Source organism: Ylistrum balloti, unplaced genomic scaffold (genome assembly GCF_031769215.1).
Source record: "Ylistrum balloti isolate Yb309-2 unplaced genomic scaffold, AGI_CSIRO_Ybal_v1 Utg369772, whole genome shotgun sequence".
In the NCBI taxonomy this organism is placed as follows: domain Eukaryota; kingdom Metazoa; phylum Mollusca; class Bivalvia; order Pectinida; family Pectinidae; genus Ylistrum; species Ylistrum balloti.
The window spans coordinates 1692899-1837077 of record NW_026781965.1 but is presented as its reverse complement, the minus strand read 5'-3'; the positions used below and the strand labels follow the sequence as shown (position 1 = coordinate 1837077).

Below are 144179 nucleotides of genomic sequence, written 5' to 3'. Positions count from 1 at the left end.
CACCGAACCTCTTTAACGACACCTCATAATTCACGGGATCTCTCCCCCACACCCCGTCTTGTTGACGTATCTGTCATGGTGGAGTAGACCTATAATAGTTTATGTGATAAATTGCAGCTCATTTTTAGAGTTAACCTGTTTTCACACATTCCGTGAAGGAATTCTCGTTACAACGGCGGTGCCTGAATAGCTATCTCTCGTCTTGGAATTCACAACAAAGTACCATGACCCGTATTGCAATGTGGAGGCGGTTTCCTGCCGGAAAATCCACTAGTGGTGTGTTTTGTCTCTTCAATGTGTGTAATCCATCTGTCCATCGCGCGCTTGTCATAACTAGTATGCTAGCATACAGTGTTGGTGCTCGATTGACCATGACGTGTTGCACAATGTGTTTGTCATCAGTGCTGAAGTCAACATACAGAAGCTGCTGGTACTGCAAAACATGTATGTAACATCAGATGTAAAACACCAGGGGCTTATAATCGATGTTGTCGTGAGTTGTGGCACAGAAAATGACAATTGTCAATCTTAATATATGGTCCAGTATACATGGTATAGTTGGCTCTAGTCTCAACCCTTGTCAGTGATCACAATCCTACTGCTAGCTATGTGTACAATTTTTCCGTGACCAGACGCCGGAAGGCTATAATAATTTACGAAAAAACCAATTGAATAAATCAAATAAATCCGTGAACTCCGTTTTCGCGGATAATGATAATGTTAATATTTCTATGCTCGTTTAGATGAAAGATCTGAAAGATCTAGTGTCGCGTGATATCTTCTGTTTATTGTATGTCGTTCATTTGTAACAGATAAGGACAGAAAGCAAGTAAGGTGGTAAATATTCGCATCATTTCTATTTCTAGGCTTGTTAATTGTTTTTCCTTTACAATCACACACATCAGTGATCTTCAGGCGATAACGATTATTAACGAGGCAATCTATTTATAGCCAGTGTCTGTTATAAATAAGAAACAAAGGCGTCTTGGGGACACAAATTACTGCCAATCTTCTCCATATCCAGTTATCCACCAACCAGCACAAGGAACAAGACAGACGATGTTTAGATCCGACAGGATATTGTAAAGGAGGAAAGCAGTTTGTAAGGGCATGTTCCTTTAGCGCACGTGGCGTCTCCTGGGATACGGAGAGCTGGCTCTTCTTTCTCAGGCCGAGCCTGATCGATACAAATGGAATTTCTTCGGTCAAGGTCACCGCTGACAATGGAGCTGTAGCAATATCTACGCAAATTGTTTTAAGGAGTTGAATCCAATCAGCCAGGAGGTATTAGGGATTGGGGTGTCATGATACATCTCAATCAGCAACTGACGCGGTCATACTTTAGCACTGGTCTGGTCTTCGCGGATGACAACATGGACGGATGTTACGTGTCAGACGATCAAACCTCCTCCTTAATCACGGACCAAATTTAATTAATTGTTGGTGTGAAGTGGTCAATGCTCTAGAAGGTAGACCGATCATTCTGCGGCAGTATTGGAGCACGCGTAATTACTCATATTACAATAATGAACATTTTAAATCTGTTGATGAAAACGTCTAGAACTACACTGTGGTGTATCTTTACCCGGTAACCCATCTGCCTGACGATAGACCTATTATACACACACATCTATTTGCGTATCCTCTCTCTCTGTGTTCAGCAGTAGATCAAATTTGTCGAGAAATATACAACGTTATGAATTATTGATAGCGTTGGTTAGGTTTTCCAATACTAGTACACACATTTCACCACAGACTATTAAATGGCATCATACACAAATCGGGATGTAGCCGTGCGTTTTGAAGCGAGATCAGCTGCGTAAACGTGTTAGTGGGGAGAAATTAAACCATCTAATCTTCTAGAGACGATATTATAAGCCGTAACGACAAGAACAATAAACGGGTGAGATCTTTCCGATTCTAAAATACAACGATTGAATGAAATCGTCAAAAAGGCACAATCTTAACAAGAGAGAATACATTGTAGGCCTATGATGAGTCTGTTATACCTGCAGGAAGAATGGAGAAAACTTCTTTTCAGCGACCAACGGACATCATAAGGACAACTGAATTACGACTTTTTCAATCGACTTTCAAACTTCTGTAAAGATATGAAACCATCTTAGTCTGATGAATTAAACAAGTATATTTGTTTTGCTTGAATCATGAATTGTGAACGGTAAAAAAAAGTTGTTTCCCGAAAGTACATGTGGTTATATACATAATCAAACCAATTACACCAAAACTGCTGCATAATCAGCATCGAACTATTGTCTAATCAGTCATGTTTAACGCGTGTTTGATGTAAAGTGTTGATGCCGGGCAGCCAGACTGTCTACAAAGGCGGACATGTCAGCACGCAATCGGTTCGGGAAATAGGTATATGTTTCTGCTTCCGGGTCGGGTAGTACGATCGGTTACAGTATATCAGACAAACCATTGTTTCATATTACCTTTCTGTCACTATATCAGAAATGTTAGATGTGAACTCGAATCAATATACCGGTACACAGTCGTACATAAAGGAGTTGCACTGGGTGATAACACGAATGGTGTCGGAGAGAAAAAAAAGTTAAATAATGATTAGGTTTACGTACCGCTCTACAGACCAAGGCTAGATACTTACAAACACATCAAACAAATGTCGTTCACGTGCTTGTAAGAATTATTGCAAACGCATAACTGCAAATGACTTAAACACGAGAACCGCGAGAACGATATCAGAGGAGGTTGCAGGCTATTTATTTACAAGCTCTGTACAAGTTCGACGTTAGCGATCTTGTCCCGAATCAATAAATCTTTTCTCGGGGATTTTCATAAACTTTTCAAACGAACTATGACAGTACATCGAATGAATATGTTTCAAGGTTATAAGTTCAAGGTCAATGTGATGAGTTGGGGGAGTTGGGGTACAATGGAGGAATGCGATGTTGCTCTATATTTTTTTAACTGAGAAACGAGGAAAAGGTACTGTTTCAACGTCTAGACTTCAGATAAAACAGCATTACTGCATAAGCCTGAAAAATCAGACATTCTCGCAAAAGAACACACATTGGAACCTTAGATGAAGGTCCGCAGTGTGTGGTTCGACAATAACAAAGGGCGCTTTGTGTTTCTTATGAAGCTGGGACCATGAACCATTCTGTGGTGTCGTTGTTGTGTCCTTGAACAAGACACTGTACCCAAATTGCCAAGGAAAGCTTGCGACAGTCTTGCGGTATGATATTGAATTAGATAGCAATCGGCTTTATTAAAAAGTCCCGACTGAAAATTACTAGTTTGTTCACCAGCGATAAACCCAATTAAAAAATACATTAACACACATTACAATCGTATCGAACAACAGATACCTACTATTTCTATTCATATTTTGTAGGTGTTCTCACGTGACGGACATAGGCGTGGGTTACCTGTCCACAATGACGTCGCTACTACGACTCTACCTACGGTGGTGCACACAGATACGAGACTTTGGGCTGCAACATATGTATTCAATGCGGAATCTACGAGTGCTTTCTCTGGCAGGTATGTACAACTGATACAGGTAAAAGGTTTGATTTGGTTTTATAGTGTTTAGCGTCTTATCAACAACTATAGTTGATATGTTTATGTAAGCCTCCGTGCGTTGTTAAAGTGCTGAACTGAAGCCGACTTTACATTGCTAACGCATTAAGTATACGGCCCAAGCCAACTGGCATCAGGACACCCTACCCAATCACAGCAAGATATAAACGGGCAACTGATTCGTTACAATACAAAATTACTTAACGTGGGAATAGAAACTACTAACGTTAGTTAAAGAATCTCTTATGTTTCGGCCAAAGGACCCAAAGCCTTCCTCATAGGGGCGAACGCTCAACTAATGGCTTAAAATGAGGCAGTACCGAGGGGAACATTAAGAAGGAGCAATATCTTTTTAAAGAAAAGGAGAAAATGTAAATATTTCAAGTTAAGCTGCCTCTTATGAGCATTCAATTCGAGCAGCAGGTACAATATGACCCTCAAGAGAGATATCAGAGATTCCGGTGTCTTTCTTTGGAACCTGCTTAATTTGGTTTACACTTGGAACAAAGCGCCGGAAGCCCGCTTCATGTTCAGATGTGTTTTATTTTTGTTGTATGCTAAATGCAAAGCCAAGTGTAGGGATAGAATTGGTGTGTCTTTTTGCGTTTAAGTATACATGAAAAAACTACTGTGTAGATAAACAACATGCTAATGGAAGTCTAAAGTAAGAAGAAGGAAAGAAAGAAATGGAACGGAAACGAAAAATCAAACCATATTTTTTCATGGTTATGCCTTCTCCCTTACTACATACATCACCAACTATATCATCTCCTCTCCACAAACATACATGATGTGAAACCTGACGTGAATAACAATAGTAAAATAAAATTTTTAAAGTAAGCATATATGGCAAGGAAATGTTCACGTGTAATGTGGGTTCGGAAAGAAATGCCCTAAATTTGTCCTAGTGTCAGTTAAAACTGTTATATACTATAGTGGAGTGTATCCTAGAACATGTCCTTGATGTCAGCACTTTTTCCACCTTTGTGCTCGGTGTCTACATCTGCTCCTGTGTGATGGCGATAATGTGGACGCTAACGATGTTGTTATTTAATGTAATTTAATGTTCAGGATTACACACCAGCAAACCAATAGTCGCTTGTTTGTGAACTGTATTGGAATAAGTCATCACAAATTGACCATCACGTCACGATACGTGAATAACTCTATTCATAGCAAAGAATTACGAAAGACGATAACGGACATTTGATACCAATGAATGGACACCAAGGGTTACTTTGGGCGACACGTTCCTGTTGGTTCGAGCACAGCTAAAAAATCCCCCTCTAAAGTTTCGCTCTTTTGTTCTAGGGAACATGATAAAAACACAAATATGGCCCCTGAGAAATAGATCTGGGCAACGATAGTAGATTTCATTTCATCAAAGAGAGTTAGTGAAGAATAACTATAAAGAATTAAACAGGATTATTGAATATTTTCAATGGAACAGTAAGGTCGTGTTATTGTACTTCTTGCCTGTAATATTTTTGTCGTCATCGCCAATAAATGAAAACGAGGGTGTTTTAATCACCATGTGCACAGGAAGCACGCATCTAACGCCATTGGTTTTTTTGTTTATGATTTTGTTAACCAAATTACTCAAGTGGCATATCAAGTACGTGGGACCCCATGGACATACGTGTACATATACAACAGATAAAGAGTCCCCTCCTCTGTAGGATACATGTATTCCACATGCCTCATACAGTACAAACAAGTAGTCCACACGTCTAGGAAGTAGTACATTTCTCTGAGGTAAAAAGAAAATATCGATCTTTGTGTTAAGTTGCCCTGATCTCGTTTGATAATTACCACTTTGGTATGTAAATTATTCTTTACCTACGTATTTGCTGCCTTTCGTGGTAAAATGATATCCATCACTTTATGCTAATTTTCCATGTGTTGTTATTTCCTGAAGAGCACAGGAAAGATGTTCTTATATTTCATATATACGTTCCTCTTGAACATTAATTCTGACGATTGGTTAGAAAGACGTCTTGCCTGACAGGAGGCCATCTTTGATTTCGACAATAAAAAGTTTGTTATCGATATCCATTCCATTTTCAGTCAGACTAGTCATTGTTATTGCTTTAGAAATCTAAAAATTCAATTTTATTTTCCAGTTTGTTCTTAGTTGAGCTCTATTTCAAAAAATGTTTTAAAAATATGTATTTAGGTTTCCTTTGTTTATTGATATTATTACATGTTTTGTTAACCTGTCAAAAGAACAGGAAGAGCTAGGAAGGGAAAATATTCTACAACTGAAGAACTAATAAAGATCACACAGTGGCAGGCGCCAAGATGCCCTGGGGTCCCTTGTTGATTTTGATGTGTGACATGAGCAAAAAATCGTGGATTTAATCATTTTCAGATAGTGCAACGATTACCGGGAGCATAGAGGTGGAAGTTATAACAAACTGACACGATTCATTTGTAAGGAACACTGAGGCCCAGAAAATTTCACTTAAATGTCTACCCCCGGGAATTAGCTAGTCTGCGTGTCTGTCTGTAGAAAAAAAAAACATTCGGACTACTCATCCTTGACTTGTGAACTATTTCCAACTGAATTACACAAAATTATTAGGGGCCATATGGAGATGTTTCGATGGGAGCTTATTGATCTATTTATTTATTAATTTTTTTTCGATTTTGTTTGTCATGATAACCTGGTTACACAGGTAACACACAAAATAACACACCGTTTTCGGGGCACAAGGACCCTTAACTCAGTCCTTACCTCAATTTTAATCAAATGGCGTATCGAATCAAAACCATTCAGTCTGACACATAAAGAGTTTTAAAAAAAACTATGGAAACATAATAGAGGCTTCTAATTGATTGGAATTGAGATAGAGTCCGATTCAGTTGAAAACTGGTGTATATTTCTTTCGGAATGGCAAATAAAATCACACTAATTCCCAAAACAGCTGTTGTCATTAAGTTACCAAGGTAACGAAGAATGCCTCAAATTGCATTGCCACTCCTTAACTTATTGACAAATTTTAATGAAATTACCCAGGAAAATTTGGAATTATATGAATGTGTATAAGTTAGTTTCCTTTGTGGAAACTTTGGTTGCCATGGTAACCTGATAAATATATACACGTATTGAGGCCATAGCTCATCAGCTCTTTAATCAACTTTATTCAAGCACAATAGCGTAAAATGATGCCTTTAATTTGACACATTTGGCGTTTCCAAAACCATAACTATGCAAATGCAGTTGAAGGCTTCTAATTGGTTAGAATTTATACATTATTCAATTAAGCGTAAAATTGTTTTATAAAAGATTTGAAGTATGTCTAATCCAGTGGTATAATTTTTCAAAGACATCGGTTGTCACGTGGTTGCCATAGTAACCAAAAGAAGACTGTATGTAATTGGACGTATCATGTCCAGACGACTCCTTCTTAACTTGTGAACAAATATCATTGATGGTTAGTAAAGGTATTAGTTGGTCTTACAGGTCTATACTTATTTCTATTCTAGACCTAACTACACAGATCAGCCAGCAAACCGCTTCTACATCATACTTGTAATTTTCCTATTCTTGCACGAGGGCACAACAAAAATAGACGGAATCTATACATTGTATAGCGATTGAGCTAGGAATCCTATCGATTCGACAAGGTATGGGTGTGCGCTAGGAGCGAGCCGTGGCCTTTGACTCATCGCGCTTATAGAGGTGCAACACGGAGGCTAAAAATGACAGGTCCAACACAAAAGAAAATCTCGAGATCACGGTTCCACAAATACAGATTAATCAACAATAGCAACAACGGAATAAAGAAATACATAGTAGTAGTATAGGAATGTCGTAGGTACTAAATATATCACAAACTTCCGTAGACATCAGTTGAGTTTTAGTTCTCATCTCACGCGTGCCACGAAATCAATAGCCAACTGGATCCATTTAACATCCAATTTGTTGTCCTGCTAGTAACTGACCCTTTAATCACCACTTAAATCTTCTATAGGTTTAGACACTGAGTTGGACATATATTGTACAGTCTGACCGATCTGTGTTGTTGTGTGTTTATAGGGCACGTGTTGTAAAGTCTGGTGGGTATGTGTTTTAGTGTGTTTATAGGACACGTGTTGTACAATCTGACCGATCTGTGTTGTTGTGTGTTTATAGGGCACGTGTTGTAAAGTCTGGTGGGTATGTGTTTTAGTGTGTTTATAGGACATGTGTTGTACAGTCTGACGTGACTGTGATGTGTGTTTATTTGGAACGTGTTGTTCAGTCTGACATGACTGTGTTGTACAGTGTTACGGAACTGTGTTGTTGTGTACCTAGTGGGCACGTGTTGTACTGTCTGACAGTACTGTGTTGTGTACTTAGTGGGCACGTGTTGTACTGTCTGACAGTACTGTGTTGTGTACCTAGTTGGCACGTGTTGTACTGTCTGACAGTACTGTATTGTTGTGTACCTAGTTGGCACGTGTTGTACTGTCTGACAGTACTGTGTTGTGTACCAAGTGGGCACGTGTTGTACTGTCTGACAGTACTGTGTTGTGTACCTAGTGGGCACGTGTTGTACTGTCTGACAGTACTGTGTTGTTTACTTTGTGGACACGTGTTGTACTGTCTGAATGTACTGTGTTGTGTACCTAGTGGGCACGTGTTGTACTGTCTGACTGTACTGTGTTGTGTACCTAGTGGACACGTGTTGTACCGTCTGACAGTACTGTGTTGTTTACTTTGTGGGCACGTGATGTACTGTCTAGCTATGCTATTGTTGTGTACCGAGTGGGCACGTGTTGTACTGTCTGACAGTACTGTGTTGTTTACTTTGTGGACACGTGTTGTACTGTCTGACTGTACTGTGTTGTTTACTTTGTGGACACGTGTTGTACTGTCTGACTGTACTGTGTTGTGTACCTAGTGGGCACGTGTTGTACTGTCTGACAGTACTGTGTTGTTTACTTTGTGGACACGTGTTGTACTGTCTGAATGTACTGTGTTGTGTACCTAGTGGGAACGTGTTGTACTGTCTGACTGTACTGTGTTGTGTACCTAGTGGACACGTGTTGTACCGTCTGACAGTACTGTGTTGTTTACTTTGTGGGCACGTGATGTACTGTCTAGCTATGCTATTGTTGTGTACCGAGTGGGCACGTGTTGTACTGTCTGACAGTACTGTGTTGTTTACTTTGTGGACACGTGTTGTACTGTCTGACTGTACTGTGTTGTTTACTTTGTGGACACGTGTTGTACTGTCTGACTGTACTGTGTTGTGTGCCTAGTGGGCACGTGTTGTACTGTCTGACAGTACTGTGTTGTGTACCTAGTGGGCACGTTTTGTACTGTCTGACAGTACTGTGCTGTATTTGTGGACACGTGGTGTACTGTGGTTGAACTGTGTCATAAAATACATGTACTTATAAGGTATCGACGATAACATGTTTTGTAATTATTGGACACATGTAGAGCAGCCACGTGATCAGACGCTTGTCTTACTATTGACGTTAAATTGTGCACTATCTCTATGTTTGTTTGGAAACAGCTGCTATGTTTATATAAACATGAAAACACCAGCACCCTAACGAGATAGTTCATTGTTTGTATAAATTACATTTTCAAGTAGATCTGTTCCATTAGGCCGATTATAATTTGATTTAAAGTAGGAAAAAACTAAACTAAAAACAAAAAACAAAGAAAGATCGGCAGTAAAATAACCATTTTGTTGATAAACCGCCATTTCTATGCTCACAACGACGTTGTCATGGTAACAAGCTGGACGCTATTTATCGTACCTGTAATCATGGCGTTGCCTTGCATGTGTAATATATTCAAATATATCATGATGTTATGATAAATACGGCGCTGATGAAGGCAATTATTCCTCTCGTCAATTGTTAAACTCAAGTCCTTCCATTGGTTAAAAACTACCTTGTCATTCTCTCACCAATTTCTACCAAAATCGACTGAAACTTCGTGATTTGAAGTTCATCTTGTTCTATATTTACCTCGGTGACATCATCGTCAGTTGGCATTGCGACAACAAATTGTAAAGTGCGAACAGTGACATCCTTAAACATTAAGTTTTTGCCAATGCGAACAAGAGAATCCTATAATTAAAGCTTGTTGTCGTAAAAAACTACGTCAATGAACTGAGTTCTTATATATGGCTAGAAAGCAAGAAAGACACTATACTTTTCATTGTCTCAGGAAAGACAATAACATGGCTTCCCATGAGATAAACTCTTGTTATTGTCAGACATGCTTTCTTGGGACTTTGTTCTGGCAAAGCTGATCAATAAGTGGCCGTCGGCTCGGTCTAAATCCATTCCTGGCCATCATGGAGATTTTTTTTGTCCTTTTAATTCTCCTCGCAGGGCAATTCGCCGACACACACACTTGTCTTTCCTGTAGATATTGTAGACTTAACCACCATCATATAGTTGTGCTGGTATTAAACCGACACCAACCATCATCATATAGTTGTGCTGGTATTAAACCGACACCATGATGTTCACATAGTTATTGCAAGTTTGATATTTTCAAAAACAACATTATAATTGACGGAACCTGTCACCTCTGTATAATAGCCAATTTTGAAAGTTGAAACGGTTAGTAAGCATTAAAAATAGCTTTGATTGACCAAATCGTGTACAATTGTATATACGCACGTCCTGTAAACTACACTCCATAAAACTTTGATAATGAGACCTGTCCTTGATTTATTTCAGGTTGCACTTTGGTGTCCAGTCAGGGCCTATGTGGTCTCACACAGCTGCGAAACCTCGAGGAACTGGAACTGACCAACTGTCCCAGTGCCACCAAAGAGGTGTACCTATACCTCCGGGAAAACATGACCACTTGTCTTGTGCTGGACTAACGCTATATCTTACACTAAAGTGTATTGTCAGGTTTTACTATGGGGATATTTGGTATACAACGACGACATATATGCCGTTGCAAACTCGTGCGCGCAGCTGTGGGAGTATTTTGTTCTGGATGTGGTGTATGTTCAGCAATCGTAAGTGTGTTGGGTACCAGTTGGATTATTAGAGAAGGAGTTTGGGTCACCAAATCTGTCTACGTTGTGACATTGTCGAAACAAGCAGGGTTACGCACCTTTCAAATACGTCCGCGAAGTGTATCATTCTCATAATGTTTATGCTACGGAGTGCTGGGAACGAGGAAAATATGTATCGACCGGAAGTGACGTGTGGTACATGAAAAAAGAAGACACATTTTTTTGAGAAGGTACATGGTCAACACTAGAGAACCCTCGTACCGTATACATCCGTCACAAATATTGACCTTATCCGTGTATGTACACAATGTTAGGAAGGTCGACCCTTCATTAGTGGAACCTGTGTACAGTTTTCTTATTTCATGCCAGTATATATTCACTCCAAGTTTGACCATGTGCCTTCCGTGTAGCCAGCTACCAGCTGGAGTATCAGGGCTGGTGGGCAGTGGTAATTTGGCCCATTGAAGCGCTATGCACTAGTAACCCCATTAGGGAGTGTGGTGTTCTCAGGATGATCTTTCTAGTGTATTTTGGGGTGTAAATAATTAATATATATATATATATATAATGTCCAAGTTCGTAGCAAATGTATTTTTCTGTGAAATCCCAAAGGACATTTTTGTTCTTGAAACAGATATTATAATGTGATATTGACTGAGGTTTCCATATGTGTTCACTAAGCTGTAACTGTAACGTTTTGTGATCGTCATGTTTACATATCTATACGACAATCTTTGATTATTTGTTCTTTTCATGTGTTTTCTTGTTACATTCCCATTCTTCATGTTTTCCACACCCCTGATTTGCTCATTGTTTTTATCAAATATTTATACACAAAAAATGATGACGTAGTTTCCCGAGTCGGTGAAGGTTGTGAATTTTTGTAGTGTAGTAAATGGTACCTCTTCAATATTTCTGAACAACGATTTTCAACAATTGTTTCAATCTTGACGTAATCATAACATTTAATGGCTGAGAAATAAGACGGGCAAAACAGAGGCTAAGAACATTTTCTACTGAAAGCACAAGAAGATTTAGCAGATAAAATCCTATTTCATGAAGTCCGTACGGGTGTTGATTGTTATCTGCCAATGTGGTTTTCGTGAGGATGGATGTCAGAATTCCACGCTTTTCTTTAAATCAACTGAAAGAAACAGATTTTTTCTCTCCTTCATAGTACGTTTTCTTTACAAAATTGTCAAATTCACAAAATTTCCTAATCTGAGCATTCTTAAAGACCTGCATGTTTATCCAATACTTTCAATAAAACATCCTTGTGGAGCTTGATAAAATAACCGGGTATTTTTTGTAGATTATTTTGTTCTTTTAATTAAAATCTAATTTTTAAATTACGAGCTATTGTTCTATCAATGCAAACCTACCATAGGTCGATATGAGAGTGTGTTGAGAACAAAACGGGTCCTACTAACTATTTTACGGATAAGTAGACAGATATTCCCTCGGGACTGTAACAGTATAGGTGAGTATGGACCTCGTGATTCAGTCAGTCTTCTGGTCCGTACTCCCATCGTTATGTGTGTTACTACTTAGTATATATATATATATATATATATATGGTTTGTGTCGTGGCTACCTTTTAAAAATTGAAACTTACATATAAGGGGGCGATAATTCACTATACTTGCGGTGTGTATGGTTTACAATTATCATCAGCTCATAAAAGTATCATACTTACTTACAACAATAAATCTTCTCGGTACAGCCGACTTCCGGTAGTTATAACTGCTCTTCTTTATATTAACATTTTCAATATAGCTGTTTAAGATAACTAATATTGTATCTGTTAATTCATGCCTCAAACCTAACAGTGTGGTGTATTAGATGTCTCTGGAGCTTTCAGTACTGGCAGGTCGTGTTGACCGTCGATTTGTTTAACACTAACATCTCTATACATTCCATTATAATGGTGTTCTATCCCATGGTAGAACAGCACAAAGATAAGATTTCAACTATGTATCGTTGTAATCGTCATTAACATTTTATTTTTCGCCGAAAGGTGATAGATACAATACATCAACTAATGCGGACTTTGTGTTAAGTATTCCTGTGAGAGATGCTGCCCTTTTGTTCGTGACCATTTGGGTGGCAGCTGTTATTTTAATTCCTGTTTATCTAGATTGGAGTAAGAGTTGGTGTTCATGGTTAGAAGACGTTAGTATCCTGTACCCATGACTTTACCAGAGTAGGAAATTGTACCCATGTCCTTCCGAGGGAAGGAATTTGTACCCATGACCTTACCAGGATAGGAGTTTGTACCCATGATCTTTGGATAGAAGGAGTTTGTACCTATGACCTTACGAGGGTAGGAGTTTGTACACATGACCTTGCGAGGGTAGGAGTTTGTATCCATGACCTTACGAGGGTAGGAGTTTGTACCCATGTCCTTACGAGGGTAGGAGTTTGTATCTATGACCTTACGAGGGTAGGAGTTTCAACCCATGTCCTTACGAGGGTAGGAGTTTGTATCTATGACCTTACGAGGGTAGGAGTTTGTACCCAAGACCTTGCGAGGTAGGAGTTTGCATCTATGCCCTTACGAGGGTAGGAGTTTGTACCCATGTCGTTATGAGGGTAGGAGTTTGTATCAATGACCTATCGAGGGTAGGAGTTTGTATTTATGATCTTAGGAGAGAAGGAGTTTGTGCCTATGACCTTACGAGGGTAGGGGTTTGTATGCATGACCTTACGAGGGTATGAATTTGAACTATTCCTTACGAGGGAAGGAGTTTGTACCCATGTCCTTACGAGGGTAGAAGTTTGTATCTATGACCTTACGAGGGAAGGAGTTTGTACCCATGACCTTGCGAGTGTAGGAGTTTGCATATATGTCCTTACGAGGGTAGGAGTTTGTATCTATGACCTTACGAGGGTAGGAGTTTGTACCCATGTCGTTATGAGGGTAGGAGTTTGTACCCATGTCGTTATGAGGGTAGGCGTTTGTACCCATGACCTTACGTGGGTAGGAGTTTGTACCCATGTCCTTACGAGGGCAGGAGTTTGTATCTATGACCTTACGAGGGTATGAGTTTGTACCCATGACCTTGTGAGGGTAGGGAGTTACATCTATGTCCTTACGAGGGTAGGAGTTTGTATCTATGACCTTACGAGGGTAGGAGTTTGTATTTATTACCTTACGAGGTTAGGCTTTTTTTCCCATGACCTTGCGAGGGTAGGAGTTTGCATCTATGTCCTTACGAGGGTAGGAATTTGTATCTATGATCTTACGAGGGTAGGAGTTTGTATGCATGACCTTACGAGGGTAGGGGTTTGTACCTATGACCTTACGAGGGTAGGAGTTTGTATATATGACCTTACGAGGGTAGGGGTTTGTACCTATGACCTTACAAGGGTAGGGGTTTGTACCTATGACCTTACGAGGTTAGGAGTTTGTATATATGACCTTACGAGGGTAGGAGTTTGCATTTATGGCCTTACAAGGGAAAGTAATTGACTACAGAAGTGTATGGAAGCAATGTTATAGATGAAAATTGGTGTAGTACGTACACATCCGGGGCCCAGGTTCCTGCTCTCTAGGGTGATTATGTCATGTCTTTCTTTATCGACATTATAATAGGTCTTCTTGTTGTCTGAGAACCTCTGAAACACTTTTAAATGTCACTGTTAAGTACGAATTTATCAATATCGGGATAAAATCGATGTTTATCTGTCATTGCTGATGTCAACGTTTATTTATTTATAGATGTCTTACTTTCGATATTTACCTAGCAACTAGGCTTTAGTCAGAACGTGCAGTCGATTTCCATGGGTTGCTCACAAAGAAAATGGTTTCCAAGCTTTGAACCGGCAAGGAACAGTCTGATGTCCATTGGAAGTTTGTTGTTCATGCAAAGTACAAATTATGTTCCCGACTAGTCAGTAGCATGGATATATTGATAATCTTGGATAATTTAGTATTTACAAGTTAATTTACTAATTTTATGTCAGTGTCCTCAATGATAGGATATCGTGCGTGTGTCTGTACATGTGTTGTGCATGTGTGCATTTGTACAGTTTCTGTGCAGGTGTTGTACAAGCGTGCCTGGACGGTCACACTAGTACAGATAAGCCTGTAGGCGGAAGTTGTACAGGCTTTTAAACGTACTGGTTTTATACATGTGTGTACCATTACAGGTATCTGTACTGGTATTGTACACACGTGCCTGCACGGAAACAGTAGTACACGTGTGTGTATGTTGTGGCTGTAGATGTCGTTGAAGAATGCGAGTGGACATAACACATTTTTATTGAAACAGAATCTCAACACAATTTTAAGAAATAAAACAAAATACAGGCATTTGATATGTGTTGATTTTTCTTTGTATCGATCTTTTCCTTGCGCTATGCGAACCGTAGTTGTCCGTTCTGGGACAACTAGTCAGTTCCTGGTAGAGTACAACGTCATCGTCAATTTACAAGGAAAGTTCTACGGAGGTGCTATTACTTTATTTAGCATTAGACAATGCAGCAGCTAAACGAAGTTTTAATTTGTCCCCGATTGAAGCTGTAATTAGTCAAAACCTAAATGTCCATTAATACAAGTTGACAGGCAGACGGTAGCTAGATCAGATGCTATTAGGCTACTGATCTTGCGACAAAGCGACAGCACCACACACATCCGCGAGGAAAACCAAGACAACTAAATGACGAACTCAAGACCAATAATATGCAAGTGTTTTGCTCCATGCCACCCTACAGACATCTGCACGAAAGCTCATGGAATCAGAAAGCATCCTCATATTTCGGTATTATATCGACCAAATGCAAAGCAATGACTGTCGACTGGCATTGATTTCAGGCACACGGTAGTGTATTAGAATGTTAAAGTCTCCATAGCTCGCTAAGGTAAAACGACCTAATGATTGAGAAAGCTATAGTGACATAAATGGCAATAATAGCTCCTAACACGACACCATTCCCCAGTCACTAAATCTGCTTTTCAAACACGGATGGGAACCCATACTTATTTAGAGCAATGTTTCCTTGACTGTAAAATCGACTTTTTTTGGTAGAATTGTTTGTTCGAATGCGTATATGTTGCCAAATTCCACGTCCGACACCGAAATAAACTGGATACAAGATCAAGGCGACAGCGCGAGCATTGCTGTAGTGATCTGTCATAACTCTTTTGAGTGATAATAACTAATTGGAGATTTTTTAAAAACAATAGCAAAAAACTTAAATATCGTTACAATGTCCAAGAAAATGAAATTTATGACACCCTGACTAAAACAACAAGACATCTTGATATCAGCATATATTACATAACCAGGTATAAGGCATACATTACCGGTTATATATGCTGTACTATCGGTAACACGTTATACATAGTACTGTAGGTTGTATGTATTACATCATCAGGTATAGGGTATACTTTACTGGTAACATACATTACATAAATGAATAACATAAATGATAGGGTATGTAGTATGACGGTATCAATGACCGGGTATGTAGTATGACGGTATCAATGACCGGGTATGTAGTATGGCGGTATAAATGATCGGGTATGTAGTATGGCGGTATCAATGATCGGGTATGTAGTAAGGCGGTATCAATGATCGGGTATGTAGTATGGCGGTATCAATGATCGGGTATGTAGTATGACGGTATAAATGATCGGGTATGTAGTATGGCGGTATAAATGATCGGGTATGTAGTATGGCGGTATCAATGACCGGGTATGTAGTATGGCGGTATAAATGACCAGGTATGTAGTATGGCGGTTTCAATGACCGGGTATGTAGTATGGCGGTATAAATGATCGGGTATGTAGTATGACGGTATAAATGATCGGGTATGTAGTATGGCGGTATCAAAGACCGGGTATGTAGTATGACGGTATCAATGACCGGGTATGTAGTGTGGCGGTATCAATGATCGGGTATGTAGTATGGCGGTATAAATGACCGGGTATGTAGTATGACGGTATAAATGATCGGGTATGTAGTATGGCGGTATAAATGACCGGGTATGTAGTATGGCGGTATAAATGATCGGGTATGTAGTATGGCGGTATAAATGACCGGGTATGTAGTATATGGCGGTATAAATGACCGGGTATGTAGTATGGCGGTATAAATGACCGGGTATGTAGTATGACGGTATAAATGATCGGGTATGCAACATGTTACATTTACACATAAAAAATTGTGGATTCATCAGGTAAACGTTGCATTATCACATATATGGTACTATCGGGGACATATTAAAATGGGTACTTTATCGGGAATGCGTTACGTTTAAAGCGTTTTAGATACATACGTATATGTTTCATGATAGGCAATACTTTATATCATCAGCTATGCAATACATTACCAAGCATGTTAGTTATAATACCCGGGTATATAAGTTATATTACTGATATTCTTGGCGGCATAACAGAACCATTTTGTCATTAATATTGCTAGAACAGTATGAAAGTAATATCATCAACATCAAATTCCCTGTCGTGTATTTGTCAGGATTTAAAATTCTATCATCGCTGTCTTAAATGTCTGCATACTCCTAAGTCCCCTTTCACTATCAGTATTACCAAATTCCGTGGTCGTGTGCTTTTTCACGTGACGCAACATGCGAAGTTAGTATTACCGTAACAATATCGAACAGATGTACACGTGATGTGTCTCCCGCAAAATCGAATCAGCGAGAGCAATTTAATGTGTGTTTATCGCCTTTACTTGGTTAGTTAGCTTAGAAGTAGGTACGTCTATAATTTGTAACGTGTACAAACTTGGGTCGGTGAAGTAAGAAGGTCTATTGCTTTGTAATGTGTCTAGACTTGGGACGGAGAAGTAAGAACGTCTATAGCTTTGTAACATGTACATACTTTGGGCGGGAGAAGTATGTTCGTCTATAGTTTTGTAATGTGTACAGGCTTTGGGCGGCGAAGTATGTTTGTAGCTTTGTTCTGTGTCCAGACTTTGGGCGGAGAAGTATGGTCGTCTATAGATTTGTAATGTGTCCAGGCCCGAGGCGAGTATGTAAGTCTGTACCACTTATATATACTTCCTACTGCCAGAAGTATCGAATCAATTAAGGGGAGTAGTGTTCGGCTATAGCTGCCTCAATTATCGTTATCATTATTTCATAAAATCAATAATGACTAGCGATGTGAAACATATGAACGATTGCGAATTTTGAAAACCATAAAAAGTAACAATCGCTAAGATCTAGGTGCTTACAAGAGACCAAACTTGTACAAAAAAGACATCAACATTTTTATAACCGTTAAAAGCCATTGAACTTGAAAGAACGAAACAAATGGAACCAGATCGATTGGCCAAAAGACTAATCTTTCACCTTATGAATATAGAAGATATACTGTGTGCCATCATTGCAGACGAAAACCCCACAATGTTCGACACCACAAAACTGTCGGGACTCATTTCTGTCAGTTCTGCAGACCAGCAGTTATATATGTCTATATTTAGACACTATTCACATAATCAACTGGCTTGAAATATCCTCTCATGTCACATCAATACGTTGCCCTAATGAAAAAGACATAAATATATAGGCTCACTATTTAACACGTTGGAACCAGCAATGGTTTAATGACGTGTCCATTTCTCCTTTCTGGGACATATATCCACACTCAAATGAGTTCGAAGGATAAAAAGGCATTTAGTCTTTCAAGAACAGCTTTAAGAGTTAAGAGAACCTATGGGGATTAACACTTTGAGCTCATGAAATCCAACGTGAATTCAAGAGCTAAAGCAATTGCGGGAACACCGTCAAAGTCTACGAAAACTAGCGAGAGAGACCATGTCAAAAGCGGCAACGATCGAAACATTTATGTAACGTTTTACTCAAAATCACTCACAATGTACGTGGTAGTTAGAGGTCAGCATCCTTTAAAACAAAAAGTATTCACATCAATCGATTTTTAAACACCAGGGAACCACGTCATCACGGAAGTGTGATGACATCATCATCTCGATATCATCCAAATGTTTGAACAGAAGAGATGGTTCTGACAGCGCTTGAAATACTAATTAATATTAGAACGACAGGTAAAAAGGTGATATGGAATGTTTGAGTTCACAAATTATCTTTGTCTGTAATACACCTGGTTGAAACAGATTAACAGACTGTGACTAAGACAGAACATTCCACAGATCCGTAAATCTATAATGGTATATTTATTGATTGTCACTCAAACTTAGGGCTTGACCGACTTCCGTGTCTTTTAAATCGATGTACAGATTAGTTTGTCATCTTCTGGTACACAATGCAACATTTCCTGGTTACCATGAATGGTGGTCGTCATGGATACATCTTTATTTAAAGGTAGTGAGTGATAATTTAAAGCTTTCCAAAATCATGCCGCAACAGGCCCATTGGGTCTCTCGGTGAATTAGGCAAGAATGTCGATTGTTTCAGCTATCCGAAGGCTGGGAATTAAGAAATAATAGGAATTAAAGATACCACCAGACAGGACGCTTAACATAATTTTAATTAAGCAGTAACCCAAAAGTTAATTGAAGAGAACCCAAAGATGTTTAAGATTTATTATGAAGTTTGTCTTTGATTTTTTATTTCCATTTTAAAAGCACAGACAATTCAGTTGACCACTGGAAGTAAACAATGCAAAAAAAGGATTTGATGACCTCTGTGAAAAGAATATATCATAAAAGGTAAACTAGGTCGTACTCTAAGATAGAAGTTTTATCTGTCACATATCAAGACTTCAAAAATCCAGGAATGAAGTGTAAAGTCGTCGGATCACGTGGTCAATAACAACAAGAACAAGAGGTATAGGGGACATGTATAGTGTATCCCCTACATGGGTATTAAAGCAATAATACTGATAAAAAACTCATGGTCATGTATTCTATATCCTTTTTCAAGGTGCCAATGTACTATGGTGTACTAGCTCATGATGAACCATTATGGATGGCTCTAGATAAGGGTGGTCAAGAAAAGAAGTACAGCTTTAAGAAATCTGATTCCTGTGAACTTTGCTGAAATCATGGTTTCTGCCTGCCAATTATCAGGATTCTTGGTCTTCTGAAACTTGTAAAGATTATAATAATTTTGAAACAAATTTGAACCCATGTGACCTTGGAAACAAGACAAGGGTCATTTATTGGAGGAAACTACAGCACTTCCTTACAGGTCACCTTTGGCAAATATCAGGACTCTTGGAATTCTGCATTTTTAGAATATTTTTTTTATATATAATTTTTAACTTTTTGAAACACTGTGAGCTTAAAACTAGGTCAAGGTCATTTACTTGAGAAATCATTGAAGCATTGTAATGGAAAATAGTAGTACTTGGGGTGTTATAAAAATTTGATAAGACATTTTTATAAAGTTTTGAACATACCAAACCCCTTTTACTTTGAAAATAACTGAAGATAATTTATTTAAGGGAAATTCACAGCAAAACACCTCAGATAAGCACATGCAAAATGGTGTTCTGAAGCTTGAGAAGATCTCAAAAAGATTTGACATTTTTGACCCCTGTAATTATGAAGAAACATGATGGTACTCCATCGTACGTACCTGCTGACATAAAGTCAAGACTTTGGGTCTTTTGGCATATAAGAAGATTCTTAAATGTTTAAAACATATTTGACACAAGTGACCTTGACAATAAGTCAAGGTGATTTGTATGATGACATTGTCATCAATGCATAGCACCCAATCCCTGGTATTTTTGGCCAAATATTAGTACCTTTGTCTTCAGGGCCTTAACATAATTCTTAAAATGTTACTATTTTTAATCAAATTTGACCCAGGTGACCTTCACAATAGATCAAGATCATTTGCATGAGAAAACATTGTTCTACTCTATCCCACGTATCTGCTGGTCAAACATCAATACAGTTAGTCTTCTGGAACTTGGGAAGGTTCTCAAAGATTTTTTAAAACCTATTTACCCATGTGATCTGAAAATAAACTTCGGTCATTAAGACAGATACCTGCTTGCCAAATATCAGGATCTCTGAAACTTAAGGAGAAGAATCTTACATTTTTTAACATTTTATTTCTGCGATCTCGAAATTAGGTCAAAGTCATTCATATAAGAAAAATTTCTAGGACTCTACTTCAGGTGCCCCCTGGCCAAATATCAGTACCCAGTTGTAAATAATTTTACAGAAGAAAGTTCAAAGATGACAAGACTACCAAACAATGAATTCTTCACTTTACCATAAGCTCATTGCCACTAAATTATGTCATGTCAGCTTAAACTTGATGAAATGTGGGCAAAATATTTGTAAAGCTAAGATTTAAGAGGAGACCCTTGAAAAAGCAAAGAGAAAAGGACCATGCATTCAAAAGTAGTAAGAATTTTCTGCTTCATCCATCACCAACGATATAAAGTAATGTCATGTCCTCCAATCAGAACCAAGTTTATAACAATGAAAACATCTGACATACATATACTGACAAGCATCCAACAAATCTAACTTCAATGTCAGAATGGATTTAAGAACGACCTTGCCAATGTTAGTGTGAAATTTTGAAGATTTCTATTTATGGGACAATACCTCAGAAAAATGACAAGTATTTGGGTTTGTTTATTGATGTTTCTCTGAACTATTGTAGAGAGGTTTTATTGGTGTTGGAAACCTTCCTGGCTAATTTCTACTGTTTAATGATGCAAACTTACCAAGTTCAAAACAAGTCAAAATTATTTTTCCATTTTCACAGTTTTTAAAAAATATCAGGTCACTGTTAAACCTCAATTAAATTGAATATTTTGATATTTTGCAGGTCAATCTCTCTGTAAGTTTTGTTTTATCAAACAATGATGGAGACACAACAGCATCAATGAAGTAATGAAATTATAGGTCTTAAAACTTTCAAATGCAATTTTAATACAAAAGTAAATATTATTTCAAAGCATTTCACATATAGAAATGAAGGATCATACATATATATTTTCAACAATAACATCATGTCTTACACTCTTTATCTTTCAAACAATAAAACAGTCATTGAACTGCCACCAGTAAACATGATAACAGTCTGTTACAGGTAGCAGATTTGGTGTGCAATGGTACCAAACACCTGGGTTCATTAACATAAATGAACAACATTTACCTCCATCACTAGTCCAGTTTAATAATGTCTACCTCCATCTCTAGTCCAGTTTAATAATGTCTACCTCCATCTCTAGTCCAGTTTAATAATGTCTACCTCCATCTCTAGTCCAGTTTAATAATGTCTACCTCCATCTCTAGTCCAGTTTAATAATGTCTACCTCCATCTCTAGTCCAGTTTAATAATGTCTACCTCCATCTCTAGTCCAGTCCAATAATGTCTACCTCCATCTCTAGTCCAGTTTAATAATGTCTACCTCCATCTCTAGTCCAGTTTAATAATGTCTACCTCCATCTCTAGTCCAGTTTAATAATGTCTACCTCCATCTCTAGTCCAGTTTAATAATGTCTACCTCCATCTCTAGTCCAGTTTAATAATGTCTACCTCCATCTCTAGTCCAGTCCAATAATGTCTACCTCCATCTCTAGTCCAGTTTAATAATGTCTACCTCCATCTCTAGTCCAGTCCAATAATGTCTACCTCCATCTCTAGTCCAGTTTAATAATGTCTACCTCCATCTCTAGTCCAGTTTAATAATGTCTACCTCCATCTCTAGTCCAGTTTAATAATGTCTACCTCCATCTCTAGTCCAGTTTAATAATGTCTACCTCCATCTCTAGTCCAGTTTAATAATGTCTACCTCCATCTCTAGTCCAGTTTAATAATGTCTACCTCCATCTCTAGTCCAGTTTAATAATGTCTACCTCCATCTCTAGTCCAGTTTAATAATGTCTACCTCCATCTCTAGTCCAGTTTAATAATGTCTACCTCCATCTCTAGTCCAGTTTAATAATGTCTACCTCCATCTCTAGTCCAGTTTAATAATGTCTACCTCCATCTCTAGTCCAGTTTAATAATGTCTACCTCCATCTCTAGTCCAGTTTAATAATGTCTACCTCCATCTCTAGTCCAGTTTAATAATGTCTACCTCCATCTCTAGTCCAGTTTAATAATGTCTACCTCCATCTCTAGTCCAGTTTAATAATGTCTACCTCCATCTCTAGTCCAGTTTAATAATGTCTACCTCCATCTCTAGTCCAGTTTAATAATGTCTACCTCCATCTCTAGTCCAGTTTAATAATGTCTACCTCCATCTCTAGTCCAGTTTAATAATGTCTACCTCCATCTCTAGTCCAGTTTAATAATGTCTACCTCCATCTCTAGTCCAGTTTAATAATGTCTACCTCCATCTCTAGTCCAGTTTAATAATGTCTACCTCCATCTCTAGTCCAGTTTAATAATGTCTACCTCCATCTCTAGTCCAGTTTAATAATGTCTACCTCCATCTCTAGTCCAGTTTAATAATGTCTACCTCCATCTCTAGTCCAGTTTAATAATGTCTACCTCCATCTCTAGTCCAGTTTAATAATGTCTAATGTCCTCCATCTCTAGTCCAGTTTAATAATGTCTACCTCCATCTCTAGTCCAGTTTAATAATGTCTACCTCCATCTCTAGTCCAGTTTAATAATGTCTACCTCCATCTCTAGTCCAGTTTAATAATGTCTACCTCCATCTCTAGTCCAGTTTAATAATGTCTACCTCCATCTCTAGTCCAGTTTAATAATGTCTACCTCCATCTCTAGTCCAGTTTAATAATGTCTACCTCCATCTCTAGTCCAGTTTAATAATGTCTACCTCCATCTCTAGTCCAGTTTAATAATGTCTACCTATCTCTAGTCCAGTTTAATAATGTCTACCTCCATCTCTAGTCCAGTTTAATAATGTCTACCTCCATCTCTAGTCCAGTTTAATAATGTCTACCTCCATCTCTAGTCCAGTTTAATAATGTCTACCTCCATCTCTAGTCCAGTTTAATAATGTCTACCTCCATCTCTAGTCCAGTTTAATAATGTCTACCTCCATCTCTAGTCCAGTTTAATAATGTCTACCTCCATCTCTAGTCCAGTTTAATAATGTCTACCTCCATCTCTAGTCCAGTTTAATAATGTCTACCTCCATCTCTAGTCCAGTTTAATAATGTCTACCTCCATCTCTAGTTAATGTCTACCTCCATCTCTAGTGTTTAATAATGTCAGTCTAATAGTTTAATAATGTCTACCTCCATGTCTACCTCCATCTCTAGTCCAGTTTAATAATGTCTACCTCCATCTCTAGTCCAGTTTAATAATGTCTACCTCCATCTCTAGTCCAGTTTAATAATGTCTACCTCCATCTCTAGTCCAGTTTAATAATGTCTACCTCCATCTCTAGTCCAGTTTAATAATGTCTACCTCCATCTCTAGTCCAGTTTAATAATGTCTACCTCCATCTCTAGTCCAGTTTAATAATGTCTACCTCCATCTCTAGTCCAGTTTAATAATGTCTACCTCCATCTCTAGTCCAGTTTAATAATGTCTACCTCCATCTCTAGTCCAGTTTAATAATGTCTACCTCCATCTCTAGTCCAGTTTAATAATGTCTACCTCCATCTCTAGTCCAGTTTAATAATGTCTACCTCCATCTCTAGTCCATCTCTAGTCCAGTTTAATAATGTCTACCTCCATCTCTAGTCCAGTTTAATAATGTCTACCTCCATCTCTAGTCCAGTTTAATAATGTCTACCTCCATCTCTAGTCCAGTTTAATAATGTCTACCTCCATCTCTAGTCCAGTTTAATAATGTCTACCTCCATCTCTAGTCCAGTTTAATAATGTCTACCTCCATCTCTAGTCCAGTTTAATAATGTCTACCTCCATCTCTAGTCCAGTTTAATAATGTCTACCTCCATCTCTAGTCCAGTTTAATAATGTCTACCTCCATCTCTAGTCCAGTTTAATAATGTCTACCTCCATCTCTAGTCCAGTTTAATAATGTCTACCTCCATCTCTAGTCCAGTTTAATAATGTCTATAATAATGTCTACCTCCATCTCTAGTCCAGTTTAATAATGTCTACCTCCATCTCTAGTCCAGTTTAATAATGTCTACCTCCATCTCTAGTCCAGTTTAATAATGTCTACCTCCATCTCTAGTCCAGTTTAATAATGTCTACCTCCATCTCTAGTCCAGTTTAATAATGTCTACCTCCATCTCTAGTCCAGTCCAATAATGTCTACCTCCATCTCTAGTCCAGTTTAATAATGTCTACCTCCATCTCTAGTCCAGTTTAATAATGTCTACCTCCATCTCTAGTCCAGTTTAATGTCTACCTCCATCTCTAGTCCAGTTTAATAATGTCTACCTCCATCTCTAGTCCAGTTTAATAATGTCTACCTCCATCTCTAGTCCAGTTTAATAATGTCTACCTCCATCTCTAGTCCAGTTTAATAATGTCTACCTCCATCTCTAGTCCAGTTTAATAATGTCTACCTCCATCTCTAGTCCAGTTTAATAATGTCTACCTCCATCTCTAGTCCAGTTTAATAATGTCTACCTCCATCTCTAGTCCAGTTTAATAATGTCTACCTCCATCTCTAGTCCAATTTAATAATGTCAACCTCCATCTCTAGTCCAGTCTAATAATGTCAACCTCCATCTCTAGTCCAGTTTAATAATGTCTACCTCCATCTCTAGTCCAGCCCAGTAATGTCTACCTCCATCACTAGTCCAGCCCAGTAATGTCTACCTCCATCACTAGTCCAGTCCAATTAAGTCTACCTCTCTCTAGTCCAGTACAAAAATGTCTACCTCCATCTCTAGTCCAGTCCAATGAAGTGTACCTCTCTCTTTAGTCCAGTCCAATGAAGTGTACCTCTCTCTTTAGTCCAGTCCAATGAAGTGTACCTCTCTCTTTAGTCCAGTCCAATAATGCATATGTCCATCTCTCCATCTCCAGCTGAATAACATCTACCTCTACCTCTAATCCAGTATTTTTTTTTGAGTTCTGAGGTTCTATCTTTCTTGTCCTTTAGCCTCTCACTGAGGGATTTATTTGTTGTTTCAGGAATTTTATCTGTCCTTGTTGAGTATATGTACCGGTAACATCTAACTGGATGTCCAAGTGCCCAGTATTTTTTATACAGTATCAACGTCCTGTGATTCAGCATCTTCTGTTTTGAAACAAGTTTGATGTTCTTTTCACATTTCAAGCAATCCATATTCAGAAGCTTCTTCATGGAAATTCCTGCTACAGCTCTGTTTCAGTAATCTCTACCCTGTGTTCCACCACGACAGGAGACCTAAGCCAGGCTCGCTGATGGTTCCCTGTGAACACACAAATCAATCCTGTTTACAAAATCTACGACAACATAACAAATTACTCATCCCCTAATGATTCAATATTTTCATCTCAACCTGTCAAATATTGTCTGATTTAAACACATTCCATAACTTAACTCAAATAATGAACACAATATGTGTGTAAAATGGTGGCAGAGTTCAATCTAAAACAGAAATTGCCTGCAATGCAAGATTATACTATGTTAGTAAATACATGTACTTAAAAAATGTGTCATAGATTCATTGGATTCTGTGCACCATATACTGGAATGATGTTGGCCTGTGTGGTTCAAAAACAGGTTCATCAAACATTTTGTGTCTTTAAATTTCCAGTTTTAATGCTCGATTATGCTGGATGTCCCACCCCTATCATTACATGGCTATGGTAATTGTATTTTAGGGAGGTAAACAGATTAGCCAGTACACTATTCTACCCTGATGGACAGGCTGTCGTGTCCTGTGTGGCTACAAGAAATAAAACCTACAATTTGTCAGGTTGTACGAATCAATATCAAGAGAGATACATGAAAAGATGCCTTCAGACAGGAGAAGTGAATTCACAGAAACTGTAAGCAATAGAGTATAATTACTTTTTGGAGATCTAAGTAATTGAAACACTTCAGATGTGCATGTATAGTAACCATTAAGATCCCCTTAGCATTTGCCAAATCTTTATAAACGAGTACACATTCCTTTAAATCAGGATAAAACATACTGTTTCCACGGAGTTTAAAATCTCAAAAAGAGTTGCTTGGAATTCTTCAGCATCTGTAATTTAAGTATTGACCAAGAAGCAATTCCACCTAATTTGAGACTGACAGTATCCGATTATTTTACCGAAAACAAAATAGCTGTTGATGTGAACCATGTCGGAGATATCTCCTGGGTATGACAGCTAGGCTCATCTCTAGTAATTCACAATATCAATGCTATCAACATAATGATATCAAATACCAAGAGTATTTCCAAGTATCAGCCAAATCTTCATCAACTTTCTTTAATTATCAGTATCAGATCAGAGAAACTAATAACAATAGAGTTAGTGCTCCCTGAATATCAAATTAAAGACACGACGGCTTTTATTCCTCACAGAATAAGCTTGAAGGGAGCAACAGAGAGTTCTTCCTGGTTACCAAGTCATACTCACTGTTTCACAGTGTATCACTCATCAGTGTACTTAAAAGTGATATTCAAAATTATACAATATATACAACATTACACAATTTACCAATGATAAGTGAAGAAATTAAAGCTGTATGTGATTTTACACAATTTACCAGTGATTGGTGATTAATTTAAGGCTGTATATGACACTTACACAATTTTTGCAGTCATTTGTGATACATTTTAAACTGTATGTGACATCTGCAATTGTTGGTCTTTTTTTAAATACTTTGGGCTGTATGTGACATAATTATGCAAATTTTGTGTGATTTATGGTGAATTTATAACTTTACAAAATTTGACATTATAGACTTTAGTTCAAATGGTGTATATACAACTCTACACAATTTACCTGTGTTGTGACTATATATAACACTACACAATTTACCAGTGTTGTGACTATATACAACACTACACAATTTACTAGTGTTGTGACTATATACAACACTACACAATTTACCTGTGTTGTGACTATATACAACACTACACAATTTACCAGTGTTGTGGCTATACAACACTACACAATTTACCAGTGTTGTGACTATATACCACACTACACAATTTACCAGTGTTGTGACTATATACAACACTACACAATTTACCAGTGTTGTGACTATATACAACACTACACAATTTACCAGTGTTGTGACTATATACAACACTACACAATTTACCAGTGTTGTGACTATATACAACACTACACAATTTACCTGTGTTGTGACTATATACAAAACTACACAATTTACCAGTGTTGTGGCTATACAACACTACACAATTTACCAGTGTTGTGACTATATACCACACTACACAATTTACCAGTGTTGTGACTATATACAACACTACACACTACACAATTTACCAGTGTTGTGACTATATACAACACTACACAATTTACCAGTGTTGTGACTATATACAACACTACACAATTTACCAGTGTTGTGGCTATACAACACTACACAATTTACCAGTGTTGTGACTATATACCACACTACACAATTTACCAGTGTTGTGATTATATACAACACTACACAATTTACCAGTGTTGTGACTATATACAACACTACACAATTTACCAGTGTTGTGGCTATACAACACTACACAATTTACCAGTGTTGTGACTATATACAACACTACACAATTTACCAGTGTTGTGACTATATACAACACTACACAATTTACCAGTGTTGTGACTATATACAACACTACACAATTTACCAGTGTTGTGACTATATACAACACTACACAATTTACCACTATATACAACACTACACAATTTACCAGTGTTGTGACTATATACAACACTACACAATTTACCTGTGTTGTGACTATATACAACACTATTTACCAGTGTTGTGACTATATACCACACTACACAATTTACCAGTGTTGTGACTATATACAACACTACACAATTTACCAGTGTTGTGACTATATACAACACTACACAATTTACCAGTGTTGTGGCTATACAACACTACACAATTTACCAGTGTTGTGACTATATATAACACTACACAATTTACCAGTGTTGTGACTATATATAACACTACACAATTTACCAGTGTTGTGACTATATATAACACTACACAATTTACCTGTGTTAAGGCTAAATATGTATCTATATATACTGTTGAGGCTAGATTTAGGGCTTAAATACAAAATTTGCAGCTGACCGGGAGTCTTGCACTTTTCCCCCAAATTCTTCTCATTTTACTCAGGTCGTGGAATACTCAGGCCAGATGTAACACTTACTATGATGATTTCAAGAGATAATCAAGCTATGACTTAAAGACAAATTTAGTTCATAACTGCTGATACGAACTTCCTTCAAAAATCCTCTGGGTTAAGAACTCAGAAAGCTAATAACAGAAATAGATTTTCTTTAGTTTAATGCATTTATTAATGTGAAGAAACCAAAAAAAAAAACAAATCTGATTCTGTCCAATGTTTGATGTGGCAGTAACCAATCCAAAGACCATTGTTAAACCATACATTGATGGCCGTGTCACAAAGACAGGGCAACATTTATTGGCAATGTTTAGATAAAATTTGTGTAATGGATCTGTAACATCATATTCAAGTACTTTGTACAAAACATCACAGCATATAATTGATAAATTTCCAATAATAACATCATGATGAATATTCCAAGGAAATACAAATAATGATGTCATGACTATTCATGTGTCAAGCGATTCAAGTACAGGAGCTGTGTCACCCTTAATGGACAGTGATATAAAGCCTCCACACACCCACACACTTATTCCAATAGACAGAAATAGAAAGTATTACAATAACACATCATGTGTGGACAACAACCGCCGGAAGTGAGGGATAAGCTGTAGCTTTAAAACCCCTCAGTTACTTCACATGTCAATTTATTTCTGAGAAACAGGATGTCACTTTCAAAGCAAAGCCACTTGTAACCATGTATCATTCTCCAGTTTCAGGAAATGTTACAGGAGACCAACAAGGTCTCTGGGCTGAGGAATAGGTCAGGAGAGTGATTTTTATATCCTTCAATTATGGTCTGTAGCACCTTGAACTGACATTCCACCTCCACATGGTAGGCAGTTCTGACTGCATAGTCAGTCCTCTCTACTTATCCTTAGCAGGCTTGCTTATGTGGCCTGGTTCCAATAAATTTGAACTTCAAAAACAAAGCTATTGGTACTATGGTCGACATTTCAAACCCTGCCTTACTCTTGTAAGGGAAATTGCTGTGCTAGCTCCGGGTCATACATTTCAAATAACCCTTCCAGGATCATCATCACCCATGTCGTGCTTTTCAACTAAACCCTATTGGGCAACTGTGGAATCTTGTTTTCCAACTGCTGATCATTATCATAATGCAAGATTTTTGTTGCCCTGGACAAAATGTGAGACTTTTTAAAAAAAAAACTTAACATTGATGTATAACTCTAGACCTATTGCTTACACTTCTGATATACCTACGTGGTCAACTGTCATCTCTTCCCAATATCACTTTTTAAGCAATTGTGGCTCTAATATCAAAATAGGTCTGTTAGGCAACAGTGGCCTCTATATCACTATAGCTGTTGCCTGGTAACAGTCATCTTTCCAAACAGTCCTTGTTACGTGAAAATGGCAATACTTCTAGACCTTCCAATTTGGCTCTGTCTCTCTTGTCAGACCAAAACACAAGCTGAATGGCATAATAGACTACGGATGTTAGTGAACATAGTCACCATGATTGGAAAGTAGCTAGGTTCTCTAAGCATTACTGTGTAGACGATAAGAAACTGTAATTTGAATGACAGAACTACTCTTAATGATCCTTAGGCTACAGAAATAACACCAGGAGCTATTTACCTAAAAAGTCCTAAAACCTAATGCCTCCTTTTTATCATTTTCATTACTGGAGCACTTCAATATTGAATAAATGATATTAGCTTTTAAGATGACAGGGATGGTTAACACCACTTGATTAAGCTTGGTGTTGAAGTGAAGGCTTTGACAGTTTGGCACAGGGCTCTGGAGAGAGTGACAGTTACATGTTGGTAGGTTATTTACTGTATATGACACTGTTACATCACAGCACTAATTACAAGTCTGTTAAACCAATTACACTCATGTAGCAGACACATCATTAAGCTCCATCTTATGTATTTCAGAAGGACAAGACAAGGTAATGAAATTACATAAGACAAAATATTTCTATTTTCAAATGCATTTAGAGCTATTTATGGTATTTCTGGACCATTCAACAATGTGGAAAGAAAACTTGTTTATATGAAAAATGTTATCAATGAGTAATAACAAGGAAATAGTAACATGTTAACAGAATCTTTATCTGAAGTCTAATCTGATAAAATCAGGTCAAAGTTTGACCAAAAGAAAGATTTATTAAAAAGATTCCTGAAAAAAGTACAAAGATAATAAAACCAAGTGTTCCTGAAGGGTATGTGTCTTCTGCTTCAACCACAACATCCACTGTGTAAATGTTTGTCAATAAAAGAATGTAATGCCGCATTTCAAATGAGAAAATGGTAAACAACAATGGAACCAACAGGCAAACTTATGTGTATCAAATATGTTCATCTTCATAACACACAAAGAAATAGAATATTTCTCAGTGACATCACCGTGAATTCAGACGGTAAGACTTCCCAATAATTTTCACCAACCTCAACTGATGATACATTGGTTTAGGTTAAAGTTCAAGTAGGTCTTAAAACCAGGTACAGTAAATCACTTATAATGCTTTTAATTCAGTTTACACTTCTGTAGGATTGGTATATACTTAATCATACAATCACAAACAAATATGCTAGACATATATTCCTTTCAGACATCTTCAGAACTTTGTACTTTTAAACGACATCCCGTATTGCACACTGCAGAACTTCACAGAATGGCATCAATCAAATGTACAGCTATAGGTCAGAGGTCAGAGGTTGAACATGTGTGCTGCAATAGATGTAAATCCCCAATGCTTTTTCTGTGTTCGAAAGGTGCTAAAATATTTAGCATAACAGAAAAACATGCAAAAACATCTAGTTTATTACATTACAAAATAAACAGTAGGAAAAATGCCAAGGACATATCGCTTGAATGACTTCTGTATAATTAGTGTAAACATGTTACAAAGCATAACATTAAACACTGTACAATACATCTGGCCTATTTAAGTCCTGTCGTCTAACTGTACCTTGAAAACAATTCTCTTCAAACAGAAAAGCATGTTTTAATTCACATTTTGTTTTGTCTTCATACTAGCCTATACTCTTGTAAAATTCAGTATGGACACAAAATATCAAATGTTATCAGACTAATATGACTTATAAAGCATAGCCATATTTGCCTATATAGAAGCTTTCAAGAGTTCATATGTCTTACAGCTCATCATTCGCATATTCAAAGTTATTTCTATATAAGCAGTTGTAAAATCATATATTCACAAAAAATAACTGCAGAGGTGAGTTCACAAAATAAAATATTCACGAAATCTAAAAGATTTACAGTATACAGAAGGCCAGTACATCACATCCTCTTATAACCAGGTAAGGCCAGTACATCACATCCTCTTATAACCAGGTATACAGAAGGCCAGTACATCACATCCTCTTATAACCAGGTATACAGAAGGCCAGTACATCACATCCTCTTATAACCAGGTATACAGAAGGCCATTGCATTACATCCTCTTATAACCAGGTATACGGAAGGCCAGTACATCACTTCCTCTTATAACCAGGTATACAGAAGGCCAGTACATCACTTCCTCTTATAACCAGGTAAGGCCAGTACATCACATCCTCTTATAACCAGGTATACAGAAGGCCAGTGCATCACATCCTCTTATAACCAGGTAAGGCCAGTACATCACATCCTCTTATAACCAGGTAAGGCCAGTACATCACATCCTCTTATAACCAGGTATACAGAAGGCCAGTGCATCACATCCTCTTGTAACCAGGTATACAGAAGGCCAGTACATCACTTCCTCTTATAACCAGGTATACAGAAGGCCATTGCATTACATCCTCTTATAACCAGGTATACGGAAGGCCAGTACATCACTTCCTCTTATAACCAGGTATACAGAAGGCCAGTACATCACTTCCTCTTATAACCAGGTATACAGAAGGCCAGTACATCACTTCCTCTTATAACCAGGTAAGGCCAGTACATCACATCCTCTTATAAACAGGTAAGGCCAGTGCATTAAATCCTCTTATAACCAGGTATACAGAAGGCCAGTACATCACTTCCTCTTATAACCAGGTATACAGAAGCCAGTGCATCACATCCTCTTATAACCAGGTATACAGAAGGCCAGTACATCACTTCCTCTTATAACCAGGTATACAGAAGGCCAGTACATCACTTCCTCTTATAACCAGGTATACAGAAGGCCAGTACATCACTTCCTCTTATAACCAGGTAAGGCCAGTACATCACATCCTCTTATAAACAGGTAAGGCCAGTGCATTAAATCCTCTTATAACCAGGTATACAGAAGGCCAGTACATCACTTCCTCTTATAACCAGGTATACAGAAGCCAGTGCATCACATCCTCTTATAACCAGGTATACAGAAGGCCAGTACATCACACCCTCTTATAACCAGGTATACAGAAGGCCAGTACAACACATCCTCTTATAACCAGGTATACAGAAGGCCAGTACATCACTTCCTCTTATAACCAGGTAAGGCCAGTACATCACATCCTCTTATAACCAGGTATACAGAAGGCCAGTGCATCACATCCTCTTGTAACCAGGTATACAGAAGGCCAGTACATCACTTCCTCTTATAACCAGGTATACAGAAGGCCATTGCATTACATCCTCTTATAACCAGGTATACGGAAGGCCAGTACATCACTTCCTCTTATAACCAGGTATACAGAAGGCCAGTACATCACTTCCTCTTATAACCAGGTATACAGAAGGCCAGTACATCACTTCCTCTTATAACCAGGTAAGGCCAGTACATCACATCCTCTTATAAACAGGTAAGGCCAGTGCATTAAATCCTCTTATAGCCAGGTATACAGAAGGCCAGTACATCACATCCTCTTATAACCAGGTATACAGAAGCCAGTGCATCACATCCTCTTATAACCAGGTATACAGAAGGCCAGTACATCACTTCCTCTTATAACCAGGTATACAGAAGGCCAGTACATCACATCCTCTTATAACCAGGTATACAGAAGCCAGTACATCACATCCTCTTATAACCAGGTATACAGAAGGCCAGTGCATTAAATCCTCTTATAACCAGGTATACAGAAGGCCAGTACATCACTTCCTCTTATAACCAGGTATACAGAAGCCAGTGCATCACATCCTCTTATAACCAGGTATACAGAAGGCCAGTACATCACACCCTCTTATAACCAGGTATACAGAAGGCCAGTACAACACATCCTCTTATAACCAGGTACACAGATGGCCAGTACATCACACCCTCTTATAACCAGGTATACAGAAGGCCAGTACATCACATCCTCTTATAGCCAGGTATACAGAAGGCCAGTACATCACATCCTCTTATAACCAGGTATACAGATGGCCAGTACATCACATCCTCTTATAGCCAGGTATACAGAAGGCCAGTACATCACATCCTCTTATAACCAGGTATACAGATGGCCAGTACATCACATCTTCTTATAACCAGGTATACAGAAGGCCAGTACATCACATCTTCTTATAACCAGGTAAACAGAAGGCCAGTACATCACATCTTTTTATAACCAGGTATACAGATGGCTAGTACATCACATCTTTTTATAACCAGGTAAACAGAAGGCCAGTACATCCTTATATACTGACAAATCACATACTGTGCCAGAGGGATATACTATTTAATGTTTAAATATGACATGCATTACATATTCTCAGGAAAGGAATTTCCTGACCTTGATATGAATAACTAAGAGAAGGTACTTATTGAAATAGACAACCATGATAAGGGAGGTATTGTATGTGGTGAGAGATATCATAGCTGGGGAACGCTTTTTGTCTCATGGCATCATAGGCAGGCCAAAATTATAACAAGCAGAGATATTGTTTGCCTTCAACATATACTATAAGGTAGGATAATGTTTGACCTTGACAGACAATATAAAGTAGGATGTTTTATGAATCTGGCAGAAATTACAAGGCAAAATATCGCTTGACATTGCGGGACATTATGAGAAAGGAGATTGTTTGACAATGCATATCATTTGACCTTGATACACATTGCAAGGTGAGACACTACTTCACCTTGACAATCATTACAAGGTGAGATAGTGTTTGACCTTGATTGATGTACAATGTGCATTTGTTGGTTTTATCACCCAGTGAACATCCAGAGTCATTTACAAGGTCAGATATTGTTTGGCCAATAAGTAAATCACATATTTTTTTTTTATAAGGGAAGATAAAATTTGATTTAAAGAGGTTTGATAATGTTACAGAGCATCTTAACTGATGACATTGCAGGGATCAAATGAAAATGGATTATAACAGATCTCACCACAATAGTGTAGGGTGCCTTCTTGACTTCTGTGTCTGCTATTTCCTCTCCTGCTGCATTTTCTGGACTTGAAGGCGTTGTATCTACAAATATCTCGTCAGAAACACGAAATCTGAAAAATTTAAATATATATGTTTAGGACTACATTACACAAAACTGTTAACAGTTTCCTGACTGCTTAAGACTACATGCCTGCAGCATTTGTGTTATTTGATGAAACATTCTTGATGTAAACCTGACTTTTATCATAACTAACAATGGTCTTACGAAGTTTGCTTCACTACTATTCTGTTTATAATTTACAGCTTTACTCACACTTTTTCATTTCAAACAATTAAAAAGTAAATAAAAGAATGAATGCTAAGAGAAGAAAAGCAAGATGTGTTAATGAAACACTATGCCCCCAGTTGCAACAAAATTTTGAAGTGGGACATTAAAACTGTAGTGTGTTAGGTATGTGCTAATTGCATGTACACTTTGTAAAATGCATGTGTCTTCATTGTGTTAGTTTTTATTTATTTTTTTTTTCAACTTTCAAATGAAAGGTCTTGACACAAGGAGCACACATGCAAAATATGAAATGCATTACCTCTTATGATGCAATAGTTATGGAAAATGTTCAAATTTTTCAAATGTAGGTCAAAGGTCACCATAAAGGTCACATGGCAAAAATTGTTAGTACTATTTGGAAAGGTCTTGTCAAAAGGAGCACACATGCCAAATATAAAGGTCATACCTCTTATGGTGCAATAGTTATAGGCAAGGTTAAAGTTGACAACAGACTAACAGACAACAAAAACAATATGCTCCGAATCCAGAGGAGTGGGACTGGTATTTACCCTACAGTGTTACAGTGTGTTACAGAGGAGGAGTGGGACTGGTATTTACCCTACAGTGTTACAGTGTGTGTTACAGAGGAGGAGTGGGACTGGTATTTACCCTACAGTGTTACAGTGTGTGTTACAGAGGAGGAGTGGGACTGGTATTTACCCTACAGTGTTACAGTGTGTTATGGTGCAATAGTTATAGGCAAGGTTAAAGTTGAGAGGAGGAGTGGGACTGGTATTTACCCTACAGTGTTACAGTGTGCGTACAGAGGAGGAGTGGGACTGGTATTTACCCTACAGTGTTACAGTGTGCGTACAGAGGAGGAGTGGGACTGGTATTTACCCTACAGTGTTACAGTGTGTTACAGAGGAAGAGTGGGACTGGTATTTACCCTACAGTGTTACAGTGTGCGTACAGAGGAGGAGTGGGACTGGTATTTACCCTACAGTGTTACAGTGTGTTACAGAGGAAGAGTGGGACTGGTATTTACCCTACAGTGTTACAGTGTGTTACAGAGGAAGAGTGGGACTGGTATTTACCCTACAGTGTTACAGTGTGTTACAGAGGAGGAGTGGGACTGGTATTTACCCTACAGTGTTACAGTGTGTTACAGTGGAGGAGTGGGACTGGTATTTACCCTACAGTGTTACAGTGTGTGTACAGAGGAGGAGTGGGACTGGTATTTACCCTACAATGTTACAGTGTGTGTTACAGCGGTGGAGTGGGACTGGTATTTTTCCCTGTAGTGATACTGTTTGAGGTATAGAGAATAAAAAACCCCGTGTGTACACAGAGTTTCAACACAACCTCCCACTATTGGCCATGGCAAAGGACACTTTACTGAGCAATAATTAACCTCAGGAGGTTTCATGTTATATATGTTTGATTACACCTGCTACATCTCTTGGCATTGGGTCAGTTGTGAAAGGGTAGACAAGAGGGCTAACTTGTTATAATTACACTGAGGTGGTGTGAGGTACACTATCAAAACACACATCAAACCACTATAGGACTATTCAGCAAACATTGCCATCCTGTGGTCTATGATACTGCATTCTAAGAGAGAAAATCGGTTAAGTACCAAAAGATATGCAGAACTGAACTTGAGTGTTTCTCAAAATTATTTATATTAGGTTGAATTTTCATTGTGAAACTAGATTCACCGTCAAAGTGAAAAAAAAACCTGTTGCAGAACAGCGCGACTTGCTCACATATCAGGTTGTCAGTAACAAATGGAAGAGATATATTTTGGCATTAGTGTATTGTCTATTGACATATTCCCAAACTTAATACTTTGTAATGAAATTTGTTTTGACAACCTGCCAAGTTAAACCACACAGGAACCCTGATTCCAATCATAAAATCGTGTACTAATGTCTTTCAACACATTGCACTAAAATCTCAACTATCAGATTGTGTCAAAAAACAGGCTTTCATCCCTTTATAAACCTTGTAATCTGACCCTGGGAATGGACAGTTTAACCCCACAGGGATCCTGATACAAAACCTCAGTACCCTTGTACTATTATAAAGTGATGCGTAAATGTCTCTCAACACTTCTTTAAAGAAACAAACCAAAAATTACAAGAATAATACATTAAAAGTCTAGAACATTTTTATATGAAAAATTTATTTGGTCAGTAAGCATGTTTTTCTGATTTTACAACTGTATCAAAGAGGTGACAAATTCTGTTCACCCATCCAAAAAGGTCTCCATAAAGAACTGACAGATGTATATATATATATTTGATTGTGTGATTTATTTACTTTTCTCTCTAGATATATCCTTTATATCTCATATTAAGTCCAGGTTTGATAAAAAGCCAACCTTTCTCTATTTGCTGTTACGTAGATTTAACATTAAACACTAATTTGTGATCTTGTAAAAGCCCCTGACAGTGACTCAGAAATAATGTGCTAGCCCATGGGGGTTTCTTCAAGATAAATACGGTATATGAATTATTAACTCTGGAGTTATATTCACAATACATTAGGAATGTAAATTATTAGGTAGTAATAATATTTACTGATGTTATCAATCCCATTTTGTTACTGGTTTGGCTATTTTTAAACGGTATAAAATAATTTGGTATTTAATATATTGAAGAAAGCTAATGTGTATGTGTTACCAAAACCAGTTACATTACCGAAAGGATGATATACACGAAATAGCATCAATAATGAATCAAAATAATAGAGCTTGTTCTAAAAATACTCAATAATTTCTTATCCCAACATATTGGTATAATATCCTGAATTCTTAAAGCACAAGTCTTACGGATATTAGATATTGTAATAAATAACTTGGGAGAGCTCCATTACATGTAATGAGGAAACAGACAGATGAAATAGACTTCTTCACCAGCTTGAGGAAATACCTAGTACGTACAATTCTATTTAATCATGATCTCCTAGTTAATTAACGTAAAAAGTCTTGACATTTGAAATGATATCAATTCCAAGTGAAAAAGAACCTCCTTCAGGTAAGATTTCTTTGATACCGTTCAGAAATAAAAATTCCTTAGGTATGCCATTTAAATGTAACTCTAGGAAAGTAATTATGTACATGAACATATGTAGTGGTAACATCATTGTGCTTGTTGCCTGCAGCTAATAGGAAATTTTTGAAATAATGATTTTCCATCCTCCACATCTTATAAAAGCTATATCTTTAGAGAGATGCTGAGTGCCTGGGTAGACTGACAGACAGCTACACTATAAACCCTTCCTTCCAATGTAATAGGTTTATAGCTCTCTAAGAGATATTTATGGAAACTAACCTTTCAATAATAAAATGTGTCAGTCATTAAAATGCTCTACACTTTTACTTTCCTGCATATTCTACCAAGATTTTGAGCAATTAGTTCCCCTAACACCTACAAAAGGCAGTTTTTTGAGCCAATTTCCTATAAACAAAATGACTGGCCAGGTAATATTGTCCCAGTATATTTGAAAGTCCTGCCATAAAACCTAAATCATTTCTTTTTTTTACCAGCTTCAAGAATACCATAAGACACATCTGTGACAACTCTTTATTAAGCTTAGACAGAAAACAAAAATCTCCTGAATTCTACATCTCGGTGGTCTACTAAAATAATTCCCTCTTCACTAATCTACTTATATCTACTTAAAATATGGAAGCAGTGGCTGACAGAAATCCATGGTAGTGAGCATTCAATTCTGTTACTTTCCAGATCACACTGGTTGCAAGAATTGTTTCTGAGATCTTTCTATAATCATTTCAGGATGAGTTTTAATAATTTAGACTATCATGCTTCACATAGCTTATGTCCAGCTATAAATAGATTCTATCTGATTTATACAGTGAGAATATTCAGTTGTTTTATTTGAGAAATCATAAAACACCAGCGTGGTCTCACGCTAAGAGGGATTTATAGAATCATTTAATCTCTTTCGGCTAAGATGGGGGCCTCAGGCTGAAGGGAAATCTTTTTTAAGTTGACTAATAATAAGGCTTGCAAATTATTTATCAATGTAAAAATCTTACCCAAAAGGTGGTGATCTTCAGCTAGCTTCATTCTATACAATTATAGTATGTTGATATTAACTATTTTAATGGCCACTGTTTCCTTTAGGATGATAGAGAACTGGACTAATCAAATATACTTTATTTCCCCTATTTGGCAGCCCTTCTTTCCCCAAGGGGCCAAGATCCACTGCTTACACAAAAACGATTCCCTGTCAGCTAAGAATACTTCATACTAACCTTGGGCAAAGTCCAATCATATCTAAAGGAAAAGCCCCACAGGCCCCAGGAGGCCAAGACCCACCATTTATAAAATAAATTGTTCCCCCTTCCCCTAAGGAAGCTTCTGACAAAATTTGGTCAAAACTCTGTAAATTGTTTATGTCTAGTAGTGATTTTTAGGAGTTGAAAGAAGGATGGATGGACAACGGATGCCATGATATGCTAAAAATGTAATAAAAGAATAGAAAATTGCTTTAAAACATGTTTGGCTTCATTTCCTTTTGAATCTGTAACAATGATCATAGCTGATTGTGAAGTAATCAACAATGTTTTATACCATATTTGGCTTCCTTCATAGACCAAATAAAGGTTCATGTTATACAGAATCAATAGCTTTGATAAAACAACTGTTTACTAGCATATATCAGTCAATATGTCCTTTGGCAGGAAATCAGACATTTTACAAGATGTCTGTTTGTTGTATACCAAAGCTGCCAATTTTCCTACACAAAATGACAAGGATCTTGATGAGAACACTAAACAGTGTCTTTAAAGGGACATTCTGCCCAAGTTAGGATTTCATACGATGCTTTTTGAGAAAAATTGAACAAAAACATCAACTAATGATCTTGTGGAAATCACATGACTCCATTCCCCCAAAAATTCACCTTTTGTCATTTATTTGAGGAAATTCCATTTAGGTCTAGCTAGATCTGTTTACTGATGTTCATGCTGCCCTGATGACGTCACAACAGGTTTGCTCCTGCGTAATACACTGTAAATGTTGCCACACTTATTTTTCATACAGGAATATCAATATCTGTTAGTGTCATTTCAATGTAGTTTGTGTTGTCATGGACAAATATAAAGGGGACAATGTCTTTTACTGATATACTAACTCTCTCGCCCTACATTCTAATTTTGTACTGGTCAGGGGTTATTTCCATCAATTTCCCCTGTCCGAAGTCATCACACGAAGGATATTTTATAGCTTATAATAATTTGAAGTTTTAAGAGATACATTTGAAAAATGTATGGTGCTACAAAAAATATTTGCAATTTTGGCGGAATACCTTTAAACATGCATGACCTTACAATAGGATGATCACATCAATATACAAGATATTTAACTGTAACCATCACTAAACATTGATTCCCAAAATAAATGCGCTACATGCTTTGTTAATTGTCTCTAATTATATCTCCTCTGTTTATGAACACTTGTATAACCTATCTGACCCTCCTTATATATAACTTCTATACATCTTCTTCCTTTTATCTGACTAATCTCCTGCTTTATACCTGTACCTGACCTCTATATACATGAGTATATGTCCTGCATGACCTATATACAGTCGAAACTTGTTATCACAAAATTTCAAGGGACTGCAGAAAACATTTTGACTTATCTGTATTTCGACTCAAAGGAATTGCACAATATGGTTAACGATATCAGTTTCCTGAAAGAAGTATGGCTACCACAGCATGCAAAGAGCGTAGTTTGATCTGATATTTGAAATGGCAGTCAATAAACAAATGAATCTATCCTACTTTCTCCTCTTATTGTTTATTCATGCAAAGAGTAAAACATATAATAACAGTTCCAACGAAATGAAGTTGTACTCACATTGTTCCATCCCGCATACGTGTACAATACCCTTACTGACCAAGCATATATACATCATATATTTTACAGAATGACATAAAACAAAATTTAAATTTGCTTTTGATACACTACAAGAAACGATGTATGAAGCCACAGATCATATCAATATGACTTTATTCTTAATAAATAAATGTATGAAAATTCGGCACTATGAAGTTTTTACCCCTTACAGAAAACATTGTACAAACACTTGACTTAACACACACAGATATAGACTCTATCAAAGAAAAATACTTTCAGCACTTCATTGTCCACACACAAAGTGCCTGATCACAGTCCTTTAGTTAACAAGTTTAAAATATGTTTCTTTTGGAATTGTGGGGTTCAGGATTTCGTCAAAACGTTTGTACTGGTTTGATGGTTTTGTTTTTATCATTCCTGAAGATGCACACAACCAAGCTAAATGTTTTCATGTTTTGTGTAAATGCGCTATGACACTAATTAAGAAGCAAATCTTTAATTGGATAATCAAACTGGTAATTAATCTTCAGTGACCAAGTGTTGTATGTACGATGGACAGATACGCCATAATTTGACATGTGTTATGCACAGATGACTTTCTACTCAGGTATTGATTGATTTCGTCAGAAGACGTGTCGATGTTTTGACAAAAAACATTTTCAACTAATGTCTTTTCCCTTGCTTTACAATCATCCAATCTAAAAATACGAAGATATAGAAGGGAAAATTTGGGACTTGAAAATTATTTCGTCTCAAATAGAATTTCGACTCCAGAGATTTTGAGACAGTGAGTTTCAACTGCACCTGAGTGTATGAATTAAGTGACCTCTATTTACAAGACTGTACATAGGCAGATGAAGAGGGGTCATACCCAGTGTATGCCTCCACCAAAAATGGATCAAAAAGCTAATTTTTCCAGGAATATACCACTTTAACAAGAGGTCCCTAGGGCCTGTATGGCTCACGTTGTTACAATGTTATACATGCTTATAGGTTGGGTATTTTAAATATTTCCAAAATAAAACTCAGTCACTTAGCCACTTTGACGGGAAAGACCATTGGGTAAATTCTTATATCATTACTCTTTCTCTTTTCATTCCCAGTAAGAGTTTATATGGTTATCAGGTTGGTATCTCAACTATATCTGCAAAGCATGCTACATACCGGTATACAGGTATAAATTGTGATGTCACTCAATTATGTACTGCTAACTGTCACCCGAAGTTCTAACAGTGAAAATGTAACATCTTTTGTCAATTATCAATTAAATTTCCTTGCATTTCCTCAACTTCAACATTATACATATATGTCTTAACCTATATATATATATATATATACATCAACCTTATACCTTGATGTAGATCCTGTGTGTTTGACTGTTAATATTTGAATAGAGCTTGGTATTGTCCATGAACAAATTTATGCAACACTCTATAAGCTCTAGAGTAATATAAGAAGTCACAAGATATTGAAAAAATTTATGGTAAAAGAAAAAACAAAATAATAACTTGTCCTGAATACAAAAGGCAAACCTAGGGCACTAAGTTGATAAATACAGAAAGATTTGATGAGTTGACTGGAACAGTTTTACAGCTGTAAACTGGAAAGGAAAGTAAACACTAATTTTGTGGGTTTTTTTGGCTATGCTTCCATGGTAACACAAAAAATGTAAAAAAAGAAACGTTGCTAATAGAAAAAGGCACAACTAGGGCACTAACTTAATATATACAGCAGGTTTTGTGAAGTTGAGTGGAATGGTTTTGAAGTTGTAGCCCGGTAAGGAAAGTTAACACTTATTTTGTGTTTCCATGGTAACAGAAAAGATATGAAAAATGAAATGTCATCAAAAGCAAAAGGCAAAACTAGGGCACTAACCTAATACATACAGAAAGTTTTGATGAGTTGAGTGAAATAATTTTGACGTTGTAGCCTGGAAAGGAAAGTAAACACTAATTTTTTTTTTTGGATATGTTTCCATGGAAACACAAAAAATTTAAAAAATGAAATGTTATCAATAGTAAAAGCACAATGAGGACACGTACTTAATATATTCAGCAGGTTTTGTGAAGCTGAGTGGAATGGTTTGAAGTTATAGCCCAGGCAGATGGATGCACGCATGGAGCCCAAATTAATATTCCCGACAAATTTGCTACACCAAGGGTCAATTCTTATATAACAAATGTGTTTACTTCTTGATGCCAAGCAATTATATACATACTGTTATGAGGAGGGGAGTTCAACTGTTTCAAAGATATCACCCAGAAATGAAGTCCAGAGGAGTGGGGACATACCCAAGTGCCAGTTCTTAGATTGTGAATGTATTAATCTCTTGATGCCCATATGGGTGAAATCCAATCATTCCTACAAGAGCTTTTTAAAGAACTAGCAATATTCTCCCTTTTGGGCTCCGCCCTCAGGCCCTGGAGGGCCATGACACAATATTTATACAGAGTATGTTCCCACCCCTAAAGATGCTTCTGACTAAAAATTATATGACCCACCTGCCCTATATACCTGAGTGTATGACCTACCAGACCCTTATACCCAAATGTACAACCTACTTGACCTACATACAGAAGTGTATGACCTACCTTACCTACCTAAGTGAAAGACCTACTTGACCAATATACCTGAGTGTTTGAACTACCTTACCATTACATCTGAGTGTACCACCTACCTAACCTATATACCTGAGTGTATGACCTACCTGACCTACCTAAGTGAAAGACCTACTTGACCAATATACCTGAGTGTTTGAACTACCTTACCATTACATCTGAGTGTACATCCATAATCGAGCTATATCAGTAAGTGTATACCCTATCTGACTTATATAAATGAGTGTATGACCAGCCTAATCTATATACCTGAGTGTACAACCTATTTGACAACCTATCTGATATATATACCTGAGTGTATGACCAACCTAACCTATAAACCCAAGTGTACAACCTATTTGACATATATACCTGAGTGTATCACCAACCTAACCTATATACCCGAGTGTACAGTCTATTTGACATATATACCTGAGTGTATGACCAACCTAACCTATATACCCGAGTGTACAATCTATTTGACATATATACCTGAGTGTATGACCAACCTAACCTATATACCCGAGTGTACAACCTATTTGACATATATAACTGAGTGTACAACCTATCTGACATATCTACCTGAGTGTATATCCTATCTGAACTACATGCCTGAGTGTTTTTACCTACCTGACCTCCTCTCCTATATCCATGTACAGATCATGTTTCTCCTCTTCCATTTGATACTCCCAGGCCCACAGCTGTTCCTTATCCACACTGAACATCAGTTAGGGAAACATGACAACCTTTAAGTGACCGGTAGAATCAGAGTGTCACCTGTCCAGGACCATAACTACACTCTCAATTGATCATCACTTTATTTCATCACTTCGTACAAAAGTTGTAAAGTTTCAGCAATTACATAAAAAAGGGAAGTGAGTGAAATTTTTTTTAAACAATTATACAGATTCCTAGATAAGCACAAGGAGAGTGGCATTATCCCTCCCATCCATCTGTTGATGTAAAACCCGAATATGATATATATCAGTATAAAATTTGTGATGCAACTCATTTATCACCTACTATCACCTGAAGACTAATACAGTGAAAGTGTTTGTGCAAAATGTAATGTCTTCTTTCTTCAATCATCAATTAAATTTCAGTATAAGTTGATATAGACTTAAATATATCACACATCAGATTATCTACTTTTAAGTTCATAGTTTCAAACTTATAATAAATTTGATGGATCATGTGACCTTTAAAAAATACTGGTTGTATTTTTACATATTAAATCAAGTAATATATATTAATGTCATAGTGACTTACAGTCTAATGGCAGGCAGAAGATTCTGGTTTCTACCACTTGTTGTTTCTAAAATGTGTTTGTTGAGAATAAGGAAAAACTATTCAAGGTAAACATAAAATGTTGTAACACCAGGGTTCTTCAAACTTGAAACAGTGAACAGCAACATTTAATATCCAAGAGAAATTATTTCAAAATATGTAATGTTTATATTGAAAGGTTTTATTCTTGATATAGCAATGGGAGGATTATCTTATACATACATGTAGTACTTATTGGTTCCTTTGACGGGCCCTGGCCTGTAATAGTGTCTCAATTAACCGATCTATACAGTATTTATACATGTATTTGTTGGCCGATTCTGATGTAATTATCAACAAACATCATAATGTTGTACTTTGTTTTGTATAATGAACAAACAGAAGCAGAAAGTGAAACTTTTAAAAAATGTATTAACGTTTGTGTATCCTCTCACGTCAATACTACATCAGTAAAAATCATGTATTTTCTGGCATATAAATAATGTTAATATCCATTCTAATCAAAATCTATAAAGTCTGAATTTTTTGTTAACATATTTGTTGAATTGAATCTGAGTCAGAAAATCAGAGTCAGGCTCCTAGTAAAAATCGGAACTTATTTCTCACAAGTACATGTAACTCTGTGTAATCTTGTGAGAATCATTATGAGCTTGTGTGTTTGTGTGGTCAGCCCTTAACATCAGTTCTCACTGAAGTTTGACAAGCTGGGGGCATTTTACACCCTCTGTTCTTAGTAAAAGTTAAAATCATGTAGACATGAAATATTGAATCCCCACCGAAAAGGGGAGATGATATGAACTTGATAAAGAGTGAAAATTGTATTAATGTATACAATTTTGTTAATTTAGGTTAACATACTTGAAATCTTTGACGGGAAAATAGAAGGCTGTATGGTATGCATGATGCAAAAGAGAGGTACAATTGACTTCAGCATACACCATACAGTATTTTATGACCAGAACAACTATAAACTTTGGTTATTTTACAACAATCATGAATTAAGCTATAAATTTACAGCTACCACTCTTGTTGTCCTTGACTGAAGTGTGGAGAAGATTTTACTGTGAAAGGAAGTCGGAGGTAACACTGGGTGAGAGGCTTGTGTGTTACTACTGAACCATCTGACCATCCAATTAATAGAATCACATGCTATAATTTCTGTTTTATTTATTTATATATTTATTTATTTATTTACTATTTATTTATTTATTTACTATTTATTTATTTATTTATTTATTTATTTACTATTTATTTATTTATTTATTTATCTTAAAGGCTTAAGTTTCTGTTGATATCTTTACTTTAAATAATTACACAAATCATAGGCACATGAACATGTGTAAGGTTCTTATAACACCCATCCCTTAGATTACTGTCTTTCATCAAGAAGATAAGTAAAACTGTACATTAACAGGACTATAAGCAGTATGACAGTCAGTCACTGTAGTATGGTGATCCTAAAGGATACAATCTTGATGGATGTTGTAGGGACTCTGCTGGAATGGTGATGTCATCAAAGAAACCCATTGTCACTGTAATAAACAAAAACATTGAATACACTGGTGTGTGTTTAACATCAGCTACACTGGTGTGTATCACTGCTATTCATTATCCTGTTTATCCAATAACAAGTCCTCAACTGGTGAGTCTAGCTACATCTTGCTTTAAGTAGAAATACTAACAAATGCTATTTTATTGTATCATATCAAGCCCTTCTCCTAACTTTGAATTATAGAATCTATATTTTGGCTTGCTGGGCTTATTGCTAGACAAAAACAGTGTTTTTCCCCATTCATTATCAAAAGTCAACTTTCTACATCAGCAATATATAATGTAAATCCATTTCCATATTTTAAGACAAACTGCTCTTTTTTCTTGGGGGTAAGATTGTGAATTGTTTACTTGTTCTAAAAAATGTTTTTATTCTAATTATTGGTCTTCCATGTTTATTGTTACCTTGATTTTTAAGATAAATTTTCTTATCACCACTACAACCTTTAACATGACTTAAATCATCAATCATTTTGTCAAAATAAATATTATGTAAATATAATTTCCTCATCCTTTCAAATCTTACCTTGAACACTTTCTTTGCAACAACTTTTTATTTTGCCGATGAGAATCTCGTCAACGAATGGCCTAAATACCACAAAGTGGAAATGTACTGAAATAAAAGGTATAGTGTTACAAGGGAGATAATTCTTATCATTTTGTTTCATCACATGTGCAGAAGCATCAATGACCCATGAAATAATTCGGAAATAAGTCTCAACATTTTTTATTGTGCTTAATCTTTATTTTAAGTATGTTTGTGCATTTAGAAATGTTAAGGCATGAAGTCTTTTTCAATGTTAATATCATTTACTGTAATATTATCTACTCAAATTGAGACACCATTTTCTGAAATCTAAATCACATGATTGCTCTGCTTTCCAGGGATGGCAAACATCTTGTTTGTGTGAGTGAAGTGATGTATGGCACATTAGAGTATGTGGAACAAAAAGTTATAAATACATTCTAGACTGTTTTCTATCAGGATGTTTAAAGTAAATAAAAATCAATGTATCTCACCAACAGTATGTGAAGCACCATCCCCAGGGAATATAAAGCTTTCATCTAGTTTGATAATATCCCAGAGAGTGACACACAAGCCAACATTGTGGACAACCTGTAAATAAAACGATAATATCCCAGAGAGTGACACACAAGCCAACATTGTGGACAACCTGTAAATAAAACGATAATATCCCAGAGAGTGACACACAAGCCAACATTGTGGACAACCTGTAAATAAAACAATAATATCCCAGAGAGTGACACACAACCCAAAATTGTGGACAAGGTGTAAATAAGATGATAATATCCCAGAGAGTGACACAGAACCCAACATTGTGGACAACCTGTAAATAAAACGATAATATCCCAGAGAGTGACACACAACCCAAAATTGTGGACGTGTAAATAAAATGATAATATCCCAGAGTGTGACACAGAACCCAACATTGTGGACAACCTGTAAATAAAACGATAATATCCCAGAGTGTGACACAGAAGCCAACATTGTGGACAACCTGTAAATAAAACGATAATATCCCAGAGAGATACACACAACCCAAAATTGTGGACAATGTGTAAATAAAACGATAATATCCCAGAGAGTGACACAGAAGCCAACATTGTGGACAACCTGTAAATAAAACGATGATATCCCAGAGTGTGACACAGAACCCAACATTGTGGACTACCTGTAAATAAAACGATAATATCCCAGAGTGTGACACAGAAGCCAACATTGTGGACAACCTGTAAATAAAACAACAAAACTCTCCTCCAATCAAATTAAACAACAATTACAGTGTAACTGAAAGTAATGATAAGAGTTTGTGTTCTCTTAATGATTCAACATCTGTAAAATAAACTGTTTATTCAGCTTCCATGTATATATCCTGCATGTGTAGTAACAGGAGGGGAAGGACACAGGATCAGCAGTTATAATACATTTGTCTGTTAATCATAGAATTTGCCAAAGTAACTTCTATCTTTAAATGCTTTGATTATATATGCTTAGATTTTACATATATTGTTCCTGTAGCAATGAAATAACCTTCCACACATATTAAGCATTTATCTTAATGGTTATGATAATTCCTGACATTGCCATCTCTAATCAACATAACATTTTATGACCAAGAGGAAATCAATTTCATTTCTTAGCGGTACCAAACACAAAGGAAATAATATCATCAAGGCATCCTTGTTTTGTAGTAAATCTTTAGATCCAATTTCAAAAAGATTGTATATAATGCCCAGTATCTTAATGAAACTATTTGGCCAGCTTCACTATTATTGCCTTTTTACATTATATGCAGGTTTATACAACTCCACAAAGCCATTTAATACCAGCATGATTCACCCTTGTGCAGTATACACACCTTGTTTGCAAATTTTTTGTTGAGAGTTTCTACTACCGCATCATTGAAGTTTATGTGAAAAAGCCAAGGAGGAATCCTCACAGTATCTTTCATCTCAACCAAAACAAACATTCTCTTTCACTTGGTAGAGATTGGTCAATCTGAGAATAAGAATAAAAAAATAGAAGATAAATAATACAAGTATGATAAAGCAGAGATTAACAAAACTTTTAATATCTAACACTGAACTCTAGTACATTTATGCTTATATAATAATGTTTATGTGATATTTAAACTGTCACTCAGTTTGTTCCTGGGAACACTCAAATTTATAACCATGATCTTACATTGGCACTATTTTATTCCCATCCAATGGACTACAATGTAGATTGTAGTGGTGTTTAGTTGAATGCCAATTTAGTTTCCAGCATGTAGCTGGTGCTCTTTTCTGCTGATCCTTGGTTTCATGATAGTATGCTGTAGAGACCTTGAATGTATCACTCAAGTATGAAAATGCAGAGTTCAATAAAAATTACATTACTGTGGTAAAAACTTATTAGCTATTGAAACAGCTATGAAAATGACCATGGATATATCACTGAGGTCTTTTTAGCAAACAAAACAGCTACAGTATTACTGTAGTAAACATTATTAGCCATTGAAAGTGCAATAAAAAACATTTTTTAAATAAGTTATTGATGGACAGAAGAATGTAGCAAATTGAACTGCAATGAACACATGCACCTATATACAGTAGTAAAGAGCAGCTACTTAAATGGACTCTTATAAGAAGAGTAATAAACATATACGTTATCCAAACAGAAAAGTCCCTCAAATTACCCGACTATCAGCATAAGCACCATATATGTATATTCATCTATCCATGTCTGTCGATGAAATAGCGTGCAATCTTTCCTGCTTTCTCTTTACAAACCGGAAGTGAAATCTCAATGAAGAAGACGCTTGAAATATTAATAGTGTATGTTTTTGTTCCACAATTATACATTAATTGATAAACAGTAACATAATATTCTCTATTCGAATATATTTTTCTTGACTGTCGTTTAATAATAAAGTAATATCCTCTCATTCTAAACACGTTTTGCCTGTTACCTATTTGTATATCCGGTTTGATCAAAATCAATAGTATGTTTGTGTTGACCCGCCATGTATGGATTCTACTTTCTGTTCGCCTTGGTGATTTATTTCCTTGAGATAGACGATGGTGGATGGTAAGATATATATCCTGTGCGATTGAATCGAAAACTAATACTTTTCAAACTTTTAGCGAATGTAACTCCAGAAATAGTCATGTTGATGGTATATATAGCCAGATAATGTAACCACGCCTGTCCACGTGTACACATACAATCACTTGTCGCTTTGAATATAATGTGTTATGTGTTCCTTTTCATGTTGAGTGTATATAGTAATTTATACTTAACAACACGTGGCCTTGGTAAAACGTATACAAACGGCCTTATAAATATGATAAGGCTAACATTTTTGTATATCATGTACAAACCAAACCAAAACAGATTACAAATGTATTATATATAAGTTTAGGTCCATATATTATACCACTCCCACGTGGTCTATTCAGATTTCCATAACCAGTTTCAAAAAGAAACTTAGGGACACCAATGTAGCCCATTAATGTACAACCTTCTAATTATGTTTCTTTTAAATTCTTATTATTGTACCCTCCTTTTAATATTCTAATTCTTTATACTTATTAGCCTTTTCACACTGTTGTAGAAACATTAGTTTTGATTGATACAATTTGCACATAAATGCAGATGTAAAAACAATAATGTACAGTATACTTATTTGAAAGGGTGTTAGTTATTGATAGTCAAGATTCCTTCTTTTGTAATGAAGCCAAGTTTTAGCAACTGGTTCATATAGAAAACAATCAGTATGCATCCTTGGTCTGGGTATCTTTTTGTTAAATACCCACTGTTTTTGATAAAACTGGTTAATCATGATGTGTGAGATTCAGACCACTTTTCCCTAGGACATGGGTTTAAGGTGGCAGCAGGGGATGATGTCTGTTCCATTAGTTGTCTCCTCACCGATGGTATATTGATTTGGTGGAGTTTTCTCCAACACTCAAATCAACATTTGATCCTGAAGCAGCATCGCAATAAAAGCTCTGCAGAGCTAATATTGATTATTGACCTTCATTTGTTCATATATCCACTATGTAGACAACTTGTAGGGAATGTAGTCATAAGATTTCCAAAATCTAGATAATTATACACCAGCTTGTATACCTGGTCACAGCACTACAACATCCATAATCAATTTAATCTATAAATGTATCACGAAAAAGAATCCCATTCGAATATCAACAATTAATTTGTAGTCTACAGTGATTTAATATCAGGGTGGTTTGGTGGCATAATAGTAAGACACTTATTTGCCTTATACCTAGACCACTAGGCTTCAATGTGTAAAGGTATGCTGACTGCATGGTTTTTTGCTGGGTACACTGGTTTCCTTCCAATGTAAGAGTGATAAATATGAGCCAAATTTTTTTTTCTTTCTCATTTGTTGTTAAATAGATAAAGTTTATTTATATAAAGATTAGATGTACTGTTACAGGTCAACAGATAAGAATTCTATGATAGCTATGCCTGGGCCATGTACAATAGATGTAAGAGATGACAGCATCACACAGAAAGAATTCCTCCAAAGGTTGGTCTGATTGAGATTTAATTGCCTGCCATTTTCTCCCATGTCATTTATTGGGACGGGGAGCTAATCATATTTATCTCACAATATGCCCATGCCTGATAATTTAGCCCATCCAGATAGCATTAAAATCATAAGCCTAATGCCTCTTCATTGTTCAGAAACATGTTCATTATCTGACATCAAGTAAGAAGTAAAATGTTGTCACTATTGCAGGATAATTTGATATATATGTAGATTAAGTGTTAACCCCTGGTAGTTACATCTCAATGGCACCATAGCCTTTTCCATTCTGAGTCAATGTTATCACTTTAGCATTACACTTAAAACAGTCATGTTAACTTATCAATGCATTGTATGACTCCTAATGAGTTCATGTTTCATCTTTATTTCAGATATGCATTTTCAAAACCTTTAGTCATCAGAAGAAGAGGAAACAAAAATTATGTAAGTATCAATGACATGATATGATAGGTCTGTTGAAGAATTTGAGATTTTCTTTTCTTTTCAAAATTCTTAAGTTACATTTAGAAGATGCATTCAGAATAGTGTTTTGGTACATACATAATTATGTAACACTATCTTCATATATCTATCTAAGAGTAAGTTTTATTTTCCATTCCTCTTTTCCAGAATTTTTTAAAATCTTGTCGTAAGAAGAAAATGCTTGAAAAGTATGGATCAAAGAAAATACGTTTAAGTTCTGCAAATACTCACTCGTATGAAAAAGGTAAGTTTGATCATTTTCACGTTAGTCCCAAAAAATGTGTGAACAAAATCTTGACATCAAATGTAGTATGACAAATTTTTATCCATTAGCGTAAAACTGACAGATTCCAACAAAGAATCAATTTCAAACTGAAATCTCAAGATGCGAAGTTATTATTATTAAATTATATATAAAACGATTGCAGTGTGTTTGACAATGACCTGTTTTGTATGATACATGTAATATCAATGTATGTCATGGATGATATCTTGAATTTTTCAGTTGATGTATCCTTACAGTATTATATAGACAATGTATTGAAACCTCAAACACTACAGATGTTAGGCAATGGTAAGTATAGGTATTACACTATATATAGGTCCGAGTCTAAGAACAAGACAGCCTATGTTTGTTATAGTTTGGCAGAAATGCCAATAATTGCTTCAAATCCAGTTGTCATTGACTAATCTGACAATAAATTATAGGTTATGTGTTGGTTTCAAATATATCATATAAGGTATTTGACATTTAGTTTTATGTTTCAGAAATAAATGTATAAAACAGTTCTTCAAATGGTAGAAAAAAATATGCGTTATTCCCTGAAGGTTTTAATAACATTTTCTTAGAAATTTAAAAGACAGTATTGGGATTAAGTGAGAAGAGTTCCATCTTTCCATGAATTATACCTTTACAAACAAACAAACCAGCAAGCAAGCACATACACACACATCCTTACACACACTCACACACTCACACACGCACGCACGCACACACGAAAATATCGATCACATATATATAGTCCGTTTTGACTTACATTAGGCTAGTAATTATATGTGTACATTTTACAGAAACATTTTACTGGTTTGGTGATAATAACTACACAGAGTGGAAGGATTTGTTTGAACAATACTCAGCACCTCCGTACCACCTACCTGATAAGACGGGAATATACAGCTTCGGGCTCGCAGGTCAGTGAAGATACTTGAAAAACTTGAAAAGTCTTTTCATTATTTTCATCAAAGGAAAATAATACATGTATTTGGTATTTTTTGATGACACTAAAAGAGTTTGGTATATAGAATGACACCTATCAATCTTGTCCTGTTGAATTTAGAATCAGTATCTTATCTTGAGAACTGCTCATTAGCTTTGGTACATATCTAACGCATATCTTAACATCAAGTTTTACACCTTATCATATTAAGGTGGTACAAATTCACCAAACAAGGATATTTATACATTAGAAAGCCAGCACATGTCTTAAACATTTTCCTGCTCAGGATGAAGTTTTTTAGCCATTGAACTATCTTGAATATTGGTATGACATTTGAAGTTTATCTGCATATTGCAGCTTTATAGTGTTATATGATCTGTCTATCTGATAAGCTGTGCCATTTATACTTTCATTAGGTATATTTCCTTAAGATTTACTTTTAAAGAAAATATTTGATACTGAAAATTTGACAGGTCTGATATTGCTGTCATCATGGTCCAAGGATACTGAATTTGACTGGTCTGATATTGCTGTCTTAGTTCAATGGTGTTATAATGATATTTACATTATTTACTGTAGCCTTGTAGATGTAAATAATAGACAGTGATTTGAATATTACTTAGGAAATGCTGTTTTAAAATTTCAATATGTTACTTATATCCACAGTATAGGCATGACTGCATTTGTTTATATTAATTGACAGGTGCAGGAACTGGTGTACCATTCCATTTCCATGGCCCTGGGTTTGGTGAGGTGATTTATGGTAGAAAGGTATTGTAATTGAAACCTGATGGAGGCTCTTTTATCATTCAATAGGAACAGCCGTACATGTACATTAAACTGTGTTGAACTACCTTTACTACTCAGTGGTTTAGATACCAATTATTGTGTCGCCTGCAGAGCTGGTAGACACTTAGGGATCACTTTGTCCATCGTCACACGTCGACGGCGTCCGTATGAAAGTTTTCCAGACTTTTTTCGGTTATGCTTAGAAGGGTACAGATAAAGTTTGATTCCTGGCTGTCTGTATCCCTTCTTGGCAGAGTAGTGCCCCTTTGAACTTAGAAAATTCTCTGGGAATATTGTTTTCTGGACTTTTTCATGTTATCATTTGAGTTATTGAAATGAAATTTGATGTATGGCTTCATTTTGGAAGGGTACAGATTAGTTTTGACATCCAGTTCGATTTCTTGGTGACCATGACACATTATGCAGACGACACATACAGTTCCAAGGAACTCTTGTATAGTTATGTACAAACTGATTTAGATACTGATAATATGAAGTTTTACAGTATGTCTTAGATAATATACTGTAGTAAGTACTGATGATTTCAGCTTATGTATTATGTACTAGACTGTTTACACAGTATTGTTTATCTATTAGGTAATGTATGGGTATTTATATTCCAGCGTTGGTTCTTGACACCACCAGAAGAAAAGCCAAAATTTCACCCTAACAGAACAACATTACAGTGGCTGATAGAAGATCTACCAAAACTCAGCCCTGAAGATCATCCGTTGGAATGTACTATTGGTCCAGGGGAGGCATGTACATCTTTGATTTTTACCCCAAATACTGTTTTACAAAACAAAATCTCTTGCATAAGAAAAATCCAATAAATCTTTATGTATCAATTAAATTTTGCTCTCAGAATTATTCTACACATTTACTAGTCGAGAAATAAATGTTTTACGTATTACAAAGGTACTCTCTGCATAGATATACATTATGTTTAAACCAGTTGTTAAAAGCTGGATTGTAATTTTGAACTACTTGTATTGTAGATCATCTACTTCCCCGACAGATGGTGGCATGGGACCTTGAATATTGACACCAGTGTTTTTATCAGCACATTCCTGGGTTAACATACAGATTCAAATTTTTTTTTTACAATTGTTTTACATCCTTATTTTAATTTAAAAAATAAATATTGTCCTGTTTTTGTGCTTTCATAGAGATGCTACTGTTCTTTTAAATTTTATTTGTTTTCTCCAACGCTAAGGACTGCCTCGGAGAATCTAACCTGGAAACTATATGGACCATAATTGTATACAACATTCCATTATGTGCTTACAATATGCCATTGTCTGGCTGACTGGATGTTGATAATTTTTTGTGTAAAAGTGGTCACCAATTTACTCTCACACATACACTGCCCATCCAAAAAAAACCTGTGATATATATTGACTTGTTTGTATATGAACTAGTGCGACTTATTTTGCCTCCTTGAAGTAAGATGCAGGGTTCCCCCCCACCCCCTCCCCCTGGAAAAAAACAAAAAACGTTTTATAAAATTTGTTCAACATGATCACTCTGAGTACAAATGAGTATCTGGATGAGAGTCTGAATGTGTGTTTATGTTTTGTTATGTCTTTATATGATAATGAAAATTTGAAAAAATAGAAAATTACAATAAAAGTGCAAAGTATTTGTCTGAAAAAGTGTTGAGGGAATTATGAATAGCAGTGTATAGGTATCAATGAAATACAAGTGTCATTAAATGTGGGCCTTTATTGTGACCAGTGATATACATGTGCAATGTACAGGCTAATATTCTTTGTTCAACTTGGTCACCAAATCTTTCTGTGGAGATAAAATTCGACTCTTTTCTCACCAAAAGTCACCTAACTTGCTCAACATGTACCCTCAACTTGGGTTACACAATTCCTGTTTATTTCAGCAGCTTTTGCATTTTATCTATAATTACTGAACTTGCTGCACAAATGTATCACAAAAAAGAGGACATATCAGATACTAGAATTGGGTCAAGGACTCCTCTACAGCAGAACCTACTCATGGACATTAGTTTAATTTCTGCAGCTTAACTTTCTAGCGACAACAAATTTATTTACTTGGTAAATATATTCCACGCACATGTCACTTAGGATTACAATATCGCATGCTTCAGTTAAGATTTGTTTCTTCATAATTTATGGTTCTTAAAAGAAATTTCAGTTGTATAACCTAACCTGTGCTCCTTTTACATACCATACCTAAAGATATTTAACATAGGTCATGCACTCCTCTGTGCAGAGTTGAGGCTCCGTGCTCATATCTGAAGCATGCAATTAATTAGAAATTATCCTTAAATGGATAGTGTAAGTGTAGGAAGGGTCTTGTACTCAATTAAAAAAAGATATTAGCACAGACAACTGAAACAAATGAATTTGGGTATTCTATCTAAACACAAGGTTTTAACCTTATTCTAAATAAAGACAAATAAAACAGTAATCAATCATATTTTTATTTGACATCTGTCTAATATAAAATTTGAACAAGTACTATATCTGGTTAATTATAAAATGAAAAATTCATTGATTCTGTATACCTATTATCATAAACACCTCGCAATGAAATTGCAAAAAAAAAACCAAAAAAAAAAATAAAAAAATAAAACAAAAAAACAAAAAAACTCTGATTGTATTGCAGGAAGATCTTCAGGCAATCTGAACATTTATCAGAACAACATATCATTGTAAAATAAGCACCTGTTTAATTAACAAATAAATTTGTAAATCTCTAATGTGAGGTACAGCCTTCAATTGATTCCCAAATAGCTTACACTGCACTGCTATTTATAGCTACTTTTACACTAGTTATTCTAGTCAATATCTACTAAAGGAGGGGTTGGGGTTCATCTTAATTGTCTAGTCAATGTATGAATGGCGAGGTTAACTAAGTAGTCTCGTCAATATCTACTGGATAGGGGAGATTAATTAATTAGTGTTGTCAATATCTACTCAATGGGGAGCTTAACCAAGTAGTCTTGTCAATATCTACTGGATAGGGGAGGTTAATTAATTAGTGTTGTCAATAACTACGAAATGGGGAGGTTAACCAAGAAGTCTTGTCAATATCTACTGGACAGGGGAGGTTAATTAATTAGTGTTGTCAATAACTGCGAAATGGGGAGGTTAACCAATTAGTCTAGTCAATATCTACTGGATAGGGGAGGTTAATTAATTAGTGTTGTCAATAACTACAAAATGGGGAGGTTAACCAATTAGTCTAGTCAATATCTACAAAATGGGGAGCTTAACCAAGTAGTCTTGTCAATATCTACTGGATAGGGGAGGTTAACCAATAAGTCTGGTCAATATCTACTAAATTGGGAGCTTAACCAAGTAGTCTTGTCAATATCTACTGGATCAGGCAGGCTAATTAATTAGTGTTGTCAATAACTACAGAATAGGAAGTTAACCAAGTAGTCTTGTCAACATCTACTGGATCAGGGAGGTTAACTAATTAGTCTAGGCAATATCTACTGAATGGGACATTCATTTATTAGTCAATATCTTGGGAATTGGGAGATTCAACAATTAGTCAAGTCAATATCTACTAAATGAGGAGGTTAACCAATTAGTGTTGTCAATATCTACTGAATTGGGAGCTTAACCAATTAGTGTTGTCAATATCTACTAAATTTGGAGCTTAACCAAGTAGTCTTGTCAATATCTTCTGAATGGGGCGGTTTAACCAATAAATATGATGTTTCAGAGTCTTGAATTCTGGGCCCCCTTTATTGAATTGAGAAGTAGACAACAAACGTCCTCATTGAAATTGTGCAAGTTCCCTTTCTGTTCATATACTATAGGTCACAATTATATGTTAAAGGTGAAATGAAAAAAAACATATTTTAGATAACTCTTGCCTAGCATGTGTATTGATTGAATATCTGATGGAAGCTTTTCAACATTATAAACAATTTTCTTTACTGACAATATGCTATTTAATTTCTATGACAGGATAATAATACAACACCTTTATCTACGTTTAGTTTTACACACTCTCTCACACCACATACTTAATGCACATTAACCACTTTTATCTTTATATACATATGATAACATTCACTGATAATTATACACTAAATAACATACAACATATTGTTAATACACTGTTTTGACATTTGATACCAACGAGAATGTAGTGTTAAGACTGCGAGATTTCAACATGCATATATAGGTACACAAGTTATAACACATTTTATTCAGTAGAGTATTCACGGGTAAATAACATAGCTACTATGATTTGATTACTTGTATGAAACATTTCCTTTGTGAGGATAAATAGAAAATTATACCATTCCATTAAAATATGACTGATAGATTTCTCAGGAAACAAAAGACCACAATGGTAAAGCTAAATCTTTTGGTATTTTTTTCTCAATAAAATTTGACTTCAATTTTATCGTTTAAGGATTGTATATAAATATTGTATGTTCATTTCATGATGAAAAATTCTCAAGCAAATTATGTTTCTTTAGCATTTTATGAAGTACTGTAAAACTTTTCAATAACTTGTCATGTTGCTACATAGATTTGCTTAAAATCTAGTGAATAAGTATTCCCAGCAAACAAATTTCCATTTAAAGAATAATTGGTTAGAACAGTTTATCAGTTGTTGGAACATAATTCAGGTACATATGGTATAAAGTAAAACAAGAGGTCCATGGGGCCTGTATCACTCACCTGGTTTAGTTTGCTGAAAATGATTAACTTAAACTAAAAGAAAAATATTTAAAACAAGCCCCCAAGGATGCTTCAGACCAAATTGGGTTAAAATCTTTGCAGTCGTTGATGACTTATAGCAATATATAGGAAAAGTTGACAGATGTCCAAGGACGACAGAGCTAAGTTCTCATTTTATTGGTCAAGCATAGCATGTTGAACATTGGCACTTGTTGTTTGTTATATCAAGATGTTGACTTTGGAAGGCATTAAGACCAAAAGAAGACCAACCGCAGAAATTAACAACACTAACAAATACATTTCACATGACCATAAGCTACAAGTGTGTACAACTATTTGCACTTGAGTAAAATTAATTTCACTTTCATATAAAAATCATGTGCCTGATGAATGTTTTGACAAATTAAAGACATTTGAAACTTCCTTCGTGATGTAAACCAAGTAAGTATTTCATATACATTAAATGTAGCAGGCAGTGATCGATAGCAGGCTTGCTGGCCTACATACATTTTGTAGTTATGAGAACATCAACACAACATACTTGCAGATTAATATTTGTAATTATTCCTAATTCTTTATGATTAATGAATTAATTTTTTTATAAATAAAATACACATTCTGTTATACAATTTCCTTGTTTTTTTCTTATTCTTCATTAGTTGACACACAAATGCACAATGTTATACATGTATATAGTAGTTTTGACAATGAATTCTTAATTCATGGTCTTTCATTATAACTTAGAACTGATATAAACATAGTATTTTCTTTGGTCCCCAGAACTTAATTGTAACCGAGTTTTACAGAGTATGTCGTACATCTTACCCATAACATGACACCCACAGAATTAATGCCACCTGACATCATTAAACACTTCAACACAAACATTCGAAACAGACTTAATGACAATATATTAAATGTATAACATGTTAAACTTAACAGTATTTAATGGCACAGACACTGCCACACCAATTGTGCATCAGTAACTATGGTAACACATAAACAGCATAGGCAGGATTTAGATTAAAGCACAAAGCATCACTTTCTGACAGGAAAACAAGAGGATGAAATTTGGTATTGACTTCCTCATGTTTTACACTGAAACAAGATGACACTTTGTCATCATCAATAACTTTATAATAACAGACTTTAACAGTATGAAGTAAAACTCTGGATATAATGATAAAAACAAATCAATGAAAATGTCACCTGTGTTTCAGGAATTATAGTAGCATAATGTGAAACTTCATCTCTACAAAATATAACTGGAATTTAAAATAGAAATATTAAAGGCAAATTCATAAAAATTTTGCTTGAACAAAGCATTGAATGTCATGTATGTGTATATCAAAGTGTCATATCTATATTTCAAATAGTTATTTGATCTTTATTCAAAATTTTTTTTGTCATATGAAAATCCTTCAACACATTGCTATACTGTGGTTTTCAGGGAGTCATGACCTGATTTAAACAACAAAGTATGGTAAATTATTGTACTTAATATGAAACAATATTTTCTGTGGTTGGCTTTTTGTGACCACACAGTGTTTGTAAGCTGGCTGTTTATTGGTTGATGTCGTTGGGACTGGTTTGTTTGGGTGGGTTTATCCTACACATGGCCTGACAGATGGCTATGAGAGACAGTGTAAACACAATGATGTAGGGAACACGGAATAATGACACAGTGCCATACAACAGCATTACCACAGCTCCACCATAGATAAGGAAGTACCACATTCTGTAGTTTATTCTGCAAGATAAAACAGAGTAAATTATGACCGACTCAAAATACCATCAAATAGTGGCAGGTTATTATGAAACAAAACTGCCATGAAGTAAAATATTTTTTTAAAAGTAGAATTTCTAAACATTTAAAAATGAGTTACTAGTGCATGTTTCTACATCATCTATCTATCCTTCTGCTGCCTTACCTTTGTGGGAAAGGGTTGCCTAGGAGGACTGTTCCGGTTGTCTTACCTTTGAGGGAGAGGGTTATCCAGAAGGAGGACTGTTCCTGTTGTCTTACCTTTGAGGGAGAAGATTGTCCTGAAGGAGGACTGTTCCTGTTGTCTTACCTTTGAGGGAGAAGGTTGTCCTCAAGGAGGACTGTTCCTGTTGTCTTACAGTTTAGGGAGAAGGTTGTCCAGAAGGAGGACTGTTCCTGTTGTCTTCCTTTTGAGGGAGAAGGTTGTCCAGAAGGGGAACTGTACCTGCTGTCTTACCTTTGAGGGAGAAGGTTGTCCGGAAGGGGAACTATACCTGCTGTCTTACCTTTGAGGGAGAAGGTTGTCCAGAAGGGGAACTGTACCTGCTGTCTTACCTTTGAGGGAGAAGGTTGTCCGGAAGGGGAACTATACCTGCTGTCTTACCTTTGAGGGAGAAAGTTGCCTTGAAGGGGAACTGTTCCTGTTGTCTTACCTTTGAGGGAGAAGGTTGCCTAGAAGGGGAACTGTTCCTGTTGTCTTACCTTTGAGGGAGAAGGTTGTCCAGAAGGAGGACTGTTCCTGTTGTCTTCCTTTGTCAGAGAGGGTTGTCCAGAAGGAGGACTGTTCCTGTTGTCTTACCTTTGAGGGAAAGAGTGCCTAGAAGGAGGACTGTTCCTGTTGTCTTACCTTTGAGGGAAAGAGTGCCTAGAAGGAGGATTGTTCCTTTTGTCTTACCTTTGAGGGAGAGGGTTGTCTAGAAGTATTATTGTTCCTACTGCTATAACCCCCAATGTGGCTGGAACAAGGTTAGGATCACCATAGAGTAGTACGGAATATCTGTAAATTAATCAACCAGGATTTGTTTTACTATATTTCCAGTATGAGGTTTGGATAAAGTAAAAAGAATTACACCAATTTTCTACCTTATTCAATGGTGGAGTTTAAATGAATACAGTAATCACTATATGCACCTTTATTTCATAATAGTACAGTAAAGTCACTTACTTGGTATTTTTGGCCCAGGTGATTAAGACCGGTACACTAATGACAAGAATCCAAAGCCACAACAGGTATACAGAGAAGTAGAAGTGGAATCTGCTCAATTCCCCAACTGACCCTCGAGACTGGTATTTTAATGTCAGTAGCTGTACAGATGATAGTATTAAGTTATAACGACCCTCAAGACTAGTATTTTAATGTCAGAAGCTGTACAGATGATAGCATTTATTTATCATATAACACAGTAATGCTATTGGTGTTTAAAACCTTTGAAAATATCAAAATATCTGCTGCAGGAACAGAATTTTCAAAATCATGTTACATCATTTTTATGTCGCTAAGAAAACTTTTAACATATACAGCTGAATCTGTGAGGTAGCTCCATATATGCCAATTATTGTCATATTGAATACAGAAATACATTTCTAGGAAATCCTCCTTCTGTGTTGTTTATAACACACTTAACATAGGAAACAGCAACTATCTCCATTAATGTCTAATTTGTTTTAAAATACTTACTTTAATAAAAATAACAAAATAAATTATAAGGATTCCAAGAGAACTACAGATGACGGCTGAATTTACTATAGCAAAGCCCACCAGGAATATCTCCACATTTCTCCATAAAGACTCCATATTTCCCAATAATCTGAAAGTTCAAATCAAATAAATTAAATGAAGTTTGTGTGATAAGACATCTTTACCATGAGGTCCCCAATTTATTTGACATGTTTTACTAGTGTCCATGTTTGTAAGGAAAATATATACTCAATGTTTGTAGGAGTTTGTTGTATACATGAAGTTCTTTCACAGCAATGAAAATTAGGATATAAAGTCTTTATTGAATAATATCATGTAATATTTAAGTAATCTGTCCACCCAATGATGTTTTTATCTGTATATACCAGTAAATATATCCCATGACCAGCAGGAAACACTAAGGTACTGGTATCTCATTTTAAGAGGTCAAAACTACACACCTGGTAAAGAGAACACCTGCCACAGTGCTAACAACAGCTAACACCTTTGTGATGACAAAGCACTGGAAATTAACTAGGCCAACAGAAATGAAGAACAGCAATATCGGCAGGAAACGTAGGTTTATTCCCTGGTTATTGAGAAACAGAATGTCCAACTCTGGTAGTCTGACCACTCGACTGGCTTCTTGTATACTTGGGTGCCTATAATACAAGGGAGATGACTCTTACTGTCATGATGCCATACATTTATCACATCAAAATTTCAAATCAAACACAGATAGACTAAATATATTAAGAAATAATGTATTGTATTACTGACTGGACTATATAAAGACAAGAGGCTTAAGGGCCTTTACTGTCACCTGAATTACGATGCTGTTCTTATAACATATAGAAATAATCTTGTCAACCAAGTAAGATAACCAGAACTACACTGAATGTGTAATTCAAACAAAAACTGTACATCACATTATCTGCCATCTCCTGCTAAAGTGTCTATACATGTTTGAATTGAAAGAAATTACAGTTCAAAATGTATTTTTTCCATATGAACTCTTCCATACATGAAGAGTGTTTAGTAGATTTTATCATATCAGGATCTTTGTTTGAGTCAATATGACCACTTTTGGCTCTGTCCATCGACCTCGAGGTCATCCATGATCAATATGTGAATATCACTGAATTCTTATCCTATGCTAACAATTCTTAACAAGTTTGAACTATTCCCAATCAAAAACAAACAAATTATGCTCAAAAATTTAATTTTCCAACATAAACTATAGTAAATTTTACTCCTTCCAGAGGGGGAAATGTGAAACCCTGAAGTCATGAAATTGACAATTTTGGTAAAGCTCCTTAAGACCTTTCTATTCATGCAGAATATTTAATTCTACCATAAATAGGTATTGAGAAGATTTTTGAAATTTCAATTAATTGGCCCCACCCTTCATGCCCCTGGCATGTTGGAACTATCTAATTTACAATTTTGCTTCATCTTTGGCTGAAGAAGGTTTCAGCTAAATGTCAATGAAATTGGTTCTGAGATTTCGAGAAGCACTGAAAAGTGTTTAGAGTTTATGATGCATGTTGAATGACTCACAATATACAGTAGTAGACAAAAGGCAACAACAGAAAGTCAATAAGTCATAATGATACTGGCATTTTTTTTAAACATTAAACTTTTGTTGTACTATTGATATAAATTAATCATCGTGTGAAACAGATATTGCCCACACTGATTCTTGCTGTAACAATTTCTGTTACTCAGTATATACTGATGGAGTAGGACACACTGTACTTACTGAAGAAGTCCCAGACACAACATCACTACTGGGATCAGTTTGAATGGCTGGGCATTGGCTGCAATGGCGTCCAGAATACTTGGACAACTACCATCTGTAACATATAAAACAAAGATTTCTGAATCTATTCTCAATACAGTCTCCGATACTCTAAAATTAAATAACAAATAAGCCTAATGGGCCTGTTTACTCGTCTGTCTCTTTTTTATTGAACTGAATGTAACAATTAAACTGTATGTTATTAGTGGGATGTATATCAGTATTTACTTCAAGCTGTGTGATTGTGATTAAATGAAGGCAAAAATCAGCATAGTTTTGTAGACTTCACAATCAAATGTTTCCATCAACTTGAGATCATGGTGCCTACAATCCTTTTTACTTTAAGAATCACATTCACATCATTTGGAATAGACAAACATTGGTTAAAATTGGTCTAATACAACTATAAAACAAAACAATCAGGTAAATTTCAATCTCCCCAAAGAATTATGTGCCAAAGGAACTGAGTCCTGGACACTACGTTTGACAGACCATTTTATACCATTTGAATTTCATCCAGTGACATCGTGTACTCCAAAGTACATCAGTATTTCATTATTGCTGATCCCATGTCCAAAGTATGAAGTTCAAATGACGTTTTCAGTACTTTAGGAAATGGAGCCAAGACAAATGTTTTCTTAAATGTAAGTCAAAAGTGAAAATGTAGTGACCTACTTTTGGTCCATGACATATCACCTCTTTTAGGTCTACTACGGTAATAATCCATGTATGACAAGTGATAAGTAGTGTAGGAGATAGTGCCTGATGATAATGTCTGAGAGCCTAGAGTGAAGGACAACCAGAAAGACACAAATTTATTGTCACACAAGAGTGGTTCCAAGTCGGGGACAAAAATATAGGGCAAAGTTGTTATCTTGGGTTTGGGTCAATTAAAAAATAGACAGCATCTGATCAGAAAGAAATGGACAGGAATATATGATCCAGAGGGATAAGAAATGCAATGCTGTAGCAAAGAAGTTCGAGTAAAGTGTCTTTACCACTATTCTTATAAATCATTTTTCTCAAAAAGTGCATAACTGATCTTTTCGAAATAAGCAGTTGTTGAGGGGTTTGTGACAAATAATTTCTGTTTATGGTAATTTTTCATATTCATAAAATTCATGTTTAAGCTATATACAACTGAAATACCATCCTATATTGTATACCACTTTCAGTAAAACTATGAAGAAAATATTACTCCTCCCTATTAGAGATTTGATACTGTTGACCACTACAAGGTTAGAAGCTGTAAGAGATTGAGATGCTTCCTTGGCGATATCGAACGTGGGTTGCTGAAGTCATCAAAGTCAAGGACTATATGAAGGAGGGAGTAGTGAACCAGCCTCCGTTAGTGGGAATTTCCCTTTAGTTGAGCGGTAAAATGTCCACCCAAGGGTCGCTAGTTCAAACCCCAGTTATGGCAGGGTGGTTTTCATTACTCTTTCCTATTACAGATAAAACTTATTTGCTGAATATTTTTCAAATTGACTCATTTCATTTTTGTGACACATTAATTTGTTAGTATTATTGATATTACAAAAATAAGATTCACTTCTCACTGGCCAAAAACATAACTGTGATCAGACTGGTCAGCATAGAAGTGAATGGGACACATGAAGAAGAGGTGATTTCACAACTCAGTGCACAGGCACAAAAGTTAAAACCAGAGAAGACAGCAGTGAGCTTAGTTTCTTATCACTTTCTATCATATACATCACTGAAATGAAGTGACTGAAAATGCCAGAACTAGATGAAGAACAGGTCGTAAATAGATCCAATATGTAACAAAACATGGAGGAACGGACATTTGTTTAAAACGTCTCCAAAGAATGAAACAAAATTTGATATTAATCTTCATCCTCTTAAATGGGTTTTCAGCCATGTCAGTTGAATACAAGGTAGTTGTTAATTTTAAAATTGATTGTACTAATAATTTAACTAGATGTTGATTGGTTCACTGATGTGTGAAATTTCACTGACAGAATCAGTAGGTGTAATGTATGCTCAATTAAACAATATTGTATTTATGGAAGTACATATATTCAGGAAATATTGAGCATTGTCAGGTCTTTTATAGTTTTAGGCTATGGACATTAATTTTAAATGTATTAGATAAGTGCTGTGCTTCTATATAATTGAAACTAATAAGAAACCATGGTACACAGTGTATAAAATCAACACTGGCTTAACAGGTAAAAATCAACAGAAACTGACAGGTGAAAATCCATTTACTCAACGAAAGAGAGAGAGGTATTTTATTGAGTTGATTAATTAGTGGGCCTCCCATTCATCTAGTTTGTTACTATGTACACCAATCAATGGGTAGGCTGTCACACAGCCCCTCCACTGGATCGATGTACAGTCTACAGTGAGACAAGTAGCATGATATCCGCGTTCTCTCCGCAAAACCATTTTGATTCACTGGTCTTAAGCAATGTATCTTAAGTGTTTGTGATACATGCGGAAACGCCATAAAATGTAAATATGTTATTGACAAAATCTGCTCAATTAATTTATAGATTATCAAGCTGGCATTGTTTGACTCGGGTACATAAGACCAATACTGCCTACACAACCATACACAAATAATGGTGTCTTCATGAAAGAGCTGACACATTTAACAAAGACACTGTAGGACTTGGGAGAGCATAGTATGATAATAGTAACAATGACAAAAAATCAATCCAATTTTCCCAAAATACCATCAATCTGTATTGGTAATTGATAATAACTACTTGTTACTTAATAGTAAATTTTGTTTACTTCTATAAAATTTTATATCTTTTCTGCTGTAAGTGAAAATTTTGTCCCCAATGATGTAACACCATATGAATATAGGTACTTAGGCCTAGTGATGGTGTGTTACACTCTGTGGTACTCAACCCTAGTGGTGGTATGGTACTCAGCCCTAGTTGTGGTGCAATACTCAGCCCCAGTGTTGTGGTATACAGCCCAAATGACAGTGTGATATTCAGCACTAGTGGTGTTGTGGTACTGAGCCCTAGTGATGATGTGGTACTGAGCCCTAGTGATGATGTGGTATTCAGCCCTAGTGATGATGTGGTATTCAGCCCTAGTGGTGTTGTGGTACTGAGCCCTAGTGATGATGTGGTATTCAGCCCTAGTGGTGTTGTGATACTGAGCCCCAGTGATGATGTGGTATTCAGCCCTAGTGGTGTTGTGGTACTGAGCCCTAGTGATGATGTGGTATTCAGCCCTAGTGGTGTTGTGGTACTGAGCCCCAGTGATGATGTGGTATTCAGCCCTAGTAGTAATATGGTACTCAGACCTAGTTGTGGTGCCATACTCACCCCTTGTGATGATGAAGAGCTGTTGTATCAGGCCCAGTAGTAATACAGCTACCATGTATGCAGGAAGGAGAGGGCCATAGAATCTTACCAGCTGTAACATAAAGGACAGTACATCAAACTTAAGTCATAGTGATCAGCCATTTACATGGAAAATACTTCTCAACTGAATGTGGTCATCTTTTATTGAGAAAACAGGTAAAAAGCAAAGGATCACAGACACAATAATTGCTTCCATACATAGCTGCAGTACATAATAAATTGTAGTTGTGGTTTCTGAAATAAATGTAATTCATACTCGAAGGTCATTCTGAAAGAATCTGACAAGAATGGAGATTCCCTCACAGAGGCCACTGTTACAAGATGTTTTTCATACCAAACATTTGCCTGACATTCTTTATATCTGACATCTACAAAAGACTTGGGACACCTCTATTGTCATTACAGCTATCAAATTATTTTTCAATGAAAACTAAAAACTTAAAAAAAAAAAAAAAAAAAACCACAAAAAGACAGACTATGGTATGAGATTTAAAGTGAACACAGAATGTTACCAAAAGAGTAGCAGTGATTCACTAGGTATAACTGGTATATACAAATGTATCAGTGCCATCAAAATCAAAAGAAAACCCCAATACCACACAACAACAAGGTCAACCACAAACACCCAATAGCACACAACCACAAGGTCAACCACAAACACCCAATACCACACAACCACAAGGTCAACCACAAACACCCAATACCTCACAACAACAACGTCAACCACAAACACCCAATACCACACAACAAGGTCAACCACAAACACCCAATACCACACAACCACAAGGTCAACCACAAACACCCAATACCACACAACAACAAGGTCAACCACAAACACCCAATAGCACACAACCACAAGGTCAACCACAAACACCCAATACCTCACAACCACCAGGTCAATCACAAACACCCAATACCACACATCAACAAGGTTAATCACAAACACCCAATACCACACAACCACAAGGTCAACCACAAACACCCAATACCACACAACCACCAGGTCAATCACAAACACCCAATACCACACATCATCCAGGTCAATCTCAAACACCCAATACCACACAACCACAAGGTCAACCACAAACACCCAATAGCACACAAACACAAACCACACAACAATACCACACAACCACAAGGTCAACCACAAACACCCAATAGCACACAACCACAAGGTCAACCACAAACACCCAATACCACACAACCACAAGGTCAACCACAAACACCCAATACCACACAACAACAAGGTCAACCACAAACACCCAATAGCACACAACCACAAGGTCAACCACAAACACCCAATACCACACAACAACAAGGTCAACCACAAACACCCAATAGCACACAACCACAAGGTCAACCACAAACACCCAATACCACACAACCACAAGGTCAATCACAAACACCCAATACCACACAACAACAAGGTCAATCACAAACACCCAATACCACACAACCACAAGGTCAATCACAAACACCCAATACCACACAACAACAAGGTCAATCACAAACACCCAATACCTCACAACCACAAGGTCAATCACAAACACCCAATACCACACAACCACAAGGTCAATCACAAACACCCAATACCTCACAAGGTCAACAAGGTCAACCAATCACCCAATACACACACAATACCAAGGTCAATCACAAACACCACCCAATACACACAACCACAAGGTACCACACCCAATACCACAACCACAGGTCAATCACAAACACCCAATACCACACAACACACAACCACAAACACCCAATACCACACAACCACAAGGTCACAAACACCCAATACCACAATCACAAACACCCAATACCACACAAAGGTCAACACAAGGTCAATCACAAACACCCAATACCACACAACCACAAGGTCAATCACAAACACCCAATACCACACAACCACAAGGTCAATCACAAACACCCAATACCTCACAACAACAAGGTCAACCACAAACACCCAATACCTCACAACCACAAGGTCAACCACAAACACCCAATAGCACACAACCACAAGGTCAACCACAAACACCCAATAGCACACAACCACAAGGTCAATCACAAACACCCAATACCTCACAACCACAAGGTCAATCACAAACACCCAATACCTCACAACCACAAGGTCAATCACAAACAAGGTCACAAACACCCAAGGTCAACCACAAACACCCAATACCACACAACAACAAGGTCAATCACAAACACCCAATACCACACAACCACAAGGTCAACCACAAACACCCAATACCACACAACCACAAGGTCAACCACAAACACCCAATACCACACAACAACAAGGTCAATCACAAACACCCAATACCTCACAACCACCAGGTCAATCACAAACACCCAATAGCACACAACCACAAGGTCAATCACAAACACCCAATAGCACACAACCACAAGGTCAACCACAAACACCCAATACCTCACAACCACAAGGTCAACCACAAACACCCAATACCACACAACCACAAGGTCAACCACAAACACCCAATACCACACAACAACAAGGTCAACCACAAACACCCAATACCTCACAACCACAAGGTCAATCACAAACACCCAATAGCACAGAACGACAAGGTCATCCACAAACACACCATGACAATATCAATCATAAACAAGAAGGTGTGAAAGAAATTTCAAGTCAATTTGAGGCTAAAAAAAACAGCTGTTTTTTTAAAAAGCATTGCTGAACAAAATTGTGTACATATTTTAGATAACAGGGGGATAAATCGAAAACTTTGCAAAGTCAGCATAGGGGCATATTTCTATGTTGTACTGGTCATTCCCCAAAATAGTTTTAAAAAAGATCTGTTGTAAACTGAGTGAATGTATATCCAGACAAAATTGTGCTTATTTTCTATATAAAAGGGGGATAACTCTCCAAAAAGGGTGGAAAACTGAGTTAATTTGGGCTGCACATCCTTATTTTGCACTGGTCAACAAAATTTTCAAAAGATCCTTTGTAAACTGAGCGAATGCATAGCCTGCCAAAGTTTGTGAGATAAACCGTGTGAATCCCTGAGCAGAGCATAGCGCTCAACATCTCAAAAAAATTTGTATGAGTACATGAAAGCTACCATAAAACTAGTGACAATTATCTAAAAGTCACAAAAGAATAGATTCATTACTGTAGTAATATTACAGTCACTTTTCAGTCTGTGAGAAACAACCTTAAACAAGCATCTATAAAATTTACATAACAGTCACCTTTCAGTCTGTAAGAACCTACCTTAAAAGCATGTCTATTAAAACCACATTAGAACCAGCCAATAGTTAAAGTTACTGGTGAACAAGTCTTTCATCTGTAAGAGTAATACTATGGCCATCCAGAATATGGCTATAAAGTTACATTGAAGAGAATTAAAATTTGATTTTTATGCCTTTAAACATTTTTTTTGTTGAATTGAAAATTAAATTAGATGGTAATTTTACATTAGTTCCATCCTCTTTAAGGTCACAAGTCACTGTTGTGTATCTTACTGGTATTTATAGTAAGAGCTTGTGATGTACATTTTTGATACTGTCTGTAATCCCTAACCTGAGGTAGTCAACCAGAAACACTGACCTTTACATTGCCTAAGGGTCACTTGTAATATTGAAATCCTAATATCTTTGTAGTGTGATTGAAAAGAGTGACTTTAATCCTGTTGAAATGGTCAGTTTAAATGACTGAGCCTCGTCACTGACATCAAACACCTTTTTAACTTCTGTGTCCTGGGATTGTTTCTACTACTGGATAAATGACATGTTATAAGAATCAACAGGCATTAAAGAGGTCACTTTTTTGTCAAAGTTTGGGAAAACAATGCTGAACGTGTGTATAAATACCAGTGCAAACACTGACCGACTCAACTTTGGGTATTTGAGCGGTGGACTTCACGCCTGACTTCTTTGCTGTGATTGACCAATGGTCAACAGATTATTATAAAGTGCAAGGAGTAAAGATTAACTCAAACAAATCTGATCTTTTCCACGTGTTTGTGGATCATGTTTGGTTCCTGGTCATTGTTGTCAAGTGTCCCTGTTGAGGAACTACCCCTGTTGATTGAATCTAAAGGTAAGTGTAGTGTAAACCACTTCACGATTCAAACTATCATTTTTGTACAACACTTGACTAATTACCAATACATTGTCTATACTGATACTTTCATGTGCTAAGTATTCAAAATAATGAAAAATATAACATAATGACAACTAAGTGTTTCCAACACCTCATTATGTACAAGTACACTGTCTACACACAGTTGAGATCTCATTGACATCTGAGTGTTCCCAACACCTCATCATGTACAGGTACACTGTCTACAGACAATTTAGGTCTCACTGACAACTGAGTGTTCTGAACACCTCATCATGTACAAGTAGGTGGCTACAAAGACAGTCGAGATCTCACTGAAAAGTGAGTGTTCTGAACACCTCATCATGTACAGGTAGGTGGCTACAAAGACAGTCGAGATCTCACTGAAAAGTGAGTGTTCCAAACACCTCATCATGTACAGGTAGGTGGCTACAAAGAGTCAAGATCTCACTGAAAACTGAGTGTTCCCAACACCTTATTATGTACAGGTACACTGTCTATGGATAATTTGGGTTTCAAGTGATATCTGAGTGATCGAACACTCATCATGTACAGGAACACTGTCTACAGACAATTTAGGTCTCACTGACAACTGAGTATTCTGAACACCTCATCATGTACAGGTACACCGTCTACAGACAACTTAGGTCTCACTGACAACTGAGTGTTCCCGACAACTTATCATGAACAAGTACACTGTCTACAGAGACGGTCAATGCCTCACTGACAACTAAGTGTTCCAAACAACTCCAAGAATATGAAGATAAGTTATTCTTAAAATCATATTGTAATCAATGTACACCATCTATAAAGTATTGATGGATACTTCACTGTCTTATTTAAATCCTGCATAATCCAATTACCTTTGTGGATCACCAGTTAGTTGTCAGTGATCTCAAGTCTTACTATCAACTGTAGGCATGTAACCGGAGTAATTTATGGACTCTGTTGTTTGTTTAGATAGGAGAAGCTAATACTATCAATATTCTCCATTGTAGAATGAAATGTCCAGTCAGATGGAGATAGACTTAATGTTTATTAAGTTAACTTGGATTCTGTAATATGTCTGTGTTGCTAAGGTATATAAATAGCCTCCAACAATGTGAACCGCTAACAAATAACACATACATGACAGTAAGACAGGGCCTATCCCCCCAACTGACTGTAGGGAGCTTATAATTAACTGAGTGTTTGTCAGTCACCCAGGTGTAACTTTAGAACAAATATTTGTGTTTCAGGGTTTGATACCCCCAATAACTGAGGAAATATTGACATATAACAAAACTTTGTTACCAAAATCAGGGATCAAACACGCTGAACAAATAGCCTGTCATATGATCGTGATAGATGTGAATATCTGACACTGTGGCCTCATCCTGTAGCACCCAGCAATGACAACACCAGTATCACCTCAACAATTATGCTATACCATTGTACCAATACAGTGTGTGTGCTTTGTCACACCTTCAGTTGGTAATGAACTTGATTTCCTGTGTTTTGAGTCCACCATTGATAGACTATAATGACCAAAAGTCTGTTGATATGAAGGCTTTCAGTAACTGTGAGAAAATTTATAACAGCACCATGTGAATAGGGTTCATAAAAGCATATGTTATTATTATTATTGAGTTGGATTAAATAATCAAAGCTGTACGTTTCTTTACTGATAAGAAAATATTGATATCTGATACCAGATTGTATTTATTTCCATTGCTAATGTTATCATAAAACATAATTTTTTTCACATATATTAAATAAATCACATCCTTCCATACAATGCTATTCATGCTTAGCTGCATATAGGGAATTCACCACGAAAATTTTCCAAAGATGTCTTTTCTCGAGACCATGCATGTACGTCCTTCTTTATTCATTTCTCCTTTGATAGAACGTCTCAAGGTTTCTCTTGACATTTATCATGTCACCCACACCAGATCCAAAGGTAATTGAACAGGTGTCTTTAGCACAAGTGTCAAGCTTTTCTTTGAATAAGACATCTTATATTTACCACAGGAGGTGACTAATGTGGGAACAGCTCCTTCAGTAATGATGCTTCGTGTATATTTGAGTTTTGCCCACATCCTTATGGCTACTCCATTATAATTGTTATAAGATAAGATTGACTGTAACTGTTTTCAGAATACACACAAAAGTATCTAAATGATACACAGGCAACCACATCTGTATGGCTACTCCATTATAATTGTTATAAGATAAGATTGACTGTAACTGATACACAGGCATTCTGATCCAGGGTGGATTGCTACTGATTCTCCCTTTCACTGGTGGAAACTGAGCCCTCTGGAAAGGCTGTAGTTTCTTCCTGTGAGCCCATCCCATGCTAAGTTAACACACACAGTGAAAGCAGCTGCACCCATTAAGATCCTAGTAGAATGCTTGCTGCTATAATTGTACACTCTCAGCCAACATCATCAAACTACCAACATGGTCTTACATACCAGGTATATTGCAACAACCAATTACAAAGATACTTGTCTGACAATCCCAGGAAATAGGACCATACCCCTTCCCACCTTTTCTAGCCCAACATATCTAACCTCTACCATACTCTACCTAAATGCCAAAATATCACCCTGTAACATACTTCCAACCAAGAATCAATTTAGTCATGAAAAATACCTTTTTTAATCACCAATCAGTTGTTCAAATTACCCCTTTCCTCCATCGTCTCTTTCCTACCCTCCCCAAATCCAACATAATACTTTATAATCTACTCTTCTAAATGTTGGAATGTGGAGATGATTCATGGAGCTAGCACACAGAATATGTGTAACAGGAAAAAAAAAAGTTTCGCACATTATTCTTATTTTTTCTCTGAGTAACAGACATTCTTTGTTATTTTCATGGCAACTTTTTCAAAAACAATACTTCAGTCTTCTTTCATTACAAGGTAAGGGAATGATGCTAGGATACTAAGAAATAATGTAAATTTTCCTTTAAGGAGCTTTACGCTACATAGCAACCAAAAAATAAATACATACTCAAATGAATAAATTCCTTTATTTGACCAGCTTCTAGTAATGAACTAAAGAATTTATATTTGGATAGAGAAATTGTCAATGATACTTTCATGACTGAAAATGTGTGGGTCTCCATGCTTTCTTTTTTGCAATTTTCACCCCTATAGCAAGTTTTCTCAAGATCAAGAAATAAGCTGAAATATTAGTTTTAGGGTCCTAATGTCAGGGAAAGGGGTCAACAAGTCCAAACTCATGGATTTGAAATAAGTGTTTTGAGGTGATATTTTATGTAAAATTTTGTTGAAATCTACCTTAGACTTACAGAGTTATACTCAAGAGAAGTACCTTAGCAACCGAACGACCATCAAATGCGCTGTGAAAAAAAGTAGTCCACAAGCAAAATTTCTTCAAAATGTTATAAAAATGGTCATTTTTGAGTTCATAAGTACAGCCTAAGGATAACAAAGTGTTTTAAGAACACGAAAGTCCAAGATATATGTAATAATTTTATAATGAATTGTGTATCACATCGGGTCAAATGTCAAAAGAATACATCCTTAAACATTCTAATGAATGGAGAATGTTCTGCTTTTCATATTGCTTTGCTTTCTTTGTGATGATTAGTGATTTAAAGTTGATGGTACAATGTAACTGTGGTATTACTTATGATACCAGTGTTCAGTACAACGATGTGACTGGCAGCATTTACATTGTGAACACAGTCCCAATATATGACTTCATATGTAGAAAGTACTTCGAACCATAACACTAAACTGCTTTATGATATGTCTACCTACAAGCTTGTGACCCTGGGCTTATTGTATATAATCTATGATATAATGTACCACAATACCTGTGTCCTCGAAAGTGTTAGGTTTATAGAAGCAATAATCATAAAAGATGTACTGGTGATGTTGGTACAAATGTTCTGATGTAAGTAAGCACAATGTAGCAATGAAGCTGTGACTAACATATGCAAGTATATGTAGCTGTGATGTACAGAGGTAAAAAGAGATGTACCTGTGATGTACACAGGTAAAAAGAGATGTACCTGTAATGTACACAGATAAAAAGAGATGTACCTGTAATGTACACAGGTAAACAGAATATTGGTCTACCCTTCTTCGTCATCTCACGCCTATTTAGATCAAATTTACAGATTAAAGAGTAAGACAAGATTGTTTGGTACTAATATGATTTACCTGAATGGATGTTGATATCCCACACAAACTTTATTAAAACTTATACCGTATCTTCTAAACAAGAGTTTACCTGTACAGGTGTTAAAGGAAATTCATTACAGGTAGAAGACATTGATTACAAGTTACTGATTATGCCCCAGCCATATGGCCTGTGAAGACATTTAACTTTTTATCAAGTTTATTTAGTCACTTTAGTAAAATGACTGATATAATTTTGTGACAAAAACAAACAATACCAAACAGTCGTGAGTGAGGTTAGATTTCACAGCCTACACACCTACAATGAACACTAGGAGCCAATTTTCTGTTTCAATACTATCAGACTGACAGTTATAATCTTTTCATATTGAATTTTGCATGCTGTGATTTTGACTGTAAAATCTCAGGATACACCTGCCCAGGGGAATCTGTTACTCTATATTGACATAGTGGCCAAAGTGAAATGTCCCAAGCAGTACAGTGATCATTGTATCTTACAACGAAACGGATTATTCACTGACTCTAGTAAGTCCCAGGGCAATCAACCGAAGACATTGCTAAATTGAGCAAAACTAAAACTTAGACATTTGACAAAAGCTGATGGTGCACTGAGTAGACACTGCTGCAAAGTCAAAATGATGTAACGATATTAAGACACAAATTCATGTCTCGAAAAATCCCTTGTATTGATCAGTGCGAATGATTAGGAAATAAGTTGTCAAAGCATGAACAATGGAATGTAACGTTAAATCATTCAGTACAAAAAATGCCATTCCTGGGTTTAAAAGCCAGTGCTGTTGACTGGTGTTACAAAGCAGATGATATTGTGGTGTTTGTAGCTGAACACTATATAGTAGTGTTTTGGTGACTGTGTATTGGTAGAGATAAAAACGGTTCTGGGCGATGGATCTGATTGGTGTCGGAGTGATACCCTGCTGATAGGTGGTATGGATGGTCTCGAGACAATGGGTCTGATGTGCGACTGACCCGGCACGCTGCCACACTGCACAACCCACATTGTCCCACACGGGTCAACAATGGAAGTTCTAACTATTTTGGACAGCAAACACAAAAACAAAACAACAAATAGATGGAATCTGGGTTTCTACTCATTCAAAGTCTGTGATTTTCAGATAACAATTTTCAACACCTATTGATGACAGAGCGTTTGGACAGACTTATTCCGACTAAGAATGACTAAAGTTGATCAGATACAACAACACTAATTCTGTGGTCGTGTTCAAGCAAACACACTTCATTAATGTGGTAAAAACATGGAATCATTTCAAGATAGTATATTGGATGGATATATGGAATTTCAAAATGTCTACCTCTCCAAGCTCTGGGAAATGGTTTGTATTTCATAATGAGAATCAATGATTCACAGTCTATTTTATTCTAGTATTGATAAATACTATAAATCTTTCACAGTTACCGATTGGCCATAATTTATATTTATACAGAATTTATTTATAGATACCCGAGAACGGGAATAATTTTGGCACAAAAATTGTGGGAAAAAAGTTGTGAGAATAGCAAGCCAGATGTGATGTTATTGTGCAGTGAGGCTGTGACTAGTTGTCATTGAATTGTTGTAGTGTTTTATGTTACACGCTGCCAAACATGTATAGTGTAATGAACCATTGTCTTCACATATAATAAGTCAGTGTCCATCGTGTGGATAATACATACTAACACAATGATTATTACGCATATCAATCAAACCTGATACGAAGTTATTAAGATATCTGTTCACTGCGATCATTACCAGTAAGTCCTATCAATGTGAGCAGAGTATGATCGTCTCGGTGAAAATCTCAAATCAAATTTTTAGTCAACTTGGATCTTACAAGGGGTAAATAGCTTTAATATTATTATAGAGCATTATATATGATAGCTTCTTAGAAGGACAGGTTACATAGTCAATGGTTTCATTATTAATACATAAGTCGAGGGTCAAAAAATATCAAATGTTGGAAGAGACCTCGTTCATTGGGACTCCTTTTAAATGATGGCAATGGCTCTCTGAATTCTATTTCATTTGTCGAGGCTCACAAACTGATCTATCCATGTAAACGATATGAGAAGGTCATTGCTTTGTACAACCTCTGTACATAGCCCTGTATTGATAAAAAAAACCTGTAAAGTCTCCGATTTGCAACAGGTTAGTCACCAAATGTGTAGTTGTGTGTTTATTTTATCTAAGATACCTTGTGGACAGAAAACCACACTAAATCCTTCCTGTCAAAGGGGCCATGAACCTCCTGCTGGCAAATAATTTCTGTATCTAGTGAAATATCATACTGCCGAAAAAATAAAATTTATTTGTCTGAGAGGTCCTCCAAGAGAGTATCAAAGTTTGAATTAGCTACCAGGGAGTAATTCTGCCTGCATTGTAATTAATTGATATTCACAAGACATTTAAAGATTGTTATCTAATATACCTTATAATATACACAACATAATTTGAAACCTGAAATGAAGTTGATTCCATAAGGGGAGATAATATCATAATAAAACTTTTGTATAAAAGTTAACCCTGTCGGAATAACCCCCACTAACATATTTAAAGTTTAATATTTAATAACATTTAAAAGTATTGAGAAATAAAAATGATGACCCTGACTGATAAACTCTAATTAACACGTACTTTCATAACGACATTAAAATGAGGCCCTTGGTGGAAAACTTCCATCAGAAATAAAATCAAAAAAGAAATCTTGTGTTGAAGGCCAAAGTATATATATCTTTGTTTCGATATAGGTTCAATATAATCTAAAGTGATTAAATATTTCAACATGAACATTTGAACTAAAGCATACAAGCAGTAAAAAAAGTAAACTTCCTAAGCTATTGGTTTGAGATTTATACCATATGTACCAGAGGGACATCAATTTAGTTTCAATCAATTACCTGGATAAATTTGATAAAGGCAAAGCCAATGTGAAGTCAAATACAACCAGCTCTATATTGATAAATAATTTCTAGACTTCTCAGTATGTACAAACACTAACTCAATAGTCACAAATGCCATGCCGGGCCAAATTCTCTCTGGTTTAAAGTCAATGTCTATTTCATTACGTTATAATCATTCTTGAGTTTTTTTTTTCCCCAGACATTTCAAACTACTATTTATAATCTGGATATAAAATGAATTTTACATCGTTATAAATTTGATGAGTTACCCGACATTCCCTCTTTGTGTGACAAATGACTATAGAATCATCAAGAAAGGCAAATGTTCAATAGCAATCATGGATTGAAGTCATTTAATTCAACCATAAAACTAATAAAGAATCAATTAAGTAGATTAATTTCAACTTCATACTGGGTATTTTATTTTTAATAAATTGCCTTTTAAAAATTGTAGGGTTATGTCTATGATTTTACCCGAAGGACAGTGTTACATTGAGGCTGTCTACACTTGTAATCAAAGTCTGTGATGTGAAGGTTTATTGTTCCTATTACTAATGAATTTTATGTTCACATGTTACCTTTTCACTGGGTAATTAGTGATGAAACAGCAACCTGAAGCAAGCTATAATGTCTGCCACAGATAATTATACAAAGCACCATTTGATATAGGTGAAAATGTAGAGCTATCATACTGACAGCCCAAGGTGACAGGCTAATACTGATTATATTACCTTGGTAACTGGATGCTAATTGCAACCTTGGGTCGTAGCAGATGCATTTTTTTACCAGGAATATCAGTTGGTTTGTGTAAATAATGAATACCTATCTATCTCCCCAGGGAAACCTTTATGGCATGGCTTCTATAATTGAAATTGAATACAAAGGTATTATCAGTGAGAATTGAAAACTTTGACGCCTACCTTGAGTACACCCTATCTTCTACTACTCAGAAGGCAATGGTTGTAATTATCACAGACTGGGTATATCATTAATGTGATTAGTTTAATAATGTATTCAAATACTGACCACCCAATAGATGACCTCGCACTGAGCACCGATACACCTGGTCACATACCAATTCTACCAAGCCGGCTAACAACAAAACTGTTTCTGCTGTCAAGGTTGTGTAATGATGGATTAAATACAACCAAACTATTAAAGGAAAAGACTAATAAAAGTGTTTTGTGGCTAGGCTAATATTTATCTGGGAATAAATTTTATATGTACATAATCAATTATTATGCTCATTTAAAGTCCCGAAAAGGGTTGTATTGGAGATTTTACATCGCAATCTGACAAACGAGAATGTAATTGAGAAATCCCTGTGAACATTTTACCTACTGAGTAAACTTCATCAGACACAGTACTTCGAGGAGAGCTCATTTGTTTCTTGTTGAAGTGCCTTTTATTTTCATCTGTTTGTTTGGCACACAGATAATGAAAGCGTGGTATCATTATTTGGAGTGAGAGTGACAAGTATTCAAACAGCCTATACCTGAGAACCCTGTCCTGGCACAGGGCACCTGTTATCTCAAACTAGCCAGTATTAATCTGTTTTTAGCAACGTTTTTTGACACGTAGATCTGATAACGAGTGTATTTCTCATTCTTACAACAACTTTTTCTGCTACATTTTTCAGGAGAAATGGTATACAGGAGTGTGAAGGGCCAGCCAGGTACTGTGGTGATAAAACTCTTGTGTCTAAGAGACAGGTCATAAAAAAATGATGAACCAGCAGACGCTGCTGTACCACACCAAAGTCCAGGACTGGAGTCAGATCTACCATCTAAAGGCAGATGGACGTGTATGCAAGGCATCAAAGGTGCCTTATCTCCCACCTCATAAACTTCAGCAAATTGAAGTTTGGAGGAAAGATGTATCCAAAACTTTGAGAAAAACTTGCTCTGCCAGGCCAGACAGGTTGCAACCCAAAGTAACTAAAGATGTCCGACCAGTTTCTGAAATAGTACGCACAGTCACACCTCTTCAGATTAATGGGCATGAGAGACCTAGGCCCAGGAGTGCCTGGTCAAACTCCACAAATGACATGCAAACGGTGACAAGTAACCTAGCAGAGACGTCACTACACTACGCAGCCCAGAGAGAGCAACTTCATAAAGTAAACGCCTCCAGGAGGAAATCAATAAGAATCAATAGAAAGCAGGTAACACACGCAGGTGATGCTGAGGCACCAACAGAGCGCAGTGTCAGGACGGAAAGAGGATCAACACTGAACTCAACTAAGGGGATCATCCCTAACGGAGAGGTTAGTGTCCACAGGGAGGAGGAGGAGGAGAAGGAGGAGGACAACCTGAGTGATGTTGAGATAATGAGTAGTGTTACACAATTCAGGATGGAGAATAGGGGGCATGTCATACAGGTGAAAGACCAAGAAGTGCTGTCCATGAGATCTCAGTCAAATAATCTTCTTAACGTCTTATCTGTGGACGACTGCAAAATGGCTATCAGGTCAAGACAGAGAAATAGAATCATTCAAGACCAAGTACAAAATGGAGATACAAATTCTGATGATAAACAGACTGATATAGACTCAATAGGAAAATTAACATTGGACAAAAGTAGAACCAGTTACGGACGAAAGACTGGTGGTGACAAGGGGAATGAAACAGCAACCAAACTTGGACGGGACACAAAAGTGCCGGCAAAAAGTCGTACAGCTAAGATCACCAAGGCGATAGACAATATGGTGCACGACAGAAAGGTAATGAATGATTTAGATCGTAACTTTGACTCCAGGATTGGTTCTACTGCCCGTATAACCCTCAATCGTGCTGAAGGGGGAAAGATTTTTAGGAGATTAAACTCTGCCTTAAAAAAACATGTGAATGGCTTACTCATGCACCAGTCAGCTAGTCAAAGAAAGTTTTATACTCAGACAGTGTCAAGTAGCCAATCAGATACGCTTTTTGATGATGACACTCAATACAGAAGTGGAACCTGTACTCCATTATCAGAGGGCAAGGAGGGAGAATCTGCCACATTGGGTATCACCCCTACCCCCCAGGATAACAGTGGGCTAGACAGCTATCGGGGTGTCCCTCAAACTCCTGCCATACCCGAGGAAATGGAAGAAGACCAGGAAAGCTTTGACAACTCCATCACATAAATCAAGTGATCTGATTTACTGACTTCAGTGCTTAAAAATGTAGTACAGTGGGGAATACTTCAAAGTAGACATTGAATTTTTTCTCTGGATTTACAGAAACTCCTGACCTAGTGAGTATTTAAAAACTCCATATGACAAATTCATAAAATTTGGTACAATTACCAAAGTTTTTTATGATATCTGTTGAACCTATAACTGCTATTTCTTCATCTGAAATATTAACTTTAGTAGTGTTTATATAAAAATATACCTAAATGTTTGATTTTGATTAGTCTGGGATAGTTAATATCTATCCCCATGGTCTGTGTGACTGTTAATCATTATTATGACAAGCTAATTGGTATATGTGTATCTGGCCTAGATAATTAAAGATATGACAAGTCAATTTGTAAAAGCCCATGTGAGGCAGTATATTTCTCCTCTCAGACACAGATAATGCACCTCCCCTGGTACCAGAACAGGGTTCAGACCTGCTGACAATGTACACTCCTGGTTCCATCGACTTACTAGTACACACAATTCTGATTATCTGTACAACGCGAGTCTTTTTAAATGAATACGTGAACTGAGATAGAACATAAGGCAAGACATTGTACTTAACTTTGAAGTTGGTTAAATGATATGTAGGTATTGATCAACACCTATAGCAACTCTGCGACCGAGGGTTTAATACACGCGACAATCTGGCTATACACAACTTATAAGGACGTTACAATGATTGTGTTAATACCATCTACTTCATTTTGTGGTCTCTTATTAATAATTTCAAATAAATTAATTTGAAACAGATTTTTAAAAATGTTATCAGTACAAAACAACAATGCAGTATACTTGACAGCCATGGTGTCTTGGTTACAATGTGGTGTTAAAATGTACAGAAAGTTAAGATAAGGAATGGAATGATCAATATCAAATAATTAATATGAACAATCTCCTTTCCAGAATATGCATAATTTTATTATCAGAAACATTTTTTGAATTTTTTTTTTTTTGATTCTTTCAGTAAATTTAACAAATTTTGTAGTGTTATTAAGACTTAGTATGACCCTCTCAGTATGGCTTCACTCCCAAATCAACCATTCAGTGCTACTACAAATATGTCAATGTTGCATGCCTTAAGGAAATAAAGATTATATCCAATAAATACCATGTAGGTACCAAAACAATCACATGATGAACACAACGTAACCCTGGCTGAGGTTGTATCATTTTTACTATACTGGCCAGGAGTGACTATCCCAGTACTTGTAGGTAAAGGTTCACACAAGTTATTTATCTACAGAAATTGGACCCAAGCTGTTGACAAAAGCAGTTGTAAACATCAGATTTTTAGGAGATAGTCAGATATATTTTGAAAATTTACAGCTGTTGTTGTTTCATGTCACCAAATAAATATTGTACATGTAGATTTTGTTGATGATAATACTATTGGAACTGTTTTAAATGTTTATGGTCACTCCTTGTTAATAAGCCTATTAGGGTTTTTGTCAATTTTCAATGTAAACATTTAACAGTTATATGGTTTTATTAAGATATATGATGTACCTGTATCAGGGATTTCCACAAATCTGTTTTATCAGTACCTGTAATTTTCTGTGAAGTAAATTGTCTCATGTTTCTTTTTACATCTTCATACAAAAGCATGTACTTGTGTGTGCAATTGTGTTATTACTTTCACCGACATTATAGAACAACAATGATAAATAAAGTTCACTCCTTCGTATATGTCTGACAGGTGGATAAATTCCTTGGAGACAATCTAAGTTTTGTCTAGCACTTTATAGGCCACATGTAAAACGTTAATCAAGTCTTGTCTAAAAAGATAAATTGTTTTCATTAAAAAAGATGAAATAAAAAAAAATTGGAGTTTTCATATGTCCCTTTCATATTTCATATACTTCATATCAGTATTTTATCAGTCGAACATCAATAGAAAGTCATTCAAGGCTTATTACGATGTATCAAAGACAATGAATAAATAGGATGAGTACAGGTGAGCACATATTTGAAAGACTTATGTCGACGGGTTGAATGACATCTCAAAAAGTCCACACATTTGATTTTCCCAAGAGTTCCCACTCCCTTGACAGGTCTGAAAGTGAACCTCCAAGGCAGTGGAGATATATTTTTGTGAGAGAGGAAATCATAATAAATAAAAGTCTTCTGAAAATAACTATTTTCTGCAGTAAGTGAAGCAGAAGAAATTGAAACTCTTCTTTGTTGAAGATAAAATGAATTCCTGAGACATTATACCTTAATCATATTTGTTAATAAACTTTACTGTAAGTGTATGAGTTAACATTCTAAGTGTTACAAGTGGAATGGGGATGATCTGATTTAAGCTATATACATGTAAGTCTAGTAGCTGTAAGTGTTATTGTGAGTAGTTCTCAGCCAGTGTTGTTGTATGTCTAATGCTGTAATTTAGTCTTCAAGACAACATTAAACTATTACCAAAGGTACATTTGAGTATATTATAATTCTTTCTTCTGTCAATATTGAATTCCTTTGATCTGTAAAGCAAACAGGGATATGATTGCCAACTGGTGAATGCCAAGCTTCTTACGACCAAAGTGTAAGTCACTAACACAGCCTGTCACTAAACCATACCTTACAAAGCACATGTGACCAGCAAGTCACTATGACGACTAGTCACCATATCTAACAATACATATGACCAGGCTGTCATCTTTAAGACCAGTGACCGATCAGCATACCAAACACCACATGTTACTAGCTAGTCACTATGATGACTGATGACTGGTCACTGTATCAAACATAACATATGATCAGTTAGTCACTATGACTACCTGTGACTGGTCACCATACCTAACACCATATATGTGAGTCACTATGCCAACTAGTGACTGGTTACCATACAGTGCACCACATGTGACCATAAGTCACCGTGATGACAAACGACTGGTCACCATACCTAACACCATATGTCACATTTTAGTCACCATGACTGGTCATCATACCTTACACCACATGTGACCAGTTACTGGTCAATCACTATGACCATAAGTGACTGGTTAGATACCTAACAACAAATATGACTGGTATGTGTCGTGCCATGACAACCTGAGTGTTAGTGAAACCACACAGACACATAGAAAACATTGGATCTATAACTATATTCATCAAAATATACAAATCGTAAATTGAATAGTTTTGGTTATTAGGAGATAATCTTATCTCTAACACATTCACTATCAGACATGCACCAGGCAACCTCGAGTTGATCAAACATGCTTCCCAGGCAGAATATTTAAAAGATTATGTTTATGATGTCTAAATTAACTTGAAAATCTCTGATATATGAAACAGTAATCTGAGTCTTCAGTTATGGGACAATTTTAATGAACTCCCCCACTGTTGTGTTTAACTTGTGTCTTGGGTTTGTGTTATTAGTACACTAGTCCTGGGTTTAACTTTGTCACACAGAATGTTGATATCATGAACAAATCAGGCTGTCTCTACAACAGGGGACTGGTGAGTCCTTGGTTTCTCAGGGTACCTGACTTATCAGGGATCAGAGATTCTCTCAAGTCATCCACATGTAATCAATTTGTAACAACACCCACCATCCAGAAGTGCTCTTGGAGGTATACTGTCATAGTAACATCCTTGTACTACTTCACCCACACCAAGATTTAATCCACTCGGTCCCACACTGGAGTAGTTAAACTATGTACAAATTCCCAAATTCAATTGTAAAACATGCTAAAGGCATTCCTTTCTACATGTTTCATACAGATGAATCAGCAAGGCATTACAGAAATATCTATAGACCTTCCAGGACATCCAAGCTTCAATACAATTCATACCTATCTACCTTAGCAAAAATAGCCTGTCAAAGTCTGTTCCAGCATACCATCGTTTCATAATCTGCACAATCTACTATGTTTAGTTCACTTGGTGTAGTTCACAAGTGTAGTTGATGATTTAACCTACACAGGTCTGGTTCATTTGGATGTGTCCTGCACCTGTGTGGTTCAGATGTGTCCTGCACCAGTGTGGTTCAGATGTGTCCTGCACCAGTGTGGTTCAGATGTGTCCTACACCAGTGTGGTTCAGATGTGTCCTTCACCAGTGTGGTTCAGATGTGTCCTGCACCAGTGTGGTTCAGATGTGTCCTAACAGGTGTGGTTCAGATGTGTCCTACACCAGTGTGGTTCAGATGTGTCCTACACCAGTGTGGTTCAGATGTGTCCTACACCAGTGTGGTTCAGATGTGTCCTAACAGTTGTGGTTCACATGTGTCCTATACCAGTGTGGTTCACATGTGTCCCACTCCAGTGTGGTTCAGATGTGTCTTACATCAGTGTGGTTCACCTGTGTCCTGCACCTGTGTGGTTCAGGTGTGTCCTAACAGGTGTGGTTCAGACGTGTCCTACACCAGTGTGGTTCAGATGTGTCCTACACCAGTGTGGTTCAGATGTGTCCTAACAGTTGTGGTTCACATGTGTCCTATACCAGTGTGGTTCACATGTGTTCCACTCCAGTGTGGTTCAGATGTGTCTTACATCAGTGTGGTTCACCTGTGTCCTGCACCAGTGTGGTTCAGATGTGTCCTGTACCAGTGTGGTTCAGATGTGTCCTAACAGGTGTGGTTCAGATGTGTCCTTCACCAGTGTGGTTCAGATGTGTCCTACACCAGTGTGGTTCAGATGTGTCCTAACAGGTGTGGTTCAGATGTGTCCTATACCAGTGTGGTTCACATGTGTCCCACTCCAGTGTGGTTCACCTGTGTCCTACATCAGTGTGGTTCACCTGTGTCCTACACCAGTGTGGTTCAGGTGTGTCCTACACCCATGCGGTATAGATGTGTCCTACACTTGAGTAGTTCAGATGTGTCCTACACCAGTGTGATTCACATGTGTCCCACTCTGGTTTGGTTCAGGTGTCTTACACAGGTGTGGTTCATTTGGATGTGTTTTATACATGTGTGATTTGTTAAAATCTCATTCAAATGTGCAAGCTAGCAGTATTTGCACTTTAACAAAAGAAGTAAATCTGAATTCAAAATGTGTTCATTTAAATCAACCTATTTCAATATGAAGACAATTACAAAAATTGATCAAATGGGACAATTAAAAATAATGAGTTGAGATTCAATACCAAGCTTTTACAATGTACATAGAGACACAATGTAAATCTATGCCAGGGACGAACAAGTACAATAGGATACTGTCATTGTCATCTCCATAACAACCGTAAAACACATCATGGATAATCGTTTAAATACACTCAAGGGACGAGTAAATCATTTCATTTAAACATTGATAAACCCAGTACATAAAACAGTATTTTATCAATAGGTGATAAGGGGGTTATATTATTCTGTGTGTAACAGTAGAGGTCACTAATGGTGGCTGTTTCCTGTATCACAGGTCTCAAAAATCTTCACCAATAGACATTTATAGGGCGTAGGAATTAATAAATACAGGTAGAAAATACTGGTCCACACTAACAGTGACTCTTTCCTGTATCAGAGGAGTCGCCTATAATCTACAACAATACAACTAAAGCCAGTACAGAGAAGGCTAAATAGTGGGTATATGGACAACTAAAGCCAGTACAGAGAAGGCTAAATAGTGGGTATATGGACAACTAAAGCCAGTACAGAGAAGGCTAAATAGTAGGTATATGAACAACTAAATCCAGTACTGAGAAGGCTAAATAGTGGGTATATGAACGACTAAATCCAGTACTGAGAAGGCTAAATAGTGGGTATATGGACAACTAAAGCCAGTACAGAGAAGGCTAAATAGTGGGTATATGGACAACTAAAGCCAGTACAGAGAAGGCTAAATAGTGGGTATATGGACAACTAAAGCCAGTACAGAGAAGGCTAAATAGTGGGTATATGGACAACTAAAGCCAGTACAGAGAAGGCTAAATAGTGGGTATATGGACAACTAAAGCCAGTAAAGAGAAGGCTAAATAGTGGGTATATGAACAACAAAATCCAGTACTGAGAAGGCTAAATAGTGGGTATATGAACGACTAAATCCAGTACTGAGAAGGCTAAATAGTGGGTATATGGACAACTAAAGCCAGTACAGAGAAGGCTAAATAGTGGGTATATGGACAACTAAAGCCAGTACTGTGAAGGCTAAATAGTGGGTATATGGACAACTAAAGCCAGTACAGAGAAGACTAAATAGTAGGTATATGGACAACTGAAGTCAGTACAGAGAAGACTAAATAGTAGGTATATGGACAACTAAAGTCAGTAAAGAGAAGACTAAATGGTAGGTATATGGACAACTAAAGTCAGTAAAGAGAAGACTAAATGGTAGGTATATGGACAACTAAAGTCAGTACAGAGAAGACTAAATAGTAGGTATATGGACAACTGAAGTCAGTACAGAGAAGACTAAATAGTAGGTATATGGACAACTAAAGTCAGTACAGAGAAGGCTGATTAGAGGGTGTATGGAAGACTAAAGCCAGTACTGAGAAGGCTAAATAGTGGGTATATGGAAGACTAAAGCCAGTACAGAGAAGACTAAATAGTAGGTATATGGAAGACTAAAGCCAGTACAGAGAAGGCTAAATAGTGGGTATATGGAAGACTAAAGCCAGTACTGAGAAGGCTAAATAGTGGGTATATGGAAGACTAAAGCCAGTACTGAGAAGGCTAAATAGTGGGTATATGGAAGACTAAAGCCAGTACTGAGAAGGCTAAATAGTGGGTATATGGAAGACTAAAGCCAGTACTGAGAAGGCTAAATAGTGGGTATATGGAAGACTAAAGCCAGTACTGAGAAGGCTAAATAGTGGGTATATGGAAGACTAAAGCCAGTACAGAGAAGACTAAATAGTAGGTATATGGAAGACTAAAGCCAGTACAGAGAACATTAAATAGTGGGTATATGGACAACTAAAGCCAGTACTGAGAAGGCTAAATAGTGGGTATATGGAAGACTAAAGCCAGTACTGAGAAGGCTAAATAGTGGGTATATGGAAGACTAAAGCCAGTACTGAGAAGGCTAAATAGTGGGTATATGGAAGACTAAAGCCAGTACAGAGAAGGCTAAATAGTAGGTATATGGACAACTAAAGCCAGTACAGAGAAGGCTAAATAGTAGGTATATGGAAGACTAAAGCCAGTACTGAGAAGGCTAAATAGTGGGTATATGGAAGACTAAAGCCAGTACAGAGAAGGCTAAATAGTGGGTATATGGAAGACTAAAGTCAGTAAAGAGAAGACTAAATGGTTGGTATATGGACAACTAAAGTCAGTACAGAGAAGACTAAATGGTTGGTATATGGACAACTAAAGTCAGTACAGAGAAGGCTAAATAGTAGGTATATGGAAGACTAAAGCCAGTACTGAGAAGGCTAAATAGTGGGTATATGGATGACTAAAGCCAGTACAGAGAAAGGTAATTAGTGGGTTTAAAAACACTAAAGCCAATAGAGAGGAGACTAATTAGTGGCTATATAGAAGACTTAAGACAGTAAAGAGAAAAAAATGATAACTGATATATACATATTTTAGCAGTTATCTTATTTTGGTACTTTTTGAGCTGAAAAAATTGTGTTTAAATATGATTGTGCTAATTACAGTTTCTGTTAATTGAGGAAGCGAGAATTCATCATGGCACTAACTTGCCAAAACATGACATTTTGTGCCAAATACAGTATGTTTACGGTTTTACAACAATGGGTATATAGAAGACTGAAGCCTTTATATAATGATGACTTACGTAATTCAAGAAAAATAACAAGAGATTCCAGAGGGATCTTGGCTCCCACCATTGTTTTATCTTTATATGCTCTTTGAAAGTTGGACCTTTTCCCTTCCATTCTCTTCTCTGATTTTGCTCTCAATGATAGGACACTTAAACATTCCTTTGCAGAAATAGCGATGATAATCTTTACATGCCAAATCCAAAATGGCCACCTATCAGTTCCAAAATCAAACGAGCACAAGGAGAGACCAAAGGGAACATAAGTATGAAATTTGAGAGAAATCCATTCAGAACTTCTTAAGAAATAGCAATAACAATCTATACTAGGCAAAATCCTAGATGGCTGCCTTTTGTTTATTTTCTTTTCTTGTAAGTCCCAAACTCAAACAGGCACAACTAGGGACCTAAAGGAAACTAAACATGAAATTTGAGAAAAATCTATACAGCAGTTCTAAAGAAATAGTGATAACAAACATTCAAAGTCAAAATCTAAGATGTGCATCGACCATTTTGTTTTTCTGATCAGTCCCAAAATCAAATTAGAACAACTAGGGACTAAAGGGAATTACATAAGAAATTAAAGAAAGATCCATTTTATACTTCTCAAGAAATAGCAATAACAAACTTTCAAAGTCAAAATCCAAGATGGCTACCCGTTGGCCATTTGGTATTTCTGATCAGTCCCAAAATTAGAAGGGCACAACAACTAGGGACCAAAAATAATTTATATATGAAATTTCAGAAAGATCCATCAAGTGCTTCTCAAGAAATAGCAATAACAACTTTCAAGGTTAAAAACAAGATGGTCACCTGCCATCCATTTTCTGTTGTTGTTCAAACCCAAATCAAATGGGCACAACTAGGGACCAAAGGGAACCTACTTATGCAATTTAAGAAAGATGCATCCAGTACTTCTTAGAAATAGTGACAACAAACTTTAATAGTCAAAATCTAAGTGGCTGCCTTTCGGTCATTTTGTTGTTTTGATCAGATCCGAAATTAACTGGGCATAACTACGGATAAAGGGAACTTTCATATGAAATTTGAGAGAGAGCCATCCAGTACCTTTTCAAGAAATAGCAATAACAAAAGTTATTGAAGGATGGACGGACGACGGATAGACAGACAGATGGACAACAGACCAAGGATGCACAGCATTTCAGCCAGCACATATGCTTTGTAAAAATCTTTGCAATAAAAGCAAGAGGCCCATAAGACAGGTATTGATCACATGGCTCTGTTTAGATGTATTTTTTCCATCCAAACTAACTGAAAAGGAATTCTAATTATTTGTATCTGTTTCTCCTTTTAGTTCCTACCCAAGCATTTTTAGACCAAATTTGGACAGAAACCTGACATTACTACAAAAGAAGAATGATTTTAAAGAATTAGTAAAAATTTTCCCTTTTTCGCCCTGCCCCTCAGGTCCTATGGGGGTCACACCCACCATTTATATAATGATGCTTCTAACCAAATTTAAATCTGTTCAGTTGTCATGACTGACATGTTTTAAAAAAATTATGTACAGGCGATCAATGGACACCATGTTAAGGCATAAGCTCACCTTAGTCCGAACTAAAAATGTTTTAAATTTCAAACAAAAACTCTTTACAGCACAAATCAACATTAATATTACCAGGACATTCAATGTCTCCATTTTTCACTGACAAATATCATAACATCCATGTATACAGGAGATGTGGAAAGATCTCATCATTTCAGGTGTATATAACAAAAACATCTATAAAATATTCATATCAAAACTTTTATTTATTTTACAGCAAGTGCAAAACAAGCTATTTTAGCTAATATCAATCAGTCTCATTGGCCCAGATGGCTCAGCATAAAGGGTCTTACTCATCAGAATACCCAGGAAAAATCCACGAGGTCAAGCAATAAATGAAGAATACCTTTCAAATATGTTTTCTTTGATACCTTAATTGTCATTAACAAACCCTCTAATCCTCATAAGTTGTGTTAGATTTATAACTGTTACAATTTTAAAAGAATGCCTTCAAACTATAACAAAGTTTGTACCTCTGATAACCTATATCAAATAAGAAAAAAGAAGTACATTCCACACAAGAAAAAAATAATTAGGCCAATATTTCAGAACTTTAGCATCAATAACCCTCCAGCTACAGTAATTTGTTTATCTTTGATAATTCCAACCATTAAGGAGGATCACACCTTTCTCCTTGTCTTGTTGCCTTATTAAGGACTTTAACCCTAACCCTAACTACTCTATTTATTCATTTTATTGTTTTCTAACAGGAATAAAATCATGATAACATCATCATCTGTAAGTAACATTACAGAACACTAACTCTACCAGGAAATCTTTTACCTTAAAACACAGTAAGTAGATCATTTACCTTACAGAACACTAACTCTACCTTATCTAACAATTCCAGGAAATCTTTTACCTTAAAACACAGAAAGTAGATTATTTACCTTACAGAACACTAACTCTACCTTATCTAACAATTCCAGGAAATCTTTTACCTTAAAACACAGAAAGTAGATTATTTACCTTACAGAACACTAACTCTACCTTATTTAAAAATTCCAGGAAATCTTTTACCATAAAACACAGTAAGTAGATTATTTACCTTACAGAACACTAACTCTACCTTATCTAACAATTCCAGGAAATCTTTTACCTTAAAACACAGAAAGTAGATTATTTACCTTACAGAACACTAACTATACCTTATCTAACAATTCCAGGAAATCTTTTACCTTAAAACACAGAAAGTAGATTATTTACCTTACAGACCACTAACTCTACCTTATTTAAAAATTCCAGGAAATCTTTTACCTTAAAACACAGTAAGTACATTACTTACCTTACAGAACACTAACTCTACCTTACTTAACAATTCCATAACATAAGAAATGTACCAGTCACTTTAACCAGGGCGATTAAAGCAAATTGATCATGTCTTTATTTGCATTCCACGTTATCAGAAAGGCAGGGCTATTTGTTTGTTTGAGGTAAAGTCTCATTGTAGTAACTTATAGCTACCTCACTGAACAACATACTGGAGGCTTTGTAGTAAACACAAAACAGGAAGCTTTAAACCTCATACTTTGATTATCATCCAAGGTTGCACATACCTTTAGTATAGAGACTAGCTATTGCGGCCTTTCCATTCTATAAGTACTCAAGTACAGAAAACTTGGATCAATATGATTCCTACCTTGCCCTCACTGCAGATGCTTTTTATTCATCTCGAGTCAAAACTGTCAGAATTTCAATAAATTCTATTTGCATTTGTACCTTTTTACTCCCTGAGGAGGTATTACAATGCTAGGAGACACTGAGAAGCTAACACTGACCTGTCCCAGCATGTCGGAGGGAGCAGCTACAAAGTCCAGTTGGTAGGTACAGGAAGGATCAATGTAGACGCGCAGCTCTAGGTCACCATCATTCTCATTCATAGGCATACCACTCTGTAGTTTCAAGGCTAAGCTACCAACCTGGTCATTTCTGATCGAAACAAAAGTACCAAGTGAGCTCACAAAGGTCAGGTAAGAGTATGCAACAAACAAGTCAGTAAAGGATGGTAAGATAAGAATAGGAAAGTTTGATAAAAAATTCTACAGAAGTGGGTGTGTCGCCTGCCCAGCAAGGTTTCTGGAGATGAGATTTATGGAACAATGGGAGTAGATATTTGTAATGTGAAGATGAGTATTTGCTGTACATGTTGAAATAGATGTAAAAGCAAGGAAGTGAATGTCATTTGTAGTACATTGTGTTATCTTGCAGTTTCTGTGACTCTTTACATACAGTAAAAAGTTAGGAAATAGTATAAGTTCTACTTAAGTAAAATTAATATTCCCATAGATATCTCCAAATATTTTCCAAACACTTTATTAAAACTAATGTAATGTTATGTTTAAAAAAAAATGAGGATTCATAAACCAGGGATATGAATTTACAAGTGAATGTTACTCCATTCAGATTTTTTATTTTTATTTTAGATTCTTAGGTTTTTTAAATCGTATCATCAATAACATTCCTATCTATAGTAACGATGACCTTCGGACCTGAATAGCAATCCCAAACAAGTACTTTTGGTAAGGAAGCACTGTATGAAGTTTGCGGCTGATCGGCCTAAGGGAACTGAAGTTATTGGGGAAAAACTAATTTTATATTTAGAGTTGCAGTGACTTCGACTTTTAGAAAATCTCTCTGTATGCTGAATCACTGAATAAACTTAACATTTCAAGAGATAATTATTCATACCTGTTAAAGGAATATGTGTCCTCATTACTCCAAGGGACGTGAAACATCATCATACTACCAGTGTGCAATTCTGAAATAGATGAAAATTGGCATATTTTATCAGAAAGGCGAGCTTCTATAATTGTAATTGTAACAAGAATATGGTAATACTTTTTTTCTTTTCCAACATTCTCCAAATTTCTGCTTTACTATATATACACATGTTATTCTTTACATGAGGCCAATAGGGCCTGTATCATTCACCTGGTTTAGTTTGCTGAAATTGTTTTATTCAAACTAAAGAAAAATATTTGACACATTTGTATCTATTTCCCATTTTAGGACCTGCCCCTCCTCCCCAAGGGGGATAGATGCTCTCTTTGTATGCTTCAGATCAAATCTGGACAAAGTTGAATCATTCCAAAAGAAAGATCTTACAGAATTTGTTTTATTTCCACAATTGGGCCCTGTCCATCCTGATCAAAGGGGCCAAAACCCGTTGTTCATACAAAATTGATTCTCTTTTCTAAAGCATGTCTCAGACCAAATTGGGACAGAGTCCAGGCATTTCATATAATACATCCCTTTTACTCAACATCAAAGTTACGACTAGGTATTCATACGGGAAAAGAATTTTAAAGAATTTGCCCTATTTCCCATGTTGGGCCCTGCCCTTCCCACTTCAGGTGGCCAAAGCCAAAAAATGTAAACAAAACAAGTTTCTAAGCATGCTTCAGACTAAAACTTGACAATATCTTGTCATTCCCAAAGAAGATGGAAGATTTTAAAATAATTGATAGAATTTCCTCTTTTGGCCCTGCCCCTCATGCTCCAGAGAAGGCCCAGACCAAATTTTATACTAAATTATTACCCCTTTCCATCACAATGCTGCAGGCCAAATTAGGTTAAAATCTGCACAGCTGTTTATGATTAGAAGCAAGTTAAAGGGAAAGACGACTGACAAATAATGGATGCTGCAATGCCCCTATAGCTCACTTGACTCTTTTGGCCAGGTGAGTTAACAAGGTTATTGATTACTTACCAGGACTGCTCTGTTTGATACAGTTCTTTGGTCGCAGATAGACTCGGTAGGCCTTCAGTAAGGTGTCAATGCCTTGCAGTGTCAGGCTGTAGAACAAGGTGTCATTATACAGGGTCAATGTGCTGGCACTTTTAGTGATACTTTCAGGATAGGTCATCATGATGTCTATAAACCCAGGCATACGGTAGGCAAGATGGCGCTCGCCCTGATTGTACAGGTCAACCATCACCTCAACCTGTCAACACAAAACACAGATCTATAAACCCACGCATACGGTAGGCAAGATGGCGCTCACCCTGATTGTACAGGTCAACCATCAAGTGACCTGCCTGAAATGGAAATTAAATAACCAGGAAAATTATACTCAATTTTCTGAATTATCTACAGTTACTATTAGTAAAGGTTGATGAAAATACAGTTGTTTTTGATATCTGTATAAACTTTACACATATTAAAAATAACTGTACAAGTTTGACATTCTCTAACAATGTGTAATCCCAGTTCTGATTTGTAAGTTATATTTCATGACTTACCTTGTCAAAAGATTCCGGAACAATTAAGATGACATGTGTCATATCTGCCAGTTCTGATAATGCCAGATGGACAACCTACAACAATGAATTTATCTAATCACATTTTATCTGCATTAATACTACAATATTTAACAAATTATCTCCAAAAAACTCTGATACAGAAATAGTACTTTTAAGAATTAAATTTTGATAACAGGCCAAAAATGTTTGATTATTGTTTGTATATGGAGATTACCTTTCTCCCTGAATTACTTGGTGGTACAAGCTGTCCTCTGTCAGAAAGGTTGGTACACTTTTTGCTGAAAATGATAATTGAAATACATAATGAAGATATCTGACATAAAACAAAAACTGATTTCAGAACTAACTAGAGTTAGGGCATTGATTCAGAAAGAGACACAACACAATGCAGCATGAAAGAATAGGATACAACCAAACAGAGGACAAAGATAAAGTTCTGTGTCAAAAAAAGGTAAAGACCTGAAAATTTACATCCTGATATCACTGAAACATGTGAGATCTTACCATTGTTTTTCTCCTTCCTTCAGCTTACAAGCACAGATCCAGTCTTTAGTTAACTGCAAGAGTCATGATCTTACATTACATTACAGCAGGCAAGGAGAATACCATGCACAAAATTATCCGGTTATTTGTTTATAAGTGCCAATAGATCACAAACTTAATTCTAACTACTGATTAAGTTTATGTATTAACTTTCAATAAGTAGTGATGTCAGAGCAACACAGATGCCCCTACTGGTAACCATGGAGAAGAGCAGAATATTTATCTATCATTAGTTTTATTAGAAGGTGTATGTATGACTCATGAAATAAAATTGAAGTCATCAATTTATAATTGAACTTATAGTTCTATATCTGTATCCCTTAAGAGCAAATGAGCGGAAATGAAATTATGATGAAATGACTAACAAGGTTAACTCTGTATGCCCTGGACCATGAAATGGAGAGGTCTTAAAAGCATCTCATGCTTCAGTAACAAATTCAATAAGCAGCACTTTATCTCATGGCTCAGGAATCAACAGGACATGATGATGTACATATGCAAATGACCTTGCTCATATACAAATATTAATAGTATATTCTTCTACTTTCTACAATTTCTACTAATCATTGATACTCTCTGTTTATCAACCAAATCAGCCTACAGCATCAAGACTGCTGTGACCCAGTTACAGTCTTAAGATGTGACTTGTGTGGGACTACCTACAGAATCAGATGTTTATTCACTTCACTGCTTTGGAACCAGTGGAGACAATACAATGTAGTGTGCTCTATTTATAGCCAAATCTTGTTAAAATTGAAATTTTTAAGCATTTTCCTTGTGTGACCCTGTATGGCCTTATAGCTTAATTGATTGCATGTATTCCATCATCAATTTCAGTACATCCAGACATATAAAGTAAAAATTAATCTAGCCATTCTTAGTTACCAGTTCAATTCTAGGTATTATAAAGATACCAACCACATCACTGATGGCAACCAGGGAGTCAACACCATCTCTACGGATAGGTACAGCTATATAATGTGTCTTATGCACCTAGAATGTAAAGAAATATCAACATATTCTATTATCAAGGATCATGGGTACGTGTCTCCAATGTTTTCTTTATAATATACACAAACTTTCTGCCGATCAGTTATATGTTTTTCTAAACTTACTGGTAACAAAAAAGGTTTTTATATGAAGAGGCCAAAATCAACGAAAATCAATATAAAAAATCGATCTTACCAGTTACTTACTAAACATTACCTTAGCCCTCGCAAACTCCCACAATTTCTCTGTCTTCTCAACCCACTTTATGGCGGAGTTAAGAGTTATTTCCCTTTGAAATTGTTTAGTGTACTGCAAGGTTCCAGAATGGGACAGGAAGTGATGTCGGAATACATTCATCCTCAAGGTTTTGTCAGTGCTAACCTGTGATTAAAAAAAACCAAATTGTAATATACTCATACATATACTGAAATGAGACCAACACTCTATCCTATATTTAATATGTCAAGATGTGTGGTGAAAAACTACTCTGTCTGAGTAACATATATTGGTAGTGTTTTTTCCTGATTACAATAAAGGTTAAAGCATCTGTGTGTGTTTTAGTAGTAATGAGCTTTGCCTTGGACAAATGGCACTGAAATGCAAACAAATTTTATGTACATGTGTTTAAATACTCAATATTTGTGAAAGATTTCTTCTGAAGCTAAAAATGGTGAAACAAATAGAGTGAGGAATTTGTGAAATAAATACTTGTGTAATTTTTGTTACGGAAAATTCTAAGAACAAATGAAGTAGCATAATGATGCTGAGTAACAATGATCAGGCAAAACAATACAGGCATTGCTGCATGTACCCTGAAAACCTGAAAGATTTCAAAACATACTAAGACATTTAAAATATTAAGTTATTTACTACAACTCAAACTGTTTAGTTAAAAAACAATACCTATGATAACACAACAAAAAAGAAAAAAAATGATGTGTATTTGAAAATGCAATCTAGCACACAGTATGAAAAACTTTGGTTATCTCCCTTCACTTCCTATCATCCATGATATGTGCAAGAAGCTTGAGAAAGAACATACTGTAAATGTGTAGTTTGCATACCTTGAGAAATGGTAACTGACTTGAATTGCTTTGAGGATAATAAAACCAGTGGAATCGCAACTGAGAGTTGTAGAGTCAATGATGCTACTGTAAACACAAATGGGTCAGTAATGCCATGGTGAACTTACCCGAGATGTTATGGAGTCAATGATACCACTGTCAACTCACCTCAGACATTAGAGAGCCAATGATACCACTGGAATCTTACCTGAGACGTTTTGGGGTCGATGATGTCAAACAAGGCCCGTGTAGTTGCTAGCACCATCTGTCGACACCTATCACAGAAATAAAATAATGTTTATGATACCGTTACCTCCCATAAACAACAGAATCAAAATGTTTATGTGAATCAGCAATCCTAATTATCATAATAGGAATTAACCATTTTTGAAAGAGATTGGGCAATAGCAATAGCAATAGCATCATAGCAATGTTATCATAACCATAGTAACATAATAATGGTAACACACCAATAAGAAGCGCCATTCTATCAATGGTAATAATTTTAAGTAAGATACATGATGGGACTGGACAAACAAGAAGCTTGTCAGACTTCCCAAAAGTTGTTATGTTTTTAGTAGTGTACTGTTTTCGTAACTTTTAACCACTGTTACTTACAATCTCATGTTTCTGACTAAATGAATTATCAAATTACAACAAGGAAGAGTATGGGGAGTTCTAGCATTCTGTAATCTGCAGTTAAACATTGGTACCAAATTTCACAAAGGGCCATTGTATATATAGTGTATATATAGTAAGGTATAAGAATGTGGTTGACACCAGGAGATATACACAGATGAGTGAAAACTCAAAAGTCCTCTCTGAGAGTATAGTATTAATGAAGAAATGAAAATTAGTTCATACTTGGTATAACTAAATTTTACAATATGATTAAGCATAGTGTTCATATTCCAAATAATCGCTTCTTCACTTTGGTGATAAAGAACTGTTTGTAAATATGTTAGATGGGACAGTATTAACATGACCCATGACTGCTATGTTACAGTTGATAGGAGAATGTGTTATAGTTAGTGCTAGACACGGCCAAGCTTACCACACAGCACACAGGTGGTCGGTGGACACCCAAGCATTAGGGACAGACATGGTCTGAAAATATATACTTAGTATATCAGGGAACTTAGAGTGGGAGTACAATGTACAAATTGAAGTCATAATATGATTGAAAAGCAACAATTTAACACAGTTTTGTAAACATTTAACAATATAATATCAATGTAATACATGTACTCAACTCTGATTATTGTAAATACTTAACAATATGATATCAATGTTATACATTTTATTATACAAATGAAATGGTTGTCTTATACTGACAACAGAATATTGTCAACTACCCTCTGATCCACACAATGGACTTATAATTATCATCTGATCCCCACAATGGGCTGATGATAAAAATCTGATCCCCACAATGGGCTGGTGATTATCATCTGATCCCCACAATGGGCTGATGATAAAAATCTGATCCCCACAATGGGCTGGTGATTATCATCTGATCCCCACAATGGGCTGATGATAACAATCTGATCCCCACAATGGGCTGGTGATTATCATCTGATCCCCACAATGGGCTGAGATTATCCCCACAATGGGCTTATCATCCCCACAATGGGCTGACAATTATCCATCTGATCCCCACAATGGGCTGACAATTACCATCTGATCCCCACAATGGGCTGATTATCATCTGATCCCCACAATGGGCTGAATCTGATCCCCACAATGGGCTGGTGATTATCATCTGATCCCCACAATGGGCTGATGATAACAATCTGATCCCCACAATGGGCTGGTGATTATCATCTGATCCCCACAATGGGCTGGTGATTATCATCTGATCCCCACAATGGGCTGACAATTATCACACAATGGGCTGGTGATTATCCTGATCCCCACAATGGGCTGACAATTATCATCTGATCCCCACAATGGGCTGGTGATTATCATCTGATCCCCACAATGGGCTGGTGATTATCATCTGATCCCCACAATGGGCTGACAATTATCATCTGATCCACACAATGGGCTGGTGATTATCATCTGATCCCCACAATGGGCTGACAATTATCATTTGATCCACACAATGGGCTGGTGATTATCATCTGATCCCCACAATGGGCTGACAATTATCATCTGATCCACACAATGGGCTGGTGATTATCATCTGATCCCCACAATGGGCTGGTGATTATCATCTGATCCCCACAATGGGCTGACAATTATCATCTGATCCCCACAATGGGCTGACAATTATCATCTGATCCCCACAATGGGCTGACAATTATCATCTGATCCCCACAATGGGCTGGTGATTATTATCTGATCCCCACAATGGGCTGGTGATTATTATCTGATCCCCACAATGGGCTGGTGATTATCATCTGATCCCCACAATGGGCTGACAATTACCATCTGATCCCCACAATGGGCTGGTGATTATCATCTGATCCCCACAATGGGCTGGTGATTATTATCTGATCCCCACAATGGGCTGGTGATTATTATCTGATCCCCACAATGGGCTGGTGATTATCATCTGATCCCCACAATGGGCTGACAATTACCATCTGATCCCCACAATGGGTTGGTGATTATCATCTGATCCCCACAATGGGCTGGTGATTATTATCTGATCCCCACAATGGGCTGGTGATTATCATCTGATCCCCACAATGGGCTGACAATTACCATCTGATCCCCACAATGGGCTGGTGATTATCATCTGATCCCCACAATGGGCTGGTGATTATCATCTGATCCCCACAATGGGCTGACAATTACCATCTGATCCCCACAATGGGCTGACAATTACCATCTGATCCCCACAATGGGCTGGTGATTATCATCTGATCCCCACAATGGGCTGACAATTATCATCTGATCCCCACAATGGGCTGATGATTACCATCTGATTCCCACAATGGGCTGACAATTATCATCTGATCCCCACAATGGGCTGACAATTATCATCTGATCCCCACAATGGGCTGATGATTACCATAATTCCTGATATTCTGTGTCTAAAGACATAAAAATATAATTGTTTATGGACAATGTCTGATGACTAATTCAAGGAACTACTGCAGCAGATTACTGAGTGATTTGGCAATCAAAGAGGTTGAAGTCTAATGACTACATGTAGATACTCACTGATGTGTATACTCCATTGGACTCATCAACTATCTGCAAAAGGTTATTGACATCATTATATAGTTTAAATATGAGACAGAACTGAAATACATGTAGTTATGTTTTAGGACAAAAAAGAACATATTATTTGTTCACAACAGAGCAAAGGATCTTAGATTTTTGCTTTTTAATATATTTTTAGAAATGAAAATTAAGAAAAAAATGCACTATTACTACTACTTGAACACAATGTCGAAAATTTAACATTGAAAACTGAATAACTTACACTTTTGAAATTACACAAGAGTTGAAAATATCTGATGTTAATGAAATTATCACTACTCTGGCTGGATATGAACCAGTCATACCTACCCCTTTAAGGGAGGTAAAGCTGTTCCTGACAAGGACATCCCGGTGACCCCCGCCAGTTGACACAATGGTCACATGACTTAAGCTGCTGTTACTGTGATCTACCCAGTAATTGTTCACTGTTGTCATGAATGTGGAGAGTTTCATGTCAAAGGGAATAACTGTTGGTAAAAATTGTTATTTTTAGTGTTCATCTGGAAAATCACTATCAGTTAATAGCTGAAGTTACTTATAAATTGATCATGTAGCCTTTTAATGGAATGTTAGGCAGTTGTGATTTATATTTTCATCAAAACACTTTCATTGTGTATCTTATTAATTTTCAAATGAGTATACATATTGACTTCAGAGATGATTTTGTGTAATCACTAATACAATCAAGTAGGTTCAGTATTCACTATAACCAGGAAATATAAGACATGATTTCCTTCACTCCTTGGCAAACCAGGATATGATCTGGTGTAGGAACTTTTTATGATTCTTAGATATGTTGAGAGATATCACATTGATTCAGAAGTGGACGCACTGGGACTGATAAGGTAACACTACATTGCCCCCACCCCCCAATAAAATGGTAGGGTATAAAAATATGTATCACTTGGAACAAATATGCTCAAGGGAAGCCTTAGTACTCAACTTCTTGAAAATACTCAGCTAAGAGAGTGGACTTATGACAATGTACCATATTATAGCATAAAGGAAAGTTATCCATTGTACATACCAGGACCTTGGTGAGGGGTTGCCTGTGTGATGATAACAGACACTAGACTGGGGTCAAAATCTGGAAGTGTGAATAATGCTCGTGCAATATTTCCGCCCTACAACACAAAATTAAACATCATTATTTAGTGTACGTAGGTATAAATCAATCAACTGCATCAATCTTCTGATTCTGAATCAATGTATACCGAGCTAGGACAATTGAATGTCTCTATATTAGGAACAGATCCTGAGTAGAAACTTCCCTGTATTAGCCCATCAATAACATAAATAAGGATAATGAAAGCTTACCCATATAGGGCAGTCTGCCTCCTTTTCAAGACACAGTTATTACATACATTACATCACATACACAGAACATAAGACAAAGTTATAAATCTAAATGGAGAGCGGTGGTGTAAATTTAGGTGTCTTGATAATCCCTTCAGCTGATGGACGCCGAAGGCCCTTTATAACGGACCAAAAACCATCCATCATATATATATATATATACAGTCTTACCATGGACTGTCCCATTTGTATTACAGATGAAACAACTGAAAGCTTCTCTATAAGAGGAATATATATTTAGCCTTACCATAGAGTGTCCGACTAGTATTACTGATGAGGGGGGACTGGGAGCTTCTCCATACAGTGTCAAGATCTTTGTCATGCACAAGTGAACAAATTCTGAAATAAATATGTAAATATTGTTTAACTACTCCAGCTTACAAATGTATGTTTCTCATGAATGACTAAAACTGATAGTTATATGTCCAGAAATCACATCAAGATCTGTTAAAAGTATTTCACCAGGCAATAAAAAGTGTAATGGCTAAAATCAATTCATTCACTGCATGTCTGGCACCAAAAATTTGGTACAGTACCTGGTACATCAATGATTTCATGTTGTAATCATCCATCACATTGAAAGCCTTATCGATTTCCTGTTGATACTGACGCTTCTAGCTATGTTAAGTGGTTTTTAAAAGGTTTTCACTTCCTTGTGCATCTAAAACTAATGATATCAACTGCACAAAGCAGTTTCAGAGTAAACAACTGAACATTTATGAAACAAGGAATATTTTCTTCATTGATATTACAGAAAACGGAGGGCAATTTATCAAGATCATCAGTGAAACATTTAATAAAGTTTTCAAATGAGTTATATACAGATAATCCTTTATCTCACTGTTACATTTCAAAAAATATAAAATAGTAAACATCAAACTTGTTTGGCTTGGGTGCCTTTACAAATTGTCTATGCACAGACATATGGGCCAGATGTTACATATGCTTTATCAAACAATCTCTCCATCAGTGTCTGAACTGTTAAATATTAACGAAGACCCTTGCATGCTAACCAAACTCTTATAGTCCAATAAATTATTTCTTCTTGTAAGCTACACAAAGTCATTCATTTCATAAACAAGCTTGGCAGTTATTCTAGAATTTTACATATAACTCCATGACCTATCGATCCCAGGATGCAAAAGACTATTGTAAACTTCCTCTATGGCTTTGAAATAACCGAGAAAGTCAAGACGATATTATTGTGATTCATATCAAAAGGTATGATTAATTAAACCCATGATAATGTTATTTTGATTTCAATCTTCAAATAATCCCGTATATGATTGCAAATGACGCCTCTAGACCATCTATTACAGTCACAAACATGTGACGGGCAGGTACTTGTAAAAAAACAAACTCTGTATCGTCTCTTACTGGTGTATGGTTACGCTTCCTTCTTTATTGTTGTTTTCATTCTGCCGATTTTTTGTCCACATATATGGCACACCAGTATATAAGTGGCACGCCCAACTCACAAGGAAAAATGTGCGGCTTATAATCCAGAAAATACTGTAATGAACTTACCGGTCTGGTCCTGTAATGTCCCACCATACAGACCCATCATCTCCTACAAACAAAACAGCAAGATATGCCATCACAGCTATAGACAAGACAGTATGTTAAGTCACTACCCAACAAATAAAAAATAAAACAATGACGTAAGAAAATAACATAAGCAAACAAATACCAACAGTATTACTACATCCTCAATACTCCAGCGGTTACAACCACTTTTGCTCTCTGCACAGCTGGAATATGTCATAGCAAAAACACCCAAGTTCAAAGTCATTATAATGTAAAGTTATGCAACCTTGAGATTCGTTTGATGTACCTTAAATGATACAGGTAAGACCCTGATAATGACCATCCTTGGCAAATGAGACCCTACCTTTATAACATGCTGAAAAGTAGTCTTTGAAAAAAAGGATGGAAATAGTTTAGAAGATTCACCTCATTTAAATCCACTGTGAAGTAATTGAAATGGAAGTTAGGTTTTTTTTCCTCAACACGTCTTAATGCCACTGATGCTAGGGATCGGGCTGCAGGCAGGAAGAACCAGAACACATTAAAATGTGAAAACAATATAATATGCTACAACATCTCATTTACAAATTGGCCTCTAAGGAAAAGATGATTTTGAATAACATGCTTTTGTATTTGAAAAAAATCTTCCTACAAGCTTCTAAACCAATTTCATTTCAATGTCAGGACAATTCTGTCTGTAGTAAAATGTGACATTAAATACACTGATGAGCTTTGTAAGTTAAAAATAAAGTAGTAAGATTATCCAAAGTTCACAGAAATTATATGGTTTACAGTGGTAAATTCACGTCTCATCCAATATCTACCGAGTAGTTTATATCATTTCATTAGAAAATATAACAAATTCTTAAAATTACTGGTAATTTTGACAAAATATGATCAGCTTTAAAAGGTAGATGGAAAGTTGTCTGATTTAGAATTACCCTGAAATTAATCCCTCTTACCTTGTTTGTGACTACCAGCATTGCCAGGAATGAAGAGGACAGGTACTCCCTGAAGATTCATGTCACTATAGAATAAGGAATAAAATTCCAATAAATTACTGATACTAATATGTACTATATACTTGTTAATCAAATCAGTTTTAGATTCTGATAATGCATAATCATTTGTTTGACTTGATTTTTGACATTAACAAACTTATCAAAATCATTAAAACATTGTTGAGTAGGAAGTCACAGACAACTGTTTAAAACCAGACCAAGTTTCACTGAATTAATTTGAATACAAACATGATGTTTACATCAGATTTCTAAGTTGTTTCAACATTAATACAACTTATATCAGGTTTGATCAATCAGAGATGAAAGCAAAACATCACTGAATAACCATCAGATGTAATGGAGTCTTTCTGTGGTGGACAGATCATCAGTGTGGATAGCAGAAGGATCATCATATTACTGAAAAGACTATAAGTTGAACTATGGCTATTGCTGTTTTAACTGGATTACCAACAAACGCTGCATCTTTTTTTGGGTAATAAGCCAAATCTCTAATGTGTTATGAGGAGTAAGAGATTTCCTTGTGGTGAAAAGATCATCACAGGAACAAGAGCTCAACATGTACAGAAAAAGTCAATATGGAGAAATGAGGATCATTATCTGATAGAGTTGTCATAATCATCTTTCAACAACATTTGGGAAGAAAAAAAACTGTAAGAATACAATGGTTTGATGCATAAATTGTCCAAGATAAGAAGCACCGAATTGATGATACAAACATTACCTTTATTTGATTAAAAAAAACATAACATACCTTACATATCTGGCATAATCCCTATAAACAAAATGAAAATCAAATTACTAAACATGACATCATAATTTGAAATGATCTTGAATATTGAAATACAAATAATTCAGGACTTCAAAAATAGCTATCATGCATGAGCATTAATGATCAAAATGAGTCAAGACTAAACTAGTTTTGTTTTTTTTTTGTGTAATTTGCACATCACTGTATTGCTAATTTGATTACGTTAAGTCTACTATAAAAACCTGTCAATAGACCTGAATGTTCACAATGTCCAGTTGCCATTTTACAATAGGGTTACCACTATGTTATGAAGTTATTTTTTCTCTGAACACCTTTTCTGTGTCTGATGTCTTATTATCAATCAGTAGATTCACATCATTAGTTTAATCACTTTAATATTGATTAGTAAGTCAACTTTTCATAAAATTTTGAATATCCTAAGGGCTCAGTCACAATATCTTATCAATGGTTTGATGTGTTTTAAGTTTGTCCCTAGCTTTAAAGCTTGACATATCTGTAACAGTTATGATGGTGTACTTACCCTTCCCCATACACATACAGCCCATATCTGGGATAGGTTTTCTTCACCTCATCTCCAAAGGGAATGTTCTAAAGTTGATATAAAACATATATATACTTCAGTCCTTTAATAGATTGGAAGCTTTCTCCATAATATCTGATACTAACTTTCTAAGGGAGCTGACATAGTTCATAAACATTTATAGATGCAACAAAAACAATCATTTGGGAGAAGGGGGGCAGGGCGGGGGGGGGGGAAATAAAAAAAAAACAAATGAAAACTGTTTCAATACCAGTTTCTATGAATATAATGTACATGTATATAATACAGTGTGTTATGTAAATTTCAATGAAAAAGACGAAATTCCAAACTCTAAATTTATGTACAAGTCATCCTCAGCTGTAATAGACAAAGATATCTGAAGTACTTGTAAATTAGAGAATGACTGGCTTTCTGAGAGTTTTTATAACCAGTTGTTAAGGAAATTAATTAATTATCATCCTATAATTGTGTCACTACAGTGAACATTAAACTGAGGCACAATCTTTTAATCTACCGGATATACATGATATTCATTTTTGTAAATTTGTAACAGAACAGTGACAAACACATTTCCTGCCAAGTAATCAGACAGGAATTGAGCAAGTGTTTCCAACTTGATAACAGTGCTACCAACTGAACCATGGAAGTATGGTGCATCAGCTGATTAACAAAGACCATAGGTTACACCAGTCATATTGATTTGCTTTTTTTATCAAAGACTCAAATTATTACTATCCATGGGACTTGTCAGGTACAATGTAACAGTACAAGGAACAAGAGTATAAATGAAACAGATGAACACTCTCCTAAAAGGACTTCATTGGACATAAAATTTAAACAAAGAGGACTAACTTTGTAATTAAGGGATTCCAGACCTGAACTTTGATACACTGCACATCCTCTTTGTATGACCAGTGCATACATCAAGTTTCATTATCTAACAGTTTAACAGTAGGCCAAGTCATGCTCCATACACAGAATTTGAACAATAACTCTGTAATTAATTGATTGGTGCACTGCACATTGCCTTTGTATGATTAATGTACACACCAAGTTTCATTATCCTAGCTTAAATAAAAGCAAAGTTATGCTCCAGACAAGAAATTTTAAATAAAAAGCAATAACTCTGCAATCAAGTGGTCAAGGTTCCTGAATTTGGTTCAATGCACATCATCTTAGTATGATCAATGTATACACCAAGTGTCATTATTCTATTTTAAATGCAAGCAACTAACACTTTTTCTCTGGACATGAGATTTTAACAAAGGGCAAGAACTAAGTAATTAAGGAGATACGGGCCCTGGACTTTGTACACTGCACATCACCATAGTATGGCCAATGCATACACCAAGTTTCATGATCCTTGATTGACTGTTGGCAAATCATGCTCCAGACAAGAAAGGATCGTAAGAAAGATGGAAGGAAAGATGGAAAGATGTACATACTGACCAGGCAGCGACTATATGGTACCCCAATAATTTTTGGGGAACACAGAACACATTTATATGGAGCGTTATTTCATAAATCTAATTCAGGTCTCTAGCATAAAGATTATCAATGGGTCTATCAACTGAAGTATGTTCTGTCTGCTGAGTGACTGAGACCATATTTAACTCTGTGTGCAAGTCAACATTGTGAATTACTGTAACTTGTAATGTTTGCCTTAAATGAAATACATTTGAAAGCCCATGAAAATTGAAACATACCAATGGAGACAGAAGGACGGGCAAAGTTCAAAAGTTTTATTTAAAATAGATGCATTAAACAGTGAAACATTAGCTCTTATGAGCTACTAAAACCTACATATTTCTTTTTGTGTGCTTTTCCCCCAAATAGCAATGGCCTGAATTTTTTCTGGATTTACTAGTAATTTGTTGTCTGCGAACCAGCGTATGAGTACATTGCTGTCTGCAGTGAACGGACCTATTAATGATAGCTAGATACTAGCATGGAAGTATAATACATTATTATTATCACATTAGTATTAAACGTCCCCGATACTAGATATGAAACTGATAGCTAGCTGTGCATGCTGGCACAAAGTCTATTTATCGAGAATATATTGTCTGTATGTAAAAAAACGCACTATCAGTGAACCGCGTAATGACTTCCCACTTGTTCATCGGTGCTTAAGATCTGGACAAGGAATATATACCAACCACATATTCTGGCATTTCAAACATGAACGTCATTTCACATTTGTTTTCTTCAAAATTTGTCAAAATGTCCAGAACTCCATAAACAAGAATACCGACACACAGTACCGCAAACCCAGCGCTAACTACCGCCATGATGGTATTATTCTACAACACATATGAACAATGCAAAGGAATTCCGAACGAAAGACTATGCTAAATCTTCTAAACGCTCTAAATGAAGGAATTCAAGGTGGAAACATTTTACTAACCTCGATATTGTGAAGCAAAAACAATATGGCGGGAATGAGGGAGCAGTATGACACTGCCCTGCTAGGAATTTTACAACATGAGGGACAGATTGCTGGGTTTTTGGACGCCATGTTCGGATTTCTTTACAGAAAGTCAGTAGGATGACATGGATATGCCTATTTTATTGTGACAGATTATTATCAGACTTCATGACCACAAGTCATTGCGTTGCATTATATTCTAAATCGGTTTTGTTAAAGAGAAGTGCTTTTGCATGTTACAATAGTCTTCATTACAGTTTGCATCACAATGTATATTTCAACAAGATCTCCCTGGCCAAGCAACCAAACTTCGAATTGCGATTAATATGTGAATAGAATAGATGAATATAAAGCTTTTGCAAAGTAGGTAAAAATAAAAGGTGTGGACCTTGTGATGTGTATGAAGGCACAGAGACTTGGCACAAACACCTAACCCCATGGAGTTAACATATTTACTTAATGTGTGATATGAAACTGCATGAGCATAACATTTATTATCAGAAATTTACTGGTATATATTTGGTTTATAATAACCTAAAGAGGTGGGACTGTGTATGAAACATAATAAATTTTGGTGTTTTATGTTGTTTAAAATACATCTGTAAGTCACAAATTGTCCTATGTTGAATGTTACCTGGACCCATGTTCAAGATAAATATGGGTGACCTGTTCAGCAAGGCATGTATAATATGTCATGGAGGCCTTTCAAAGTCTTCAGTAAATTCAAATAGGTTTAACTATCATTTAATTTGATTTATGGAGGATAATAATAAAAGCCTTCTTTTTCAGAACTGACTTTTATCGCTTAATGAAGCAGAAGACGGACCGTCTTGGATTTCCTGCAGGAGTGGCAGTGAAGATTTTACTCAATGTAGGTTCTGAGTGAAGAAGATGCCATTGCTGTTCATAATTTTTAGCCCACTATAATGAGATGGTGCTATTAAAATCATCCTTTATAAATTGTCTGTCTGTCCTAAAAGAATCCTTGTTACCACTAGTTTCAAAAAACTTATTGTATTAACAAGGAAAAAACAGGTTATTGATATATTGTTATTGCTTATATAACTGGTTTACATTTTTACATTATGAACTTTCTAACTTAAACCTTTTAAACTTTGTTTTACTAGCCTTTCTCCAAGAGATATTTTTTGTATACATGCAGTTGAAAGCATAACAAACATTGTTAATGGTTGCACATGGATTATTTTGACAGTCATATAAACAGTATGAAGACTTGGCAAGAAAGGATGAGGAAGAAAAGGAAAAAACAAGGAAAAAGAAAGGTAACAAAAGGATATACTGAAGTGGTTCACCTGTCTTTCCTCATATGTCTGTTATCTGAGTAGATTTCAAGAAATTTTGACTGGAATATACTTGGGTGCATGGAACTCAATTTGATATAAACATAAACAGAGGTGTTACTCTCAGTGACTGAACTTGGTGCACATTATAAGTTGTGCATTTGCAATTTATTTTCATTATGATGAGTTTGGAAAGAGATATTCTCTTTTAAAGTAATCATTCAGAAAGATTTCCCTGATTTGTTACTGTTTCAAGATGTTGACCAAATGCAATAGAGTACATTTTTTATTTTGATGTAGTTGTTGGCGGCAGATTATTTTTCAGTCATTTTCTTAGGAGTTATTCCCCTTGGTTGGTTAGGTAATTTCAGATTTTCCATATCTGTGACACACAAGGAAATATTGATATCCTGATAGGAAGTTGTCTGATCAAAGGGTAGTACCATTTTCATCCAGTAAGTAGCTAATGTATGGTATTAAGCCCACCAATACATATTGATGTTCAGTAAAATTATGGTTGTAAACTAAAGATGTTTTGTTGTTCTGTCCACTCACAGACTTGATGTAAGAAGTGATGTGTTGACCTTTGGCCATATCACAGAATATATACAGTTATTAGCCTTTAGTTAACATTGTTATCTAGGTATGGAATGTTTTAGGCAATTTAACATCTAAGCTTGTTTTCCCATCGCACATGTAGCATGTGTATATGTAATTTTGTTAAGCGTTTGGAATAAAATACTGTTCAGAATAGAATACATTTGATGAGATAAAGCATTTAGAAAGATCCAGGATCCTGTTTTTACACTATAATGGTAAAATGAAAAATCATCAAAATTTGAGTTACTATTAAAGAAAAGTTTTCTTTTTTGTTATGTGTAATATCGCTAATGACAACATCTGTTGCTTTTAATGCAGTAATTACACATAATCTGATTACATTGGTACAAGAATAGTATTTTAAATGAAGTATCTTAAGTAGTTTTTTCTCTGCTTGCTAGTGGCATTGGAGCCTACTGATACAATAGCTCCAGCAGCTGTTAAGACTGTGGAAGTATCAACATCTGACCAACCTGCTGGTGAGGTCGAAAGTGAGCCTGTCATTCCAAAGGAGCCTGCTAAAACTTCAGGTACCCAGGAAGCTCCAGAACCAATGGCAACAGAGGATCACAGTCGAGTTGAAAACAAACCATCAGACTCAAGCAGTGAAAATAAAGATGAAGATCCAGAGCTTACTAGGTAGTACATAAATAAAAAAGTCTTCAGTTTATATTTAAACCACCATGGTATGCTATTCAAACTGCCCTTTGTCTTTGGTCTTTAGTATTCTTGTTTGGGTCCCACATTTTGATTGCGGGTGCACTATAGAAATCAGCCTGTCTGTCAGTCTCTTTTTCCTTTCCGCACCATAACTTGTGTATTTGTTGCCGGATTCTCACTAAATTTGGTATGTGGCTTTCTATTAATGAGACGTGGCGTAGGATCAATTACCAGTAAAATCTATGTATACATGCAAAAGTGATAGGACTTCGAATGACGAAAATTTACCATTTTGTTACTTTCCATGTGATAATCTGTAGTCCAATGTTCTCCAAATTTGGTGTATGGCTCAAATTTTGTATGTAATTTCCAATTGGTCCTTAGTTGTGCCGTCTTGATTTTGGGACTGATTGAGAAGTAGCCATCTTGATTTGGCATTTAAAGATTATTATCACTATTTCTTCCAAATTTTCAAATTCCGTACAATGAAGACCAAATACAGTGGAAAGAATAAAAAAAAAAAAAAAAAAAATACAAAGACCAAACAATGGTGGGTCCCAAATCTCATAGAATATTTAAATGAATACTACTTTTAAATCATCACAGCAGTAGTAGTACATGCATTTCAAAAAGTTGTCTGAAGTGAATAATGAAATTATTGGTGAGGAACAGTGATTAAGCCTATTGAACTTCGACAGATTTAAACACAAAAACCATAAGGAAATTTTTTTCTGATAACTCTCTCTCTTAAAAATTAAAGCATACAAATAAATCAAGTGCCTTCTGAACCATCAACTGGAAAACTTTGTGTATTTATCCTCAATAAGCCCAAACTGGCAATAAGCCCTAACGTTTCTATTGTTTTTCAGTAGAATTACAAACAAGCACTTTTTCGTTATCATGTTATAAGCCCTATCTCTGACTTCTGTTACTGGTACAGGATAACATTACTTCAGAACATGAAACTATCACATGGGTCATACTTTTCTTAATGTTATTTTATAGACAACAACAGACATTTCAGGCCAACCCTGCCAGTCACAATGGAGCTATGAGGGACAACTACTCTTGGTCGCAAACTATTAATGATGTTGATGCACAGATCAAAGTATGTGTATATAAAGGAGTCGTTTACCAGACTCTGCTATAAATGATAGATTTTCTTCATGTATATTCTAATGTTCATGTACTTTACAAGGAATATAGTGTAAAGGTATGCATGTATTTAGCAATTGTCATTGAAGTAATTTTGAAATGGAACTGATAGGTGAAGGCAATATATCCTTGTTCATGAGGCAGGTTAGAAGAGATTACAAGTGATTGAAGTGGTTTCATGTGAAGAATTTCTAAAATTTATGAAAACATGTATAGTTAAGATATTGTACTAATGTTTTTTATGCTTTTTTATGTAAATTAGGTACCAAAGTATTTAACCAAAGGCAAAGATGTTAAAGTTGTGATAGAGAGAAAGCGACTGAAAGTCTCCCATAAACAGGACACTGGGCAATGGTTAGATATTGTGGATGATGACCTGTCTTGGGAGGTCATGAAGGAGGAGTCCATGTGGAGTCTGGTGCCTGGTGACCATGTACATGTAAGATATTTTACTATTTAGTACTGTCTGATTACTCAAGTACCTGATTTTTGAAGTGTCTGTAGGTATTCAACCCTTAGCTCTGTGTACTGCCAGGTTACGATGTACATATTTGTCCCAAAGGTATTGTACGGATGTAAAAACTTCAATCTGTAATTGAGATCATAGCACTTAAATATTAAGTACATTAATCTTTCTGAAATGTATGAAATTTTATGCTGTTCCAATTTAACATATGAAGTGATTTTTGAAAATTAACTTTACATTTTGTACTACACCCCTTCAAGATGAACCTGCATTGCAAGATGCATGTAATTTTCCAATAACATTGATAGTGGTTGGTGCAGTAACATACTACAGTAATTGTTAATACAACTTCTGGGGAAATGTAAATAAATGAGATTAAGTTTCAGATGTTTTACCTTCATTGGTTGCTAACATTTCTATACTACATATTCAACATCATGGTGCACTAACATACCATTAAATATGTATATTCCACAGAAATGTTTGTACTACATTGTATATATCCACTTGTAGTTGGTGGCATAAGATTAATTGATGGAAAATCTTACTATTGCATATTTGAATATTTTTCAGGTAAATTTGGAGAAGAAAGAGGAGAGGTGGTGGGAGGCTTTACTTTCATCAGAATCCAAGATTAATGTAAGGAAGATTGATGCCAGTCGCCCGATGACCGACCTAGATGACGAGGCCCAAGCTAAGATTGGTGAGATGATGTATAATGAGCGACAAAAAAGACTAGGACTCCCTACTAGTGAAGAAAAGGTAACGGTTTTAAGTGAAAATCATTGAAAAGACCAGAATATATCATTTTCTAATTTAAAAAAAAAAATCTTTGACATGCAATCTAGGTAATAAGGACAAGTTTGATCATTATGGTTACCTTAACCGTACCATGACTTAACTCACTTCAGTAGCTTGTAATGCATTTGTTCAGAGAAAGCTGAAGTTGTTTTCATGACGACTAAAGCTCTAACATTTATGTCAAACCAGAAACGGTACGCCCATGCATCATCTTTAGAAACATGGCAGTGATTGGTTGTTGTTTATTTGTATTGGTAACTGAATTTGATAGAACAGCCAGACTATAGAAATTTTACAGGGTAGAACTTGCCTCTAGTTAGCTTCAATAACAAATTTTGTTATGTTGTTGAATTCAGTTTGTACATTTTTCCAACAAAGTGTAAAAGTAACTCCATGATTGAAGTAATAGCTAGTTTCTTATAAAAATGTGGCCATGAACCATAAAGTCACAAATAGGGGGATACATTATTTAAATGTTGGCTCGTCAAACTTCTTGCGACATAACATAGCTATATACAAATCACTGATCAGTTGGTACTGCTCGGACACAATAGGAGTTTTTGTTATTACAAAGGAGATATTTTCCTTCTTTGAATCTTCATACTAGAGTTTAAATAAGACTTAATCTCATCAATACACTGCAACATATGGGGGCAAATGGCTGGAAAACATTTCTGAAAGATGAAAAACCATATCTTTCATTTTTTTCTTCAAATTCTACAAGTATTACAATCATAAAAACATACCTCGAAGCAGTTAGACGAGTATGTTCTGAACTGAACTCAAAATACTTTGTTAATGAGAGATCATTGGTTTATACTTCCATATATAGAAACTTTTCTTGCAATAATTTGGATACATGAGAAGAAGATAAGGAAATTTTGAGATTATTAAGCTTGGTTGTTTTCAGTTGCTTGAAGGTCATGACTGAAATCACCTTGATTTCAAAAGAGTTCCAAATCAAAAGAACTACTATTGTGCTGATCTTTTCTATTGAATAAATTTGTGTTCTATCTTTCTATGGAATAATGTTGTGTTCTATCTTTCTATGGAATAATGTTGTGTTCTTTCTTTCTATGGAATAATGTTGTAATTCTATCATTCTAGAAAGTCCACAACTTACTTCGAGAAGCCTGGGATGCTGAGGGGTCACCATTTAAAGGACAGCCATTTGATCCCTCAAAGATGAATATGAATCCTGGTGGGGTTATTTCCATAAATGAGGATAAACCGTGATCAGAACCATCAACATTACTGATACATTTTCACCACAGAAACCATAGAATATTGCTTGCATGCAGTTTGGATATACATATATATGGAATTGCTTTATCTTTGTTTCATTTTGTGTTACTTCATTACTCATACTGTTAAGAATTGTCCACACTGAAGTTCCATAAAATAAAGTTTTTATTTATCAAAATAAAGTTTATTTATCCATTATTTGTAACCATTTGACATAAGAATAACACACGGATCCTGTTAGCTTTCATAATCCATTCTTTCTCCAATTCAGTTATTCATATCATTAGATATATTAGATAACAAATGAAAGATGAAAGGTATTGGAATAATAATGAGTTACTTGAGATATATTGTAAGTCACAATACTTAGGCACTACCAGTTGTGGTGGTAATGTTAACTTAAAGCACATCTTATTATGCTTGTATTCCTGGCATTCTCTGTACATGCCTGGTTACTTCTGCCCCTTGGTGCATAATTGTCAGCTCCCTTCACCTAACTACCCCCTGGTATCTGGCATCCTCTGTACATGCCTGGTTACTTCTGCCCCTTGGTGCATAATTGTCAGCTCCCTTCACCTAACTACCCCCTGGTATCTGGCATCCTCTGTACATGCCTGGTTACTTCTGCCCCTTGGTGCATAATTGTCAGCTCCCTTCACCTAACTACCCCCTGGTATCTGGCATCCTCTGTACATGCCTGGTTACTTCTGCCCCTTGGTGTATAATTGTCAGATCCCTTCACCTAACTACCCCCTGGTATCTGGCATCCTCTGTACATGCCTGGTTACTTCTGCCCCTTGGTGCAAAATTGTCAGCTCCCTTCACCTAACTACCCCCTGGTATCTGGCATCCTCTGTACATGCCTGGTTACTTCTGCCCCTTGGTGCAAAATTGTCAGCTCCCTTCACCTAACTACCCCCTGGTATCTGGCATCCTCTGTACATGCCTGGTTACTTCTGCCCCTTGGTGCAAAATTGTCAGCTCCCTTCACCTAACTACCCCCTGGTATCTGGCATCCTCTGTACATGCTCTGTACATGCCTGGTTACTTCTGCCCCTTGGTGTGTAATTGTCAGCTCCCTTCACCTAACTACCCCCTGGTATCTGGCATCCTCTGTACATGCCTGGTTACTTCTGCCCCTTGGTGTGTAATTGTCAGCTCCCTTCACCTAACTACCCCCTGGTATCTGGCATCCTCTGTACATGCTTGGTTACTTCTGCCCCTTGGTGCAAAATTGTCAGCTCTTTTCACCTACCCCCTGGTATCTGGCATCCTCTGTACATGCCTGGTTACTTCTGCCCCTTGGTGCAAAATTGTCAGCTCCCTTCACCTAACTACCCCCTGGTATCTGGCATCCTCTGTACATGCCTGGTTACTTCTGCCCCTTGGTGTGTAATTGTCAGCTCCCTTCACCTAACTACCCCCTGGTATCCTGGTTACTTCTGCCCCTTGGTGTATAATTGTCAGCTCCCTTCACCTAACTACCCCCTGACATGCGGTTACTTCTGCCCCTTGGTGTATAATTGTCAGCTCCCTTCACCTAACTACCCCCTGGTATCAGACATCCCCTGATGTTTTAACCTTGAGCCACGACATCCTCCACTTTGTGGGTCACTACTTCTTAGATGCCACCTTCCAGCATTCAGATGTTGCTATGTCCAGCATCTGGTTCATTCTGCGGCCTCAACCAGTTTCTACATGGCTGATGATTCAGCCTTTTCCTAACATTCTCAGTTGTTACTGTCAATGAGCTGGAATAAATCTGCGACCGACGTCAAATGGAAACAGCCATACAATCAGATATCACTGAACGATTACAAAAGGAATTGGTCCAAATTCACCTTTATTGGAGTGAAGCACAGACAACTCCTCCATACACACTCAACCTGTTGTGCTGAACCCATATAGATAACCGACAAAAACTTGACACAACATTGTATGAATGAGACATTCCAGATATTGTTAATAAATCTCCGAATTAACTCGAGAACAGATTTATTCATAACTGCATCTAGCCTATTTCAGTATCAAGAAATATTTTAATATTTATAGGAATACGATCACTCAAGTTCCTTTGGTTGATGAAGAAAGTACCAGATGACCACAAGTAGATAAGGCTATTTCTATGGTGGAAATTAACTAATTTCTCAATTTACATAAATTTAAAGTTATCTTCATGTCTGAATTAACTTTAAAAATAAAAGTGCACCGTGTTGAACATCAGCAATGATTGAAATAAGCATCTTTTTTATTGCACTAATGGATGATATTGTAGGAAATAAACTAGATGGTTTGTTCCATTCAGACATAATTTTTGGAGAGAAACACACAATACAATCATGTATAAGAGATCTTGCTATTGGAACAACACAAAGTCTATCATGACAAAGACGATATTTATCAGTATTATTGACATTAGGTAGAATTGAATCATTTTCAAAAATCTCTTAAAATGAAATATTTTGATGATGGTAACAATATTTTACAAGTGTTTTTAGTTTTTAGTATATTTTGGAATAAATAAGATGCAATTTCATCACATTTTACAAATGACTTGAAACACAGAGGCAGAACATTGTATATATATATATATCTTCTAGGTTTTCATTTCTGACCAATACTTATTTCCATAAACATATAGTAACTTCCTAAATAGCAAATGTCTTCCATTTATGAATGTTCCCTAGGTATGCACATGTCACTGCAGTCTCGGATTTGAAAACTAGAAAAAATGTTATTGGATATTTCAATGTTTTTTTTCTCAGAGATGAAAATAGTATTTATTTTTTTCAGAGAAAACTTTAGATGAATTTATACATTTTGGAGAGTGAAAATGGCCGTGCTCAATTAATTGTTTTTGAAATAAAAAAGGCACTAGGTACTGGCATCATCAGTGATCTCATGAACCGACACTGAATGAAGCACAAGGTGGATGACCTTTGTATAAATGTCATATCTGAAGGAAGTTTTATACCTGCCATGGTTGTGTAAAAATACCATAAGGATAAAAAAACAAAAAAGTCTGTACTATCAAACTGACTAATGACGATCATATTCATTATGTCTACATGCTCGTCATAATAGACTGAAACTATTGCAGATAAGACTACTTGTGTAACGAGATTTGAGCTCATTCGAAATTCACACACAACTTTGCAGTTTCCTAGGTTATAGTAATGTTTGACCGACTGGTTGTAGGATTAATTTCATCAATACCTAATATCTAGTAGACCGGTTGTGAATTATGAATGCACACCATATTTCTGTGTATCTCGGATACAGAAGTTGGTAATCTGTGGCTGACTGGTTGTAGGATTAATTTGGTCAATGTGTAATATCTGGTAGACTGGGTGTGAAAACTGTATTTACAGTGGACATACCGATATCTACTAATCCTATTAGTATATTCTTTTGACAAATTGAACTATCTCAGCATCAGATCTACATTTGAATTGCCAATAAAACTTTTGAGACCATCCATCGTCATTCAGCTTGTTGTGTTACAACTATCTTGATGGATATTCATTGCAAAATATCAAAATTTCATAAAAAGAAAAGGCAAAAACAGAAAATATCCTGGTGTCCAGATTTTAATCACAGGATTGGTTTGTCTTTATAATTTATGTGAAAAGATTTCACGACAGCCGAGCAGTAGTAAGGGACTTCCATGCACTCAGGGGACCCTTGTTTGGTTTGTACTGACAGTTGACACCGTCGGGAATGAGACGTCCATCTTGTCTCATCTCCTCATATACATCTTTCTCCCACTTTGTGAAGCCCCATTTCTTGGAGACAAAGATCTGCAAAAAGAGAGAACAGGTGGATTAGCCATAAACTATTAGCACAGAATTCCAACAGGGCAATGGCTCTTAACAGTCATCTGACCGTCGATGAATGGACAGACAGACCACAGTATTTGATGATGGTGGTCTAACAAATCTGACGAATTCAATTTTATACATTTCTAGAAAGTATTAGAATCTTGTAAAGAGTGGGTTCTGTTCATGGAAAGCAGTTGCACAATCATGTTACTAAATGGCTACAGTGTGATTACCATATTGAAGATATGATCTGGCTAAAATGTTAATCTGTTTCTGTTTTGGTAATACATGTAAACAGAGGTTAATTCAATTTCAAATTCATTAATATCTAGAGCATTATTTACACATCAGATACTCGTAAATTTTCCTAATTGTAACTGAGGTTACGTATCAAATCACTTGGATAGATACAATGAGCTGATATAGCGACCAAAGTGTTACTATTGCAGTAGTAGAACGATCAAACTAACAATACTTGTCAATTTGGAGCTGGTACTGCTTTATAAAGATACAAGAATATATAATTTCTGATCATCTCTTTAGATTTGCAACATCATTTGTAAATCAATAACAAGAATAAACAGAAAACAATGCTTATTACACAGGCAGTTATATCAATCAAAACAATAACTAGGTGTTATAAGGAGCTAAAAACTTTACCATCAAGAGACATTACATACTGATTTAATGCAATAATAAATTAGATGTGACTGAAGTCATTTAACAAACCCACCAATAGAAGTGGACTGATATGGCAACTAAAGTGTTACTCTTGCAGTAGTAGAACGATCAAACTAACAATACATGTCAATTTGGAGCTGGTACTGCTTTACAACTTTCAATCCATATCCTTACAATCATCAACTGCTTAATCATGTGTTAATATTCAACAGCTCCGGACTATATTCATACCCTTAAATTTATAAAAGACTGGTAAATCACAGGTACTAGCCTTGTTTGTCACTACGCTTTTATACTAATGAGGGTTTGGAACTTCAATGGCCTAGCATTGTGACTGTAATTAAACCATTATCCTAATTGTAACTGAAGTTACGTATCAAATCACTTGAATGTACAGCGAGCTGATATAGCGACTAAAGTGTTACTATTGCAGTAGTAGAACGGCCAAGCTAACAATATTTGTCAATTTGGAGCTGGTACTGCTTTATAAGAAGACTGCCAAGAAGTCCGGGTGAGATACAAGAATATATAACTTCTTATCACCTCTTTAGATTTGCAACATCATTTGTAAATCAATAACAAGAATAAACAGAAAACAATGCTTATTACACAGGCGGTTATTTCAATCAAAACGATAACTAGATGTTATAAGGAGCTGATTACTACATTATCACAGTTGCATTAATGTACATGCCTGTTCTGAAACTATTCCATCAAGAGACATTACATACTGATTTAATGCAATAATAAATTAGATGTGACTGAAGTCATTTAACAAACCCACCAATAGAAGTGGACTGATATGGCAACTAAAGTGTTACTATTGCAGTAGTAGAACGATCAAACTAACAATACATGTCAATTTGGAGCTGGTACTGCTTTACAACATTCAATCAATATCCCTGACATTTTCTGTTGCCCATTCATGTGTTGATATTCAATAGCTCTGGGCAATATTCATACCCTTAAATTGATGAAGATTTTTAAAAGACTGATGAATCACAGGTACTAGCCTGGTCTACCAATATACTTCTGTATTAATGAAGGTTTGGAACTCCAATGGCCTAGAAATGTGATTGTAACTAAACCTTTTGAGTAAATCAGTTACACAGTTTTGGTGTTACTGACATTTCAATTTTGGAAAATGGACATGACCTTTACACTTTCATAAACATTGTGTTGATAGTCCCCATTTTGAAAATTTGGTGTTGATTTCCAGTTTCTCAAGCCGAAATGGTGGCTTCAATAATAAAGTGTATCAAAAGTATTAAATCTGAACAGGATAAGCTTAAGGATTATGATTACTTTCACACTGTATTAAAGTTCGATAAAGTACATGTCATGTGAAGGTATTTTTAAAGTTAATCTATAGGGTGTCAGTGTCCAAATTCCCTGCCAGATAACTGCCTTCTTAACTGAAATTGAACAGTATTTGCAGAAATCTGATCTCAGTTTAATGGCACAAAATATGCTGAATCATATGTAAAAATTGGCATAAAATCTATTATCTGTAAATTCAGACCATTCCCATCAAGAAATCTTGAATGGATCAGAGGCAATCACTCGTTTCCTGAAACTTTGTGGTTTTACTTGGTCAAGGAAGTTGAATATCCTTGATTATATGACGAGAATATTGATAGATGAGGCCAGTGCCTGTGGATGTATTGTATAGCAATTAAAAATTTTATACATCATATCTATATACTTGAAGATGTTTTGTGTCATTTTTTCACTTGAAAAAAATTAATATCACTGAAAAAATAGAGATGTCACAAAGTTAAATTAACAAGCGCACAAATATAAGTGGGCTGATTTAGCAACCAAATTATTTATATTGCAGCAACAGAACGATAAAATTAACAATAAGATGATTTATTTGGAGCTGGTACTGCTAAATAGGTGTTGATTTCTGTATACTTTATTACATAAAAGGAAAGTTTATCCCAGGTTTAAATTACTCATTTCCCCCAAATGGTCAAATATAAAAGGTTTTCAACTTGAATAGAAATATTTGTAACCCCTCACTCCAATTTTTTGTGTATATTGTTTTTAAACAATTTGGATACTCCATTTCATCATTGTTTCAGCCCGACTTTGATAATTTAATTGTAACTGAGGTAACGTATCAGATCAAGAGATACAATGAGCTGATATAGCGACCAAAGTGTTACTATTGCAGTAGAAGAACGGCCAAATAAACAATATTTGTTGATTTGGAGCTGGCACTGCTTGACTGCAAAATGACAACACTTAAATTGGTTAAGTTTCCAAAAATTGTTGATACCTTCTGTCTGCCTGGGAACTTGAATTTTGCTCTCCTGAGGGCCTCAATGACAGCAGCCTGGTTGCTTTCTCTGGCACGGCATGACATAATTGGCTGACCAATGTGCACACGTGCAACTGTTCCTTGAGGTTTACCAAAGGCACCACGCATCCCTGTCTGAAGCCTGGAAATTTCATGTTTAACCAGCATAAGTTTGATTAGGGATACATTTATACTAACACCTTTATGAAACAGAAATATAGAGCACATTTGATATTTTAAGTATTAGGCAAAGAGCATTTAGATTTTTCTCTTGAATTTTCTGTCATAAGTTGAATATCAGTATGTTTAATACTTTCTTAAACTTGTTAGCATCAGCATTCACAAATGCTTTGAGATGTAAGATAGCTTATTATTGATCTCAATAAATTTGTCAATATCCTATATAGAATAAATATACTTTAATTGTCAAATAAAATGTCACTTTGGGACACATGATATCAAGATAAGTTAACAAGATTAATTTTCTTAAGTAACTAACAGATGCATTTCACTTTTCATTTCTGAATGAGAGAAAAAAGCTGCAACAAAATTTACCTATCAGCTCCAGCACACGACAACATCTTGTTGATCCTGCAAACGTGGAAGGGGTGCACTCGCATTCTTAAATGGAAAGAATCCTTGCCGCAGTTCTTCACAAGGTATTTGTTGGCACAGATACGGCTTGCTTCCAGTGCTTCAGATGACAACTGTTCATACTCATCAGATACCAGATGCACACATAGTGAGAACTCGTCTACCCTGGCTTTCTTCTTGCCAAGATCAAAAATACGGATCTTGGGATCTGCAGGTCAACACATCCAGATAATGGGTTAGAAACATCTTTTAATACTAGTTCATCACCTATGTATCTCATGTTGGAGAATAAGTGTTGACATTCTAGAACTAAATCACAAAATTAACTGTGTCACTCTTGTATCTTGCAATATATTATAGTTGTGGTACACTGAAAAAACTGCAATATATAGTGTGCATACAAAGTCAAGGTGCCAGATCAAATAGACACTGGTACAGTAAATGTGGGAGATGGATATGTGGTATGTAGTTATACACAGGTAAAAAGTTTGATGCAAGTGCCTATTGGGGTATTTAAGGTGGTTATAGAGTATAGTATTATGCAATAATTTCAGTCTTGACAGTTCATTACCATAGAGAGGCAAGTTTTTTTTGTCTGACTGAATATTAATGACATTCCTTTCAACTAGACTTATAAATGTACAGGGTTCGTGGGTCGACAAAGGATTCTTCCAAAGAGTAAGGGCACATGTTCATGTCATGCTCCTTTTTTAATATATACTAAAATGAAAGTTTGATGTTGTCAAAGGCCAGAGCCAAAGTTGTTGAGCTTTTAACTGATCTCTGTGAGATGTCATTCAGATCTACTGTTGACTACTTTGTTAACTATATACAAGACTTCACAGGCAGTGATCAAGCTACATGCGAATCCCAAGTCCCATTCTCGTAAAATTTTGATAGTGCTCATAAAATTTCTGGAAATACTCTATAGTTAAAAGGGACTCATAACAATAAATTGTAAATTGATCATTGGCCACCCTACTTTTGGTCAACCAATCTGTTAGTTCTTTCAAAAATCCATTTTCTATGAATGATGGAACTTCTGCATTTAAAGAAACTGAATAGAGCAGCAGGTTGAGAATTCTAGCAAATACTGAGGAACTTTGGTTTGTAGAGAGATGAAACCAGTGTTCATTTTGGTGCATAATAGTTTAGTAAAGTATTTTAATCACAATTTTAACTTTGAAGTAAGAAGCGAGAATTACACAAATTTGTTGCTATGGAGGAGCTCTGAACATCATTTCAAGGACATCAAACAGCAAGTTTTTCATTTCACATGATTTAAACAGCTAGATTGTCTATTACATTATTCCCCTGTTGGCGTGTGGATTGGTTAGTAAACAAACGAAATTGCTTAAACAGTAACGTTTGAAATATATTATTGAAAGTCACATAAATAGTGGATGAAAGTGCTTGTGCATAAGCTACCTATATATGAACCTCCCAAAACAGTATTCTTCAATGTATATAGTACATCCACGTTGCTTACCTGGGACACCACGACAAAACCTTGACTTGGGGTATGGCTTGTTTTTACAATATCTGTAACTGGAAAAACATGTCGATATGTAAAATTAATATCGCGACGCGATAAAGTGACGTGCGTACACCATCGATATGTAATTATAAGTATATATTAATGGGATGAAGAATTAGATTGCTGGTATCGAACTTTTTTAATTTGTAAAGCAGTAACCAAAATGTAAACATTGCAATACTTTTGAAACAATGAAATGGATGAAAGATCAAAATAGTAACTTATAATTGAGATTATAATGTTAGCTTAATAATGATCAACCGAAACTGTCAAATGCATTTTGTCTATTCCTGAAAGACATCATTTTACAGTAAAACAAACTTACCAACGAGCTGGTCGTCGCCCCATCTTGAAGGCTGAAATTACAAAAAGAATGGTAATTCATCGTGCAGAAAAGACAACGAAATTACTTAGTAATATATGTCCAAGCAAGGTGCTCAGTCAAGTTAACATGTTCTCTTTTATTAGTAGGATGAACACAGATTTACATCGGCGGATTTTTCACGTTCTACCATGTTTCACTTACCGTCTAAAAAGAGGCCTACCGGAAGTTCCGGTTCTCCTAAGTCACATGACAGACCATGACCAAAGGGGAAGCACCGCAGTGTAAAAGTCAAAACAAATAACGAGATGCTGAGTGTTTTAGTTGTTTAAATTCATATTTGAATGTCAGATTATAGATGAATGCCCATAATTGCATGGACCTACAAGAATGAATGGTACGTATATCACGACTTGTCACTTTAGAAAGGCGAATCTACTAGCTAAAGTTGATCACAAATCTACAAATGAAAACATTCAGCTGATTGTCGGTGTTCATAATCATGGTAGTCTAATTGGTTACCGAAACCTCACTGCATCGTTTCATGGCAGAAGAAAGGGAGACTTTCAATCTAGATCCATATGGTGATTTACATTACTATACAATATATTACTTGTACAAAGTATATTCAGTCATAAAGATTAAAAGGACTCAAAGCTACGGAATGTCACAACTAGGGACTTCCAAACAAATTCAGATTCTGAAATGGGAGACTTCCAAAACTCAACGTATAATTGTTAAACAAGATTGATTATTATCAAACCAAGGACCTCTGAACCCAAGATAGGTACTCAAACCTGGGACCTCAAACTCCAGATAGATTGTCAAACATGGGACCTTCAAACTCAAAAGAGGTTCTCAAACCAGAGACCTCCAAGCTTCAAAAGAGGTACTCACACCAGGGACCTCCAAACTCAAGATAGATACACAAACCAGGGAACTCCAAACTCAAGACAGATAGATAATAAAACAAAGGACCTCCAATCTTGAGATACATATTTGATCCAGGGACTTCCAAATTAAAGACATGTACTCAAACTTGGGATCTCCCAACTCAAGATACATATTCATACCAATGACTTCCAAACTCAAGAGATTTAGGGACCTCCAAATTGCAGACGGATACTCAAACTTGGAACCTCACAACTCAAGATACATATTCATAACAGTGACTTCCAAACTCCAGAGTGTTACGTATACTCAAACCAGAAACCTCCTTATTCAAGATAGGTACACAAACCAGGTACCTCTAAACTCAATATACTCAAACCAGACGGGATCTCCAAAATCAAGATGGATTATCAAAACAGGGGCCTCTTAACTCAATGTAAAATCTCAAACCAGGGATTTCCAAACTTAAGGTTTAATACTGATATCAAAAAATGAGGACCTTAAAACTTCAAATACATTCTCAAACCTGGAACCACTGAACTAAAGACAAATACCAGCTATAACTAGTTCTACTATCGTAACCCAGTCATTGGTATAGGATTAGTCCCATTTTGTTGCTTTTCATTTGCCTTTATGTCACAGTTTAAATAGTAGTAAGTGTCACTAAGTACATAAGTGTCTGTAAACGTCCTGTCTAATTTGTATTCGTTACTGTCCATGTCTTTACATGTATGTCCTTATTTGGTGTGTTACCTGTTAGGTATTGTCAGTGTCTGTCCTTATATGGTGTTGTCTTTGAGACATGTACATGTCCAGGTGTGACAGGTGAGGAAGTCATGCAAGCATGAGTGTGTAGAGTAACAAAACTAAGGATACCCCTGGGTGCAGGGCAGAACCACAGATTAGCCACATTGCTCTGGATGTCCTCGGAAGTCCAGACGCCACATGTAGCTACAGGTGCAAATTACTGACACAACCCGATGGTCGGTGACGTGAGGTGGATTAGTGGAAACCAGCTAGCAAATATAATGTGCTTGTCATTGATAGACCAGGGGTACCAATAATAGAACTTTAAAATACACAAAGAATCCTATTTGAAGGTGTGACATTTAAAAAAGTCATTGATCAAAAATAACATTCATAGGATTATTTTGTTTGGCGTCACCTTGTATGTGCATTATATATGCTTAAATATGAAAGGATAAGGGGTATACTGTAATATAAACTTTAGGCAATGATTATAAAACATTTTCTGCATATCAGCATGTTTTATTCCAAAAAAAATGTAATTGTCTATAATACGAACTTTAGATGAAAACTTCATATATGTTATTTTGACTTTCTGTACAGGGGATGATCCTCATGTGAATGAGCGACAAAGTATACTGACCAGACTCCTAGATGCTGTCAAACAGGTATTCTATCAAATATTAACAACAGATTCCTTGATATTGTCAAATGGGGTATCAAATTGTTAGATGAAACTTACAGACGAAATCAAACAAATAGTAAATATGTAAAATTTTGAACTGTTTTGTATCTCTAAAATCTTTCAACTTAAGTACTGATCAGACTCCTAAATGCTGTCAAACAGACAGGTGTGATATACTGATATACAGTGTTAGACATATAAGTTCCTTTTCATACTTTCTATTGCCAATAATACATGTATTGTAATCCTGTTATCTTACTAACTTAAAGGCCTTTGTGTATACAAGACATATTTCACATAATACAGGTTTATTGCAGAATGCTGCCAGCAAGTTGTAAGCTAGACTTGATGTTTGTATAGTAATAATACAACGTATACTAATAGTAGGAGATTTAAACCTCTTTTTCTTTGTCTTTTATGGCTTTCACTGTTAAAGAAATGATCATTGTTCTTGTTTATAGTTATCATTCACTATAAAGGCTATGAATGTGATACTGAAATCCCTCAACCCTTAAAATTCACTGTTTATTAACCATCCTTATTACATAGACTGGAAATACAGGATTAGCAGAAGTCGAAATGCAAATGTTATCCAATTTTAAAGTAAAGAAAACATTAAATTTGGAGCAACTAATTGGAGGTCAGTTACATTGTATAAGATAAAGGACCATAACACCCTTTCAGTACAGTGTTGGAGTTTACTGTTATCATTTATTACAGTGCCAAGTACGATTTGGTGGGAGAACAGAATTGGCTGCTGATGCAGACAGCAGGTAAATCAATAAAGAAATCAACTTTCTTACTGTTGACATTCTTATTGTAGAATAAATGTCATAACATAGTTTTCATTCAAACCACATTTTACATGAGGTAAAATATACACTTATAACAACATATATAATGTATAATGTAGCACAGTCTTCCTTTGAAAATAACAATAAAATGCTGCAGAAGTCAAATCATGATTTGATGATGATGGGTTATTCAAATCGCTCTGTGTCCGTGCTCCGTCAGAAAACTATTTTTGTTATTGCTATTTCTTGAGAAGTCCTGGATGGATTTCTCTCAAATTGCATATGTAGGTTCCCCTTGGTCTCTTGTTGTGTCCATGTAATTTTGGGACTGATCAGAAAAACAAAATGGCTGACAGACATAGTGGTAGATTTTGACTTTGAAAGTTCGTCATCGCTATTTCTTGAGAATTACAGCAAAGATCTTTTTCAAATTTCATGTGATTGCTTTCCTTGATCGCTAGTTTTGCCAGATTGAGTTTAGGACTGATCAGAAAAACAAAAAAGCCGACAGGCATCCATCTTGGATTTTGCCTAGTAAAGATTGTTACTGCTAATTCTTAAAAAGTGCTTAATGAATATCTCTCAAATTTCATACATATGTTCCCTTTGGTCTCTCCTTTTGCTCGTTTGATTTTGGGACTGATCAGAAATGGCTTCCAGGTGGCCATTTTGGATTTGACAGGTAAAGATTGTCATCGCTGTTTCTGCAAAGGAATGTTCAAATGTCTTATCATTCAGAGCAAAAACAGAAGAGAAAAGGGAAGAGAAGGGAAAAGATCCAACTTTCAAAGAGCAAATAAAAATCAAACAATGGTGGGCACCAAGATCCCTTGGAGATCTCTTGTTTTTTTGCAATGTTGACTTTTTCTGTTCCTTGTACAGAGTTTCCTGTCTGTGTGCTGCCTGGGAGACTGGTCTCCAGCATGGAATGCGACAGAGTAACAAGGCTATCTTAGCCCTCAAGTAAGTGGTCAAGTGGCCACTAGGCCATGGGTATAAATACACTACGGTCTAATTATCTCTTGTAACTAATTAGATGTTTGTAATTATTGTCAAATTCAGCCTTGTCATACTTCTCCTTTCATTGTAAAAGTTTTCGAATTAATATTTAATTGGAATTTTGACATTTTCATGCTTAATAATGTTGAGATTTGCACACTTTTAACATACCAGTATATCCATACTTGTTCAAGTTGAAAGCAGGGAAGTTATTGAACACAACACTGGTGTAGAGATTTCTTGCCATATTTTGCTATAGATCTAGTATCAGGCCTTATCTCTTTATAATTTGTGTGCTGTATACCTGTGATAGATAAACTTGCATATAGGAGATATTGAATTGTTAGGAAGACTGCAGATTTTGATTTGAAAAGGTTTTGGAAATTGGGACAATGAATATCCAGGATACAATTAGTTTTATTTTCATTTGTTACATATTAAAGAGAAATCTTTTTTTTTATATATATATACAATAGCACAAACCCTTTATGATGTTAGTATTTTATGTATTATATTACAGACAGGTGACAGAGATTACTGGTCTCAGCAAAGTCACTGACATGTTCAATGACATCACCAATAAGGAGTCAGAGGCAGGTGGGTGATGATTCAGGCACTAAGATATGGCAGTACATGGATGGAAAGTTTGAAAAGTAGAAAAGTATAGAAAATATAAGTGAAGATGTGGGAGTCTGCTTAATACTTTTAAGAATGTGGCCTTAATTTTTATGGTACACTTTTGACAAGAATTTAAGAAATAAAAAAGAAAACCCACGAATCTGCACTTTGAATAGGGCCTTTTTGTGGAGCATTTTTGAAACACATTAATGTTATATCCTTATATAGAACATTATAACATAGGAAATGGTACCAATAGGGTACTCTGCCATTGATGAAATATAGTATGAATATTGTGTATTGTATGTTGTAGTGTTCTGGCAGTATGTGAAGGAACACCTGACCAAACACGAGCTGGATAGATTCATGAAGCTTCAGAGCATTAACACAGACTCAGGGCGTGGTAGGGCATGGCTAAGGGCTTCCCTAAATGAACACTCTCTAGAAAGATACACTCACATGCTCCTTGAGAGTGAGGAACTACTCAGGTTGGAACTTATTTTTGTATCTGTTAGAGTATGTCTTTTTACTGATTTACTGATAATTTTATTAACATTTATAAGCTATCACAAAACTGAGCAGTCATTGAGACACAGATAGCATCTACCTGGTACAATGATCAGCTTGCATTTGAAATACGAAAATCAGCTACTCTTATTAATTGATTACAAATAAGATAAGTGATTTCCAATGAACATCTTTGACAAATAATCATCTTTTTAATACTATATGAAGAAGGTATATGACAGAGAAAGAAGATATACCAGGGGATATTAATTAAAAGTTTGTACAAGATGTACAAGATACTGTAAAGGTTATATGTTTTGACAAGCAAATTGGAAGTGATAAAACAGACTCTTGTTTCCTTTAAGAATTTAATTGTGAAGGTATCAGTTTTTCACAAACTATTCTACCCTTGAATGAGCATAAAACAGAACCACAGGAAAGTTGAGCAACTTTGACAGTACTTTGATGTAAAGTTTCATGTTGTAGCACTATATCTTTGTCAGAACTTTGGCTTTGTCTGCTTTCAGTACTTATACAACAAATTTGATATTTGTGTCATTGCAGTCAGTTCTATGAAAGTTGGGCATTTCTGCGTGACCAGGAAAGGAGCAGCATGATGCCAATGATGGCTGCAGGTATAGTGTTACAATGCATAATCAATTCCTTCCTTGCAAATTAAGGTTAAATTTAAGATAGTATGAATGGTCATAGATGAAAATCTGTGCAATATTTATGAAAAACCTGTTGCGATTGAATATATTTTTGACTTGAGTAACCACCATTTAAATTATGATCAGTTAATGTTTAGATGTATTGCGAGACCATATTGGCAAAGAAAGGACTATCTGTTGGGAATCTGCATTTTGGTGGTCCTTTCATATAGATTACTTGTAGAATGAAGTCCTTGGTGTTTGACATGATAGTACATTTTTGAAACCTTACAGGTCTGGGATCAATCCTGTTTGCCATCAACATAGATAATGCTGATTTGAACAATATCAGAAAGCCCACTACCAATGTTATCACAGTCCCTACTGCTTTGGCAAAGTCACCTCCCAGGGTAGATGATGAGCCACGTCCTGTCATTGCTGGCGAGGAAAGCCCGACCACTTCCTCAGGTCAGTTACACTGTTTTAATACTCCTTATAATGCTGTTTACGATCTTCTTTACCGGGATTGTTAGATATAGGAATGGAAAGGATTTGCTCTATCTCCCTATTGTTATTTATTTCTAAGACTGTTTGTTTCTCAGGTTTGTTAAATTCCTATCAATAGAGTAGTATATTAAAGGGAACAGGTACTATCATTTTTACAATGTTTTCATTTTATTTTATAATAAATTTTAGTAAAATCATCAATATGAAACAAATACAAATCATTAGCTCATCAATCTGATCAATGCATATTTTAATTCATGTATTATTTTTCTGCTGGTTTTGATGGAAACATAAATAGTTGATGAAGTGTATTTATTGTCAGTCCATCCTCCTAAGTGACCTATTGGTTAGGTTATAAGTTTATCTCCATTTTTCATATACTATGAGTTCAACTACGATCAAACTTCAGGGAGTACTATCATAAGTAATGCAGATCACAGCAAACTGCATCAGCTGAGGAGTTGGTTTTAATATACATTTAGCTCCATTTCCATCCAAGCAGTAGTTTGAGTATATTTACTATTTACAGATATATGTATATACCAAGCAGTAGTTTGAGTATATGTACAATTTACAGATATATGTATATGTAAATATCATAGTTTATGAAATGTCGGATTATGCTTAACAGAATTACTGAAGAAAAAAGACAAAAAGAAGAAAAAGAAAATGGCCAACATTGTGAGTTTTGATGAGGATGATTCTGGAACATATAGTGCTTCACACCTATCTGAAGTAGATCAGTCAGAGTTTGACAATGGGGCAACAGTGGGAAGGAGATCATTTGACACAAACAATGACAGTGAACCTCAAAAGCAAACGATGCCCTTGCTGAAGGCACCAACTAATGGTACTTCCTCACAGAGGTACCTATTGTACAGCCGAGAACCAAGTGTTACATCGGGGACATCTAATGATCGACAGAATAGTCACAGCTCCTTCAGTTCAGCTGACTTTGAGTTAAGGTATTTGTGATCAGTTATATAATAAAAAATAACTTTCACATTGGAAGTGGTTAATTTGGAAATAGTAATACTTTATTAAATTAGATTTTAGGACTGAAAGTCTCTGAATTAGCAAAATCCAAAGTTTAAGTGATAACTAACTAGTTGGTACATATACAGCCGACTTTGTTGATATTGCTTCATAAGAATTACCACAAATTGTTTACTGATAGAACAAATGCATTATGGATATGAATACTTTCATTTGCATATGTAGGTGATGTAAGTTATAATATATGGCATTGTTTATTGTTTTTATTACTTACCTGAATTGTTTTCATATCTAAAATTTTAACTGTGATTGACTTGAAACTATGTTTAATGCGGCACTTCCTTTACTCTCAAACTGGAAGTAACATTGTCAGACATGTAGATAGTATGATAGATATAATGTGAGTCTAGTTTAACTTCTAACCAAATCTGAAACAATTCCCAATATTATACACACATGTATATATGTTATATGAACAATTTCACTGGGTATTTAATTGCAGTGACCATGGCAACCTGATACCTTTGAATCCTGCGGGAAATCCTGTAACCCTTTCTGCGTCACCTGTAACCTTGGAACATAACCTAAGTTCATCAGGTACAATTGAAATATTTTGTTTATTTATTTCATCTTTTAACACCCCCCTCCCCCACAAAAAAAGGATAACAACAACAGCACATACTACAGGTGGTAAACAATATTGATAATTTGTTTGCCGAAGTGTGTCTGTAGCTTAAAACTGATGTAGATGATATCTCATGACCCCTTCAACAGATTTAGTCCATATACACAAAAACAGTATGAATAAATAAAAACTGTTTCAAAAGGTATAAGATGTTGATAAGTGCTCCTTTAAAAGAGATGAAAAGACTGAAACACATGATGACAAATTAATGTTCTTTTTCGATAGTGGACTCTTCTGATGGTCAGAAGTATGGAGGACTGGACATAGCTTCAGCAGCCCGTGCACTTGATCTGGCTCAACAGGGAACAGCACACAGGTAAGCAGACTTGATTGTTCCACACACCTGTCAACATGCTCCGACATTTTGTAATACATGTAGTTGTTTTCTGTAGCTGTAACATAAAAGGATGGACTCATACCAGGGTATTGAAATCTCAACCACACAGCAATAGCAACTCAGGATCACTCATAAATCTGTCAGTTATAAAGTCCATTACAGTTACAATGTTTTACTGACACTAGCTACCATTTTCACAAGTGCTTGATGATATATGTTTCAGCTACCGTACCCAAGGTGATGGTGGTAATGTGAATGTGGTGGCAAAGAAAGATGCCATGTCAACAGGTAAGCTTCTCAAAGTAAGACTAATCTTTCAATGTTTATATTATATATGTCCCATGATGTCCCCACAGCACATTAGACTGCATTCGTTTATCAGTTGGACCAGGTATGTTCATTTGTTCTGATCTAGTTTTGCTTTCTGATGAGTGCTGACTAAGCCTTTCAAACCCTTCAATAATACTAGCCAGTAGGTCCTGACTTATACCTGAAATATCATATTTAGAGTGCTAACAAAAAAGTTGTCTGCATAAACAAACAAGCCCAATCTCCAGTAGAAGAGTCTCAGGATTTGCTTAATGCTAACATGACAGTTTTATCTCATATGGTGTCTAATTTCAGATGAACTGAAGCAGGCAGTGGTGTCCATGATGATGAGGAAGGACGAAGTGGAGGAACAGAATAGGTGAAGTCCTGTTTCTCCAATATCTGTAACTCAGACAGGTTTTCAGTGTGATTATGGGAAAATGTAGATAACCACTACTTGTTAGATTTCAGGTCACTTACTGTGGGAAGTCTCCTTAGTATTGTAGTTTTAGCTTGATCAATGTAACATCAGACTAGTAAGTTAGAAGTCTTGGAGTTGAATTCTAGAGAGGCCTAGAGGCACTGAAATAAATAATGACTTAAGTTACATAGGTACTCACTAGGGAATTGGATTAATACTAGTTTTACTTTCACAAATATCACTGTAACCCTTGGAAACTTGAGAATAAGAAGGGGAGTATAGAACCCTGATAAATACTAGCTGTAACATATTGGCCAGTAAGTCAGAGATCCTGGAATCAAATCCTAGCAAAGACACTGAATAAAGATCTCTGTTACAAATACCCAAATTTTAATCTAGTTGTTGGAGATCCACACTTGATTTGAATCTTCTTAACTTATCATGTTCTACTGCTTGTCTGTAATTTCCATATCATGGTCTCCATAACTACAGTAATAGATATATCTATAACTAGAACAAAATCATATTTTTGACTAAATAAAGGTAATTTTACACTTGTACTTTCTTTAATTATTTTGGCAAATTTGTGTTGTAGGAGTCTACAGGATACCCTGCAACTTGAGATGGAAACCTCGTCCACACTACGGGCAGTTATTGAGGATATGAAGATCAGTTTTTCAGCTAAACAGGAGAAGGAGACAGCAAAATATCAGGCACTGCAAAAGTAAGCTATGGCTTTCACAAACAATTTCAACTTGTAATTTGTTGTAATCAGATAAATCTGTAATTCAGATTTTTTTGTTATATTGTAGAATTATGAAGAGAATTCTAAAAAATCAGAATTAGAAGAAAACATGTTAAAAGTACTGAAAGTGAGTCTTCAAGGTTTCAACAATTTAGGTATTTGAAATCACTGACAAGTTCTGTAGGGATAAAATAGCATTATGATGCAGTCTGATTTATAATTTGCTTCTAGTTTTTCTGATTTCAAATTTTTTTTGTGCCATTTACTTAAGTTATATTTTCCATTAATGTTAATTAAATCAGTACCTCTAAATATATAGTGATATTGTGTCAACTCTTCTGGTTATACTGACATCTGTTCACTGTTACAGGGAGAATGAATTACTGAAACATCAACTGAGACGCTATGTTAACGCTGTGCAGATGTTGAGGGCAGAGGGCTCACAGATTGATGGTTGGTTATGAACAATATGAGTGTCTATTACCTCCTATTTACCATTACTTAATATTGTATATGTATAATCAGGGAACTGAAGACATGTGGTTGTGTAAATTGATGTATATATATAACATCTGAACCGAAGGGTCAAGTTGACCTATAGCCATTGTATTTTGTCCATCACCATATGCTGTCCACTGTCTGCCATGGGTAAACTTTCCATTCAAATAACTTTTTCTCAATAACCAAAAGGTCCAGGGTTCTGATATTGGGCCTGTAGGATGAAGGGCTGCTAAGATTTATAAAATGAATGACCTTGACCCACTTCCAAGGTCACAGGGATCAAATATATCTTTAAATTACTTCTTCTCAATAACCAACAGGTCCAGGGTGGTGATATTGGGCCTGTAGCATGCTTGGATTGAGGAGATTTCAAAGTTTGTTAAAATGGATGACATTGACCAACTTTCAAGGTTACATGTGTCAAATATATCAAAATCTTTAGAAAACTTTAAATAACCAAAAGAATTAAGGGGCTGATATTTGGCGTGTGGCAAGCTGGGATGAAGGGTTAATATTTTTGTTCATGTGATTGACATTTCCTCTTTTTTAATGGTTACAGGATCAAATATGTTAAATCTTCTCAATAACAAAAACATCCAGACTGTTGATACTGGATCTTTAGTATAAGTTGATGAAGGGCTACCAATTTGGTAAAATAATTTACCTTGATCTATATTTAGGATCCCTTGGGTTAAGCAAGTTGAGATCTTAAAATTTCTTGGTGAACCAATAGGTTCAGAGTAATGGCATTTAGTAGCATGTATTAAGAATATGATTTTCAAGTTTGCAGAAAATGTTTTTATGCACCAACAATGTTTTTTTGTAAGCTGTAGAGTAGTTGAGCAATATATTTTAGGCCTATGTGGCTCTTTCATATATAGGTCTTTATAGTCAGATGACTGTTAAGGCCTGTGGACCTCTTGTCTTGTTTAATATCTTGCTGTGGTGAGAAGTAAGTACATAGGACATTTTTACTAAGAATCATTGTAATGTACTTTTGATCTGTTATGTTATATTCTCTCTGATTTACAGACAACTTAGGTATCCACTTAGAAGACCCTCAGCCTAACATACCACCAGCCAAACCTAGTGTAGACTACAGTCACGAGGCATCAGAATATGAGAAGAAATTGATACAGGTCAGCCTTTATAATACTCAAATCAGTCCTTGAAATGTATCTGTTTTCATGTATAACATTAATAAAACTGCTAAGTGACGGACTGAAGGTGACCTATAGATCATAGTCAGGTTCCATTCATGTTCAGATCCTGTTGCTCAATACTGAGGAACAAAAATTGCATGAAATGATGTAAATGAGACAATTTGTGATTCTCAGCAAGCTAAGAAATCAGACTGCTCGGTGCAGTAGGGCTTATGTCGATTGGCAAAGACACTAAAAGAAATGTATAGATATATAAGACAGTCTTCCTGTATATTATTCAAAGGGGCACTCACTAGCTATTGTAATGAGACCGGGTCTAAAATGACCCAGGACTTTGACAGTATGATAATCTGAACAAAACAAATTAGTGAATGTTCAGAAGTGATTTTGATCAATAAAAAAAATCAGTATGGGGTTGCTGCTTTCATGTGAATTTTCATTGCCTTAATAATTTGGCCATCATCTCAAGCATGGCTACTAGTCAATGCTGTATTTATTAGCTTATGTATACCGGATAATGTATTTACCAGTTGACATTATCTTTTTTAGCTTACATTGTCAGGATCAGTTGACCTTATCAGTACACATTGTCATACCTCTAAAACCTTGCTTTTTATCACTATCTTACCACTGAATTTTGTTCTCACCACATTATGTTGTTTGTACCAGGTGGCAGAGATGCATGGGGAGTTGATGGAGTTCAATGAAATGTTACACCGAACACTTAACAACAAAGATGCCATGTTACGCCGTGTCCAGCGAGAGTTAGTGGACCTCAGGGGGCCGGTCAGTTTGTAAACTTTCAGTATATTTCATTGTATATCTGGGACCAGTTACCTGTTACCTCAGGTAACAGTTCACTCTAGACATTGTGTCTATCTTCTCCTGGAGTGATTAGTCTCACAAGCTCTCTAAAACCTCCAGAGATTTACATAACCCCTTGTGATGAGCCTTTTTGATCCCTTGTGATGGAGCTTTTTTCATCCCTTATGATATATATAATATGATATATTTTTCTAATTCCTTGTGATACTGGATAATTTTTCTTAGATGCCTTGTAATGGGTCTTTTTTTATCCCTTGTGATAATATTTTTAAGAGCCCTTGTAATAGACCTTTTATTCCCCATGGGAGATAACTTTTTTATCCTTTGTGATTACATTTTGTTTAGATCCCGAGATGGATCTTCTTTTATCCCTTGTGATAAGTCTCAGCAACTTATAGTAAAGAGTGTCTCTCTTTATCAATATACCTATTCTCAATAAAGGAGATTTTAATAGTATTTATCGGATCTATTAAATGTTCTTTGTATGGGAATGATTTACATGCTAACCGTCATAAATCATCCTCAATTGTCTTACATAATTCAGCTGCCACATGACCTGCAGTTGGCAGATGAGTCGCTGAATATGGACATGGATAGGTAAGAGAATGAAGCACATGGTCATAATTTGTCCAAAGAAATAATTACTTTAAAAGTTATTGCAAAAGCGTTTTCAAAAAATTCCTTTTTCTAGAAAATTACAGATCTTATATCAAAGAATTTAGATATTATATCAAAGAAAATTAATTAACACTGTTACCTTGAAAGGAATGGTGTGGAACCATTTTGTATAATTTCATTGTATAAAGTTAAAGAAGCTTTGATAAAAGTAACATTGATCTGTTTTAGCTTATCCCTTCACCTGAACACATTAGTTAACATCTGGATCCCTTCAGCTTTCCTCCAGGGAACCTCATCCGATCAGCATCATGTCTACCAGGTACAACATCTACAGCTTACATTCTTCCGTCACCTTATATTTGTGTGAGAGATACATGACTAAATATCATCATTTTATATGACTAGATATCAGATATCAAATTTTGTAGTTCCCAGGGTAAATGACAAGCAGTGAGATGTAGAGAAATGGCGGAGGTGTCAATGTTCTTCCAACAAAGTACATTGACCTTCGTTCAAAATCACAACCATCATTGATATATTCAAATCTTTCAATAACTTTTCAAATTCCAGAAACCTATGGTTATGGTATTCAAAAAGTAGACAGAAGGGACAAAGTGTTCTAAAATCATTTTAATAAAGGGATAACAAACATTTAAGTTTTAGAATGAGAGATCAATTCGAGAGCGCTAATGACAGTTTTACCACAATTTACAGAAAACTACATTGATGTCTTTTGTCAGCTTAGGATTATGGTAATCTTTCTTATGTTAAAGCCTTGATATTATAGCAACCTTATTGTCTTGTCTGCTATGATAAGGTGTGAAAACGAGACTAGTAAGAACCTGGTTACAGGTGGCTTCAGCAGTGTGATGGCAGCATGGTCATCAACATTTCACTTCAAAGTTTTTTGTTTAAATTTGTTGCTCAAAAAACGAAAGTCCTTTATACACCTATCATTTACAAGATGTGTTCTAGATTAACTTTTCAAGGATTCTGAAAATTAAAAGATAAAGTTTAGCTCAGTTTCCAAGTCCATGTGCTATTCCAAAAAACATAGTGATATTGTAGAAGAGACATCACAGATTTACAATTGTTACGATACTGCTGTCTGAATCTCTTTCAGATTTATGTAAGAATTCAAGATGAAGAATGGAATACATACAAAAGATTTAGCGAGTTTCACCAGTTTCACATCAAGTTAAAAAAGCAGTATCCTGCCATAGGTAGATATGAATTCCCACCGAAGAAAACCATCGGTAGAAAGGTTAGTATGTTCATTCTTCAAAGATGTTTTCATTTATGAATTTCATTACTGTAAACTCATATATTTGCAAGGGATTCAGTTTTCATGATTCTTTTCTTGATTTCAGGGATAGATAGAGCTGCTTAAATCTACTTATACTAATTAGAAAAGTTTATTACAGTTCATGAACACATGAATTTGTTGATTAAGACACGAAATCATTAGAAATAACAACCCTATGGAAATCAATGATTTTAAAATAGTTTGAAAAATGTTGCATATTTTTGAATTAAGGACGAACCTACTTATTGTCATTTGCTTCATGACAAGCCTTGGCAAATGGCTTTGATGGCCTTAATTAACATGTGCTGTCCTGAATTAAGTCTGCAACATTCCATATATTGTAAAATATGGATAAACTGGTTTGTCTGTGTTAAGGAACAACCCCCACATATAAAAGTATAAAAGATTCTTGTGTAATGGTGTTATAGTTGAATTTCAGATAACAGAGATAAAACAAGAGTAAACTTCATATTACTATCTGGAAAGTTTAGACAATATGATCAATTGATAAATTCTCTGCTCATTTGTTTTTTGAAAAATTATATTGATCCGTAATTTAAACTTCCAATAAGGGACATAGAGCAAGTTGTTTAAAATCCTACTCCTGCTGGATTTTGTCCAAATTTAACCTGAGGCATTGTTGGGGGAAGGATAATCAGATTTGTAGAAATGGTGGCTCACCACCCCTTGGGGAAGGAGGGGTGGGGTCTAATAAGGGAAATAGAGTAAATTCTTTGAAATCCTACCCCTCCTGTAGGAATAATTCAATATTGTCCAAATTTGGTCTTAAGCATTCTTAGGTGAAGGGTAATCAATCTTGTATAAACAAAACAACAAAATCATTTCTATGACATGTTACAAGAAGTATTGTAACTCAGGTAACTGTTTAGGCCCTTGTTAATAGCGAATCTGACTTCTGTTTGACCACAAGGCTGGGACCCAATAGGGATATTATATTGTAACTTCTTGACCATGATTGAAATTCTTTATCAAATAGCTGAATAGCAAAATTGGCCTGCAGAGTGATTCAGGCCCCTTGGGCCTCTTAATAATAACCATTGGTATTATTCTGTCGGAGACTGTATAAACTTTGTGATATTCATAACATATGTGATCTGAAATAGAAATTACTGCAAACTTTTGTTGTATATTCAAGGAAACCAAGGTAGTGGAGAATAGACGGAAGGTTTTCCAGACATATCTAAGAAAAGTCATCAACCACCTCCTAGAGAAAGAACCCACCCTTGCAGCTACAATTAACAAGGAAAGACTACTACTGGCTTTACCTTTCTTCAGGTGAGTGCATCATATAATTCAGCTATCTAGTGTAACCCATGTCAGTCCCCAGTCATCTTACGTCTGGAGGAAGTACCTATTTTTTGCCTGTTGGCTTCAAATTTTGTCATGTTTAGGGAAGCAAATTGTGGCTATGTCAGTGATAAATGAATGGTCAATAAAGAGTGTCAACTGACCATCCATATTCATGCTTAGATATGACGTCATGGATTGCACTTTTTGAAAACTAAATACAGATTTTGTGATGAAGAACTTTTGGAAACAATAAATGTTTAAAAGACGTAAAATAATATTTTTTTGTGGCATTATACTATTTTACAGTGACAAACCACCAGAGAAGGATGTAAAGAAAAAGGGAATGAAGAAGTCACAATCTGCTGCAAGTGTTCAGGCAGCTTCAACAGGCCAGCTTCCAGCATCTGCAGCCCAACCAGAGTATACTGGACTGTAGATCTCAGTTGTACAAGGCTTTACTGGCCACTTCAGGCACATTTCCTTAGTCATTATGGCTTGATAGCATAGCATCAAAGACATCAGACTTCTCTGTATTACACTAGCATTAAGTTGTAGGCACACCTCAGTCACCAACCCTTCCCCACCCTCCCCTACCTTGATAACATAGGACTATATACCTTAGAGTGAACCTAGCAGTCTGAGATTTTAGGAGGGATATAGCATATTGTAGACCTGAAACTGAACACGGAAGCATATTATGACAGATACAGTGTGCTATATACCTCAAACTGAACATGGCAGCCTGTGAGGAGGAATACAGCATACTGTAAACGTCAAACTGCTAGAGACAATTCAACAGAAGTGCTGCATTACCGGTTAATCAGAGTCGGTTGTTCGAATTTCCTCACAAATTATTGTCATTATTTTACTGTAACTCCTGTATAGAGTTATCTGTAGTTATTCCAGTTTTGTCAGGTTATTCAGGTAAAAGAACACTTTATTTTTTATGAGGTGAACGACCAACATGGACTTTAAGAATTCTTGAAGATTATTTAGAAACACGTTTTAACAGCATTGTTTTATGTTTTTTGTTTTTTTTTCCTTTTATAATATTATTTTTATTAGCAAATCACTCCTGCTTTGACCCCTGCCTTTTTTTGTCCTGGCCAGTGCATGTAATCTGAAGTGTCCTAATACTTTACAAATCTCATGATGAACATTTCATTTTATTTTTGTATATCATAAATACAGATTTTCCGGTGTTAACATTTCAATCGGCTAATAGACCTCGTCTTTTTATTACTTCATTTGATACTTCAATAGCTATGTTTCAGACTTGAAAATGTATTACTTATTTTTATTTTTGAAATGGGATCATTGTATGTCTTTAGACAAAATTTTCACATTAAAGAATATACTAATTATATAAAACATTTTAGATATAATTTGTACTTTGAGTAAACTTGAAAAAATTGAAATATAGTTATTGAATTGTTTTTATATGAGTTATATGTGTAAACTTTACACTGAATGTACATGTACTTAAAACCATATAGATATAAATGGTTTCCATTTGAAGGAAATATTCATTTGGATATTTAAATATCATGTCACTCTGGATTGAAAAAACATTTTTTTTTTTTTTGAAGTATTATATAAGGAGTTTACAGTTAAATGTTCAGAATTCAATACTTAAACGCTAAATTCAATTTGACCTATCTGGAGGTGAAATTCACGTGCTTATTGATGGAGATTCTTTTCAGTTGTGTTCCATTCACTTCCCAGTGTTCTATCCATAGTTTATAATAAATGTACCTAAGGTTACATCTTCTAGTCAATGGTTAATGACATACAGGGGATATTTCTTACTAAACAGTGAAACAAGCACCTGCCAATCACTGTACACCATTCGTACAGAAATATTGTATATAATATGTATGTATAGATAATCTGGTGCTTATTGTTGCATATTTGTTAGTAAATGTGCACATCATATACATTATTGTTTGTGAGATTATTGCTTAATTTGTTCATCATATCTATGTTCATATTAAATATGATATTGAACATACACAGTTTAGTTTGTCGTGAGGATAGCAGTTCAGATAGCTGATGCCTGGTAGAAAAAACTATTTTGTTTCTATTTCATTTCCAAATGATTCCACATCCAACTGTAATGCTGAATATATATCACTGATCATTGAAGGATTATTTCGTCTCATACAGGGTATAATGAAATGATGGATTTACATGTTAATTTATTCTTGTATATTACTCTGTGTATCATGTGGTACCATATTTATACCTGTTTCTTTACCTGCTGTCACTAATATACATCCCAGTTTATCCCTGTAGTCATCACTTAAGTGTTCAAATATCTACAAAATTTTGTGATCAGATTTTTAACGTACAGGGGCTTATCTATACCTGTGGATAATACCTTACCCTGTCTCATTCTAAAAACAGGTCGAAAGAAAGAAAAAATTCTCTGAAAATACACATTGTATATACAAGATCGTTCAAACAAATTTAGAACCAACTTTCTTGGGACCAAATACTTTTAGGCTGTCTTTCATACAAGAAACCAGAAATAGTTATCTAACTTGAACTGTTTTTAATCTCTAACACTGTCATTTGATAGTGTGTGATGAAGACAAATGTGTGTTTTTTCATGTGCGTCATCAAAGAATAAACATCATTTAGATATTTTATAAAATTTTTACTCTTGAAATATTCTTAATCATTATTTTTGTGTCCTTAACGACAGTGATGATACATATATAGCTAAGGTAACTTTTATCTTCATCAATGCTGTGATAATAGCACCTTTAGTATGAAGTTATCATAATTGTGCATCTTCAAATTTACAGATATTTCAGATGAGATGAATCAACATAACAATGAGATTGTTTTTAAACTAGACTTTTTTACCTTGATAAAAAGTTAATAAAAAGTTTTCTGAGCAAGTCTCACCAGATAACTGCAGAAAATAAAAGAACTGTGCGTAGTAATCAATTTAAAATGGCTTTGTCTTGTCAAGAATATCAGTGTAATGACAACAGATCAGGAAGATCATTTTCCAATGGTTTTTATGCAGGAAAAGTTTCAGTTTTGTAATCTTAAAATGTTAAAAAATATTTAGAAAACTAAATAATCTCATGTTAAATGTCCTATAAAATTCACTCTTCTGATGTCAACATACCCATAAAAAATTTTCCCCAGCCTAAGAAAAGATAGATCCTTATACTGCAGAAACAGGGATACACCTGAAGTGTGAGAGAAAAACATTTTAATAGTGATATCAATATGTACAGACCAGTCTTGCAGGTTAGAAGTCTGTATGTTCACAACCCCTACTGTAGTGGAACAAGTTAATAATTGATTATAAGTGTATATTGTACATTTCAAAATATTATGTATTATGTAAGGATCAAAACATGTACGATGATAATGATGAAGTGAAAAAGGGCATTTTGTGTATCCTGGTATGTTTGAAAAAATAAGACTTTGCCAAAATCCTAACGTGAATGATTATTTTGTACCCTGTGGATGTATTTGTGTGTTTGTAATGGGCAGTTTGATCCATTCTACACAAATGTGGACAGACTCCAAGGATTAGTACCTAACCCTGTGTAATCCCATTTTATTGTATGTAATACGGTAATGTTCTGTATCCCATTAATATGGTTGTGTCATAAAGCAGTGTTTGTCACAAATGATCATGCCAGCTTAGTTTGATTGCTGTTTTTGGGTTGTGCAATACTATTTATAGTATTCTTCTCTATGTGTAGATAAAATATGCACATGGTAGTGTACATGTACATCATCATGTGTGTATGGAGAATATATATCACATACACCTATTTTATGATCTACATGCGGATGTCTTCAACATGAGTAACAGTGAAAAAAATAAAGATTGTTCAAAATGAATAGAAAAAGATTTTTGTTTTTATTAGGTCGCGTGAACCGAAGGCTCATGGTGACCTATTGTCATCATGATTTGTCTGTCGTCATGCGTCGTTAACTTTTCACATAGTCAACTTCTTCTCAAGAACCACAGAATAGATTTTGACCAAACTTGGTGAACAAGTTTGCAAAGAAAAAGGGTGTGGCCCGAATAGGGGCCGCAGGATGGGGGAAAAGGGGGTAAAATTAGGTAAATCTTTAAAAATCTTCTTCTCATGAACCAACAGTCAGATTAAATTCATATTTGAAATTTAGGGTCCTTATAGCAAGGTCTACAAAGTTTGCGAATGAAAAAAAATCGGGTCTAAAACGGCCCCACTAAGGGGCGCTCAAAAGGGTCGAAAATTCAACTTTGACCAATTTCAACCAAATTTGGTAGACAGCATCCCTTAGTGAAGGACATATGAAATTATGTTAAAAAAAGTGATTATATCCCCTTTGGGGCCCATAAAGGGTGTAAAAGGGGCCATATGTAAAAACCTTCATTAAATGACTACTTCTCAAGAACCAGTGGATGGA

General features: G+C 35.9%; 8 protein-coding genes across 8 annotated transcripts in view; 5 read left to right on the top strand and 3 right to left on the bottom strand.

Annotated features, from left to right (window-relative positions):
- Positions 1-12498, top strand: part of LOC132543892 (F-box/LRR-repeat protein 16-like) — a 22344-nt gene extending 9846 nt beyond the window's left edge. The window contains exons 2-3 of the mRNA XM_060207429.1: positions 3377-3525; positions 10261-12498. Of these exons, the coding sequence (XP_060063412.1) occupies positions 3377-3525; positions 10261-10409 (298 nt within the window). The 3' untranslated portion in view covers positions 10410-12498. The remainder of the gene's footprint in view (positions 1-3376; positions 3526-10260) is intronic.
- A 12465-nt stretch (positions 12499-24963) lies between these two features.
- LOC132543907 (DNA-directed RNA polymerase III subunit RPC8-like) lies at positions 24964-49050 on the bottom strand. The gene is made up of 7 exons (XM_060207458.1): positions 48921-49050; positions 47560-47656; positions 47066-47152; positions 46457-46520; positions 44332-44418; positions 34941-35052; positions 24964-25765 (listed from the first exon to the last, which is right to left on the bottom strand). Exons 1-7 carry the CDS (start codon positions 49029-49031, stop codon positions 25712-25714), a joined length of 612 nt encoding a protein of 203 aa, XP_060063441.1. The 5' UTR covers positions 49032-49050; the 3' UTR covers positions 24964-25711.
- A 1016-nt stretch (positions 49051-50066) lies between these two features.
- On the top strand, positions 50067-55235 carry LOC132543929 (jmjC domain-containing protein 8-like). The gene is made up of 9 exons (XM_060207482.1): positions 50067-50131; positions 51507-51599; positions 51992-52043; positions 52230-52326; positions 52588-52656; positions 53154-53273; positions 54003-54070; positions 54712-54846; positions 55087-55235. Exons 1-9 carry the CDS (start codon positions 50067-50069, stop codon positions 55165-55167), a joined length of 780 nt encoding a protein of 259 aa, XP_060063465.1. The 3' UTR covers positions 55168-55235.
- A 4777-nt stretch (positions 55236-60012) lies between these two features.
- LOC132543916 (GPI inositol-deacylase-like) lies at positions 60013-108511 on the bottom strand. Its single transcript, XM_060207468.1, has 27 exons — positions 108380-108511; positions 106200-106267; positions 105662-105682; positions 104851-104915; positions 104315-104403; positions 103889-103931; positions 102609-102700; positions 102033-102129; positions 101315-101472; positions 100964-100996; positions 98847-98899; positions 98001-98067; positions 96945-97109; positions 96657-96731; positions 95700-95752; positions 95410-95473; positions 95175-95249; positions 94642-94876; positions 93621-93690; positions 92711-92861; positions 67329-67419; positions 63979-64072; positions 62678-62878; positions 62217-62346; positions 61704-61843; positions 61434-61535; positions 60013-60523 (listed from the first exon to the last, which is right to left on the bottom strand). The coding sequence occupies exons 1-27, from the start codon at positions 108509-108511 to the stop codon at positions 60337-60339; spliced, it is 2751 nt and encodes a 916-aa protein (XP_060063451.1). The 3' UTR covers positions 60013-60336.
- LOC132543902 (uncharacterized) lies at positions 80259-81662 on the top strand. The gene has a single exon (XM_060207447.1). The coding sequence runs from the start codon at positions 80259-80261 to the stop codon at positions 81660-81662; it is 1404 nt and encodes a 467-aa protein (XP_060063430.1).
- Positions 108512-108652: 141 nt separating the features above from the next.
- Positions 108653-115048, top strand: LOC132543912 (nudC domain-containing protein 3-like). Its single transcript, XM_060207463.1, has 8 exons — positions 108653-108759; positions 109438-109519; positions 109862-109931; positions 110951-111188; positions 112215-112317; positions 112627-112803; positions 113404-113592; positions 114739-115048. The coding sequence occupies exons 1-8, from the start codon at positions 108653-108655 to the stop codon at positions 114865-114867; spliced, it is 1095 nt and encodes a 364-aa protein (XP_060063446.1). The 3' UTR covers positions 114868-115048.
- A 3400-nt stretch (positions 115049-118448) lies between these two features.
- Positions 118449-124230, bottom strand: LOC132543868 (large ribosomal subunit protein uL16-like). Its single transcript, XM_060207386.1, has 5 exons — positions 124140-124230; positions 123767-123825; positions 122239-122485; positions 121663-121825; positions 118449-118676 (listed from the first exon to the last, which is right to left on the bottom strand). Exons 1-5 carry the CDS (start codon positions 124160-124162, stop codon positions 118512-118514), a joined length of 657 nt encoding a protein of 218 aa, XP_060063369.1. The 5' UTR covers positions 124163-124230; the 3' UTR covers positions 118449-118511.
- A 195-nt stretch (positions 124231-124425) lies between these two features.
- Positions 124426-141058, top strand: LOC132543900 (sorting nexin-29-like). Its single transcript, XM_060207445.1, has 22 exons — positions 124426-124533; positions 126378-126442; positions 127180-127232; positions 128136-128216; positions 128773-128849; positions 129184-129358; positions 129942-130012; positions 130322-130495; positions 131166-131499; positions 132033-132127; positions 132441-132531; positions 132776-132840; positions 133177-133240; positions 133878-134006; positions 134398-134480; positions 135561-135667; positions 136361-136477; positions 137061-137113; positions 137363-137453; positions 138258-138398; positions 139597-139736; positions 140058-141058. The coding sequence occupies exons 1-22, from the start codon at positions 124527-124529 to the stop codon at positions 140185-140187; spliced, it is 2343 nt and encodes a 780-aa protein (XP_060063428.1). The 5' UTR covers positions 124426-124526; the 3' UTR covers positions 140188-141058.
- The last annotated feature ends 3121 nt before the right edge of the window (positions 141059-144179 follow it).

Bases quoted from the DNA above. Each gene is read 5' to 3' on its own strand.
- LOC132543900 (XM_060207445.1), top strand. The intron at 129,359-129,941 runs GTTGGAACTTAT...GTGTCATTGCAG, and splicing joins GAGAGTGAGGAACTACTCAG to TCAGTTCTATGAAAGTTGGG. The intron at 137,454-138,257 runs GTACAACATCTA...AATCTCTTTCAG, and splicing joins ATCAGCATCATGTCTACCAG to ATTTATGTAAGAATTCAAGA.
- LOC132543868 (XM_060207386.1), bottom strand. From the start codon at position 124,162: ATGGGGCGACGACCAGCTCGTTG. The intron at 122,486-123,766 runs GTAAGCAACGTG...GTTGACCTGCAG, and splicing joins GTTTTGTCGTGGTGTCCCAG to ATCCCAAGATCCGTATTTTT. The intron at 121,826-122,238 runs GTAAATTTTGTT...TGAAATTTCCAG, and splicing joins TCGTGTGCTGGAGCTGATAG to GCTTCAGACAGGGATGCGTG.
- LOC132543907 (XM_060207458.1), bottom strand. From the start codon at position 49,031: ATGTTTGTTTTGGTTGAGATGAAAGATACTGTGAGGATTCCTCCTTGG. The intron at 47,657-48,920 runs GTGTGTATACTG...TTTTATTTACAG, and splicing joins ACAAAAAATTTGCAAACAAG to GTTGTCCACAATGTTGGCTT. The intron at 35,053-44,331 runs GTAGGTAAAAAC...TAAATTTTTCAG, and splicing joins GATATAGGAGAGGAGGTCAG to ATTTCGTGTTTCTGACGAGA.
- LOC132543929 (XM_060207482.1), top strand. From the start codon at position 50,067: ATGTATGGATTCTACTTTCTGTTCGCCTTGGTGATTTATTTCCTTGAG. The intron at 50,132-51,506 runs GTAAGATATATA...GTACTGTTACAG, and splicing joins GAGATAGACGATGGTGGATG to GTCAACAGATAAGAATTCTA. The intron at 53,274-54,002 runs GTCAGTGAAGAT...ATTAATTGACAG, and splicing joins ATACAGCTTCGGGCTCGCAG to GTGCAGGAACTGGTGTACCA.
- LOC132543912 (XM_060207463.1), top strand. From the start codon at position 108,653: ATGGCGGGAATGAGGGAGCAGTATGACACTGCCCTGCTAGGAATTTTA. The intron at 109,932-110,950 runs GTAACAAAAGGA...TCTGCTTGCTAG, and splicing joins AAAAACAAGGAAAAAGAAAG to TGGCATTGGAGCCTACTGAT. The intron at 112,318-112,626 runs GTATGTGTATAT...TATGTAAATTAG, and splicing joins ATGTTGATGCACAGATCAAA to GTACCAAAGTATTTAACCAA.
- LOC132543916 (XM_060207468.1), bottom strand. From the start codon at position 108,511: ATGGCGGTAGTTAGCGCTGGGTTTGCGGTACTGTGTGTCGGTATTCTT. The intron at 103,932-104,314 runs GTGAATCTTCTA...TTTTGTTTGTAG, and splicing joins TCACAGTGGATTTAAATGAG to GAGATGATGGGTCTGTATGG. The intron at 95,474-95,699 runs GTAAGATCTCAC...TATCATTTTCAG, and splicing joins AAGGAAGGAGAAAAACAATG to CAAAAAGTGTACCAACCTTT.
- LOC132543902 (XM_060207447.1), top strand. From the start codon at position 80,259: ATGATGAACCAGCAGACGCTGCTGTACCACACCAAAGTCCAGGACTGG.